This window comes from Orcinus orca, chromosome 14 (assembly GCF_937001465.1).
Source record: "Orcinus orca chromosome 14, mOrcOrc1.1, whole genome shotgun sequence".
Classification (NCBI taxonomy): domain Eukaryota; kingdom Metazoa; phylum Chordata; class Mammalia; order Artiodactyla; family Delphinidae; genus Orcinus; species Orcinus orca.
In genome coordinates this window covers 81,558,172-81,700,925 of record NC_064572.1, presented here as the reverse complement: position 1 = coordinate 81,700,925, position 142,754 = coordinate 81,558,172, and the positions used below count along the sequence as shown (strand labels likewise).

General features: G+C 41.6%; 6 protein-coding genes and 2 long non-coding RNA genes across 17 annotated transcripts in view; 5 read left to right on the top strand and 3 right to left on the bottom strand.

Annotated features, from left to right (window-relative positions):
- IKZF5 (IKAROS family zinc finger 5) overlaps positions 1 to 9,230 on the top strand; it is a 14,061-nt gene extending 4,831 nt beyond the window's left edge. Inside the window, exons 3-5 of one of the 2 annotated variants that reach the window (XM_004265743.4) lie at positions 3,845 to 4,033; positions 6,027 to 6,209; positions 6,811 to 9,230. In XM_004265743.4, the coding sequence (XP_004265791.1) occupies positions 3,901 to 4,033; positions 6,027 to 6,209; positions 6,811 to 7,754 (1,260 nt within the window). In that variant the 5' untranslated portion in view covers positions 3,845 to 3,900 and the 3' untranslated portion in view covers positions 7,755 to 9,230. Of the gene's footprint in view, positions 1 to 3,463; positions 4,034 to 6,026; positions 6,210 to 6,810 lie in introns of those variants that run through there. The other variant, XM_049696783.1, reaches the window with a different exon arrangement.
- Positions 1 to 22,834, bottom strand: part of PSTK (phosphoseryl-tRNA kinase) — a 329,297-nt gene extending 306,463 nt beyond the window's left edge. The window contains exons 1-6 of one of the 3 annotated variants that reach the window (XM_033420828.2): positions 21,941 to 22,823; positions 19,277 to 19,568; positions 18,838 to 19,036; positions 15,429 to 15,504; positions 14,800 to 14,893; positions 10,283 to 11,582 (exon numbers count right to left, since the gene is read on the bottom strand). In XM_033420828.2, coding sequence (XP_033276719.1) covers positions 11,383 to 11,582; positions 14,800 to 14,893; positions 15,429 to 15,504; positions 18,838 to 19,036; positions 19,277 to 19,568; positions 21,941 to 22,156 — 1,077 coding nt within the window. In that variant the 5' untranslated portion in view covers positions 22,157 to 22,823 and the 3' untranslated portion in view covers positions 10,283 to 11,382. Of the gene's footprint in view, positions 1 to 10,282; positions 11,583 to 14,799; positions 14,894 to 15,428; positions 15,505 to 18,837; positions 19,037 to 19,276; positions 19,569 to 21,940 lie in introns of those variants that run through there. The other 2 variants (XM_049696784.1, XM_049696785.1) reach the window with 2 other exon arrangements.
- A 6,277-nt stretch (positions 22,835 to 29,111) lies between these two features.
- LOC117199902 (uncharacterized) lies at positions 29,112 to 34,814 on the bottom strand. Of its 2 annotated transcripts, XR_004481270.2 has the most exons (4): positions 34,608 to 34,814; positions 34,104 to 34,462; positions 33,264 to 33,334; positions 29,112 to 30,025 (listed from the first exon to the last, which is right to left on the bottom strand). It is a non-coding gene; the product is annotated as an uncharacterized LOC117199902 (long non-coding RNA). The 2 variants fall into 2 exon arrangements; XR_004481269.2 differs by lacking the exon at positions 34,608 to 34,814 and having other exon boundaries at positions 33,264 to 33,368; positions 34,104 to 34,239.
- Positions 34,507 to 50,017, top strand: LOC101290018 (ATPase PAAT). Of its 2 annotated transcripts, XM_049696775.1 has the most exons (6): positions 34,507 to 34,670; positions 35,446 to 35,649; positions 36,470 to 36,542; positions 38,649 to 38,855; positions 45,044 to 45,498; positions 48,789 to 50,017. In XM_049696775.1, exons 1-6 carry the CDS (start codon positions 34,507 to 34,509, stop codon positions 49,021 to 49,023), a joined length of 1,338 nt encoding a protein of 445 aa, XP_049552732.1. In that variant the 3' UTR covers positions 49,024 to 50,017. The 2 variants fall into 2 exon arrangements, with proteins under 2 accessions (XP_049552732.1, XP_033276720.2); XM_033420829.2 differs by lacking the exons at positions 45,044 to 45,498; positions 48,789 to 50,017 and adding an exon at positions 40,699 to 41,266.
- Positions 50,018 to 51,875: 1,858 nt separating this feature from the next.
- Positions 51,876 to 60,834, top strand: LOC125960968 (uncharacterized). The gene is made up of 3 exons (XR_007471225.1): positions 51,876 to 51,892; positions 52,282 to 58,532; positions 60,146 to 60,834. It is a non-coding gene; the product is annotated as an uncharacterized LOC125960968 (long non-coding RNA).
- A 16,708-nt stretch (positions 60,835 to 77,542) lies between these two features.
- Positions 77,543 to 94,426, bottom strand: LOC101269199 (ATPase PAAT-like). 2 transcript variants are annotated; one of them, XM_004265745.4, is made up of 6 exons: positions 94,122 to 94,426; positions 93,145 to 93,348; positions 92,250 to 92,322; positions 89,203 to 89,409; positions 83,681 to 84,135; positions 77,543 to 78,898 (listed from the first exon to the last, which is right to left on the bottom strand). In XM_004265745.4, the coding sequence occupies exons 1-6, from the start codon at positions 94,283 to 94,285 to the stop codon at positions 78,664 to 78,666; spliced, it is 1,338 nt and encodes a 445-aa protein (XP_004265793.2). In that variant the 5' UTR covers positions 94,286 to 94,426; the 3' UTR covers positions 77,543 to 78,663. The 2 variants fall into 2 exon arrangements, with proteins under 2 accessions (XP_004265793.2, XP_033276728.1); XM_033420837.2 differs by lacking the exons at positions 77,543 to 78,898; positions 83,681 to 84,135 and having other exon boundaries at positions 89,275 to 89,995.
- A 35-nt stretch (positions 94,427 to 94,461) lies between these two features.
- C14H10orf120 (chromosome 14 C10orf120 homolog) lies at positions 94,462 to 142,159 on the top strand. 4 transcript variants are annotated; one of them, XM_049696986.1, is made up of 6 exons: positions 94,462 to 94,688; positions 127,109 to 127,318; positions 138,251 to 138,865; positions 140,507 to 140,559; positions 140,766 to 140,841; positions 141,380 to 142,159. In XM_049696986.1, the coding sequence occupies exons 3-6, from the start codon at positions 138,725 to 138,727 to the stop codon at positions 142,133 to 142,135; spliced, it is 1,026 nt and encodes a 341-aa protein (XP_049552943.1). In that variant the 5' UTR covers positions 94,462 to 94,688; positions 127,109 to 127,318; positions 138,251 to 138,724; the 3' UTR covers positions 142,136 to 142,159. The 4 variants fall into 4 exon arrangements, with proteins under 4 accessions (XP_049552943.1, XP_033276732.1, XP_033276730.1 ...); XM_033420841.2 differs by lacking the exon at positions 138,251 to 138,865; XM_033420839.2 differs by lacking the exons at positions 94,462 to 94,688; positions 127,109 to 127,318; positions 138,251 to 138,865 and having other exon boundaries at positions 139,164 to 140,559.
- Positions 106,263 to 116,180, top strand: FAM24B (family with sequence similarity 24 member B). Its single transcript, XM_049696894.1, has 2 exons — positions 106,263 to 110,418; positions 111,513 to 116,180. Exons 1-2 carry the CDS (start codon positions 110,327 to 110,329, stop codon positions 111,694 to 111,696), a joined length of 276 nt encoding a protein of 91 aa, XP_049552851.1. The 5' UTR covers positions 106,263 to 110,326; the 3' UTR covers positions 111,697 to 116,180.
- Positions 142,160 to 142,754: the final 595 nt, after the last annotated feature.

The window sequence follows — 142,754 nt, the reverse complement described above, 5'->3', positions numbered from 1 at the left end:
CACAGGCTCCAGACGCGCAGGCTCAGCGGCCATGGCTCACGGACCCAGCCGCTCCGCGGCATGTGGGATCTTCCCCGACCGGGGCACAAATCTTATTCTTGGTAATCTTTTTCATTGGAGCCGACTGGCCCACTTTTTTCCTCCCTAACCAGAGGGCAAATTTTAAAGGACAGATAATCGGCAGAATCAAGTATAGTCATAAAATGAATACTAATCAGTGTTTAGGAAACAGGAGCAGTTCAAGTCAGCTAGGTAAGATGGGAAAAGAAGCAACTGAAACAAACTTGTTCAGAAACCAGCAGTAATCCTTAAGATTGAGAAAGCAGAGCCAGACTAAAGCAAGTGATTTAAAGAGGTGGCCTAAAAGAGTAAAATAAGAAGAGTTGGGGAAATTGTACATTGATTTGGGAAATTGCAAATTGCGATATGTGAATAATTGAGACTAAGGTGGACCATACCATGTTTGTTTCATTGTAACTAAAAAAGAGATATATACAATGGTAACATAAGACACTTGGAATCTGGGACAGTGAGGAATTTCTTAATCCAAGGTATAACCATTTTTGGCTGCAGAAATAGCTGCTGTCGTCTGAAAACATGCCATAAACTACACATCTTGCGAGATACTTTACACGTATCTGTAAAACTTAAAACAGCACTGCAAATTGGTATTATTATCTCATTTTACAAAGTAGGAAACTAAGGCTAGAGAAGACCCTGTTCAGAGTCTTTAAGCTAGTAAGTTTGACCTAATAACATAATATTCTGTTGATGCAGAGGACAGATTTTCAGTAGCTTCAACTTTCTAGAAAACAGTGAAAAGAGATAGTAATAATAATAAACCCCTAGGCATCTTCTAAGAAGGGAGGAAAGGAACTATTCATACGTGTTGCATCAAGAAAAATGAGAATTTGGTCACCTGCAGGTTCTTATTTGGCTAAATGTGTTCAGAGTAAAGAACAAATTAAATATAAGAAGAGAGGAAGACAAGAAATACAGAAGTAAAATATATCAGTCTGGGGCCAGTAAACAAGGGAAACCAAAACTAGCCCTGTGTTCCTTATTAGTTCCTATTAGTTCCTAATAAGGAACTGATCGTTACACAGTTCAATGATCTATAGTAGCAACACAGCCAAGGTAGTCTGACAATAAGGAAAAAAAAAAAATTAAACAAAAATATCACTGATGCTGATGTACAGAGAATAAGCCTCATGTCAGATTTTGTAGTCATAAACTAAACTGGTCCTCACATAGGTTTATAGCCCAAATTCGCAAATCAAATAACCAAAAAGTTTTCTAGTAAGAACAAGCTGAGGAAGTCTAGCACCTAGGAGACAACAATTATAAAATTATAAAATCTCAAGAACAGAGAATCCAGAAGTAGAATCACATATATAATCACCTGATTAGAAAGGTGATAAAAGAGTCTAGTGGAGAAAGACTGGTCTATTAAATGCATGTTGTTAGGACAGTCTATTAAATGCATGTTGTTAGGACAATGTCTCATTGGGGAAAAAATATATTTTGATTCTTACTTCACCATACACAAAGCTCAATTCCAGATAAAAATATGAAAGGTAAAAAAAAAATAAAATTTTTAGAAGAAAATACAGGAGAACATCTGCGTGTAAAATATAGGCAAGGACACCAACAACTAACTGTAAAGGGTGGTGGTGGGGAAATGGGTAAATTGGACTATATTAAGAACGTCTGTTCATCAAAAGTTACCATTAAAATGAAAAGGAGGCAACCACAGAGTGGGAGAAGTCCTTAACATATACATATCTAATAAAGAACCCATATCCAGAATATTTGATGAACTCTTACATATTACTTAGAAAAAGATGGACAACCTAATAGAAAAATGAACGTGAACAGATACTTAACTGGGTATGAAATAGAGGTTATCTAAGTGGGTAATTGAAGTACACAGCTTAATTAATTGTCAAGCCATACAAATTAAAACCAGTGCGATACCACTGTACACCCACTAGGGTGGCTAAAATGAAAAAGGCAAAAAAATACCTGAGTGTTGGTGAGGACGTGTAGCAACAAAACTCTTGTCCCCCACTGGTAGGAGTGTAAATTGGTACAGTCACTTTGAAAAACTATTTGGCATTATCTAAAGCTGAATATATGCAAACCTGGTGGCCCAGCAATTTCAGAAGTCAGGGTTATGGAGCCCTTGCTGGTGCACGGGGGGGATTAGTACTGGAAGGGTGCACAGGGGGGCTCCTGGGATGCTGGTAGCCTTCTGTTTCTTGACATTGGTGCTGATTTTAGGGATGTGTTCATTTTGTGATGATTCATCGAGCTCTACCTTTAGGATTGATGTGCTTTTCTGTGTGTATGTTATGCTTTGAGAAAAGATTAAGCATATATACAGAGAAGTGACTAATCTTTAGCTTTAAATGCCTGCTACTGGCTATTAAAGATGAGAACTTGGGCTTCCCTGGTGGCGCAGTGGTTGAGAGTCCGCCTGCCGATGCAGGGGACACGGGTTCTTGCCCCAGTCCGGGAAGATCCCACATGCTGCGAAGCGGCTGGGCCCGTGAGCCATGGCCGCTGAGCCTGCGCGTCCGGAGCCTGTGCTCCGCAACAGGAAAGGCCACAACAGTGAGAGGCCCGCATACCACAAAAAAAAAAAAAAAAAAAAAGATGAGAACTTTTTTAGACAGTAAATTACTCATTAAATAGTTGGGTTTAGGGAAGGTAATTTTTAGCATATGGCATATTTAAGAAGACCATATACATTTACATAAATATATTTTTATTGGAAGAAAAAGACCTGTTGTCTCCTAGGTGCTAGACTTCCTCAGCTTGTTCTTACTAGAAAACTTTTTGGTTATTTGATTTGCGAATTTGGGCTATAAACCTATGTGAGGACCAGTTTAGTTTATGACTACAAAATCTGACATGAGGCTTATTCTCTGTACATCAGCATCAGTGATATTTTTGTTAAATTTTTTTTTTTCCTTATTGTCAGAATGAGTAGGATGATGGGTGGTGGCAGAGGTGGTGATTTGGATTTCTAGGGCAGGGGTCAGGAAACTGTAGCCCATAGGCCAAACCTGGCTCTGTTCCTGTTTTTGTAAAGCTTTATTGGAACACGGTCACACTTATTCCTTTACATATTGTCTGTGGCTGCTTTTAACTATAATGACAGTTGAGTGGTTGCAGCTGAGACCGCATGACCTGCAAAGGCTAAAATATTTACTGTGTGGTCTTTTACAGAAAGTTTGCCACCCCCTGTTGTAGATCACCTACTTCTAGAGTACTCATTCATGTGAACCCTATGTTTTAAGAGCATTTGCTGTCCGATATGATAGTCACTAGCCACGTGTAGCTATTTCACTTTTAAATTAATAAAATAAGAAACTCAAGTCATTTGTATTAGCGACATTTAAGCCCTCAGTAGCTGCATGTGGCTGGTAGCGACCGGATTGGACACGCAGGTATGCTCCATGTCCATCATCCACAAATGCTCTGCCACGGCCCCGATTGAGCCACTTGGTTTCTCTGCTGTCTCATTCATTGATAATCCCTGCTGATATGCCTGTTTCTTTCTTCTGAATTTTCTCTTTTGTCCTCTCTTTGTAATTTCTTTCTATCCTCTAAAAACTAAGTTTGAATCCCAGTTTATTTAAATATTAAATATATTAATTGTTCACCATTTTGTGTTTCTTTAGTTCATCAGGAAGATTATAAGATACTTAAAGGTGGGGACTGTGTTCTCTGTGGCTTTGTAGTGCCTGGCACATAATAATCTTTGTCACTGTTGTTGTTTTAATACGTACTGTATCTTCCTAAATAACGTAAAATTATTTCATTTTTTCCCCCGTAGGTATAACGAACTGTAAACTAAAAAAAAAAAAAAATTAAAAAAAATAAAAAGCAAAGATGGGTGAAAAGAAACCAGAGCCTTTGGACTTTGTGAAAGATTTCCAGGAATACCTGACTCAGCAGACCCATCATGTCAACATGATTTCTGGATCAGTTAGTGGGGACAAAGAAGCAGAGGCTCTTCAGGGAGGTAGACTTATCTTAATACTATTAAATAATTCACTTTTTACAAATATATTAGTGTTTGTGTGTCATTACCCGTAGTATGAAGCCCACTGCTGTTCACTAATGTGGATCATTCCGTTTTTCCTAGAAAGATAGGGGCAATTTTTTTCCCCTTCTTTAAACATGCCAAGTTTTTGCTGAGGGAAAGTAAAGCTCCAGCAGGGCTTACTGTGGCCCAGAGATGCATTATGGTCTTGTGGGAAGGTTAGGGGTTCTAAATTCCCTTCCCATTCTCCCGGTTCTGCTAACTAACAGCAGACACAGGAACCAAAAGGGGGTCCAGCTTCATTACACAAGGGGTTTGGCCATTAGGAAATCTGGGTTAGACCTGAGACAAAATAGGGGTTTCTGTTTCTTCTCTTAAAATGAAGAGAAGGCCAACCATGTATACCCACCTAGGAGGAGAAATCAGAGTAGAGAAAGCAGTGACCTACTTGAGCCTATTCTACCTGACCTACAGACAGACTGTCTGGTTTGCTTACTACACGAAGACTGGAATCTATTTGTGAACTTAGCTCAGGAGGTAGCAAACTACAGGCAGTGGGCCCCATCTGGACTGCTGTTTTTACACGACCTGCAAGCTAAGAGTGGTTTCTACATTTTTAAATTGTTGGGGTGTGGGGGAAACAAAAGAAAAATAATGTCATGATGTGAAAATTAGATGAAATTCCAACTTTAGCATCCATAAATAAAGTCTTATTGAAACATTGCCACGCTTGCCTGTTTACCTGTTTTCTATAGCTGTTTTTGAGTTACAACAGCAGAGTTGAGTAGCTGGGATAGAGATCATGTGGCCCACAAAGCCTAAAGTATTTGCTATCTGATGTTTATAGGAAAAATTTGCTAACCCTTGACCTAGGTGGTCTAGGGCCTTGTAATCCAGGGACCAGCAACAGCAGAGACCGGGCATCACCTGGGAGCTTGTGAGAGGTGCAAAACGTCAGGTGCCACCCCAAATCTCCTGAATCAGAAGCTGTATTTTAATACAATCCCCAAGTGATTTCGTATACATATTCTGTTTCAGGAGTTACTGGCTTGGGAAAGCAATGGGAGAAGGGGGGACACTGAGCCTTGCTGTCCCTCCAATGCAACGGACCTGTTGGATGTTGGACTTGCACCAACTAGCAAAGTCACTTCTCCTAGTGAAGGAAAGAGGAAACAGAGCAAAGGGCTTGAATTGTCTGCACCTGCACCGCTACCTCCTGCAGATGGAGTAGAAGTGCTTTTCCCGTGAAGCTGTAGGAACAAACATTTCCCTCTTAATACTTTAGTGTACAATTCTTGGACTGAGATCCAAGAGAGCAGGGTTGTGGTCCCCCGTGTGTTGGTTTTCCAGATTATGAGCACTTGCCCCTTCAGTTTCTTTATCTATACAAAGAAGTAGTTTGATTAAAAGCAAACAGCCAAACATCTCTTAACTCCGAAATTCTTACAGATCATAACATTCAGAGGTATCAGATACAATATTGCCCTATATGTGCTTAATTAGAATTTTAAGATCCTAAATGCAACCCAGAATCTAGAACATATGTGTAAGCTGAGTGGAACTGCAAAACTCAACATTAATTGTTTTAGATTAAATAGATTAGGATTTGGGGAGATGATCATGACTGCCCATTGTATTTGTAGAAGTGGCTAGAATCTTAAACGTGTAACTGCCATCACTGTTTACCCCCCTCTGTCTCCTTATCTGTCAAATAAATACCATACCTTGTTACCTTACTCAAAAGTATGTTGAGGACTGATATAATTTATGTGTTAGTAATTTGAAATCCCCCAATAGAATACTGCTTTTGTATAAAGTTAACCTCAGTTCAGAAAGGCTGTGATTTTTGTGAATTTAACTTTTGTGCTAAGCAAACTGTCAATTTATGAAAGATTTTCTACCACTCCACACTAAATTGCTAAATTGAGTTGATTCTGAGATGCATAATTTCTTTTGCTATATTTGTTTATAGCTGGAACAGATGGTGATCAAAATGGACTTGATCACCCATCTGTTGAAGTTTCCCTGGATGAAAACTCAGGAATGTTAGTAGACGGGTTTGAAAGGACCTTTGATGGGAAGCTCAAGTGTCGGTACTGCAACTATGCCAGCAAAGGCACCGCACGGCTCATTGAACACATTAGAATCCACACAGGTAACGGAGAAGTGGCTGGAGAGGGCATTTCTTTACGGGCAGGTTGATCTATCATATAAATAGTTGTGATAGTTTGAAAATGAAGGTGGATGTAAGGTTTGAATAAATGGAGAAGTGACTCCATTTTTGCACAGCAATAGCAGCATCCAAGGAAGTGAGGCCCCTTGTACAGCTTCCCCTTCCTTAGCCATCTTCCTTCTGAATCTAAATAATCTCAGCATCTGTCTGCTTCTCAGGTTGGGCAGGTTAATGCTGAAGACAGCATGAAGTGATAAAATGTTTTTATCTTTATCCTTACTAAGTACGTTTCCTTTGCAGACCAGGGAAAAGGTTTCTGTACGGTTGCAGGCTATACTGCTAACCCTCAGATGTCACCTTAGCCATCCCTTCTGTGAAAGGGATTCATTCCACTAGTCCGTATAGTATAAAGGTGGTTATATGCAGGTTTATTAATAAATTTTAATAATTTTTTTGCAAATGTGTTATTCTGAAAAGCATTTTATTTTTTGATCAATTTCTAAATCTAATGAATGGACAAAATATGAAACTTTTCATAAATGAGCTACTCTTGCAGTTTCTCCCCATTTTTCTTTTTAAACAGGTGAGAAACCTCATAGATGTCACTTATGTCCATTTGCATCTGCTTATGAGCGTCATCTGGAAGCCCATATGCGTTCCCATACAGGAGAAAAACCATATAAATGTGAATTGTGTTCCTTCCGCTGCAGTGATCGAAGTAACCTGTCGCATCATCGAAGGCGCAAGCATAAAATGGTACCAATTAAAGGTACTAGGTCTTCCTTAAGCAGCAAGAAGATGTGGGGGGTTTTACAGAAGAAAACAAGCAATCTGGGCTATAGCAGACGAGCACTAATCAACTTAAGCCCACCTTCCATGGTGGTTCAGAAGCCAGACTACCTTAATGACTTTACCCATGAAATCCCGAATATCCAGACTGACTCCTATGAAAGTATGGCAAAACCCACACCAGCTGGTGGCCTGCCAAGGGACCCCCAAGAACTCATGGTTGACAACCCTTTAAACCAGCTGTCAACTCTAGCAGGACAGTTGTCCAGTTTGCCACCTGAAAACCAAAACCCCGCATCCCCTGATGTAGTTCCCTGCCCTGATGAGAAGCCTTTCATGATGCAGCAGCCCTCTGCTCAAGCAGTAGTTTCTGCCGTGTCAGCCAGTATTCCTCAGAGCTCCTCTCCCACTAGCCCTGAAGCTCGGCCATCACATAGTCAGAGGAACTATAGTCCGGTGGCAGGTCCGAGCAGTGAACCAAGTGCTCACACGAGTACTCCCAGCATGGGAAACAGTCAGCCAAGCACTCCAGCTCCGACCCTGCCGGTCCAGGACCCTCAGCTTCTACACCACTGCCAGCACTGTGACATGTACTTTGCCGACAATATCCTTTACACTATTCATATGGGATGTCATGGGTATGAAAATCCTTTTCAGTGTAACATATGTGGATGCAAATGTAAAAACAAGTATGATTTTGCCTGTCATTTTGCAAGAGGGCAACATAACCAACACTGATGGGAAACAATCACGTTATGCTTTACTTGGTTTGCCTTTTTGTGTTTTGTAGTTTACTGTTGTTTTCTGCAGGGGAGGGGTAGGGGGTGTCGTCCCTATTAAGGTGTTGCTAATTTAAAGTCTTATACATACAGAGTATAAATTTGACAGTGGAAACAAAAATTTTTTTTTCTTCCATAAAAACCTCATCAGGGTCATTTATGTATTAGAACAGTTGGACACGTTGGTGTCTGTTTTTTCCTTTCATTTAGACATTTGAGAATTGGAGTGCAATGATAATCTTACAAGTGGTCATTTAAATTTCTCACATTTATGGTCCATAAAAACTTCAAGGCTGATAGATACCCTTGATTTCAACATCTACACTGCAGCTAGATGTTATTTCTGCCATAATTTCAAAATGGTAAATTACTTTCTCTTACAAAATCTGTTACAATTTATTTCAATGTTTAGTGGAGGAATTGCCTTGAAAATTGCCATTAATTAAAAACTATTTAGTAAACATAGCTTAGTTGAATCAGTAGTTTAATTTCAACTGATAATAGTAAAGCAATTTCAGTGTAGTAAATCTTTCTTTTTTCCATAAGGGAAAATAAAAAACATTTAATTCTTTTAAAATTAAAGTTATAAAAATAGGTAAAAGTTCTGAAAAGAAATGAAACTTAAGACTTTAAATTGAAAATGGAGTTTAATATTTAAAATACCTGCCTATTCAACTTGTAGTTTAAACACACAGCAATTTTCCATTGGATTCTTTTTATTATACTTGTAATTTATTTTAAAAACTACAGGTAAATATATGAGAACGCTAGAAATATCAGAGGATTATCTATGAAGATGCCTTTTTTCCTTTTAATCTGAACTGTTCATTTAAATCTTCATTCTGATGTTACACGGGAGGTTGATAACGATACTGAGGATCTGTTATTCCTTCTATTCCTTTGATGACCAAAGAGGTACAGTGGAAGTCATCCATCTTTTTCCTAGGAAATGCGGTCCTTCCTGCCAAAATCTGAAGTTTCCTTTTCCTGCCTTCTATCCATTTATTGCCCATAATTTTCAAGAAAAGGTAGGTATAGAAACACATGGGAAAGTGTGATGGTGAAGTGATATTTACAAAAATGAGAACATATGTCCAAAATGAATTCTGGACTCCTCTTCAGAATTGGCCATTTAAGATATTTTCTGTGAATTCAAGTTGTAATGCTTATTTGCAGTTTTACCAGTCTTTAATGTACAGCAAGAAAACTATATAAAACTGTGAATTGAATCATCATTAGTAGAAGAGGATAAAAAAAAGTGTGGAAATAGATATAAAAATGAATTTAAACATGATACTTAATTTGTTTACAGAAATAAAACTTGCTGTATAAATCCGCAGTAATTAGTTTTGACTAGGAGGCTGTTTTTGTGTAATAACTAGCGTACTCTGAGGACAGCTTGGTCAAACAATAAAATATATTGTTACTAACTGTTGGTTTCTGTGTACTTTGCAAAATTTTTATTTTTAATTTGGTTCAAATCTTGAAAGTTACTAATTGGCTTCTTAAGCAAGTATTCTAACTATTAAGCATTATAACTAAGAAGGACTTCTACACTTAATAGTAAGTGAAAGGGTAATGTTGATGGTATAAGTCCACAAAAACCCCCCAGTGCCAAGTTAATGCATCTTCTGCCCTCCCTTCCAAATGCTAGAAAGCCATTAAAATGAGTTCTGTGGTTTAATATCCAATCTAAACGAATCTCCATCGCATTGTTGAAAAAGCAGCATCAAGGAGTTTCTGGAAACAAATCTTGTCAATCTGAGGCTTGTGAATGTAAAGTCTGCAGCCTGTTCTGCTCTGTTGCTTGGAGCGCTCGCTGCTCAGATCACTTTTAGTGCAGCCATTTCCCAATGTGTAGCTTGGCCCTCATATGTATATATTGTCAGAAACAAGTTGCTGTCATTTGGAAGCTTTTGTGGTTATTTTTTTCTTCTATTTTATTCTTCATATAAAAGCAATACCACAAAATAGAAAATGAAAGTTTTCATTAAACAAAAAAGAACTCTCATGTTAAAACCAGTCTATTAACTGTATATTCTGGGCCAAATAGTGACAAATACATTTTTTTTCTGACAACTAAAGAGAGATGTTTTGAAAGTACATTTTAGTTCAAACAGATTTTTTTTCACAATTGCAAACTAGAATGTATAATTTTAAAATTCCTAGGACTTAAAGAGCACAGTTGTATTCCAAAGGTATCGATGCTTGAAAGCTGTAGTTAATTCTAAATGCACTAAAGTTTTTGAAGCAGATCTACCTTAGAAACTTTTTTAGTATTGTATTTTTAAAAATATTTAGGATTTTATTTAAATTTTTTGTGAGTTAAATTCTGTATTGGAAAGATGTTAGTATCTTCTATTAAGTATTGAATATGTTTCTCCCATTTTATTTTTAATCAAATATTTTATAGAAATGAGTTCAGAAAAGTTTAACATGCACTATTTATAATACTTTGCTGTTAACAGGCAATGTTCTGAAACTAAATTTATTTTTGTTCAGTGAACATAAGTTTAGATTTTTAAAGTTGGTAGATACTTTATCTCCACTAATATTTTTTTAAGAAACTGTGAAGAGATTAACAGGGAGTAGTTTTATTTCAGATTTTATGAATATAGTATGTAGCTACAACTTCTTGAAATTCAAGTAAAGGTTAGACTTTTACTTTGAAAAAATTTCACTGGATATTTTCCAGTGCTATTTCATTTTAGAAATAAGTGTTTGCCATTCATCTGCAGAACTGTTTGACAAAGGGAATATTACTAAAAAATGTTCAGAGATAAACCTCATTTAAGTTCTACAAAAATATTTATCAAATGGATGTATTATTTTTTAAAAAATTCCCTGCTAAGGACTTTTCATTAATTAGTCTTAGAGGGTATATGGTTTCTAGAACTTGGTTTTGTTAATATGTACTTTGATGTCAAGAACGTATTTTGTATGTAAAACATAAAACTTGAGTATGGTTGCAAAACACACTATTGTTTAGGGATTCCAGAAAGCAGTTTAATGCTGAAATAACTCTATCTAGTATGTAGTTCATATTGTGAATGAAGCTTTGCTTTTGTAATATATGAATAAAAAATAACACTTTTTAATGACCTCGATTTTTCTTTTTTGAAAACTAGGATCCAATTAGTTTTTTAAGTAATTTTCCAGTGTGTAAAATGTTAATTTTTTTTGATTTTATGGCTACCTTGGTTTGGATTTGTAGAGTGCCTTACCCATGAGAAGATGTTGCATGAGTTAAAAGCAAAAACAGTTCAATAATGAGCATCTTGTCTCCCTCCTAATTTCTCTTTAGTTAAGGTGTGACCCCTGCCCCCCCAACTGTTCTGGCACATAAATGAGGAAGGCTTCATGCTTCCTGATGCTTAATTATCTGATGCTTAATTATCCATGTCACATCTGACAAGTGACTGACTGAAGTAGTTTCTGTTATGACAAATGGATCTTTTAGAATGGACTGATTCCCCCCCCCCCTTTGGCAATTCACATCATTGGCCTAGAAAACACCCAGTAATACAGAATTGTTTAAATTAGTTTGCAAAATCGTAACCAAAATGGCTTTGATTGGAAATCAAGTTTTAATGCTGCTTTGAAAAATACTTCCGTACAATGTTATCTTTCTCATAATGAAAAAAAGAAATAACATCTGATAAGTCCATGGTTTGTTGAAAGCACAGGTATTTTTTGTTTCCTTGTCTTAGGTCTTCCAAAAACTCTGCTTTGAGCTTGTTAAGTTCTTCGGCTAGAAGTTTCAAGTTGTACGGAAACAACTGGTCACCTAAAATAAAGATATTCTCAAATTATTTGTGTAAATTAAATCAAGCTGGACTGATGACAGCAGGAAATTAATTTGATTACTTCAGACAAACCATTCAGATTCTTCTATAAATCATAATTGAGTTGGTGTAATATATAGACAAAGGTCACATTAATGTGATACAGGCAGATCATTTAAATAACTTGCTATGACATGCACGAGCAGAAAAGACAAACCTGAAAGGGACTTTTGACAAAATAAGTTGACTTAGTCTTATTGAATTAACAGGTAGTAAGGCAAAAAAGCAGAGCTAGAAAATGACAATTTGGCTTTGAAGCTCTGATAGACAATACCTAGAACAGTTGTCCAATATAATTTTCTACAATGATGGAAGTACTCTATATCTGCCCTGTTCTATCCAGCAGCCACTAGCCATGTGGGTAGTGTGACTGAGAACTGATTTTTTTGTTGAACAGCTTTACAGAGATATAAGTCACATAACATACAGTTTACCCATTTAAACTACAGTTTAGTGGTTTTAGTATATTCACAGATATAAGCAACTATCACCACAGTCAATCTTTGAACATGTTTATCATCTGTACTCTTAGGTATCACCCTCTTAACTCCATTCCCCCCCTCTCTGCCCTCAATCCCTAAGCAACTGTTAATCTACCTGGGGTCTCTAGATTTCCCCATTGTGGACATTTCACATGACTGGACTCATAATGTGTGGCCTTTTGTGACTGGCTTCTTGCACTTTGCATAATGTTTTTAAGGTTCATCCATGTTGTAGTACTTCATTCCTTTTTGTGGCTGAATAATCCATTGTATGGATAGACCACATTTTGTTTGTCAGCCGATGGACATTTGGGTTGCTTCTACCTTTTGGCTATTAGGAATAATGCTGCTATAAGCACTTGTGTGCAAATTTTTATAGGAACATATGTCTTCATTTCTAGGTCCCGTGGTAATTGCATTTAATTGTCTGAGGAACCGCTAGGCTGTTTTCCAAAGCGGCTGCAGCACTTTACATTCCCAGCAATGGCATATGTGGGTTCTGAGTTCTCCGCATCCTACCTCTTGGACTTTTGGATGCTAGCTGTCCTAGTGGGTGTGCAGTGGTGTCTCATTGTGGTTTTGGTTAGCATTTCCCTGATGACTGATGATGTTTTCATGTGGTTACTGGTCATTTGTATATCTTCCCTGAAGAAATTTCAGATTCTTTGCCCATTTAAAAAATTGGGTTATTTTTATTATTGAGTTGTGAGAGTCCTTTATGTATTTCGGATATAAGTCCCTTATGAGATGTGATTTGCAAATATTTTCTCCAATTCTGTGGGTTGTCCCTTCACTTCCTTGATGGAAGGAGAACTGAATTTTTTTTCCGTTTTTTTTTTTTTTTTTTTTTTTGTGATACGCGGGCCTCTCACTGTTGTGGCCTCTCCCATGGGCCCAGCTGCTCTGCGGCATGTGGGATCTTCCCAGACCGGGGCATGAACCTATGTCCCCTGCATCGGCAGGCGGACTCTCAACCACTGCGCCACCAGGGAAGCCCAGGAGAACTGAATTTTTAAATTTTATTTAAGCACAGTTCTAGAAGCTAGTACCACCTCCTTCACACACACACACACACAAAATTAATGGGTAGGAAAAGAGTCAAGAGTAATTTGGGCATAACCCTATTCCCCCTTCCCTTCATTTTATGGACAGGCAAATAGTTGAAAGAACTCCTACAACTATTTTTGTTTTCATTCTGATCCGATGCCATTTTTGTTCCAGCTCTCTTTTTCAAACTTTGGATTACAACGCATACTAAGATGGAATCAAATAGAACACAGTTCATTAAACATGTGAAGGTTTTGTGAAACTTGTTTCTATGCAGGAGTGTGTCTGTGTACTGGGCTACACACTAGGTTACAGTATTAAAACCTGCTTACGGATCATGGTTCAAAAAAAGTCTGAAAAACAATATGGTTAGTATATTGTTTATTTTTCCAATGTTCTAAGTTTTTGTAAAGGTACTAATAATAAATGTTGGTGATGTGGGGGAACATGACAGAAAGCACCAACGAGAATCAGACTTAGCTCAGCAACAGGTTGCCCAGGTACAGTATTTAGCAGGTGTTAAGTTCAGCCTTGGGCAAGTTACTTATCCTCTCAGACCTTCCATTTCCCCATTTGTAAAATTACACTTACTTGATAGGATTCTAAAGACTAGAAACAATATTTATAAGGCACTTAGCATATAAAAGGAGTTCAAGAAATGTTAAGCTGCTGTTATTTTTTAAATCAAATTTTAAATATAGCAAAGAGTTCAATATTTAAAACCTGAAGGAGGGCTTCCCTGGTGGCGCAGTGGTTGAGAGTCCGCCTGCCGATGCAGGGGACACGGGTTCGTGCCCCGGTCCGGGAAGATCCCACATGCCGCGGAGCGGCTGGGCCCGTGAACCATGGCCGCTGAGCCTGCGCGTCCGGAGCCTGTGCTCCGCAACGGGAGAGACCGCAGCAGTGAGGGGCCCGCGTACCGCAAAAAAAAAAAAAAAAAAGAAAAAACAGAAAGGAATTATTTTATAAAACTATAATTATCACATATTTCATCTAAGTTCAGACTGACAATGCACTAAGCCTGTTCAAACTCCATGCTGATTTTACACCTGGCCCCTGACTACCTCTCCCCATCCCTTCACCCCAGACTCAATGGCTTTTTTTCTGTTCTAGAACATACCAACTTTACCTGTGGACTTTTGCACTTGATGTGTCCACTGCCTAAAATGATCCTGCAGGCATCAGCATGGCTTGCTGTTCCCTTTCATTCACATCTTTGCTTCAATGCCATGTCCTCTGAGAAGCCTTCCTGATTACCCTTTTAAAAATAAATCCTCCCATCACTACCTTGCCTTACCCTACTTTACTTTTCTTCAGAGCACTGGCATATATTCATGTATTTATTTATTTTTTGTCTGTCTCCTCACTATGATGTTCTGCTCCCTCTCAACTCCCCAGTATCCAAAATAAAGCCTAGTACAGAGTAGCCACTCAATAAAAACCTATTGGATGGATGAATGCCTGGTTCCAGAGGTAGAAGTTTTAGCTTAATATAACCAAGTTGCATATTTAAACTGAAAACATGATGTAAACTTTATGAATGAAAGCAAATAAACTACCCACGTCCACGGAACAAGAGTAGCAGGAAAGAATAGTCTCAACTAAATAGAATCTTAACCACTCAACACACCTTTCGCTTCCTTCATCGTCTGAGAGACAATTCTTCGGAGGGTCTGATCAGCTTGATGAAGAATGTTAGTTGAACAAATAATTCTGTCTGTTTCCTAGGTAATAGACATTGTTATTGGAACAGTTGTCTAGTTTTACAAAAGAAATAACTAAAGTGTAGGGGATGCATAGGTGAAGAGATACAGAAAAGGAAACGTGACTTTTCTGTTCCAGTTATTCTTCCCTAGGAGAGGGTCTAAACGAAATACATCCAGTTGTAAACTGGGTTCCACGTAGGCAGTATGCTGGTAAATGTCTAAGAATGGGCTCTCAAAGAGAAAAACACAAACCTATCCATAGCATTTTGTCTATTTCTACGACGTAAATATTCCCATCCACGCCCACTTCGAGCTACCAACATGTCAACAGGCTCCAACGTTTCTGAAAATTGAACAGTCGTCTTTGACCAGGCAGTGCGAGCTCCCTCCAGAGTACCACTGCATCCAGGTGTCAGGAGCTGAATGCTGGTAAGATGCCAAGGCAGGGACAAAGTGTCTCCCACGTGTTATTCATATTTTACACTCAGGTCAAAAAGATCTTCCTACAAAAAGGTCCTTCTCATTTATACTAAATCTAAACTGGAAGACTTACCTTTTGTTCCACATTCTCCTCCACGTATTTTATTGGATTTTCCAAAGCAGTAAGCAGTAAATCAGTCAATTTCAGTCTATAAGAGAAGGTAGGACAAAATAAATCCTTATATCAAACACCTGTTTTTAAAGAACTTGTGTTTATGGGTACTAAGCTGAATTCTAGAGGAATGAAAGTGGTATATCCAAACTCCTGAAGAAAAGGGGAAAAGCAAAGCGATTTGGGAGCTACCTTCTACTTGCAAAAGTAAAATGTAGAAGCTCAAAACAAGTCATAAGCCCCCCAAATCCCCTCATGTAAAAAATGTTAACTTCCTAAGACTCCTATCAATATGGTTTTAAAAGACATTCTCTCTTTTCCCTCATTAACTGCTGAACTTTAGGCTCCTAGAACTTTATATTCCCTAAAGAAGGAAGCTTAGTCTTTATTTTCTGGCTTCTGCTTATTTACTGGATGTGAATTTGCAAAGTTCCCCACAGGACAAGAGGTCATCGAGGGTTGCAGTAGAATTCATTTAACAAATATTTATTGAGCATCTTCATATATGAAAAATGTTGTACAACTATGTATGTGAAACTATGTGCTAAGCTGGGGGTGTAGCAAGATCCCTACCCTCTCTAAGCCTGATAACGTAATGGAGAGAGAGAATAAATAAATAAGCAAAAAATAATAGTTTCAGACAGTGACAAGTGGATAAGTGAGTGAAGATAATGAACAAAATGATCATAAGAGAGTAACTGGCTAGCCTACTTAACACCCTTCCCGCTGGGTAGGATGGTCAGGGAAGCCAGTGAAGCTTACGTACGTGGGAAGGGTAGAGGGGACGGCAAGCACTATGGCCCCGAGACAAGAACAAGCTTCTCGTGTTCTGGGGACAGAAAAGGCCAGTGTGGTTGAAAAGGAGCAAGGGGAGAGTCGTGGGACATGAGGCTGGGGAGTTAATCAGGATTAGAGCTGGGGGGCGGGGAGGATAACTTGGGAGGTTGGAATCGACACATACACACTACCATATATAAAATAGGTAACTAACAAGGACCTACTGTAGAGCACAGGGAACTCTACTCAATACTCTCTAATGGCCCATATCGGAAAAGAATCTAAAAAAGAGTGGATAATATATATTATTAAGTGAGCCAGGTATAACTGACTCACTTTGCTGTCACCTAAAACTAACACAACATTGTAAAGCAACTCTACTCCAATAAAAATTAAAAGCAAACAAAGAAATTTAGGGATCAGATTTAAAATTCAAAAAAAAGGAAAAGAAAAGAAAGTACTGAATGTCATGTCTCTGAGGATATAAATTATGAAGTCTGTCACTCAAATATCATGTACATGACAGGCAGATTTTCGTCTGATGAGATTTTTAATTATACGAAGTGAAAACTTTTAATGCAATCATGAGAGAGTTACATGTCAAAGTAAATCTCTAATTTAAGTTTTCCAGAATAGTCTCATCCAAGATTCTTTCCCCCCCAGCGTTCCACTCTCTGTTTTTGCTGACCTAAACTTTTCCCCCCATGAGTCACCCAACTAGAAAAACAAAACATCTTCCTTGAATGGACATATTTTTAGTAAAAGAACAGAATGTTAAAAAAAAAAAAGAAATCAGGGTTAGAGTGTGCAAGTTATGGTAAGGAGTTTAAATTTTACTCAGATACAAGGAGTAGCACTGAAGAAACGTAAGCCAGTGAAGTCACTGAATTAAACCTTCGCCTCAACGTGATCTTTCTCACAAAGAAAAGAGCCCAGGTTCTGGAATGAGTGAGACTGCAATGGGTCCAAATCTTGGCTCTGCCATTTACTATCTGCATATGTTACTTTACTTACCTGGGCCTCAGTTGTCCCATCATGAAAGGGGGATAATTGTATCTGCCCTCAAAGGGTTGTTGTGAGGACTGAGTCAGATTATACGTATAAAGTGTCCAGAACTTGCCCAGGACATAGTATCTGCTCGACAGCTGTTCCTGCTAATAGTAGTACTAGTAGTAGCACTAGTAGTGGTAATAGTAGTGGTAGTGGTAACAGTAATAGGAGTGGTAATAGCAGTAGTGGTGATAGTAGTATAGTAGTAGTAGCAGCAGCAGCAGTAGTATTTCACAGAAGCCTGGGAAAGGTATATTTGTCACATCATCTTTCAACTTCCAATTCAGGGCCACCAGACTTCAGTCATAGCCATGCTAGACTATTTTGGACCATATTCTTAAGACCCAAGACAAAACTGCAGATTATGTTCAGGGTTGGTACCGACACTGGCAAAGCTCACACTCTTCCTTGCTTCTAGCAAGAACTGGCCCCCAGAGCAGTGATGCTAACCTTAGACTGCTCTCATGGGGTAACATGGGGTATCTCAATGCCTCAACCAGTCATTCACTTGCAAAGGAAAACATTTTCAGTACTCCAGAAAGAGTAGCCATCAACTGGCTACATGCTCGCCTTCTCAAAGTTTCAAGATATTATGAGAAGTTAAAATTAGAAATCTCAGCCATAGCTTATTTCATTAACCCTATAAACAACAGTTACTTAAATCGAATCTTTTCTTTTTTCCTTAGAATGTTAGAGTATTACAAAATCCATGGAAACTGTATCCTGGGAACAAAACATTTTGAGGAATGAGTTTAAAAAATTAGCCTTTTAAAAACTGCTGATCCCCTCTGGACAACAGTCAGGCAGGAACTAAGGAACTGTGGGCAATATACCTCTCGAACTGCACTGTCCCATGCAGCAGCCGCGGGCCACATGCAGCCAGTTAAGTTTAAAGTGATTAAAATAACATTTAAAATTCAGGTAGTAAGTTGCACTGGCTGTACTTCAAGTGCTCAATGGTCAGTCGCATGTGGCTAGCAGCTACCATGCTGGGCAGGGCAGACAGAGAACATTTCTATCATCAGTGAAACTTCTATCAGAAATGTGCTGAACTAGAACTCTCCAGAACTCTAGAACTCTCAAGACCTATTTTAGGAATGAAATGCATTAGGCACCATAGCCACAAGCCTCACATCTACACAAGCAGTGTAGGTTTTAGGCAAATTAGGATTTAGTACCAGTTCCACTCCTTTTCTCTCTATAAGAAGACTACCGGGCAATCTATTTAGACTATGCTACTTCAACAAGAGTATCAGAGATGTGCCCTACTCTGAACTCCCTGCCCTGACCTCTGGGAAACAGTATAATTTTAACAAGAGTACACATCTGCAAACTAACCTGGGTTCACATCTCAGCTGTAACTTACAATCTCAGTGACTCTGGGCAAACTAAACTTCCTCACTCAGTTCCCTCTTCTAAAGAAAGGGGAAATAATGTCCTCCAAGGCTTGTATGAAGAGTAACCGGGTGGATACAGGGAAAGCATCCAGCACAGTGCCTGGCTCAGCAAAGCAGCTAGTGAAGGACACCTTTGAGTAGGCTACCTGGCCTCTGAAGTACACGCTGGGCTCTGAATTGTGAGGCTGTTGTGTTCCCAAGCATTTTTCTCAGGGTTGGGCTTTTCTATCTTGCTTCCCATCAGGTGGATGGTCTCGGCAGGCACTGGAAGTGGTCTCTGGCCATTCCTCTGTAGACAGGTCTCGAGAGAACATTCTAAAAAGAGCTGGCAAAAGCCTAATGAATCTGAAAACCATTCAAAAACCACAAAATTACTAGGGTACTATTTTTCCAAAATGTGAAATAAACGTACTTAGACAAGTTATCCCACCTGCAGCAGGAAAGACCATTTGCAATACTGAACGTGTAGCTTTGAAAATTAAGTAAATCCATATAAACCTCCTAATCCAATCAAGTTCTCACTAAAGACAGTAGTGATTTTGATATGCGAATGTCTGAGTGTAAGAAAAAAAATGTGTTAATTACATTTCCGAGCCAGCTGATAGACTTCATATCTCATACTTTGATAATAAAAGTTGTCATCTAAAATCAAAAGCAGAGGTCTAGAAACAGCAGTCTTCGTTAAGAGATAGTGAGACTGGGCCTCAAGTGCTGAAGAAGATATCAGATCTTGATCCTTCAAGCAGGTTAGAAAATCCTCCCACATGGCTTCAGTCCTGCTGGGTGGGGCAGACATCTGACACCCGTTAATGACAGCCAGAAAGAAGTATTCAAGGTACTTCAACAGTTCCTGGCGAAGCGATTTCCACTGGGATGGCTGCAAAATACCGTAGAATTGCAATTTATATTAGGCTTTGGCCAGTAGGGTGGTCATGCCTCAACAACCCCCTGCTCCATATGATAATTTCTGAACCATTTGGAGTTCTCTAGACACAACTTGCTTTCTCATCCTCATGTCTTCATATATGCTGTTCCCTCTGCCTGAAAAACTACTCAGTGATGTTAGTTCTCTGTGAACTCTTCTCAGACTCAACCATGCAGAAGGCAGCTCAGATCGTCCCTTGCCTATCATGACACCCTGTTCTGTGTATATTGGGTCTCCACTTTAACAGGGTTTACATTGTTGAGGTATCTCTATGTCCCTGCTAGATCAATAGTCTACTGTATACCCAGGCTTCAGCAGAGGGTCAGATACCTAATAGATGCTCCAGAAATGTATATGAAATGACTGAATGAATAAATGAATAAATGAAAGAATGAAAAGCTGTTACCATCCAGGAGAAAGGAGGAACCAAAATCAATATGCTGGGACTTCCCTGGTGGCACAGTGGTTAAGAATCCACCCGCCAATGCAAGGGACACGCATTCGATCCCTAGTCCAGATAGATCCCACATGCTGCAGAGCAACTAAGTCCGTGCGCCATAACTACTGAGCCTGCGCTCTAGGGCCCGTGAGCCACAACTACTGAAGCCCACGCGCCTAGAGCCCGTGCTCCGCAGCAAGAGAAGCCACCGCAATAAGAAGCTCTCGCACCGCAATGAAGAGTAGCCCCCGCTCGTGGCAACTAGAGAAAGCCTGCGTTCAGCAACGAAGACCCAATGCAGCCAAAAAAAAAAAAAAAAAAATATCCTGCCAAGATAAAATAGTCTAGCTAAGATATAGCAATGCTCATTTGCCCTTGAAATAAGAAAAGTTGTAGATAGAAAGAGGATCAGCTGAAAGGTCCCTGGGTCCAGATGAAAAGACCTCAGGCTAACAACAGGATTGGAATGGGATCGGGAAAGATAGAGGAAGCAGACTGAGGAGAAGAGAATAAATAGCTTGAAAATATAAGTAGTCTTGCACTACTCAAAGGCTCTGGTGAACACTGACATAGTTATGAGGTCAAGGCTGGAGGGAAAACACAAGGACAGGAGATCAGGATCCCTCTCCTGTCTGTCCATGCTCTACCACATCACTGAGATTATGGCACATAAAACAAATACATCAGCAAAACCCACTCAAAAGGAAACAGAAACACGATCACTTCCTAAAAGGTGAGATATCCTACTCGTGGTGACTGGATGAGCTCCATGGCCTTGGTCTGTAGGGGGAGAGTGGAAAAAATATAATAAGAAAAGTGAGGGAAAACCCCAGCAGATACAACAATCCCTATCAACAACTTCCAGCTTTCTCCATAGTGGTAAAAATACTATTACTTAAGTAAATCCGGTGCTACCAGGGGCCTGATACTGTATTTACCTCACAATTAACCAAGAATGAGGAAGTATATAACTTTGGTGGAGAAGTTCAAAACTCTTCCATGTGCCAAATGTACTGTATTTTTGCATATATACTTAGAGTGGAATCACACCATATGTGAATCTTATTTATGTAAATTCATCTACATTCGGCACTAAATGACAAAAATAACTTTAAAATTTTCAGAATATGTTAATCAAAGAGTATTTTCTCTAGAGTGAGCATGAGATGGGTGACGTGAATCTACTCTTCCCCGCGGAAGTCTCAGTTTTCTCAAGGGGATGCATCTCACAGCGCTGAGGGTGATCGGAGGGCTTAAAGAGAAGTATGTACTGGGAACCCAAGCTGACCCCTAAATACAAAGCCTATTACTTCATCTGGTGGTCAACTAAGAAAGAGCCATCTTTTCCTATTCTGGCAGAAGCAGGTTTACCCTCGGTTGAATGAAGATCCAGCTTCAGAGACCAAGTCCTTCATTTGTACAGAATCTATTGTCACAGGAGGGGCCCTAGTAAGTACGCTGTCACTTATAATTTTGTACGCTTGTTCTTTAAAAGGGTTTCCCCAAACCGCATAACTTAAAGCCCCACAATACCTGGGTTCGCCTGGCTGAATGTTAAATTGGCTGTGCTGGAATTTTTGAGAGATTCTGTCCTTCTTTTCAGAACAACTTTCCCAAAGGATTTTCAGGAGGATATTTGATTATGGGGGACTTCCACCTTGCACGCTGACTTCAGACCCTAACCTTATGCTGGTGGCTTGTTTGCATCGTTTCCTATTTCTAGTCAACTCATTCTGTGTTAAACCAGCTCCCCTTTCCTCGAACTCCTGTCTCTCCTCTATCAGAGATCCACCTCCCACACCAGGTATTACCCAGTACAAGTATCGTGGAGTTTGTAGATTTCCCTCCGCTACAGCAGTCTAGGCCCCGCCCCCTCCGTACTGACCAATGGGCGAGCGCTCGCCTCCTCTAGGAACGCGTCTGGCATGACGTCATCATAGGCGACGACGCCCACGGCCCAGCTACTCTCCTGCCGTAGACGGTGGCTGAGGGCACGCGCGAAGGTCGACTTTCCTGCTGCGGGCAGTCCGCAGAGGACGCAGAGACCTAACTTCTTCGGCTTCTCGCTGCGCGCTCCTCTGGCGTCCTCGCCTGCCTTCATGCTGTCGCGAGAGACCCGAGGTGGCTGTGAGCGTTGTCTGCGGAAATGTCCGCCAACTGCGCATGCACACTCCCACCGCCCTCTTGCGCCGCCTGTTGGCGCAATGGAGGAATGGGCGAGCCTTCGGCTCCAAACACCATGCGTGATCGCGGTTGTATCCGAGGTCGTCCCCTTGGTCGCCGGAACCCCTGGTACTAAGCTTTCTGTGAGGCGAGTCCTCTAGTCTGGTAAGTCCACGGGGATGCGTTTCGTAAAACCTGGACGTTTCCTAAAGGGTCGTAAAGTTAGACAAACTTCAGTTAGAATCATCCTTCCGGAAACTTGCAAACCATTAGGATCTGCGCCTCGGGCTTTTGTTTGTTGGTTTTTACGATGAAGTCCCTTGCCTAGGAAAATCGCTGAAGGGACTTCGAGTCTTTTCCTCCAGCAGTCTTTGGAAGGTCAGTTACTGGAAATCAAAAAATAGGAGTCGAATCTGGGTCCGACGACTGTGCTCCGCTGCCCCTCACAGATGTGATAGGTGGAAGGGCAAAGTAAATAGTAGTCATTGCATCCTAACGCCGCCAGTCGGCAGCAAGTGCGAAGAAATAAAGGCAGGAAAGGAACATCCCCAGACTTCAAGCCCAGTGCATTCATGCAGAAAACACTAGGTATTTTAGTGTTAAAAAAGAAATGCTAAGCTGTGAGGAAGTATAAAACAAATTCTCTCTGTAGGGATGTGGTGTAGAAAAATTGAATTCATATTCTAGCTTTCACCTCATTTTAGGAGATTACTTCTTAGTCATATGAAATTATGTTTAAAATGTGAACGAGTGAAAATCAGTGTATACTGGGACAAAATATAATCAATAACCTAATGCTAAATCTGATATATTTTTGATTACAGAGCATGTACACATAATCTCATTTTATTTCTCTTGGATTGAAGGTGAGCATTGAATTAAACATACTTTTCATTTCATGACATTTTATTGTCATAGGCCCAGTGCAAGATCCCTCTCCTTTATTATTTTTCATCACTTATCCACACTCACACTCATTTCCTCCCCTTTTCCTAGGCAACCTTTTTTTTTTCCTCGTTTAAACATGGTTATTGTTTGTTTACTTATTTTAAGATAGACTTTTTAAAGAGCAGTTTTAGGTTCATAGCAAAATTGAGCAGAAAGTACAGAGAGTTCACATATACCTCCCCCCGCCCCCAGTCTCTCTGGCTATCAACATCCAGTGTGGTACAGTTGTTACAATCGATGAACCTACACATACTATCGCCCAAAGTCCACAGTTTACACAGGGTTTACTCTTGGTGTTATACATTCTATGAGTTTTGGCAAATGTATGATGATGTGTATTCATTATTATAGTGTCATACAGAATAGGTTCACTGCCCTAAAGGTCCTCTGTGCTCTGCCTGTTCATCTCTCCCTACCTCAGCAGCTGGTTATCTTTTTGCTGCCTGCATAGTTTTGCCTCTTCCAGAAGGTTACACAGCTGGAATCACACAGCCTTTTCGTATTTGCTTCTTTCACATCTTTCATGGCTTGATTGCTTGTATCTTTTTAAGCAATTAAGCAAATGTATTCCACTGTCCGGATGAATCACAGTTTATCCATTCACCTACAAAGGTTACCTTGGTTGCTTCCAAGTTTTGGCAATTGTGAATAAAGCTACTATAAACATCTGTGTGCAGATTTTTGCACGGACATAAATTTTCAACTTATGGTATCTGGGTAAATACCAGGGAGCGTGATTACTGGATCTTGTGCGAAGAGTATGTTAGTTTTGTAAGAAAGTGACAGACTGTCTTCCAAAGTGGCTGTATCATTTTGCATTCCCACCGCAACGAATGAGAGTTCTTGTTGCTTCATATCTTTGTCAGCACTTGGTGTTGTCAGGGTTTAAAATATTCTAATAGGTGGGTAGTGTAACCAAACAGGACCCTATGGGGCCTTCCCAGAACAGACCCCACCCCCCCACCCACCATGTCCTCCGCCTGCCTCTTGTCTGTAGAAACACTTTAGCCTCCTAGGCCTTCCCCAGGTTCCAAACAGTAAATTTAATCAGAGAAGTGAGAAAATGCAGAAAGAAAGGAAAACAGTCAAGCAAGACAAAATAATAATAGTTTAGTCATTAAACAAAGTCAAGGACCTTTACTTCCTCCTCAAGGGTTATAGATAATATTCTGAGCCAAGTCCTTTGAGCTGTTTTGCAGATACTGAAATCCCCACTAGGCGGAAGAAGTTAACTCTATGCTGCTAACAAGCACGTATGCATGGGGGCCCTGGAATCAATCTCCAGCAGATACTGAGGGATGACTATCTTCTCCGGTGAGGTTTTTGTTCATATCTTTTACCCATATTTATACTGGGTTGTTCATTTTCTTACTGTTGAGTTGTAAGTGCTGTTTGTATCTTTCGGATAACAGTCCTTTATATGTCTTTGCAAATATTTTCTCCCGGTCTGTGGCTTGTCTTCTTGTTCTCTTGACACTATCTTTGGCAGAGTGGAAGTTTTTCATTTTAATGAATTCCAGCTTACCAATTACTTCTTTCATGGATCGTGTCTTTAAAGTTGTATCTAAAATGTCATCACCAAACCCAAAGTCATCTAGATCTTTTTTCTATGTTATCTTCTATAAGTTTTATAGTTTTGCATTTAGCATTTAGGTCTATGATTACATTTGAATTAATTTTTGTGAAAGATAAAAATCCTGTATCACATTTTTTTTTTTACATGTGGTTATCTGTTTTTTCTACCTCCATTTTGTTGAAGACTTTTTTTCCTCCATTGCATTGTCTTTGCTTCTTTGTCAAAGATCAGTTGACTATACTTGTGTGAGTCTATTTCTGGGCTCTGTATTCTGCCCACTGATCTGCCTATTCTTTTTGCCAATACCACACTGTCTTGATTACTGTAGCAGTAAAGTTGGGTAGTGTCAGTCCTCTGACTTTGTTCTTCTCCTTCAATACTGTGTTGGCTATTCTGGGTCTTTTGCCTCTCCATATAAACTTTAGAAAAATTTTGTTAATATCCACAAAAGAACTTACTGGACTTTTGACTGAGATTGTGTTGAATCTATAGATCACACTGGGAAGAACTGACCTCTTGACAATATTAAGGCTTTCTATCCATGAACGTGGAATATCTCCTTTCATTTAATCCTTCTTTGGTTTCTGTCATCAGAGTTTTGCAGTTTTCCTCACATAGACCTTGCACAAATGTTGTTAGGTTATACCAAGTATTTCATTTTTAGGGTGTAATGTAAATCATATTGTTTTAAATTTGAAATTCCACTTGTTCGTTGCTAGTGTTATGAAAGCAGTTGACTTTTGTATGTTAATCTTGTGTCCTGCAACCTTTCCATAATCACTTATTAGTTCCAGAAGTTTTTGGTTGATTCTTTGGGATTTTCTGCGTAGACAGTCAGGTCATCAAAGACAGTTTTCTTTCTTCCTTCTCAATCTGTATACTTTTCATTTCCTTTTTCTTATTACATTAGCTAGAGCTTCCAGTATGATGTTGAATAGGAGTGGTGAGACATTCTTGCTTCGCTCCTGATCTTTGTGGGAAAGCATCTTGTTTCTCACCATTAAGTATGATGTTAGCTGTAGGTTTTTTTGTAGATGTTCCTTTTGATATTTTATTTATTTATGTATTTTTGGCTGCGTTGGGTCTTCGTTGCTGCACATGGGCTTTCTTTAGTTGCAGCGAGCGGGGGCTACTCGTTGTGGTGCACGGGCTTCTCACTGTGGTGGCTTCTCTTGTTGCAGAGCACAGGCTCTAGGCACGCAGGCTTCAGTAGTTGTGGCACGTGGGCTCAGTAGTTGTGGCCCACAGGCTTAGTTGCTCTGTGGAATGTGGGATCTTCCTGGACCAGGGCTCGAACCCACGTCCCCTGCATTGGCAGGTGGATTCTTAACCACTGCTCCACCAGGGAAGTCCCTGTAGATGTTCTTTAGCAAGCTGTAGTTCCCCTCTGTTCCTAGTTTGCTAAGAGGTTTTTTTTTTTTATCATGATGAAAATGTTAGATTTTGTCAAATGCTTTTTCTGCATCTATTGATATGATTGTGACTTTTCTTCTTTAACCTGTTGATATATTACATTAATCAATTTTCAAATGTTCAGCCAGCTTTGCATGCCTAGAATAAACCCCACTTGGTCATGGTGTCTAATCCTTTCTATACATCGCTGGATTTAATTTGCTAATATTTGGTTGAGGATTTTTGCCTATGTATTTATGAGAGATATTGGTCGTTGGTGTTTTTTTCTTGTAATATCTTCTAATGTCTGGTTTTGGTATTAGGGTAATGCCGGTCTCATAGAATGAGTTAGGAAGTATTCCCTGTTTCTATCTTCTCAGAGATTGAAAAGAACCGATATAATTTCCTCTTTGAATGTTTGGTAGAATTCACCAGTTATTTTGGACCAGTTATCTTTTTTAACAACCTGTTTTGGAACAGAATGATTTTTTAAAATTTTTATAAAAATTGTTTTATATTCCAGAACATCAAAACGAACTATTATGACTTCAAGTTTAGGTGTCCACTATCTAAAAAGACATGCTTTTCAAGGACAGGTTCAAAAATAAGTATGTGATGTTGGCATAGAGCCATAATTAGAGTACAACCCTGAATTTGTAAAGCTTTCTTCACAGACCTCACTCCCACCTGAGACCCAGAAAAGGACAATCATGTGATGAGATACTTACTGAATATGTGGTCTCTTAAATTAGCAGGGTGCCAACATGGTAACATTGCATTTAGTACCAGAGACAGAATATTTGAGAGTCCAGGTGGGTGAGTTTTTGGGTCAAATAATGGGGCCCAGACCACTTGGGTATGTGAACTATGTCCTGCTTCACACACTCCCTTCTTCCCTCAGCCCCAGGACTGACCACTTTGCCCTAGGGAAGGGAGCTACTCTTGGCTGTACTTCAGTGGAGGAAATGCTTCGCACCTCTGAGAGTGTAAAGGTGTGCCACAAAACCATTCTCTTCTTGAGAATGATCTTAAGAATGTAGTATCTCCTTATCAAAGAAAGCAAGTGATAACTCACATATATCTAACTCAGAGTTGCTGCCTTTCCTCCAGAATTTATATAGTCAAGTGACCCATCCTCAAGAGACATCTGTGACCCATTTTCCCTCACATATAAACACATAACATGAAGGCACACAGGTCACTCCTGTTTAGGATTTATTGTTAAACTTGATTTAAATCACTATTAGATTGGTTATGTCACATGGGCAGTGTTAGCTGTCATCATCCTGTTTCTTCTGATCCTCAGAAGAGAATGGAGGCTGGTCAGTAATCCTTCATGCTGGAGCAGTCATTCTGCTTTAAACTTGGGGTGAGACTGCTTGACTGACCTTACTTTGCTGGTTCTCTTCTATCAGTTCTGCCTCTCACAGCCACAGGCATTGCATGGGACTCTTGCCTCACCTAGACTACCACACGGGCTGTAGGAGGTACCCAGCACCCAGTTCCAATTTTAGCTTTAGCTAAATCTTCCCATGTTGGGGGTGTTCATTCTGTTCTTCTCATGAGAGCTTTCAATTCACTGTGATCCAGCTGCCTGTTCCAAACATGTTAGTTGATCTTAAGGGGAAATGTATTCATCTGAGAGCAAGTGAGCAGAAAAAGCAATGTGTGACAACTCTGGGTTTAAGTTTCCGATCTGTGTAATGAATGAAGTCCTCTTAAGGGGACGTAGAAAATCTGAGATTCCACCTTCTGACATCCCCAGTATCGTCAGAAGCAGATTTTCTCCTCTGGTTACTTTTAACACTGTTTTCTACCAACTCAGCACTCAAGTTCTTTAATCACTAACAGAAATTGCTAACAGTCTAACTGCCAAAGCCCAGGTTTATTTAAACATAGCAAGAACCATAAGACCTCATCCCTCACCACTTTTGTCCATCTTCTCTTTTCTTTACTGATCCTTAGAGCTAAGCCTTCTGGAACCCCTTTCTAGTCACAAACAGATTTTTACTATTAAAAAGACCTTGAACTGCTTTACCTTAACCTCAAAATGACTCTGATAGGATGGCATTGTTCACAACCTCTCCAAAATCTCACTTGTAGTTGCTGAGAAGATTAACTAATACGTGTTTACTTTGTGGCCTAGCAGACACTTAGTAAATGCTGGTCTCCTTGGCTGCCACCCACTTATAGGTCCGTGAAAATGAACTTCCTTACTTTACTCTCCAATGAGGTATTGCTCATACCCATTTCAACAACTCCTCCTCTAAAGTTTATGCCAAAGTAAAAATTATAAGCTTATTCGCTCCTTTTCTATAATCACCATCAATGTCATTTCCAGTTGAATCATCATGTCACCAGTCTTATTGTCCTTCTTAGCTTCTTTAAAAAAACCTAACAAAGACAGCCTAAAGTGTGAGCCAGATACTCAAACGTTACCAAATCTTGAACTAATTTTACAGTATCTAGCGTTTTTCTGATTTCTCAAAGACCACTTTGCTCCTGGTGTTGTTAGGATGAAAGCAAAGTAAATGACCTAATATGCTGAAAGTGGGTACTTAGACCCAGAAAAATCATCAATCTCACTAACGCTAAGAACCACCAAAGTGTCTGAGGAAAGATCAAAGGTACAAGAAGCAGTTCTGCTAAGAAGAATCTGAATGCTACCAACCTCTGGCTCACAGATGAAACAGATGTCAATTCCTTGGTTTCTTAAGCTTCCAAAACAATTTTCTCAGAAGAAAGCAATTCCTAGAGATTTCCAACAGAGATTCTCACTGTTTCCTTGCTTCCATCATGGTGTCATATGTTTAAAATTATTATAAAGATGTTTAAAACAATCAACCCCCTCGAAAGCCTAATAAATGAGCCTCGTATTTTAACACTGCAAAAGTTAACCATTCATTGTTCACTTGATATTTGTGTACCAAATACTGCCTTAAATGCTGGGGATTCACACATAAATAAAGACATCGTCTGGTGTTAAAAACATCTCACAATTTATTTGAGGAGAGAAAGTGAGAAAAATAAAATGTGCACAGCACAGAGATAAATATAACTACAAATTTTAAAAATTTACATTGGCTGTTCACATTACGTTGTATATAAAAGCACAACTCTCAAAGGTAAAACTGGTAAAAAGGATTCTATAGCTTCCCCTTAACCTGCAATCTAATAGTACAACATATCCCTGGAAGGACTTTAATAAACATACCTCAAAATTCTACAATTATACATAAAGACAGGTAATTTTTATAAAAAACACACAATATTCAAAATGAGTTGTGAACATACTATGTAGAATTTTTGCTCAGTTACTTCTTCACAATGTACAAGTGTCACAAAAACATAACAAAAAATAATAAAACACATCCAGGGCTTCCCTGGTGGTGCAGTGGTTGAGAGTCCACCTGCCGATGCAGGGGACACGGGTTCGTGCCCCGGTCTGGGAAGATCCCACATGCCGCGGAGCAGCTGGGCTCGTGAGCCATGGCTGCTGAGCCTGCGCGTCCGGAGCCTGTGCTCCGCAACGGGAGAGGCCGCAGCAGTGAGAGGCCCGCGTACCACACACAAAAAATAAATAATAATAATAAAACACATCCAAATTTAGCTTGGATACTAAATTGGATTTAGCTTGGATACTATTTTGTTTCATTATTAACTTACCAAAAGAAGAGTTAGTTCACATAGATCTTAAAACTCTAGGTAAGCAGTCTAAGACCCCAAGAATGCAGGATAAAACAATCCCATGAAATGGGTCCATTATGAAAGTTCTTTTTAAGCCAGGTATTCTGAAGCTGGAGTGGATTTTTCCATAGATGATACCATGTTATTCATGCTGGTTACTTTTCAAGCCACTCTTTCTGGATTCGTTCACATTAGTGTACATTGCTGTAGATCCAAGCAGAATAAGGTTGTTAATTTTTTTTAATGTAGAAGATAAAACCCACTTAAACAAAAGCTCTTTGCAGTTTTCAACAGTTTAAGGGTATAAAGAGGTTCTGAAACCCAGAGTATTTAAGAATCTGTTATAAGGCATGTACAGTTAGCAGTAAAACATGGTTATGGGATTTACTACCTACCTTACCCCCAATACCTATATTTGTATCTTTAAAGAAATCTTTTCCCCAATTTTAATTCTTCTCTTTACTAAGACTCTAGGGTAGTGACAGTGGGCAGAGACAGCGAAGCAAGAAAAGCATGTAACAGTAGTGCAGGGTTCTTTTTTAAAGCTGCACACACTATCTCCTAATAAAACTCTACTACTTTCCCCATATAACTACTATTACTAATGGAAGAATGCGCAATTCTTCACGTCTTGTTGCTGTTTGTGCCTTTATAACAGATTCTTAAACAGGAAAGGATACAGACTAAAATTAGCAAAGCAAAGGCACATGGAGCAGAGTCCAAGAGAAACCAGGTGCAAGCATTCAGCAGTGATGTGTGACAGCATGTGCAGAGTACTGCCAACCAAGAAAGCTCCCCTGAGTCTTGGTGTTCAAGGTTTTTATTGGGGGTCAATCAGGTAGGCATGGAGCACCAATGTGCTGACATTAGTTTCTTAGTCTTTACCTTCTTCAGAGGCCAAACTAAAAGAGTATAGCCCTGGGGGCTTCCCTGATGGCACAGTGGCTAAGAATCCACCTGACCATGCAGGGGACACAAGTTCAAGCCTAGGTCCGGGAAGTTGCCACATGCTGCGGAGCAACTAAGCCCATGTGCCACAACTACTGAGCCCACGTGCCACAACTACTGAAGCCCATGTGCCCTAGAGCCCATGCTTCGCAACAAGAGAAGCCACCGCAATGAGAAGCCCACATGCCACAACAAAGAGTAGCCCCCACTTGCCGCAACTAGAGAAAGCCCGTTCCCAGCAACAAAGACCCAAAGCAGCCAAAAATAAGTAAATAAATTTATATTAAAAAAAAAAAGTATAGCCCTCACCACACATCATGCTGTTAGCACAACCTAGCTGGTGGGGCTGAGGCCCATAGTTAAAAAGACAATTTTATTAAGCAGATATTCCAGCAGCTTAGAGGATAAGACAGGAGTTGGTCAGGAACCAGGTCTTTCTTTGGAATGTGGGCAAGTTTTGAACATCCCACGCTTAACAAGTTAACCCTTTACTACAAAAACAGCTTTAGGATAAGAAGGTGTCACACAGGTGATAATCATGGATGTAGGCAGATTTAGCTACACATCAAGAGCTTCCCCATAATTTCTACATGTCTTCAGAAAGGCTGAAGCCAGGCTGTATTGAAAACTGTATACAGTCCAGCAATGTTGGACTAACCAGAACAGAGGTTATAAATGACGTGGCGGTGGCGAGCAGCTATAAATGAAGTTGGGGAAAAAGGGGTAGGAAGGTTACTCTTTCTTTCCTGCTTCTAACTTAATTGCAGGTCCAGCATTGAGGCAGGGTGAGAAGAAGGAACTCCAGGCAACCATAGGGCCTGCAGGGACCAGAAAGAACAGGAAGGGAGGAGAAGAGGTACAACTCAAGTGGTACCAGCTGGGAGGAAAGTTAAGTTCCTAAAACCACCTTGCTGGGAAGTATACTCCTGGGTAAAAGGCAGGGCAAATACAGTAAGAACTCATTCTACTTAAAATTAAGATGGTCAACACCTCAACTGTCATATTACTAAATGAATGGGCCCAAGAAAATACCACAAGTCACTTCTTTCTAAAATGTACCTTTCAAATATGCATTGGTTCATATTCTGAAAACAGATTGGAAATATGCCTCTAAAGAGCATATTGAGTTCTTACACATTAAGCTGTAATAAACTTTAAAATGAGTGAAAGAATTGCATAGTACATCCTAGTGATATTGGTGGTAAGTTTCCAACATATATTTTATGATTTATTTCAAGGGGAAAAATAGGGCCAAAAAATCAGTTGTAATTCATGATGAGAGCAGTTTAGTGTATTAAGAGTGAGGTCAGTTCTGAACAACCACCACCCTGGCTGTGAAGAAAAAAGCATAAGCTTGAATTTACTATTTTTGCCTTTTTCTGCATCTCTTATTTTGTGATAAAGCTGCCAGCCAACTCTCACCAATCTATCAATTCCATACAACAAACCTGTACTCAACCCCTTTACCAGGCATAAAATAATTACTAACCTCAGCAAGCCTACATAGTAGGGAACACAAATATGTAAACCGATAAAGTCGGAAACCATAAGAGAATCATAGTACCTGACAAAGATTCTTGCCTGGCCAAACTTTATTCAGGCTCCTGAACCTTCTCCTAGGCTCATCTGGGCATTTCCTTGTAAAATCTAGTTTTAGCAAGAACACTGCTAAGTCAATTTAGTCAACTTATTTTAATTCCAAATCCCCCATCCTCCATATCTGACCACCCTTGATAGCTAATCAGGTTCCTCATCTTCCATCATCCCCTGGGTGATGTCTAATAACCCTGGCCTCTCACCAGCAAGAATTCTGTTAGGTAGGTTCAGGCACAATCATCTTGGCCCTTGAGGTTTCTCATTAGTAATTTTCTATCCACTGACCCCCCTACCCTGCTCCTTGGCTTTAAATTCTCACTTGTCCATGCTGTATTTAGAATTGAGCCTGGTCCTACACTGAGGTCTTTTCCCTTATTACATAGTTCTGAATAAAATCTGCTTTTACTGTCCAGTTTGGGTTTTTCTTTGACATAACTTAAAAGTATAAGAGTAGTACAGAGGAATGAGTTTAATTCTATAGCAGAGTGGAGATCTGCTTCATTCTGAACGATGCACAGGATTTTCCCTGTTCCAAAAGAACAGGCATTCCAGAGGGAAAAGTCTGCGCACAGGTGGGGGAGATGGGAGGGCAGGGAGGCAGGTGGGAGCAGCAAGCACCGGAAAGAGAAGAGGGCAGTGCAGAGGATGGAGTGGAAGTGGCTGAGAACGAAGGCTAATGACAGTAAAGAAGCTCCCGGAACTGTTCAAATGAAAGCTAGTGCTTGAAAACAGAAGAAGCAGAGATGAAGAAAGATAGAACAGGTTTCCTCTAAGAAAACCAAGATTTGGTGATTTACTGGCTGTGCGAAAAAAAAGGGGGAGACAATAGGAGTCTAGTTTCCTGACTTGGTCCTTCAGCCTTATTCAAGAAAGTCAAAGTCCAGGTGATAGTACTGACCTGGCTCCTTAAAGTGGACACAGGTGTTTCTGAAGAAAAGCCTATTTTCTTTGGGCTGTCCAAAGCTGGTCCTGTGAATTAAAGTTAATATATAGGAAGCAGGAACTATAAGACAAAAATACTGATGTAGACAACCGAGAATGCGTCGGCAGTATTAAAACACCTTTGCAAATTAGGCCCTTTACACTCAAGGCCTTTGGAACTCTGACATTCCACTTTTCTATATTCTAACTCCCTTTTTTCTTTAAAAAGGTGGAAAACTCATCTGCACAGGCCTCTTCAGGAAGGGGACAGATAGTGGTGGTGGGTAGGGACCATCTACCTTCCTATCCCGGCAGTATCTGGAAAGAGCCACCCGCTCCCACTTCCCCGGACCCAAAGCTTCAGGGTCTTTCAGGTCCAGCTCGCATTCTGCTCCACCGCAGACCCGAGGCCGCCGTCCTGCTCGCTTTTCCCGGGGCCGGAAGAGCAGACCCCACCCCCCTTCGGGCCCAGGCCTTTCTCTACCTTCCACCCGGCCCGGGGGACACGAGGGCGGCCAGGGCCACAGACCTTCCTCAGACGCCACCCGCCCCGGCCCCACACCAAGTGGGACACCATCCCAACCTCCTCCTCAGCTAAAGCCGAACGACCGGCACCCACCTGACACCCTCGGAGGAGAGAGCGCGTGTGCGGAGCGGGCTGAGGACTTTCTGAAAAGCCGACTCCACCGCCCGGCCGCCGCGTCCCCAGCCCCTCGCTCCCCACCGCAGTCCGCGGAAAGGCTCCGCGTCCGCGACACAGACAGCGAGGGTCGGGACGAGGTCCTTCAGGTCTCGAGAGCCACGACATCACACCTACCTCACGACGTACTCTCCTCACCGGACCAACCCTGTGGGTCAGTCCAGACACCAGCGTCCATACGACATCTCCGGGGCCAACGTCAAACCACCACTGGGTTCCCACGCGCACCGCATCGCGCCTGCGCACAGCCCAGCAGCTGGACCAGGCTGTCAGTGCGCATGCGCCGGACTCCAGCTCTCCCGCACCCCCCCGCATTTTGCACCATCTGCTCAAACCGGCCGTCGTGCGCATGCGCGTGTACGATAGTTGGTCTCTCCCCACCCCGGCGAGAAGCTGCGGCTCTGGGGTTTGCAGCCGGACGAGGCGGAAGTCGCTCTGTTCCTTTACAGTCCCTCAGTCTGGCGGAAATTAAAGAGCTGTAAGACAGGTTCCGGAGCTGGCCTGGCGTGTAGGTGGCCAGATGGAGACCGAGACCGTACACCCGCCACTGACCCGCCGCCCGCCGCTGGCCTCTTCCTGGGATGCCGCGTGTGGAGCCCTGGCCCAGAGTCTCCATCTCACCCGGTCTGATCTCGGCGCCCGGGACGCCGACTGGGAGGAGCTGCTGGAGCCGCCTGCCACCGGGTGCGCCGGGCCGGCGGGGACTGGGGTTGTGCTCGGTGCCAGCCACGCTCCTGGGGGAGCCTGGAGGGGAGGCGGGGGCCGTGAGGGGAGAGGGTCTGGACCCGGAGCCGAGCCGGTGACGGGTCTGTGCGGGCGGCGAGGGCGAGGGGGCAGGTCCCGGGTGGCGGGAGGGTCGGGGCGGGCCCGCGGGAAAGAGGAGGCGACTCCGGCGTGAGCGTCGGGCGCAGGGGACGGGGGGCAGGTGACCTGAAGACTCGGCGTTTCACCCCCTTCCCCCTTGTGTCCGTCACGTCGGCTCCTGAGGCCCCCTGTGGGGATCAGAACCGCCTTTCTGTCCCGAAACAAAAACCTCCTGTCGACCAAAATAGGCATTAAAAAAAAATCCATATGTCGAAAATCTTTCTCAGCTTAGTTTTGAAAATGGCACACTTTGGTCCTTTATTCCATTCTGCACCCCGTCCCACCCCCACTTCTGAGCTGTTTTTTAATTTACACTAGCTGCCCAGTACATATATTTCATTAACTAGACAGGCAATTATAGGAAGTCGCTTAGAATGTATTACAGAAGTCAGGGGAAAAGAGTGGAGAGCACTCATGTCTAAAGCATCATTTCCTTAGGAATTCTGTATTGAGCATTTCATCAGTGCTTTGCAAGGCGCTTGGACTCCAAATGCAAATGTAAATGAATAGGATAACATGTCAACCCCTGTGACCCATTAAGTGGGTTAATGACAGTGTTCAGAGAACTGTATAATATTCTTCCTTTTCTTTTCAGCCAGGATCTGGTGATTTTGAAAAGGAACGTGAACAGCCAAGATGAAAACCCCTGCTTCCTTTACCTGCGATGTGACCCTCCTGGAGGTGAAGAAATCGTTTCTATTGGCATTTTAAGTTCAGCAAGAAATATGGAAGTATACTCAGGAGAGGAGTACTGTGGAACCAGTAGGGGCAAGAATGTTTGTAATGTTCTGGATAACAGGTTTGTGACGTATGCGTGTGGAAGTGTTCTTCTGAAGTAGTGTTTTATTTTCTTGAGCTTTTGTGAAATTTATTGATTCTCTGACATTGGTGCCAGATACTAGGGGAGAGAAGATAAAAACATACCAGTAGACATAAAAGTTTAGACCTTTAGGGATCTTAAAGACAGTCTAGATCAGCCTAGTTGCTTTTATAAACGTGGAAATTGAGAGCTAGTGGAAGAGAGAGTAGTTGGTAAAAGATCATAGCTAGTTAGTGGAAGACTGATCAGATGAAGTTCTGGTAAGTGTTTCTTGTCTGTTTTCTTTAACTCACAGCGATCTGTTTTCCAAAAATTAAGTTGTCTATCAGTCTGGAACTTTGAACATTTTCCTGTAGGAAACTCTTTACACATAGTGCGTGAGCCCACACTGTGCCATACCAGTCTACTTATTTAACCCATTTTTATACTTCTTGATTTTTTGTCTGATTTCTTACAAAGATTCTGACCTAATCTCTCCTTAATATGAATCAAAATATGAAGTGTTTTATATACCGTGCATGTTGGACATAATGGGTACGTTATTGAGCTTTACAGTGTGCTCTGTGCTACGTAAGTATACATTTGATATCTAATTTCATTTTCTTATACAGCTAGTAAGTGGCAGATGTTGTCTTTGTAGCCAGTGCACTTCAGTAGGAAGTCCCAGCTGTTTATGCCTCACCAGGAAAACTGAATCCAAGGATTTAAATATTGTCCTGGAAACTTTTAATTTTAAATGTAACTGTTAAAAGTGATAATATGTAATTTTTTTTATACATTAAATCTTTTTTATTTTTAGTGAACATGAAAAGATTATTTTGTACAAAAAATATCTAAAATTGGAGTCTTCCGCACATGCTTGTAAAATAAAGGTAAGTCATTCCTAAATTTTAACTAATTTGAAAACTACAGTTGTTTTTCTACTATATATACTTATTATCTGTAGGTTTGGTAATGTAGTTAGTCCAACTTGGTCCCTGGTTTTAGTTCAGAAATACTTAGTAAACATGTAAAAAGAATTTCTTTTCTAAATAATTGTCTACCTCTTTCAAAATTTGAACATTTATTATTTACAGCAATGTCATTACATGTACGATTGATAATACAGTGGTATTGTACTTTTAAGCCTTGAAAAACTGATGAAAAAATTTTTTTAAATCGAGGTATAGTTTATTTACAATAATACATAAGTTTAGAAAATTTTTTATCTTTATATAAAACTTAGGTGCCAAAAAAAAAGCACAAGCAGTTTTGGTCCCAGAATATGGAGAAAGATAGAATATAGTTAGAGAAGTTTCAGACAAGGGCACCACAAAGTTAAAGGGATTTGGACTGCTGTCTTCAGCATGAAAAATATTGTTAAGGTGAACTTTCCTGATGTCATCAGATCTAGGGAAAGGGTACGGAGCTGGAAATCATAAGCCCTGACTATTAAGTGAGCTCTTTTGCTGACTAGCAGAATAACCTTGGGCAAGTTTCTTCACCTGTTTGGACCTACTTCATGGGTAATATTAGGGGACTAAGGAAAATAAATCTTGGATTATTTTTATCTCTAAAATTCTATGCTGATTATTACTTACAGAAGAGCACAGAACTGATTATCCCAAGATGTTGTTTTAGGTGTATATACTAATAGCTTCTGAAGTCATTTAAATAAGGTGATTCATTCATCCAACAAATACTGGAGTGCCTATTGATGCCAGATACTGTACTTGGCATTTAGGAATTGGCAGTTATGAAATAAATTGGAATGGAGCCCTCACATTGCTAATATTATAGTGGGCAAGACAGATAATAGGTTGACTCAGTGTGTAAAATAGGTGCTACATTCGCTAGTGAGAAGGGCTTGGGGGTTAAAAAGCAGAACAGGGATAATATGGAGGTTGGAATGTGGGTGTTTACATTTCATGAGGTATTTACTTACTTGTTGATGACAGTCACATCTTTGGTGCCACACTGAGTTTTTAGATCATGGGTCTGTGTTCGCCTGTCTTTGTGTGATATATGGGTTTGTTATGTCTGTGAAGGTGAATGGTATTTGAAACTGTGCTGTGGAAGTGCCAGGGAGTGAAAGAGTGTTTCATTTAGGGAAATCCTTGGGTTTGTATGAAGGCTTCTTCTGGGCCAATAGTATATGTAAGTTAAAAGTAATAGTTACTGATGCATATGTTTGAGCACTTACTCAATGATATATACTGGAAATTTTAACACGTAATCCTCATAACAACCATGTGAACTCATTTTACTCCTGACTCAAGTTTGGCATTTGCCCGTGGTCACGCAGGCAGAGCCATCACTGAACACAGGTCTCTCTGATTCTAAATGCTGTGTTTGTTCCACTTTGCTACTTTGTTGTCCTACACCAAACATGAAATGTCTTTTGGTTTAGAAGCATGGACAACGTGAAGAAGCATAAAGCATTGGAAAAGCTACTGGGATAGAAGCCAGATGAGCTAGGGTCAAAGCTTGACCTTTATTTACTCTTTTCACAAGTTAGAAAATCATCGTGAACTCATCTATTCTATATGTAAACCATTGCGCTCTCTTAAGTCATCTGGACATTCTCTTAGAATTCCTTTAGAATTCATTTTAAGTTCTAAAATACTGACTTATGTTTAGTATTTCAGCAAATACTTTGCATGGGTTTCTAGAGAGTCTTATTTTGTATTAAATAATATTATAGCAAGTTTCAGTATGTTAAGGCTTCAGAGTGGTATAGTTTATCCTTAATTCCTTAAATTATTAAGTAAAACATTATTTACACTTAATTTTTTAGTTGCAGTAAGACTTTTTAAATTCATGTAGTACTTTTTAGCCTTTTTCTGACTATGACTAGAGAAAACTTAAAAATGTACTTGAAGTTAATTTTCAGATTCTTGAATGCTTCAGTCTTACTGCAGTATTAACAAGAAGTGACCTTAAATAATGATTGTTTTTATTATCATTATTAATTTTCCTGAACTTTTGTTTTATATTAGTTGCTCTCCTTTGGTGAAAAGCAGTGTGTGTTCATCAGTAAAGTTGTGGTACACATGAGGCCAGTTTTGGCAAATTCTTCAGCAGGCTGTCCTGCTCTAGGATCAAGGATAGACCTGGAGAGGGTCCAAACCATCATAGAGTCCTTGGGGTCAAAGTTATCACCTGGAGCTCAGCAACTGATGAATATGGTTAGATTCCAACAGCAGGTGAGTAGAAATGGATTTCTTTCCAAATACCATTAAAATTCTTTAAATAATGGATTCTTAAAAAGACTTGTGGTGACATAAATTTTTTCCTTTCAACTTTTATTATTTTTTTTAACAATTTATTTTGGTTCAGAATTCTTTTTTTTTTTTTTTTAGTTTTTAAATTTTGTATTTTTTTAAATAAGTTATTTAATTAATTAATTTTGGCTGCGTTGGGTCTTCGTTGGTGGGTGTGGGCTTTCTCTGGTTGCAGCAAGCACGGGCCACTCTTTATTGCAGTGCTCAGCCTCTCATTGTGGTGGCCTCTCTTGTTGTAGAGTGCGGGCTCTAGGCGTGGGGGCTTCAGTAGTTGTGGCATGCGGGCTCAATAGTTGTGGTTTGTGGGCTGTAGAGTATAGGCTCAGTAGTTCTGGCACACGGGCTTAGTTGCTCCGTGGCATGTGGGATCTTCCTGGACCAGGGCTTGAACCTGTGTCCCTGGCATCGGCAGGCGGATTCTTAACCACTGCACCACTAGGGAAGTCCCTCAACTTTTATTATTGATTTGACTGTTACCTTCACTGACTTAGGTAAAAATAGCATCTTGCAAAAAAAATGTTTTTGGTACAGACTTCACAGTTTTCTATGAATTCTCTTGCTCATTCATTCAGCAAGCATTTATTAAGCTCCTTCTTGAAGTATAAGACACTGTTTTGGTTAACTTTTGAAGATTCAAAGACCAGCCTGTCTTTAAGGATCTTTATTTGTAGTCTTATTAGGAGAGTCAGGGTATCTAAGTGGGGAATGATGAGGAATGCTAAGAGAGGCTTATTAAAGGAAGTAGCGTTTTGTCTAGGCCTTTAAAGAGGTAGGGTGGGATTAGGCAAGTAAACTTGGAGGGATGCAACTTAAGAGGTAGAGAACAGTATGGATTAAATCTTCAGTGCTAGAGGAATAGGAAATGAATAGAAGTTCATTTCTCTGGAGTGAATAAGTGAGAGGGGAAGTTTCAGGTAGACTGGGGCTGGATCTTAGAGGATGTTGAATGATGTTATAGAGTTTGTGGGTGTTTTTTAGCTCTGTTTTAATAAATTTAATCCGCTATTATGTGTAAGATGAGTCAGTAGGAAAGATGCGTCAACAGAAAGTGAGGCTACAAGAAGGAAAGCAGCTCTATGTTATTTCCATCATCCAGAGGACAGTTAATGAGAGTCTAAACTTGGAAGGAGTAACCTGATGCTGGATTGTGAGATGCTACAACAGTGGGGCCATTGGGACTTGACAACTAACTTAAGATGGGTTCTGTGGGAGAAAAACAGAATCAAACGTGAAACTAAAGTTTTGAAAATGGTGTTACCATAATATACATGGAACCCAAGGAGGGAAGCGACTTGAGGGAAAGGAGTGTAATTTGGGAGTGTTGAGTTTTAGATGTGAATAACACATGCCCTGGGGTGATGATGTGAGGCTATGGAAACACAGGTGGGGCTGGTGGAGTGGAGGAGGTTTGGGAGGAGCATGCCTAGTGGATGATGGGGAAGCGGGTGAGGGGAGAGACCCGGAGCCAGGAAGGAAGACCCTGGGAGAGTAGGTGCGTTTGCTAAGAATACGGGGAGAGGAAAAGGGAACCAGAAGAGCAGGTCACGGCAGTGCTTAAGAGTCGCAAGAGATCTGATGTCAGGAGACCTGAATTCAAAGCTCTTAGTTCTGTTATTTGGCATCGCTTCCTCTTTTTGAGGATAAATTTCTTCGTGTTTACAATCTAAACGATAATACTGGTAAGATCATAGGATGAAAGTTAAAACCAATAATACGAGTTTAAAACCTTGCATAACTTTTGTGAGGTTTGCTGATATTAATTTAGGACGAGGATCGTTGGACCGACAGGCAGACACAGGAGAGCAGGAGCGTTGCTGATGATCCTGGAAAGCATGGAAAGGAGAGCTGTGAAATGAACAGCGTCCGTACTCTCCTTGCTCTGGCACTAGCATCTCACCTCCATACCTCAGGAGGCTCCTAGCTGGTCCTCCTGCACCACGCTCCCTCTCCACAGTACAGCCAGCATGGCCTCATCGGACTCCACGTCTCCTGTGTCAAGCCCCCTGACTGCTTCCCCTGACACTCAGAACTAATCCAGGTTCCTTACGCTCTCATCTGAGGTCTGGGCCCTCGTTACCTCCTCAGCCTCATCTCCTGCTGCATCTCCTTAGATGCCTTGCTCTAGACATTCTGATGTGGGTATTCCACAAACATCCAGACGTGCTCCCACCTCAGGACCTTTGCCCTCTTAACCGTTCTCTTTGGCCAGAATCCTCTCTTCCTGGCCTTAGCAAGTCTGCCTTTTTCTTGTTATTTCAACCTCATCTTAAACGTTCCATCTTGAATGACACCTTCCCTCACCACCCTGATTAAAATATTAGCCTTTTCCTCCACATCTGTATCATGTGTTTTCATCAGCGCTTTCTTGCCTGTTTTTGTTTATGTGTTGTTCTGTGTATCTCATTAAGATATAAGCTTTGTGCAAAGACGACCTGTCTGTCTAGTTTATGGCTCCGAGTAAATTTTACATAATATATATGCCCTTTGGATTATCAACTAAATACTCCTTGGAGATCTTCAGGGGGTCAGTTTGAATAGTGATGAGATGGAAAGCAGATTTTGAGGGATTAGATGGTAAATGGGTAGTTAGAATGTGGAGGTAGCCAGGGTAAAGTGGGTTGTTTCAAGAATGATAGAGATAAGGAACCTGCCGGTATCAGAATCCCTTGGAATGTTTATAAAGTGCAGAATCCTGGCCCTCACCAGTGAAACACTGGTTGTGATCCAGGACTCACCTATCTTATACAGGCAATGCCAGATGAGTCTTATGCATAGCATTTTTTTTTTTTTTTTTTTTTTGCATAGCATATTTTAAGAACAGATGTTTGAGGGGAAGGATCCAGTGGACATAGAGATTAAACATTTAAAAACAAAGTTTTTGTGTGTGGAAAATTTTGGAAACATTAGAGAGGGTTAATGAATTAAGTAAAATCAGTTCATGGACTGATTTTTATGTTTTAAAACCTTGACTTTGGAAAAGAAATGACGTGAATAGTAGTTTGTGGGGTTTTTTGCCCATGTTTTTAGGGTTTTTTGTTTCATTCCCAAAATAATACATTTTCTTTGCTATGAATTTCCATCCATTCACAAGTACATAAGGTATATTGTAAGAGGGCTCTCCCAACTCTCATCCTATTCCCAAGCTTGGTGTGTGTCCTTGTCGCATTTTCTATCATATAGAAACACAAGTCCTCCAACCAACAGCACGTGTGTTGTAACCCCCCAACACACATGCTAAATCATTATCTATGGGGACATTTTGGGAAACCCCCTGGGGAAGAAAGAAGGTGATCCTGTTAAATCATCTTTTAAACATGCTAATAAAAGTCTTCTTTCTCGTGGGGAGGCTATATTTATGAATGATTCTCACAGGATATACCTGGTTTTCTAGGATTGCTATTGTCCACAAACAAGGAATCCATGGAATGTCTTCCTGGAAAGTCATATAAGCTCTGTAACTATCTGTTGAGTATAAAGTAGGGATGTTTCATGACCAGAACCTCTCCTTCTATGGAAGGGGTGTAAACCCACACTGTTTGGAACCTTCATATGTTAGTTGGGGCAGGGCCTGTCCTGATGAGGAAAGAAAGGACCTGGGGAGCAGCTTTCTAGACTCCCTGCTTCACTTTGCCTTGTGGTTCCTTGTTTCCTGGAAAGTTTCTTAAAGTGATTTCTTCTTTCCTTGTATTTGAAGTTCACATGTGCTGACTTTCATTTGTTTTTGCTTTAGCAATTTAGAATAATTGAGTAGGAATTCTGAGTCAAAGTACCTGGCATATAGTTGTCATTTAATGTTATCTGAGGGAAAGCTGTGCCCGACTTTCTCAAAGAAAGTATATTCAGTTATTCAAGGTTTTCACTGTTTACCTTTTTCATCTTAAAAAAGTAAAAAGATCTTTTTTTTGCATTTTCAAGGTGATACTTGTTCAAATTCTTTATAATTAAAAAAGTTAAAGACAGTGTCTTGAGAAATCCTACAAGATGTTCAGAGATAAACAGTTTTTCAAAAATTCGGGGGTATATGTGTACATATGTGAAATTAAGTATACACATGTACAAGTATGTGGACACAATTCTACATAAATGCTTTCATGTTTTTTTAGGCTGCTCTGTAATTTTTTTTTTCACATAAAATATGACACGGACCCTAAACAGTAAGTACGTATGAATTATTTTATACATATTCTTCTGCCTACTTTTAAAAGGGTTTGAGGTGCCTTGCAAGACAACATACGACAGCTCAAGAAAATTAAGAATTGAATAAAGTCAAACAAAAGGAGCAGAAGAATAGTCATCAGCAACTAAGGTTGGGTCATTTACTGCACTGCCATATAGATTAACCTGTGAATTTCTTAACATTTAATTCAAAGTGAAAAATAATCACCGTACGAGCTTTTATCTGAGAAAAATATGACTAATTTTTATAATCAGTGAATTTATTATAATAAAATATTACTGTATATCAAAATAGAAAAACTCATATGTCTTAATTGCATTTGGATTTTTTAATTATAATTTCTGTCAAATTAATTTTCGCGTACGATTTTGACATTGATTCCACTATTTATGTGATTGCTGTTTTGTAGAATTTTCAATTTTCTATCATAAAGTTTTTTTTGCAGTACCAGAATTTTGCCACTACCAAAAATAATTGAGTTTTTCCTTTATGACTGAGTAAAGCTCCTTTTCACCTAAGGAGAGTTGTCTAATTTTTAAATTTTGTAAATATAATTGTATGTAATCCTCATTTTTAGGAATAATTTAAGATTTTTTCAAAACTTGCATTCAATAGAAGAAGGTAAGATTTCTTTATAAAGAGAGTTTCTCCAAGAGGCAGTTCAGTAGAAGTTCCGTGGGGCCTTTGTTGTTCCCACCCTACCAACATCCCTGCTCCCGTCATTCCCCTATCCTGCTATATTTTCCCTAAAGTATTTATCACCATCTCTATTCACAGGATGTATTGTCTTTCTTTCTTTTTTTCTTTGTTGTTTGTCTCTCCCTGCTCCCTAGATTGTAGTGTCCACAGATCAGCAATTTTCATTTGTTTTGTTCACTGGCTTATTACCAGTGACTGAGACAGTACCTAACACAGAGTAGATTTGTGGTGAATATTTGTTGAATGAATGAGTTTGGGGCTGGCTTAATCCAAGAATCATTTTTTAGAATATCCAGAAAATATGTGGACTGAGGGTCTTCACCTAATCTTGTATAATTTTCTCAGTCTCTCTCACTAGATACTGAGCAACATTAAGTATGAGATGATATCCCCTATAAGAATCCCTAGTAGAGTTCTGTGTTTAGAATTTAGGATGGAGGTGTATAACTTAACATTTAGATAGACTAGAGGTAGTTTTGCTTTTCTCTTGCGGAAAAATTGAAGAGCATAGCAAGAGCATGGCCCTGTGTAGGAGACAGTGTAACCTGCTCTCAAAGGTGAGCCTGAGTCTTCTCAGGAAATAATATAGCATAGCCGGTTGAGTTGAGGCCACAAAACATAATCATTACCCTCCAATTATTAAGGCAGACTTAGCCAAAAGGTAGGTCGTTTTAGTCATCGAAAATGTCACAGAAGTACTCATATAACATCATACTTTAAATATGTAACTATCTGGTCTGTCTTCCAGTGAAAATAAGTTGCATATCCTTAGGTTGGCTCACCATATGTGATGATGGGCAGATGATTTTTAGTTCTATGAAAGTTATCAGTTACTGTGACTCAGCTGAGAATACTACATTTTTACCATATATTAAGGAGGCCTTTGTAGTGGAAACATTAAAATAAGCCCGTGCAATTTTACTAAGTATGCTTGTATTTATTTGAATATTTTCCTTAGCAAAACTACTGAAATGATTAGAAGTCCTGACTCTGGAGTTCGGTGGCCTGGGTTCCAGTCCTGCTTCTGCCACTGACTAGTTGTGTTACCTTGGCCAAGCTAACTTTAGTCTTGGTTTCCTAACTTGATATTGGGATAGTAGTTATAGCTTACTCCATGTGAAAGTTCTGGGGATCAAATAAAAGTAGGCAGGTTGCCTGACTCTGAGTTACTCCAGAGGTTATCTGTCATTATCACTCATGTTAATAATAACATTTTCTTATTTACCTTGCTCAGAATTCTATTCCCATCGGACAGCAGCTTCAGTCCGTTTTGGGAAGCACTGGATACAAGCACATGATCGGACTGCAAGCATCATCTGCTTCAGGGGCCTTCGACAAGTCATCCCCCACACCTTTCCCTTCCAGGACTGGATTGACATCTGGAAACGTGGCTGAAGACTTAAAAGCTTACATTGATAAAAGTGCGCAGCCAGCTGGTGGAGGAAATATGACAAGCCTCCAAGAGTGTAAAATTGTGCCACAAAACCGTTCTCTTCCTGAGAATGATCTTAAGAATGCAGTATCTTCTTTGTTACCAAAGAAAGCAAGCGACAGCTCACATATACCTACCTCTGAGTTGCTGCCTGTTCTGCAGAATCTGTGTAGTCAAGTGAACCATCTCCGTGTGGGACCCAACACCAAGTGGCAGGAAAGCATCACCAAGCCCGGCGAAGGCGTTGTTGGTGTTACGTGAGTGTCTAAGACAAGTGTGGTTTCGATTGGGGGCGGGAGGGGGGAGGCAGGTGGAGGAAAGCAGGTTTGTTTCTATAACTACTGCCTGAAGATGTTTCCAGAGAGGATTGTAGGAGCTTTCACATTTCACCATTAACACACTATAGGAAAGAAGTACTCAGCGGAGTAGGATGGATTGCTTTAAAAGAAGCGGGTCAAACTGGAGGTGCCGAGCACTTCTCAGGCATCTGATGGAAGGGGTACAAGCAGCAGATAGGGTCAGAGTAGAGAGTTGTCTGCATGAATGGAGAGGAGCTGTGGTGACCATGATATGTACATTTTTTGCCTGATTGTATGAAGTGAGACATTGTAACATTTCCTCTGTAGATCGTGTGTGACCTAGGCTAATTTCGGAGTCATCCAAACATTTTTCAGCTCTGAATTATTTTTAGTGTACAGGCCCTTATCCCCTGATCTCATAATTCCAATTTTTTCCAGTCCTGCTTTGATTGAGGGGTCGCTAAGTGTTTAGTATGTTCCCCAACCTTTATATAGATGTAATGTGTCCAAATTTTGCATTAGATTGGAATTCAGGACTCTAATCATAGTTCTAGCTTAACTATTTTGCCTTAGTGTTTAAATCTTTTGGTTTAGACATTTTTCCCATGTGAAATGAGGTAGTTGTATTGATTGAAATTTTAATGTCTCTAATAGCATTGAAATTTGAGGAGTTTAATAAGTTATTGAAAAAAAAGTCGTTCTTACTTGGGCAGGACAAAGAAGGATAACAGTAGTCTTTAATAGTTGATAGTCTACATCAGTGTTAACTTGTGATATGACAAAACAAAACAAACAAATAATAAAACCCAAAGAAAAAAACCCTAAATATTTAAAAACTGCTCCTGGGTCCAGCTGAGATGGAATGTCCCCATTTCTCTCAGATCCCCCACTTTACCAATAAAATCCCTGGACATAATCCAGCAAACATACAAAGACTGTAAAAGGTGGAAAGAAGTCAGATTGCTCAGGGACTGTGAGGCTTAGTGTTCCTTGGTTCCTAGTTACCTGCGAGTTCCTTTCATCATAGATGGGTATAGGATTTTGTCAGATACTTTTCCTATGGCCATTCATATGATCATGAATTTTCTTCTGTAGTCTGTTCATATGGTGAATTACATTAATTTCAAAAACAACCTGCCTTGTATACCTAGAATAAATCCCACTTGGTTGTGGGCTGTAATTCTTTTTTACACAATGCTGGATCTGATCTGCTAATATTTTGTTGAGTATTCTTGCATCTAATTCATTAGAGATACTGGTCTGTATTTTTCTTGTCCTGTCTTTGTCCGGTTTTCACGAGGGTGATACTGGCCTCATAAGATGAGTTCTACATCTTAGAAGAGATTGTGTAAAATTGGTGTTATCTCTTCTTAAGATGTTTGGTGGAAGTCTCTAAGGAAAGCAGCTGGGCCTGGTTATTTCTTTCCTGGAAACTGTTAAATTACCAATTCAATTTCTAACATAGTAAAGTTGTCAATTCTCCCTATTGATATGCAGGCTTAATATTATGCATATTGAAATCCCACCACAATATTTGGCAGACATAAGCAGGATCATTTTCAAAATTATATGAGAACAAAAGAGGTAGAATAGCTAAAACAACTTTGAAAAAGAAGAATGAAGTGGGAGGAATCACTCTTCCCAGTGTCGAGTCTTATGTAGTTAGAGTATTCAAGATGATGTAGTGATGGCAGAGGGACAGACACGTAGGTCAATGGAACATAATGGAGGGCTCAGAAATAGACCCACAAAAATATGCTCAACTGATTTTTGACAAAAGTGCAACAGCAATTCAATAAAGGCAGAATAGTCTTTTTAACACATGGTGATGGAGCAATTGGATATCCGAAGGGCAAAAAGTGAACCATGACCCAAACCTCATACCTTATATAAAAATTAACTCAAAATGGATCGTAGGGCTTCCCTGGTGGCGCAGTGGTTGAGAGTCTGCCTGCCGATGCAGGGGACATGGGTTCGTGCCCCGGTCCGGGAAGATCCCACATGCCACGGAGTGGCTGGGCCCGTGAGCTGAGCCATGGCCGTTGAGCCTGCGCGTCCGGAGCCTGTGCTCCACAACGGGAGAAGCCACAACAGTGAGAGGCCCGCATACCCCAAAAAAAAAAAAAAAATGGATTGTAGACTTAAATGTAAAACATAAAGCTATAAAACTTTTCTAATAATACATAGGGGACAAACTTTGGGGACCTAAGACAAGACTTCTTAGATATGACACCAAAAGCAAGGTAATAGAAAATTTGATATATTGGATGCCATGAAAATGTAATACTTTTGCCCTGTGAACGACTCTGTTAAGAGGAATAAAATACAAATTACAAAGTGGGGAAAAATATTGGCAAATTACGTATCCAACAAATGACATATCTAAAATATAGAAAGAACCGTCAAAACTCAACATTAAAAAAATCCAATTAGAACATGGGCAGAAGACATAGACATTTTATCAGAGAGGATGTACAAAAAGCAAATAAGCAAATGAAAAGATGTGTGACTGACCTCAGGGCTATTAAGGAAACGCATATTAAAACGACAATATACCACTATACAGTTATTTAAATGGCTAAAATAAAAAGTTTAAAAGTGGTAACAACAGCAAGTACTGATGAGGATGTGGAGAAACTGGATCTCATTTTAAATCCTGTGAGGTTTTAAAATGGTACAGCCACTCTAAAAAATATTTTAGCAGTTTCTAATAACTAAACGTACAGTTGTGCTCCTGGGCATTCATCCCAGAGAAATGAAAACATCTGTCCACACAAAAGCCTGTACACAGTTGTTCATAGAAGCTTCCAGTAATTTAATAAAGTTGTGTGGATTAAGAAAGAAAAAAACTATTTAAATTGTACAGTTGCTTGGGGAAGTACTTGGAAAACCTTAAAAAAATCTTGGAAGATTACTTTAGGTTTGGAGCTCAAAATCAAAAGGACCCTTTCTAAAGAGCCATTCTTTGAGGGTAGAAATTCCATCATCTTCATTTTTATATTCTCATTTCAATTGTATGCTTAAATGTTTAAAGAATTGAAGAAATAGAATGCTTTGGGCATTCAGGATTGCGGTCACCTGTTGAGTGTGTATTTTAGAACCTGGAAATGTGCTGTATGGAGACAGTATAGTTGTGGAGACAAATTTCAGCAATGTGTGTTGGCTGCTTTATCGTACTACAGTTTGGTTGTTTTTGTTATAATATTAGGGAAAATTGTTACATTATTATTTTTTAAATTTACTTTTAGAATGGAAGAGCAATCCATTTGTTCCTACTTGGAAAAGATTCTTTCTAAAAATATGGAACTGATGGAAAAGAAACTTATGGACTACATTGATCAGCGAATATATAAACTCCAGGAGCACATAGATAATAAGATTGCTTTGTTAGTGGACTTGCTGCAAAGTCCCAACTCCCCACCCTCTGGCATGCCTCTAAGACATTATGACTCTGGAGAAAGACTTTCAAATGGAGAAAGATAGCACTGAACATGTTCAAGGTACTACAGATATTTATTACATATTTATTACAAATCCAAACCCCAAAAAGTCAAAGCAACTATTTAATGTCATTTGAGGATCACCGTTTACTTACGTAAAGCAATCTCAGTGTTCATTTTAACTGACTGTTACTGTAAATCTCATCCTGTACACTAAGAGTTAACATGATAGGGTCAAAAATTATTTTTGTTTTCCATATTTTTCACTTTTATAAGAAATTCACATATACTTGCTTAAAGTGTTCAAGTTTTTTAAGGATTTCTAATGCTTTTCATTAGTTGGTAGTTTATATGTGTTTGATTGGAATACTCTTAATTTTTAGAAAGACCTAATGTTTTACGCGTATACAAAATGCTTAGAATACTTGATTGTTATTTTTTCTTTTTCTAATTGATCTTAGAAAACTGGGTACTTAAGACTTGCAACCTTTAATTTCAGATCACCATATTACCCTTTTTATTGTTTATTTCAGATAAAAAATTAGATGTGATATTTGGCATGTGTAAAATTGGTTTACATTGGGGCCATTAATTTTGTGTTCTGTCACACTGTAGTTATGGATAGAAAAGTAAAAATTAGAACTGACCTATTCTTTGTTAGGATTATTACTTTAGATTTTATGTTTGATGTAAAATGAGAGAAGTCATCTTGTTTGATCTCCATCAACTCAGAAAGTAGAAGGAATTCTCTCCTTTTCTGAGCTGATACAGGTTCTTCTTTCCAGAGCCCTTTTCTGATTAAAGTGTGAAATGCTGAGGTTCTGCATTGAAGGATTAAGGCATATGAATCAAGGAGATTGCAGATCTCTCTGGCAGACATGATTTTCAGAAATTATACCTATTGTATATGTGTTGTAAGGTGATATACTTGCATCTGAAAAATAAATGCATCCACTCTGGAAAGTACTTGTCTTAAACAAATAAAAATATTTTTTTTTCATCTAATATTTAAGATGAAAAAGGATGGTTTACACTCATTTAGTATGTTGTATTTTGATGAATTTAGTTCTTTGAAGTGAAAACTAATATAAAGTGTGGTCATTTATTAATCACTCTGACCTTAGGGACATGAGGACTTGTATATTACTTTTTCAGTCTTTTCCTAATTTATTAACAACATATGTAGCCATTAGGTAGCATTTCTTTCAGCACTCAGGAGAAATGTGTCTCATTTAAAGCTGAACCCTTTCATTAATAGTTTATACAATTTCTAAAAAAAAAAAATAGTTTATACAATTTCTGATTATTGTGGTCTGTTCTTTGATTCACAAATTGCTTTAATATAATTATAACGAGAACACATGTGCTATGTTTTCTAAAGTAATTAAAATAAATACAATATTCATGATTATAGTAGTAGAAATAATTCAGATGAGCTTTAATTCCTGATCATCCATTTCTTAATTTCTCCATGTTAATGAAAACCTAAATTACATTTTGTATATATTAGAGATTCATAGTTATTGATTCTCTTATACTTACAAATTGCTCTATGTATGTATATGTAATTGCTTTATTAAAATTATTATCACCTAAGAAAATACTGCCTGCTCAGATAGGAGGAACAGACCACAGTATGTACAAAATATCTATTAAGTCTTTTTTTTCTTGTAACTTTTCTGCCCTTGTATGTGGCACACCCAGTAAGTCAAGTCTGGGAAATCAGGGCTGGCAAATGCACCTTCAGAGGTGTCACGGTAACCACTGCAATTTGAGGTGGCTGCAAGGGGTGTGTGGGTGATCAAAAATTAAATCAAGATACAGGTTACGGGGAACTTCCCTGGTGGCGCAGTAGTAAAGAATCCGCCTGCCAGTGCAGGGGACACGGGTTCCAGCCCTGGTCCGGGAAGATCCCACGTGCCATGGACAACTAAGCCCGTGCGCTATAACTACTAATCCTGCGCTCTAGAGCCCGTGAGCCACAACTACTGAGCCCGCACGCCTACAGCCCGTGCTCCACAAGAAGCCACCGCAATGAGAAGCCCACGCACTGCAATGAAGAGGAGCCCCCCACTCTCTGCAACTAGAGAAAGCCCGCACACAGCAGCGAAGACACAGTGCAGCCAAAAATAAATAAATTTATAAAAATAAAAAAAGATACAGGTTACGTATTTTAATTTCCACATTGCCTCGCCTTTGAGTATTAATTCATCTCTTTCTTTCCTGTGGTAGCATATTAAGTTTTTCATCCCTCTATCATCACTGAACTTTGATCCTTTTAGGTTCAGGGCAAGGAGTGAGTTTGTGTGCTGCTGCCACGTGGCTCATAAACAGACGACCACTGGAGGCTCTTCCTCACTTAGCCCCAGCCTGGCTTTCCAGGCTCACTGGCCACCACCACATGACCTGCGTTGCAGCCCACCCTTTCTTCCCAAGTCTCCTCAAGCTGCTGCTTCCGGCAGATGAGAGTCCTCGTGCACTGATCCCCACCTCTTCCTGCCCTAAATCACACTACTGTTCAAAGCTTAGCTGAGGTGCAGCCTTCATGAGCTGCCCTTGGTCTCTCCATTCCTCAGCAAGCGACTGGACACGTGAAACATGAGAAAACAACACAGAAGGCTCTTTTTAGGGGTAAGTAAAACAGTTTAGATTGGCTCAAGCATATGACGCATGTCAGGTAGAGGAAAGGCTTGAAAAGGTAGCCTGGGTCTGGCCTGAGAAAACCATCACTGCTCCACTCGGGATTTGTTAGCACCAAATAATCAGTGGCTCAAGCAGGAGGGTGACATGATTCGCTCTGGGGCTCAGAAAGGAGTGGAGCTTTGCTTGGGACCTCACGTGCAGAATTTCTTGGCATTCTGCTTTGGGTGCTATGAATGTACAACCATGTAACATCTGGTTGCCTGACAAAGGTAAGTCAGTGTTGCTCTTCATTTGCTCTCCAATCTCTGTCAGAATCACCTGGGGAAGTTGTTAAACATGAAGGTTTAACAAATCGCACCAGAGGGAGAAGCGGTCCCTGAATAGGCATTTCAAAAGATCTCAGGGTTATTATTATTTAGATAACAGGCTCAACTTGGGGTGTCTGCTTTGGTCTCTATCATAGCACACCTCGACACAGAGCCATCTGATCAGCCCCTCCCACCTGCCTTACCTGGGAGCTGGTTAGAAAGGCAAACTCATGAGCTTTACCCCAAAACCAATGAATCAGAATCTCTGGTGGGGCCCAGCAGAGACCCTTCGGTGAAGGTTCCATCAAAAACTTAATGTTTTCACTTTCACACTTTGCATCTGGACCAAGCCTGTGAACGGAACACATCTGTGGTTGGAGAAGAGCCACGATCAAAGGGATCAACTGCTCACATTGGCGTCACAGTTTACAAAGTGGTGACACCTGTGTTCTCACTGAACCCTCTCAGACGTTAATAGCCTCCACCGCCATTGTCAAACCACACATTATTCATTATCTTTTCTCTTTCGAGAAGAAGCAACAGGCTCCGGGAGCTGAACCACTTTGCCAACCATTCTATCAGGTAAGTGGGGAAGATGGGCCTGGAATCCAGGACTCCTTTCCTTCCCCTTACTTCCATTCTCTGTTCCCCGTGCCCATGTGGGTTTTGGTATAGAACCTTCTTACTTGGAACTGATCCCCTTTGACATTTGAAATCCAAGGCTGTTGAAAGGAGAGGTGACGCCTCTTCCATGGCCACCTCTCTCAAGGTAAAGCAAGTACACCATCTTCCTAGTTGTCCCTTCCTTTCCTCACATCACTACTTCCTCCTCCTTTTTTTTTTGGCTGCGCCATGCACAGCATGTGCAGCTTGTGGGATCTTAGTTCCCTGACCAGGGATTGAACCCACGGCCCCCTGCAGTGGAAGTGCGAAACCTTAACCACTGGACCACCAGGGAAGTCCCACTACTTTCTCCTTCAGGGCAGTCCCATGCCCTGCATTGGACAGCAGCCCAGGATTTCAGTTTTCTGCCATTTTGACATTTTCTCTCCAAATGCCCTCAGAGACCATATTTCCAAGATGACTTAGAGAAAAAATCACAAGGATAGAAAAACCTGAATTCTCTTTCCATCTTAGTTATTCCTGCTGTGTAACTTTGGATGAGTGGCTTTACCTTTCTTGGCCTCAGTTTTCTCTTCTGTAAGATTGGAGATATCACAGCCTACTCATTCTCTTGTATGAAGTTTATATGACTTGCCTAGCACAGGCCTAGTATATAGGAGATACCCAGTAAATGTTAAATTTTTCCCTCCCTCTTTCTACTCTTCTGTTCTCTGTCTTCTTAAGTAGCAAGAGTGGGACTTCCCTGGTGGCCCAGTGGTTAAGAATCCATCTTGCAATGCAGGGGACGCCCGTTTGATCCCTGGTTGGGGAACTAAGATCCCACATACCACGGGACAACTAAGCCCAGGTGCTGCAACTACTGAGCCCGTGCACTCTGGAGCCCATTGGCCACAACTAGAGAGAAGCTTGCCCACTGCAACAAAAGATCCCGTGTGCTGCAACCTGACACAGCCAATAAATAAATAAATATTTAATAAATAGCAAGAGTGACATACGTGGTTGTTAATATCATTACTATTCCAGTACATTTGAAAGTCCCTCCTCTCTTCCATCTTAGGTGCTATAGGGAAGTCACATTCAAAGTCAATTATATTGAGCAGTCGTTCTTGAGTCTGGTTCCGGAAGCAGCAGCAGCAGCATACCCTGGGAACCTACTTGAAATGCAGATTTTCAGGCCCTACCTCACCATACTGACTCAGAAGCTCTGGGGCTGGGCCCAGCCGTCCATGGTTCATCAAGCCCTCCAGCTGATGTGGATGCATGCGCAGTTTGAGAACCGCTGGTCTACGTTTAAAAGCACAGGCTCTGCAGCCAGATTGCATGGGTTCCTTGCTAAAACCCCACTGACACCCTCCAAAGGTGTTCTATAACAGGCAGAAAAAAAATCTAGACTTTTTACTAAGAGCTCTAAACCCCCATAAGATTTTGTCCTTGGCTAATTTTTCCAACTCCATCTCCTACCACCGCTCTCCCCTGGATGCATCTCACTAGCCACAATGGCCCTTTTCTTGTCCCTTGAACACACCAAACCCACTGCAGCCTTGGGATTCAGTTACTATTTTCTTTGCCTGGATACACCTCCTCACTTTGCTCCCCCGTTTTTCTAGGCCTCTGCTGGAATGTCACCTGTTCAGAAAGGTATGTCAGCTATTTTTACTTTCTTTTCCTTTAACTGTCCTTTAAGGGGTAGATCTTTTCAGGACAAATTCTATTAGTTTTTCTTCATCTGAGAATGTCCTTTTTCCTCCATTCCTGAACGATAGTTTTGCCAGATACAGAATTTAACAGTTGTTTTCATTCAGCCCTTGGAAAAATGTCATGTACTACTTTCTTCTGGCCTCCATGGTTACAAACAAGAAAGAAGTGCGTTGTCATGTGAATTGGTGTTCCTCTGTAGGTAATGTGTTGTTTCTAGCTGCTTTCAAGTTTGTTTCTTTGTCTTTAGTTTTCAGAAGTTGAATTTAGAACGTGTCTTGCCGTGGATTTTCTTGGCTTTATCCTGTTCAGGATTTTCTCAGCTTCTTGAATCTGTCTTTTGCCAAATTTGGGAAGTTTTTAGCTATTATTTCTTCAAAACCTCATCCCCATTCTCTCTCTTCTTTCCTAAGACTCTGATAACATAAATGTTGGAACTTTTGTTATGGTCCCAAAGGTCCCTGAGGCTTTGTTAATTTTTGTTCAGATTATTAAATTCTCTTGTTCTGTCCTCAAGTTCGCTGATTTGGTCCCGTCATTTCCATCTGCTACTGAACCCTTCCAGTGAGGTGTTTTTGTTTTGTTTTGTTTTTTAATTTCTGTTAATGTACTTTTTAGTTGTATAATATCTATTTGGTTTTTTTATTGTAACTTCCCTTTCTTTGCTGAAATTTCAATATTGTCATTATTTCAAGAAGATTTGGTATTGATTACCAAAGGCTTTGTAGGATTCTGTCTTCAATTCTTTCTGGATAACATTTGATTCATCTTGCTGTTAGCATCAATTCATGGTCTCTTCTCATTCAGGTGTTACTTCTCTGGTTCCTGGTCTGCCAGGTGATTTTCCATTGAATCCTGAATATTTTGGCTATTATGTTAGGAGACTCTAGGTCCTATTTAAATCTTTAATTTTATCAGGTAGCCACTGGGTTAGGTTTAGAGTGCAGATCCTGGCCTATTTTCGTGGGATGAGGTTCCAATGACAATATAACGTTCAGAGGCTTTTCAGTGCTACTTTGATCTGCTTAGTTTTTTTGGTGCCACTGGGGCTCCCAAGCCTCCAGCAGTGCTGCCTGAAGGAGCAGGAGATTCCCCAGGCTACAGCCATTTGGTGCATCTAGGTGTGAGAGGGAATCTCTGGCCCACTTCCACTAGCCACTGACTGTCAGGGGGCTCCCACACTGTCCACCTTGCCACTGGGCTAGCCTGGGCTTGTCAGCAGGACTCGCATTAAATCCAGGGAGAATGAACTCTCCAGAGCCACCCTCTGTTGCTGGATTCAGAGTTGGGGAACATCGGGCCTGGGCTACCTTCTTCTGTCCTGATGCTATACTGCTCATCCAGGCCTAGGGTCCCTAACCAATTTGCTTTCTCTTTCCAACTTTCACAGTTCTCCCTCGTTTGACCTTTGTTGTGTTTTCTTTTGGTTTTTACCTCAGGTATTACAGTTATTCTTTGCAGAGAGGAGCCAGGAGAAACAAATCTAAGCTTTCTTGTCTGTATCTGGAGTCTCCTCATTTAATGTTACTAGATTGGCTGGGTATGAGTACCTTAAATCATATATACTTGACTTAGAACAGGTATCCTATTCAACTTCCATTTTTGTAACCCTTTTAACTATAAAGTATGAAAATCTTGCAATGTCAATGAGCATATATGCTTGAATCCTAGTAAATGGCTCTGTATTATTTCATTGTGTAGCTAACATAAAGTCATCTATAATTGAACTCCTAAGTGTAAGACTATTTTTAATCTCCCCATTTCTATCTTTTTCCTTTATTTTTTAAATTGAAATTTTAAATCCTTAAAATTATCGTGAGGGAAATAAGACCTGCAAAGTTAAAGACTTAGAATTAAGTGATTCAAAATAGTATACCTGTTTCATGGGGGCTAAAATATACCTACACATGGAACAGAATTCGGAACTCCATGAAAGAGCTGGTGTCCAGAGAGTTGATGTCACACAGCCTATGGCCTGATAGGCATACACGTTGGAGCTGGACAGAGGCTGTGCTTCTAAAGTGAGCTCTTCAGCCTTGGATCTTAATTCCTCCTAACGGGGATGATTCGATCCCTGTTTCTCAAATTACAGGTTTGATAAAATATCCTGTTCCCTAAAGTTTTTTTGTTCAATTTTTTTCCAGTTGGCCTTCATCCAGATCTGGATGGCTTAACTGTAGTAAGTATGTTTAGCAGTAGAATTGTTTATGCTTCTTTCCTGGCTCACGTTCCCCAATTGCATTGTGTTAGATTAAGCAAATTGCTTATTCCAGACAAACCGGATTTCCTGGGAGGATTTAGGGGGGAAAACGGCAGAAAGGCCTCTGGTCTCCTGTTGAGACAGAATGAGGGACAAAGTCTCCTAGAATCTCCTTAAACCATGAGATGGCATGACAGCTGTCAGTGGGAGAATTAAAAACTTTCTTTCCTTAAAACATAATCACTTATGAAATGGGTTTGTGTATTCTATTACACAGCATGATATTTTTAAAAAAGTCTTTCCCTTAGTCATTCCCATAAAACAGAATTTTTAAGTTTGCTGAACAGCAAAGGGTCAATCCTGACTCTATCAGTAAATATATTTCATGAGACCCAGGTGTTTGGGATCAAAACCATTTGCTCAAGTGCAGGCCTGTTTTTTACTGACAGTTGCACATTACTGCCTGTGAGAGGGAAAAGATTCTTCTCAATTTTTCTATTAATTTCCTTCTCTCTGGACTTTGTATTTCAGTCTTTTTTCATCCATGAATAAACCTTTACCCAATCTGGACCAGCTCAGGATTCTGGGCTTCTCTGGGAAGATCCATTCATGTTTTAGACGCATCAAGAAGGCTCTGTGGCTTGGGTTCATTCTTCTTCCACTGAAGGAAGCTACTGAGGTTGCTAAGTGACTGTGGGCAGGGGGAACTCACACTCACTGCTTGCCTGCACTTCTCTGCCCAGGTGTGTGTAAGATGTTTGACTTCAAGATTATGATTTGCCATTGGTGGCGGCTTACTGATGACCGCATTTGTGCTGATAGGCGTTGTCATCTGTCTTTACTCCAAAGCAGCTGACACATTAAAGTGAGTGATGTGGGTAAGAGTGGCTAACACCCCCCCAGATGGGATCCTGGGGCTCTGTGCTGAGCGGGGTCATCCCTTGCCCTATGGCCGCACCCTGGGTGAGGTCAGGAACAGCAGGAGGGTTTGAGACGACCAAGGCAGTGCGTGTAGAATCTTGGCTTCTTCCCCTTCTGGTTTGGGGCTGTGAGCTCGTAAGTAGAATGTTCTCAGCCAGGTGGCTCTGTGCTGCCTTGTCACTTGACCTCATTGAGTTTACCCTCAGCTGGCTGATTGCACACTGGCTGGCCCCGCTCTGTTCAGGCTCTGCAGACTGGGGACTGTCGGGGAGACTGTGTGAATGCGTCTCTGCCTCTGTTCACCCAGAGGACGGGCTGAGCTGACCTCCTCTTGCCTGAGTTGGGGAGCTCTCAGGGTGTCCTCTCATTTGTGGCCTTGGGTACGGTGAGGGGGGCCTACAGGACTCTGGGGAAGCGCCTGAGGAAGCTGACAAGGGAGTGTAGATCAGACAAGAGAGCATTAAATTGCGGGGAAAGAAACCTTCAAACATGGGAGAGATTGGTTGTCAGAAGCAGTGGTGTTCCCATTCTAGGGAAGTTAGGCCTGTGTGCTGGAAGGTGAATCCCAGCACCCAGGGGACGGCTGACTTTGGCACCTGTCATGCTCTGCACTTGGAGGACTTGCAGTGATCATCTCGTGACCCACACTTGCAATTCACTCTCCCTTATTTGCTGTAACCTGATTATACATTTCTGGCAATCATAGGAGAGAAAGGGATTAGACAGGAACTTGGGACGGGGGCAGAGCACTTTGGGCTGGTGTCATGTGTTTGATTGGCTCCAGCCCCAAACTTTCCAGATACCCCTGACAATTGTAACAGATGGCCTGAAATGAAAAATTCTAATTCCATGCTTTGTGTATATTTTTCTGAAGTGTTGCAAAGGCCCCTGTTGCTATGACCATAACCAAGAGCAATCGAGACAAGGTCACCGGGGCTACAAACTCCATCTCTGAGTCTTATCCCAGCCTCCAGTGCTGTGAAGAATGTAGCTTTCCTGCCGAATTTGACCCCCTGCCATCGTGCTTCTGTGACATAAACAAGGGACTCTGAATACAGAATGAGTAGTAGAAGGTGTCTGTAAATACCAACTGCTACCATCTGAGCAGTTACAGAAACAAGGATTGTCATATTTCCTCCTTATTTGTTATGAATATATTATGTGTGTATTTACATATATTAAGAAAATATCTTTGTTTTCTTTCCTCTCTTATTTCCATATCATGTAACATAAGATATATTGACTTTATATCAGCATTCAGTATTTAATGTTACATCATAGTATTTAGCTTACAGGATATCAGGAAAATAGTGAACATCACTCAAGGACTTCCCTACTCTTCTGGAGAAGGAACTAGTGTGTTTTGGGTTGCACGCAGAATAGTTGTATCATGTTAGGTGGAATTATGACCTTATTGTTGTCTTTATCTGGAGATTAAGTATGCTTTAAGAAGATGCATACGAGTGCCACGTTGACTCAGGGTGGACTTGTGGTGGTTAATTTTATGGGTCAACGTTACTGAGCTGAGGGATGCCCAGACTGCTACTAAACCATTATTTATGGGTGTGTTTGTGCGGGTGTTTTCAGAAGATATTAGCATTTGAATCAGTAGACTGAGTAAAGATCTGTCCTCACCCGTGTGGGTGGGCGTCATCCAATCCCTTGAGAAACTGAATAGAACAAAAGGCAGAGGAAGAGCAAATTCATTCTCTCTCTTCTTGAGCTGCGACATCAATCTTCTGCCCTCAGACATCGGAGCTCCTCTTGGACTTGGGGACTCACACTAGCAACCCCGCCACCTCATCCCCCCTCCCCTGGTTCTTAGTGGCCTCGGACTGGGAGTTTCACCACTGGCTCCCCTGGTTCTCAGGTCTTCAGACTCAGACTGAATTACACCATGGGCTTTCCTGGTTCCCCAGCTTGCAGCAGGCATATTGTGTCATATCTCATCCTCCATAATTGGGTGAGGCAATTCCATTATACGTGTCCTCTTATGTATCTGTATATATCCTATTCTGTTTCTCTGGAGAATCCTGACTATTAATAGAGTTGGATAGGACATGAAAAGCACTTGGAAACTAAAGCATTTTTAAGTAGTATGAAAAGCAAACAAACAAAGCCCCCTTAATTCTTCTCAGTGTACATTTTCTTGAGCACCTCCTGTGTCTAAAATAGTGGGTTCAGCAAGACAAAGTACAGACACAGAAGCTTTGGTTCCTGAACTCAAGTATCTGTCCACAGTGTAAAATCCTACCCTGGAAACCTGTAGGTCAAACAAAATTCAGGTTTCATTAGAGGCACAAGCAAAGGGCATGGAGATCCAGTGGAAGGAATAATTAATGGTGGGGGAGGGGGACAGGTGAGAGCCTCAGGGGAGGCTTCCTGCAGAGAAGACATTAGGATTCCAGCAACTGTAGGAGGAGATGGAGGGCAGGCCCAGGCAGCCAAACGACGCGGCCCAGGCTCAGAGGTTTGAACACGTGTGGGCTGTGGGATGTACAGTGGGAGGTGAGGCCGGATAATAAGCTAGGCTGAGACAGAGATGGTGTTGGAGGCCATGCTAAGGGGTGTGCCTTCCATCCTGCCCTGTGGAGCTCCAGCTTCAAGCTCCTGGGGGCTCTCCACTGAGTTGAGGGTGGATCTGTTAGGGGAACCACAGACCGAAACCGCCCGCCCTGGCCAGACATAATAGTAACCACTCGCATGAGTTATCTTACAACAGGAGGTCCTGGTAAGAAATGCGGAACTAACATTCCTTACCCACCCACCCACAGGAAGAATTCGGGAAAGGTCAAAAGGAGACAGGAGACGCCAGTCCATGTCCTACCAGCCTCCCAGAATCCTTCTCGCTGGAATCCATCTCGGCTGAGCAATGCGCGTGCCACCAGGAAGGACCCTGAGTCAGACCAGATACGGGCCAAGCAAAATGATTGGCCAGAGACCACCCCGAAACTAACCCCATCACCATAAACCCTGAGACTGCGAGCCACGTGGCAGAGCAGTCCTCCTGGGTTCCCTTACCCTGCCGTTCTCCGCCCGGGCACCCCTTCCCAATAAAGTCTCCTGCGTTGTCAGCACGTGTGTCTCCTTGGACTATCGATTTCCGAGTGTTAGACAAGAGTCCGCTCTCGGGCCCTGGAAGGGGTCCCCCTTCCTGCAACGGATCCAACACTCCCGCACGAACATCCCTCCATCTCAGCCTCCTGCAGCTCTGAGTTAGCAGGTCTGGCTTTGCCTCCACCTCGCTTACCCTTGTGTGTGGCATATAATTCCTCCAAACCCCGTTTTCCTTGTCTGTAAAATGGAGGTAATAGGACCCACTTGATAGGCTTGTTCTGAAGATTCAATGGGATGTTGAAGAGGAAACATCTTAATTTAGAGACAAATACGGTAAAAATATAAGTTTCTCCTGAGAGGATAAGCCTCCAAGCAATACAGTGCTCACCACTGAGACCGAATTTGCAATAACTTTCGGAGCAGTCTTTTTCTCAGGCTTCTAAAATATATTTTCTTGAAAATGAGAATTCTTCTAGTAGTCTGCATGACATTAAACTCTTCTGTCATTTTAGTGTTTGCTTTTGAATCACATCACATAATTGTATACATAAAATTAGAGTGAATATGAAAATTCGCTAAAGTTGCACTTTTGATATAAAAGATTCAGGAGTGTCTAAAGCTTTTCTTAAGAAGACATTTTCTTCAAACCTTGTAAAAGCTCAGTTTTTCTTTTCCATGTTAAGTTGAACAAACCACTTGACTATTTTATCACTTACGATTAGGTGTGATTATAACAAAATCTCAGAATAACAGTGGCTTGAACAAGTAGGCATTTGATTTTTCTCCTCTTCAAGATGCCCAGCAGCAGCCAGGCTGCAAGGTGACTGCTGGTTCTCTAACCTTCATGTCCAAATTCTAGACAAAGACGAAGGAGGTTGAAAAAAGCTGTGCGTTCCATTTCTCTGTAAATCCCCTGTGCTAGACAGAACTGAATCACATAGTCTCACCTAGCTGCAAGGGAAGCTCATAAATGTAGTTTTTATTCCAGTTGTGAATGTGCCTGGTAAACATCAACGTAGTAACAGACATTGCATGTAATGAGCCATCTTCACCTCAATCATGAAGTGATTTCTGACAGTTTATCTTCTAAATATTCATATAAAACACGTTTTGATTATGTTAATTCACATCTTTGCGGTAATGCATTAACATTTAATATAATCCTTATCATCAGAGTCATTATTCTTCCCCATTAGTGAGCTATTACATCTCATAAATGAGTGAAAGCATGTAACACTTAGAACAGTGCCTGAGAATGTGTCCCATAAACGGTAGCCTGACAACACACGTTCTGTGTGTTAGCACAGAAATGGGCAGCAAGATGCACCCTTGACTGTTCTGGCACCTTCCACTGAGCCTCTAGCACCCCTTTTTAAGCACAGACTCCCCATCTGTAACCACAATTTGTACTTCGTGCGACAACAGAATGCTTGCTTTATAAGCATCACATGTTTACTTAGAGTTAACTAGTGACAGGTGATTACCTACTAAAAGGGGTAAAAAAGATAACTTGGAAATGAAGGAAACAGCTGCTCCCTCTGGGATGAACACAGAGCTCAGCATCTTCCAAAGGCCCCCTCTCTGCTGAGTTTCAGTCCTCTCCACACAGGGCTTGGCTCATGGAATAGTCAGCATTTCAGCGATGCTGAAACTTGCCAGAAGGGCTGATGGGGACAAACTTCCTAGAGGGTGAGTGCTCCCAGCCCCAGTACAAGTTTTAAGCAGCAAATTTAGAATTGCATCTTCCCTGGAGGCTGCTCTGAAACGCTCCACTTTGAAATGACCTGTCCATCTTGAGTTCCAGGACACTTTCTCTGCTCCTCTCCTGGCATCTATTCCCAGGTTCATCTTAGGTGTTCATATGCCTTCCAATTTTCTCTTGCCGCCAGGAAGTTCCATATCAGACTTGAAGGCAGGACTGTGTCTCTCATATTCAATTCTGTATCCCAGGCCCTAAAACAGTAACTAACGGATATTTTTTGAATGGATGAAAGAAAGAAAAGGAAGAAGGCCACACACACACTTGCTCTTTTTAGTCCCACCTTTGACACCAGGATTCCTTTCTATCATCTGCAAAATGTAGTGCCTGAGGGACTTTAATGTGCCTTCTTCAGGCTCTCTGGACATAGTAGTTTGAAATTCCTCCAAACTGAACCTAGATCTGCACTTTCTTTTTCCTCCTGATCCTGTGCCACCTCCCCACCCCCTCCCACTCAGGGTCAGCACCCTGGCAGGCTCAGAGGAACCCAGCTGGACCCAGAGTTTGTCCAGGTGCTACACTACCTGCCTCACATGGCTAATCCCTTAGACTCCAAAGGCTTTAATTTTGCAGAAGAGCAGTGAAGGCTTAAGAGGTCAATGGTGCTACCCCCTTCATGATCTGAACAAACAGTAATGCAAAGGCACAGTCCCAAGTCAGTGCCACGAGGGATTAGTTGTGCCTACTGTGTGCCAGGTGTTGGAGATCCCCTGTGAAGAGCTTTAGCTGGGCACCTCCTGCAAACCTTCCAGGAAAAAAATTGGGGAGAGCAGACACTCACTGTTTGGGATCGTTGATAATAAACCAGTCACACAGAAGCTATATTCTCACATAAATCTACCCTTTGCATAGTCAAACTGACACATTTCCCTAGAGGTGGCCAGGAGGCTTATGAAACTAGATAAGTTATGAAATGCAAAAAAGTATAAAAGTCTGCTCACCCTCAAGGCTGCCTCCTCACAAAGATGGAGGCTGTGAGAAGGGTCATCCCTTTGGCCCTTTTAACTGAATCATGTTTGGCGGAGTTGGATTTGACCAAGTCTGAAGGTAAGAAAATTGAACCAGGTTTTTCAAACAAAACAGGGCCATTCAAGAGGCACCTGCCAGAGACTTAAAAATTTTTTTAATGTTCTGCTGCCCTCAGTGTGGAAAAATTTACTCTTATATATACTTAGTGGAAGATTAATTTAGTACCAGCTTTATTCAAGGTGATATAACAATATTTATAAAAATATAAAAAGCATAAGGAATTTTACCAGGTATATTACTTCTAAAAGTTTAATCTTTAAAGAATTAATACCAATCCTTCTCAAACTCTTCCAGAAAACAGAAAAGGAAAGGACGCTTCCAAACTCATTTTACAAGGCTAGCATTACCCTGATCCCAGAGGTAGACAACATAAGAAGAAAAAGTAACAGGCCAATATCCCAGATGAACATAGATGCAAAAATCCTCAATAAAAATACCTCAATAAAAAATACCAGCAAACTGAATTCAACAGTACGTAAAAAGGATCATGCACCATATCCAAGTGGAATTTGTCCTTCTGATGCAAAGATGGTTCAGCATATGTAAATCAATCTATGTGAGACAACACATTAATGAATGAAGGATAAAAATCATATGGTTATCTCAATAAACGCAAAAAAGCGTTTGACAAAATACAACATCCTTTCATGACAAAAGCTCTCAACAAATTGGGTATAGAAGGAACATATCTCAACATAATAAAGGCTATATATGACAAGCCCCCAGCTAACATCATACTCAGTATGAAAAGCTGAAGGTTTTTCCTCTAAGATCAGGAACAACACAAGTATGCCCACTCTTGCCACTTTTATTCAACATAGTACTGGAAGTCTTAGCTAGAGCAATTAGGCAAGAAAAGGAAATAAAAGGCATCCAAATCAGAAAGGAAGAAATAAACTTGTCTCTGTTTAAAGATTATATGATGTAATATATAGAAATCTCTCAAGACTCCACAAAAAACTGTTAGAACTAATAAATTCAGTAAAGCTGCAGGATACAAAATCAACATACAAAATCATTTGCATTCCTTATACACAAACTACCACAGAAATTAAGAAAACCCATTTACAATAGCATCGAAAAGAATAAATTATTTAGGAATAAATTTAACCAAGGAGATGAAAAATCTGTACACTGAAACCTATAAAACACTAATGAAAGAAACACAAATAAATGGAAGAAGACACAAAAGAAGAAGAAACACAGACTAATGAAGAAGACACAAATAAATGGAAAGATATTCCCATGTTCATGGACTCGAAGAATTAATTATGTTAAAATGTCTATACTGGGCTTCCCTGGTGGCGCAGTGGTTGAGAGTCCGGCTGCTGATGCAGGGGACACAGGTTCGTGCCCTGGTCTGGGAGGATCCAACACGCCGTGGAGCGGCTGGGCCTGTGAGCCATGGCTGTTGAGCCTGCATGTCCGGAGCCTGTGCTCCGCAACGGGAGAGGCCACAACAGTGAGAGGCCCACATACCGCAAAAAAAAAATGTCTATACTATCTCCAAGCACTCCAAGCAATATACAGATTCAATTCAATCCCTATTAAAATTCTAATGGCATTTTTCACAAAAATAGAAAAAAAGAATTCTAAAATCCATGTGGAACCCCGAAAGACTCCATACAGTCAAGGCAATCTAGAGAGGAACAAAGCTGGAGGCATCATGCTTCCTTTGTTCAAACTATATTACAAAGCTGTTGTAATCAAAACAGTAAAGTATTAGCATAAAAACCAATGAAACTAATAGATAACCCAGAAATAAACATATATATATTTAATTAATTTTTGACAAAAGAGCCAAGAATAAACAGTGTGGAATGTATAATCTCTTCAATAAATGGTTTTGGGAAAACTGGATATCCACTTACAAAAAAATGAAACTGGACCCCTATCTTACACCATATACAGAAATCAACTCAAAATGTAGTAAAGAGTTGAACATAAGACCTGAAACTATAAAGGCCTAGAAGAAAACACAGGGGGTAAGCTCCTTGGCATTTGTCTTGACATTTTTTTTTGGATATGACACCTAAAGCAACAGCAAAAAAACAAACAAGTAGGACTACTTAAAACTAAAAAAAATTATTCACATAAAACAAGTCAAAATGAAAAGGCAACCTATTAAATGGGAGAAAAATATTTGCAAACTACACACCCAATAAGGGATTAATATTCAAAATATACAAGGAACTCATACAACTCAATAGCACAAAAACAAACAACCCAATCAAAAAATGGGCAAGGGCCTGAATAGACATTTTCCTAAATACTATATACAAATGGCCAACAGTTATATGCAAAGGTGCTCAACATTACTAATCATTAGAGAAATGCAAATCAAAACCACAGTGAGATGTCACCTAACACCTGTTAGGATGGCTATTATCAAAAAGTCAAGAGAAAAAAAAAGAATCTTATTTAAAAAAAAGTCAAAAGATAACAAGTGTTGGCCAAGATGTGGAGAACAGGGGACCCTTGTACAATGTTGGTGGGAATGTAAATTGGTACGATCATTAGGGAAAACTGTATAGATGTTCCTCAGAAAATTAAAAATAGAACTACCATATGATACAATAATCCCACTTTTGGGTATACATCCAAAGGAAATAAAACCTTAAAGAGACATCTGTACTCTCATGTTCATTGCAGCATTATTCAGAGTAGTCAAGATATGGAAACAACGTACGTGTCTGTCAACAAATGAATGAATAAAACAATGTGAGATATATTTATATATATAAAATGGAATACTATCCAGCCTTTAATAGGCTATTTGTGACATGAATAAACTAGGATAACATTATGCTAAATGAAATAAGCCAGACACAGAATGACAAATACAGAATGATCTCACTTATGTGGAATACAAAAAAGTCAAATTCATTGCAACAGAGAGTAGAATGGTGGCCACTAGGGGTAGGTGTGGGGGAAATGGGGAGATATTAGTCAAAGGGTACAAACTTTCAGTTACAAGATGAATAAATTCTGGAAACCTAATATACAGCACGGTGATTACAGTTAATAGTGCATAGTATGTAACTGAATTTTGCTAAGTGAGTAGATATCAAGTGTTCTTGCTAGACACACATACACACACACACACACAAATGGTAGCTGTGTGAGTGGTAGATATGTTAATCAGCTTGATTTTGGTAATCATTTCATAATGTATATGTATATTAAAACATCATGTTGTATACCTTACATATATACAATTCTTATTTGTCAATCATACCTCAATGAATAAAATAATACTAGTAAAATTGTTATCTTTATTAAAAACCTATAAAATACTATTTTTATAAGGATATCACTCATCAGCCACAGAGAAGAAAAATAAGTTTTGTTCCTCTACAAGTGGAGTTACTAACCATTAGATTCCATTGTAAAGTATGTGTTTGTTCACATTCAATTAAAGTTTCTTTTTAAAACCATCGTTCTTCAGGTCCTAAGAGATTTTTACTCTTTATGAACGCTATGTAGAGAAGTCATACATGTTTTTCTCCCCAGAGCTTCACACTGGGACGTAAAGTCCTGGTAGCTAACCATGACGAGAGAAATACAGTTCACTTTTAACAACATGGCTGAGTGGGGGCAGGCCCACAAAGCCCTGATCCTGAGACTCGGCCCCAGTGAGGATTGCACCTGAACATTAAAAGACCAGAAAGCAAAGCATCAGAATCATCTTTGCCCACTTTCAGCAAGCAGAGACTTTGGTCTCCTAACAAGGGTGGTTGAAGTCTCTGGCCATATTGAAAACTGTTAGAAAGTCAGCTGCTTCTAGGTGATGATGATAGTCACGGCTGATAGTCACTGACTGATGGCTGTGCCCCCAGCTCGGGCTCATGGGGACACTGAGAATTTGTCTCAGGTCATACAGTTTGTAAATGGAATGACTGGGGTTAGTACCCAACTAGTCTAGTTCCAGATTCTAGGCCCTAAGACACTAAACTTCTAGTTCGGGACTTTGCTATGAATTATAATCAGCCAGGGAGCTTCCCCAAACCCAGATCTGCAGGCTAAACACAATAGAATTAGATCACAACCTCTGGGGGTGGGACCCAAGCAACAGTGGATTATTTTCAACTTTTTATTTTGAAATAAATATACACTCACAGGTGTTTTTGTTGTTGTTGTTTTGTAAGTGCCCAGGTGATCTCAGTGTGAGGCCAAGCTGAGAACAGGGCAGTGAACTGCAAGACTATCTCCGGGCCTCAGGAGAACTGCCCCAGTTAATCCTCTCAACAGCCCTTGGGGGTAGATGCAATCTAATCCCCAGTCAAAGAATAAGAAAGTCCAGAGAAGTCACTTAACAAGACCAAAGTCACATACTAATGGAAGTGGGAGAGGATATCAGAAGCACCTGGAGGGTTTAAAGTACAATTGCTGTGCCCTACCCCTCAATTAGCTGATTCAAATAAGGTGGGTGGGGCCTGAGAATTTGCATAGGTTAACTTCCCAGGTGATACTGATGCTGCTGGTCAAAGAACCACACATTGAGAATCATGGCTCTACAGCATTGATATTGAATTCACTTCTCTTTATCTCTCAAAGAAATAAAAGGAGGGGGACTTTCAAATTTCCTAGAATTCTAGGGTTATTAAGAATCATATACATTATTCCTGATGTGGAAAGAGAAAGAATAAAGCATGGAAAGAGTGAGGGGAGAGGAAGATTAACAAGTAACATTTATTGGACACCTCCTGTGTGCCTGGCCTGTGCTAGTTGCTTCATGTTCAGAATATTATAAACCTCACACAAGATGGAAACTGTGATAGACCCATTGTACAGAAGGGAAAACTGAGGTTATAAAATATTAAATCAATCACCCAAGATGGAAACTGTGATAGACCCATTGTACAGAAGGGAAAACTGAGGTTATAAAATATTAAATCACTCACCCAAAGTTATACAGCAGTTAAGTGACCAAGATGGAAGAACTCAGACTTATCTATTCTTGTGTTTTTTCCTCTAAGTCATGTTGGAAATATGTTCTCCAAGAACATTTGGAGAGAAAATGTCAAAATGGTAAAAAACTTAAATCGTGGGCTGCTGTCCAATGTAGGGCATAGGACTGTCCTTAAGAAGGAGGAAGTAGTGATGTGAGGAAAGGAAGGGACAACTAGGAAGATGGTGTACTTGCTTTACCTTGAGAGAGGTGGCCATGGAAGAGGCGTCACTTCTCCTTTCAACAGCCTTGGATTTCAAATGTCAAAGGGGATCAGTTCCAAGTAAGAAGGTTCTATACCAAAACCCACATGGGCACGGGGAACAGAGAATGGAAGTAAGGGGAAGGAAAGGAGTCCTGGATTCCAGGCCCTCTTCCCCACTTACTTGATAGAATGGTTGGCAAAGTGGTTCAGCTCCCCGAGCCTGTTGCTTCTTCTCGAAAGAGAAAAGATAATGAATAATGTGTGGTTTGACAATGGCGGTGGAGGCTATTAACGTCTGAGAGGGTTCAGTGAGAACACAGGTGTCACCACTTTGTAAACTGTGATGCCAATGTGAGCAGTTGATCCCTTTGATGGTGGCTCTTCTCCAACCACAGATGTGTTCCGTTCACAGGCTTCATCCAGATGCAAAGTGTGAAAGTGAAAACATTAAGTTTCGATGGAAACTCTACAAAGGGGTCTCTAGTTAGTGAAAATCTGCAGTAAAAATGACTGCATTCTGTTGGAATCATTTTGTTTCATCGTATTTCAAGAATTCTGACTCTGAAGAAGTCAAAGAATTGTCTTTGTCTTCTACTACTTCTCTTCTGGAACACATAGTTCTTGTTTAAAATTAAAACTTCAGGAGATACAGAAGGACACAGGGTTTTTTCCCCCTCCCCCTCAATTTTTTTTTTATTGTGTTAAAATAAACATAATAACCATCTTAACCATTTTAAGTGTACAATTCAGTCGTATTAAATACACTCATAATATTGTGCAAACATTACCCTCATCTATCTCCATAACTTTGACCTTGTGAAACTGAAACTGTATACCCATTAAACGGTGACTCCTGTCACGCTCCCCCCAATGGTAGCACGGCAACTACCATTCTACTTTCTGTCTCTGTGATTTTAACTCTAAGTACTTATAAGGTGTGGCTGGCTTCTTTTTCTTAGCATAAAGTTCTCAAGGTTCATCCATGTTGTAGCATGTGATAGAATTTCCTTTCTTTTCAAGGCTGACTAATCTTTCATTCTCTGTATATACCATATTTTGCTAATCCATTCATCCATGGATGGACACTTGGGTTGCTTTCACCTTTTGGCAATTGTGAAGAATGCTGATACGAACATGGGTGCACAATATCTCTCTGAGACACTGCCTTCAATTCTTTTGGGTATATACCCAGAAGTGGAACTGCTAGATCATACGGTAAATCTCTTTTTAATTTTGGGGGAAACCTCCATACTGTTTTCCATAGTGACTACACCATTTTACAGTGCACCAAAAGCGCACGAGGGTTCCAATTTCTCCACATCCTCACCACTTTGTGTTTTTTCAATAGTAGCCATCCTAATCAGTGTGAGGTCATATCTCATTGTAGTCTTGATTTGCATTTCTCTAATGATTAATGACACAGAGCATCTTTTCATGTGCTTATTGGTCATTTGTATGTCTTCTTTGGACAAACATCTACTCAAGTCCTTTGCTCATTTTTGAATTGGGTTGTTTGTTTTGTACCGCTAGGTGTTCTCCATATATTCTGAATATGAATCCTTTATCATATATATCATTTGAAAATATCTTCTCCCATTGTGTGAGTTCCCTTTTTATTATGGATAGTGCCTTTTGATGCTCAAAATTTTAAAATTTTCATGAAGTCAAATTTGTCTATTTTTTCTTCTGTTACCCATGGGTTTCATGTCATATCGAAGAAACCACTGCCAAATCCAATGTCATGAAGTTTTTGTCATATGTTTTTTTCTGAGCGTTTTACTGTTTTAGGTTTACATTTAGGTCTTTGATCTATTTTTTTTTTAATGTCATGTTAGATAACAGTCCAACTTCATTCTTTTGCATGTGGATATCTAGTTTTCCCAGAACAATTTTTTGAAAAGATTGTCCCTTTCCCATTGAACAGTCTTGGCATCCTTGTCGAAATTCATTTGACCACATACTTGAATGTTTTTCTGGGCTCTCTATTCAATTCCATTGATTTCTGCATCTGTCTCTATAACAGTACCCCATAGCTTTGATTACTATAGCTTTATTTCTTTTCTTTAAATAAATTTATTTATTTATTTTTTGGCTGCGTTGTGTCTTTGTTGCTGTGCGTGGGCTTTTTCTAGTTGCGGTGAGCAGGGGCTACTGTTCATTGCGGTGCACGGGCTGCTCATTGCGGTGGCTTCTCTTCCTGCGGAGCATGGGCTCTAGGTGCGTGGGCTCACTAGTTGTGGCTCACAGGCTCCAGAGTACGGGCGCAGTTGCTCCACGGCATATGGGATCTTCCCAGACCAGGGCTGGAACCCGTGTCCCTGCATTGGCAGGCAGATTCTTAACCCCTGAGCTACCAGAGAAGTCCTGCCATCAGGTCTTTTTCAACACACACACACACACAAAGACAGATACATAGGTTATAGATAGGCAGAAATAATGTAATTTAGATCTTCAGAACTTGGAAAGATTAACAAGATGAAAGAGAAATTAATGCTCATCTGAATTATTTTTAGTATTATAATCACAGAATGTTATAAAATTTACTTTTATTATTTTACAAAACGTGTACAAATTACGATAAAACATTTCTATAACTACAGCCATAATTACTAGAATTTTAAAGTGTACTTTAATTTTCATAAAGAAGGCCCTATTTGTGTTTTCTGGTGTTTTAACTTTTTTTAAAAAACATTTTCATTGTTTGCAACAGAAACCAGGAAAATTAATTCATTTGTGCTATATTTTGGTAATAAACAGAATGTCATCAATCTACAAAATATATGTGGCATTCTAAAAAAAAAAGAGGCGGAATATTTGTTTTAAAGTGGTTTCATGGTTTTCTAAAGCTAATGGATTTTTTTTTCTTTTTTTTAAATATATCTCGCTCGAGTGCAAGGGGAGCATTCAAATCTGGCCATTCACTCTATGTAATTAGGAATGGATCCTAGAAAAAAAAGTCAAATAATATGAGTTTAAAGAATTTTTCTTTTTGAATTTTATTTATTTTTTTATACAGGTCCTTATTAGTCATCAACTTTAGACATATTAGTGTATACATGTCAATCCCAATCTCCCAATTCATCCCCCCCCACCCCCCCGCTGCTTTCCCCCCTTGGTGTCCATACGTTTGTTCTCTACATCTGTGTCTCTATTTCTGCCCTGCAAACTGGTTCATCTGTACCATTTTTTTAGGTTCCACATATATGCGTTAATATACAATATTTGTTTTTCTCTTTCTGACTTACTTCACTCTGTATAACAGTCTCTAGATCCATCCACGTCTCAACAAATGACCCAATTTCGTTCCTTTTTATGGCTGAGTAATGTTCCATTGTATATATGTACCACATCTTCTTTATCCATTCGTCTGTCAATGGGCATTTAGGTTGCTTCCATGACCTGGCTATTGTAAATAGTGCTGCAATGAACATGGGGTGCATGTGTCTTTTTTAATTATGGTTTTCTCTGGGTATATGCCTAGAAGTGGGATTGCTGGGTCATATGGTAATTCTATTTTTAGTTCTTTAAGGAACCTCCATACTGTTCTCCACAGTGGCTGTATCAATTTACATTCCCACCAACAGTGCAAGAAGGCTCCCTTTCCTCCACACCCTCTCCAGCATTTGTTGTTTGCAGATTTTCTGATGATGCCCATTCTAACTGGTGTGAAGTGATACCTCATTGTAGTTTTGATTTGCATTTCTCTAATAATTAGTGATGTTGAGCAGCTTTTCATGTGTTTCTTGGCCATCTGTATGTCTTCTTTGGAGAAATGTCTATTTAGGTCTTCTGCCCATTTCTGGATTGGGTTGTTTGGTTTTTAAATATTGAGCTGCGTGAGCTGTTTATATATTTTGGAGATTAATCCTTTGTCCATTGATTTGTTTGCAAATATTTTCTCCCATTCAGAGGATTGTCTTTTCGTCTTGTTTATGGTTTCCTTTGTTCTGCAAAAGCTTCTAAGTTTCATTAGGTCCCATTTGTTTATTTTTATTTCCATTACTCTAGGAGGTGGATCAAAAAAGATCTTGCTGTGATTTATGTCAAAGAGTGTTCTTCCTGTGTTTCCCTCTAAGAGTTTTATACATTTATACATTTTACATTTATACATACATTTATACATACATTTTATACATTTATACATTTAAGTCTCTAATCCATTGTGAGTTTATTTTTGTGTATGGTGTTAGGGAGTGTTCTAATTTCACTCTTTTACATGTAGCTGTCCAGTTTTCCCAGCACCCCTTTTTTTTTTGCGGTACGCGGGCCTCTCCCTGTTGTGGCCTCTCCCGTTGTGGAGCACAGGCTCTGGATGCGCAGGCTCAGCGGCCATGGCTCACGGGCCTAGCCACTCTGCGGCACGTGGGATCTTCCCGGACCGGGGCACGAACCCGTGCCCCCTGCATCGGCAGGTGGACTCTCAACCACTGCGCTACCAGGGAAGCCCCCAGCACCACTTACTGAAGAGACTGACTTTTCTCTTTGCCACCTTTGTCATAGATTAGTTGACCATAGGTGCGTGGGTTTATCTCTGGACTTTCTATCTTGTTCCATTGATCTATGTTTCCGTTTTTGTACCAGTACCATATTGTCTTGATTACTGTAGCTTTGTAGTATACTCTGAAGTCAGGGAGTCTGATTCCTCTACCTCCACTTTTTGCCCTCAAGACTAGTTTAGCTATTCGGGTTCTTCTTTGTCTCCATACAAATTTTAAGATTTTTTGTTCTAGTTCTGTAAAAAATGCCATTGGTAATTTGATAGGTATTGCATTGAATCTGTAGATTGCTTTGGGTAGTATAGTCATTTTCACAATATTGATTCTTCCAATCCAGGAACATGGTATATCTCTCCATCTGTTGGTATCATCTTTAATTTCTTTCATCAGTGTCTGTCTTATAGTTTTCTGCATACAGGTCTTTTGTCTCCCTATGTAGGTTTATTCCTAGGTATTTTGTTCTTTTTGTTGCAATGGTAAATGGGAGTGTTTCCTTAATTTCTCTTTCAGATTTTTCAATGTTGGTGTATAGGAATGCTAGAGATTTCTATGCATTAATTTTGTATCCTGCAACTTTACCAAATTCATTGTTTCGCTCTAGTAGTTTTCTGGTGGCATCTTTAGGATTCTCTATGTATAGTATCATGTCATCTGCAAACAGTGACAGTTTTACTTCTACTTTTCCAATTTGTATTCCTTTTATTTCTTTTTCTTCTCTGATTGCCACGACTAGGACTTCCAAAACTATGTTGAATAATAGGGGTGAGAGTGGACATCCTTGTCTTTTTCCTGATCTTAGAGGAAATGGTTTCAGTTTTTCACCATTGAGAATGATGTTTGCTGTGGGTTTGTTGTATATGGCCTTTATTATGTTGAGGTAGGTTCCCTCTATGCCCACTTTCTGGAGAGTTTTTATCATAAATTAATGTTGAATTTTGTCAAAAGCTTTTTCTGCATCTATTGAGATGGTCATATGATTTTTCTTCTTCAATTTGTTAATATAGTATATCACATTGATTGATTTGTGTATATTGAAGAATCCTTGCATCCCTGGGATAAATCCTACTTGATCATGGTGAATGATCCTTTTAATGTGTTGTTGGATTCTGTTTGCTAGTATTTTGTTCAGGATTTTTGCATCTATACTCATCAGTGATATTGGTCTGTAATTTTCTTCTTTTGTAGTATCTTTGTCTGGTTTTTGTATCAGGGTGTTGGTGGCCTCGTAGAATGAGTTTGGGAGTGTTCCTTCCTCTGCAATTTTTTGGAAGAGTTTGAGAAGGATGGGTGTTAGCTCTTCTAAATGTTTGATAGAATTCACCTGTGAAGCCATCTGGTCCTGGACTTTTGTTTGTTGGAAGAATTTTTTTTTTTTTTTTTTTTGCGGTACGTGGGCCTCTCACTGCTGTGGCCTCTCCCGTTGCAGAGCACAGGCTCCGGACGCGCAGCCTCAGCGGCCATGGCTCACGGGCCCAGCCGCTCCACGGCATGCGGGATCCTCCTGGACCGGGGCACGAACCCGTATCCCCTGCATTGGCAGGCGGACTCTCAACCACCGTGCCACCAGGGAAGCCCCTGTTAGAAGATTTTTAATGACAGTTTCAATTTCATTACTTGTGATTGGTCTGCTCATATTTTCTATTTCTTCCTGGTTCAGTCTTGGAAGGTTATACCTTTTTAAGAATTTGTCCATTTCTTCCAGGTTGTCCATTTTATTGGCATAGAGTTGCTTGTAGTAGTCTCTTAGGATGCTTTGTATTTCTGCAATGCCTGTTGTAACTTCTCCTTTTCCATTTCTAATTTTATTGATTTGAGTCTTCTCCCTCTTTTTCTTGATGAGTCTGGCTAATGGTTTATCAATTTTGTTTATCTTCTCAAAGAACCAGCTTTTAGTTTTATTGATCTTTTCTACTGTTTTGTTTGTTTCTATTTCATTTATTTCTGCTCTGAGCTTTATGATTTCTTTCCTTCTGCTAACTTTGGGTTTTGTTTTTTCTTCTTTCTCTAGTTCTTTTAGGTGTAAGGTTAGATTGTTTATTTGAGAGTTTTCTTGATTTTTGAGGTAGGCTTGTATAGGTATAAACTTCCCTCTTAGAACTGCTTTTGCTGCATCCCATAGGTTTTGGATCATCGTGTTTTCATTGTCGTTTGTCTCTAGGTATTTCTGATATCCCCTTTGATTTCTTCAGTGATCTCTTGGTTATTTAGTAATGTATTCTTTAGCCTCCATGTGTTTCTGTTTTTTACGGTTTTTTCCCTGTAATTCATTTCTAGTCTTATAGTGTTGTGGTCAGAAAAGATGCTTGATACGATTTCAATTTTCTTAAATTTACAGTGGCTTGATTTGTGACCCAAGATGTGATCTATCCTGGAGAATGTTCCGTGCGCAGTTGAGAAGAAAGTGTAATCTGCTGTTTTTGGATGGAATGTCCTATAAATATCAATTAAATCTATCTGGTCTATTGTGTCATTTAAAGCTTCTGTTTCCTTATTTATTTTCATTTTGAATTATCTGTCCATTGGTGTAAGTGAGGTGTTAAAGTCCCCCACTATTATTGTGTTACTGTCGATTTCCTCTTTTATAGCTGTTAGCAGTTGCCTTATGTATTGAGGTGCTCCTATGTTGGGTGCATATATATTTATAATTGTTATATCTTCTTCTTGGATTGATCCCTTGATCATTATGTAGTGTCCTTCCTTGTCTCTTTTTATTTTAAAGTCTATTTTATCTGATATGAGTATTGCTACTCCAGCTTTCTTTTGATTTCCATTTCCATGGAATATCTTTTTCCATCCCCTCACTTTCAGTCTGTATGTGTCCCTAGGTCTGAAGTGGGTCTCTTGTAGACAGCATATAGATGGGTCTTGTTTTTGTATCCATTCAGCAAGCCTGTGTCTTTTGGTTGGAGCATTTAATCCATTCACGTTTAAGGTAATTATCGATATGTGTGTTCCTAAGACCATTTTCTTAATTGTTTTGGGTTTGTTTTTGTAGGTCCTTTTTTTCTCTTGTGTTTCCCACTTATAGAAGTTCCTTTAGCATTTGTTGTAGAGCTGGTTTGGTGGTGCTGAATTCTCTTAGCTTTTGCTTGTATGTAAAGCTTTTGATTTCTCCATCGAATCTGAATGAGATCCTTGCCAGTTAGAGTAATCTTGGCTGCAATTTCTTCCCTTTCATCACTTTAAACATGTCATGCCACTCCCTTTCGGCTTGTAGAGCTTCTGCTGAGAAATCAGCTGTTAACCTTATGGGAGTTCCCTTGTATGTTTTGTTGTTTTTCCCTTGCTGCTTTCAATAATTTTTCTTTGGCTTTAATTTTTGCCAATTTGATTACTATGTGTCTCAGTGCATTTTCCTTGGGTTTATCCTGTATGGGACTCTCTGCTCTTCCTGGACTTGGGTGGCTATTTCCTTTCCCATGTTAGGGAAGTTTTTGACTATAATCTCTTCAAATATTTTCTCGGGTCCTTTCTCTCTCTCCTCCTTCTGGGACCTCTATAATGTGCATGTTGTTGCATTTAATGTTGTCCCAGAGGTCTCTTAGGCTGCCTTCATTTCTTTTCATTCTTTTTCCTTTCTTCTGTTCCACAGCAGTGAATTCCACCATTCTGTCTTCCAGGTCACTTATCCGTTCTTCTGCCTCAGTTATTCTGCTATTTATTCCTTCTAGTGTAGTTTTCATTTCAGTTATTGTATTGTTCATCTGTTTGTTTGTTCTTTAATTCTTCTAGGTCTTTGTTAAACACTTCTTGCATCTTTTCGATCTTTGCCTCCATTCTTTTTCTGAGGTCCTGGATCATCTTCACTATCATTATTCTGAATTCTTTTTCTGGATGGTTGCCTATCTCCACTTCATTTAGTTGTTTTTCTGCGGTTTTATCTTGTTCCTTCATCTGGTACATAGCCCTCTGCCTTTTCATCTTGTCTTTCTGTGAAAGTGGTTTTCGTTCCACAGGCTGCAGGATTGTAGTTCTTCTTGCTTCTGCTGTCTGCCCTCTGGTGGATGAGGCTATCTAAGAGGCTTGTGCAAGTTTCCTGATGGGAGGGACTGGTGGTGGGTAGAGCTGACTGTTTAAGCTAATGGATTTTAACTGGACCACCATACTGCACATTAATAATGGCAAGCAGGTGAGGAAAAGTATTCAAATTCTAATATAGGTATCATTTTTTAAATTAATTCATGTGGACTCAGAAATTTAGGCTTAGGGGAATTTTGCTATCTTGCAAATCCAAAGTCTTAGCTTACATTAGTCTGAACTGAAGACTTTGTCTCTTTAGAGAGATTTTGGCTTCTGGAAAATTTAAATTTAAATTTAAATTTAAAATTTAAATTTAAATTTAAAATTTAAATTTAAATTTAAATTTAAACTGGAAAATTTAATTGAAGAATATTTTGTATCATCTCTTTTCAATATTGTACCTTTATACATCTTTTTGACATGACCATATTTCTGTTTCAGATGTAATCAGGATGAGACTTGTAAGATGACTCATGTATCTGGAAGGAGGCATTTTGTAAATCAACAGACTACAACCACCAGAAGCTGTAAAACTTAACTAAAGGGTTCAGCTTGCAGTGAGACAGATTTCTCCTGAACAACAAAGGAAATACTATCTTACAGCTATGTATGTTGTGAATGTCCCATAAATTAGAAAAGACTAGAAAAATATGTAAATTTTCAAGTGGCTATAGTGACAGTATGTTCTATATACTGTGTCACCTTTGTAGTATGATACAAATTAACAAAGAGTATACAAATTAGCCCTCATTTTAAAGAACTGACCAAAATATCAACTGTAAAACACCCTTTTTCATAAAAATACAGCATTTTAAGCAAAGATTAGTTGAAAATTAAAAATTTGTATTTACTTAGACAAGTAGTTTCCAGAGTGGATACATTTATTTTTTAAATGCAAATACATCACCCTTCAACACATATACAATAGTTATAATTTCCAAAAATTAAGTCTGCCTGAGAGAATTGCAATCTCCTTGATTCATATGCCTAACCCTTCAAAGCAGAACCTCAGAATTTCGCACTTTAAACATATAGAACAAGGTTCTGGAAAGAGGAACCTGTATCATCTCAGAAAGGGAAATAGTTCCTTATATTTTCTGGGTTGACTGAGATAAAACAAGATGACTTCTCTCATTTTACATCAAACATTAAATCTAAAATAATATTCCTAACAGGGAATAGGCTAGTTGTGATTTTTACTTCCCTATGTACTGCTACACTGTACTGAAACAAATAATATTAACCTCAGTGTAAACTCATTTTACACATGCCAAACACTGCACCTTGTTCATTAACTGAGATAAACAATACAAAATGTAAACTAGTGATTTGAATTAAAGGTCTTAAGTATCCAATTTTCCAAAAACAATTGATTAGAAAAAGAAAAATTATCAAATACTCTAAGCATTATTTTTCAGATGCCTAAGACTATAAAGTCTTTGTATAAATAAAAAATGTACTTCTATGAAACACATACAATACGAACTAATGAACTGCTCTAGAAATCCTTAAAAAACAGTTAATCCAGAAGTATACATAAATTTCACTGAGAGTGAAAAATATTGCAAACAAAAATAACTTATGATCCTATCATGTTAACTCAGTGTACAGTACTGGATTCACGAGTGCAGTAAAAATGAACAGTGAGGTCACGTTAATTAAGTGGTAATATTTCAAAGGACATTAAATACCTGCTTTTCATAAACTTTTTTTGGGGGTTCGGCTTTGTAATAAATATGTAATAAATATCTGTAGTATTTTGAACATGTTCAGTGCTATCTTTCTCCATTTGAAAGTCTTTCTCCAGAGTCATAATGTCTTAGAGGCATGCCAGAGGGTGGGGAGTTGGGACTTTGCAGCAAGTCCACTAACAAAGCAATCTTATTATCTATGTGCTCCTGGAGTTTATATATTCGCTGATCAATGTAGTCCATAAGTTTCTTTTCCATCAGTTCCATATTTTTAGAAAGAATCTTTTCCAAGTAGGAACAAATGGATTGCTCTTCCATTCTAAAAATAAATTAAAAAAATAATAATAGAACAATTTTCCCTAATATTATAACAAAAACAACCAAACTATAGTACAATAAGCAGCCAACACACATTGCTAAAATTTGTCTCCACAACTATACTCTGTCCCCTTACAACATATTTCCAGGTTCTAAAATACATATGCAACAGGCAACCACAAACCTGAATGCCCAAAGGATTCTTACTTCTTAAATTCTTTAAACATTTAAGCATAAATTGAAATGAGAATATAAATATGAAGATGATAGAATTTCTACCCTCAAAGAACAGGTCTTTAGATAGAAAGGGTCTTTCTGGTTTTGAGCCTCAAATCAAAAGCGATCTTACTGACTTTTTTTAAGGTCTCCATGTTTGTCTTCCAAGTGCTTCCCCAAGCAACCCTACAATTTAAACAGTTTTCTCTTTTTTCATCCAAACAATCTTACTAAAGCAGTGGAAGGACAAGGACAGTGAACTTCAGAGTGTGGTCCACAAAACCCTGGGGTCTCCACGACTTTTTCCAGGGGTTCCATGAGGTCAAAAGTATTTTTATAATAATAATATTATTTGAACATGAATCGTACAATGAATTATCCAGAGGCTATACCATGTATAATGTCATTACTGTGATAACTAATAGCATGTATGGTTGTATATTCTGTTTCCTAGAATTCCTTAAGGTAGTAGGTTTACAGTACAGATAAATGTTTTTTTCAGAGGTAACTCAATTTGTTCTCAGTATTTCTACTGTGGTCTTACTAGCTATGTATGTTTATACATGCTATAATGCAACATATGAGAATACAATCCAAAGCTAATAAAGTTTTACATAAATTTAAAACAATACCGAACTTCCCTGGTGGCGCAGTGTTTAAGAATCTGCCTGCCAATGTAGGGGACAGAGGTTCGATCCCTGGTCTGGGAAGAGCACACATGACATGGAGCAACTAAGCCTGTGAGCCACAACTACTGAAGCCTGCGTGATCTAGGGCCCACGTGCCACAACTATCGAGCCCACGTGCTGCAACTACTGCAGCCCGCGCACCTAGAGCCCATGCTCTGCAACAAAAGGTCACCACAGTGAGAAGCTCGTGCACCGCAATGAAGAGGAGCCCCCACTCACCGCAACTAGAGAAAGCTGGCGCACAGCAACAGAGACCCAATGCAGCCAAATAAATAAATAAAACTATACAATTCTCACTAAACTTTTTAAAAAGAAAATATGGTATTTTTTCATAAAAATGTTTATGTTACTAGGTAATGAGCTTATTGTTATTTCTAAACTAATAAATATTTTTATATAGCCTACATAAATAAAAGTTCTTTGGAGTGCTCAATTATTTTTAAGAGGGTAAAGACCAAAAAGTTTGAGAACCACTACTCTAGAATATACGAGGAGCTTTTTATTTTTCTCTTCATTTTCAAATAATTATAGATTCACAGGGGTTGTAAAGATACTATAATTCCCCAATGGTCCCAATCGTTACATCTTACCTAACTATGGTATAATATTAAAACCAGGAATTTGATGTTAGTACAGTGTGTGTGTATGACATTTTATCACATGTACACTCATTCATGTAAACATCACGTTCTTGACAGAATCAAGTTCTGTCTCGATTGTTAAAAACCACAATCAAGAGACAGAACTATTCCTTAACTACAAAGATCTCCCTCCTGCTACCCTTTTATTGTCACATCCACTCTCCTAATCTCCTCTATCCTTAACACTTGGTAATCACTAATACAGTCTTCATCTCTATTATTTTGAGAATGTTACACAAACAGAATCATATAGTATGTGACCTCTTGAGATTCTCTTTTGTCTATCAGCATAATGCCTTTGATAGACAACCAAGGTGTTGCATGTATCAACAGGTCCTTCCTTTTTATTGCTGATAGCACCCCATGATATGGATATACCAGGGTTAATTTAACCACTCATCTATTTTAAGACATACTGGTAGTTTTTGGCTTTTACAAATAAAGCTTCTATGAACAACTGTGTACTGGTTTTTATGTGAAAAGTTTTCATTTCTCTGGGATAAATGCTCAGGAGTATGACTGCTGAGTCACATGGTAACTATATGTTTAGCCATTAGAAACTGCCAAACTTATTTAGAGTGGCTGTACCACTGTAAATCGCCACGAGCAACGTACAAGAGCTCCAGTTTCTCCACAGCCTCATTGGTATTTGGTTTTGTTACCATTTCTAAACTTTTTATTTTAGCCATTCTGTGTAGTGGTTTCTTGTGGTTTTCATGTGTGTTTCCTTAATAGCCATGAGGTCAACAGCACTTCTATTCATGGGCTTATTTGCTTTTTGTACCTTCTCTCTGGTATAATATCTCTTTATGTCTTTTGCCCATGTTCTAATTGGATTTTTTTAATGTTGAGTTTTGAGAGTTCTTTCTATATTTTCGATATAAGTCATTTGTTGGATATGTATTTGCAAATATTTCCCCTCACTCTGTAATTTGTATTTTATTCCTCTTAACAGAGAAGAGCAAAAGTTTTACATTTTCATGGCATCTAATATATCAAATTTTTGATTACCCTGCTTTTGGTGTCATATCTAAGAAGTCTTATCTTGTCTTAGGTCTCCAAAGATTGTTTCCTATGTATTATTAGAAAAATTTTATAGCTTTATGTTTTACATTTAAGTCTATGATCCATTTTGAGCTAATTTTTATATAAGGTATGAGGTTTGGGTCATGGTTCACTTTTTGCCCTTCGGATATCCAATTGCTCCATCACCATGTGTTAAAAAGACTATTCTTCCTTTATTGAATTGCTGTTGCACTTTTGTCAAAAATCAGTTGAGCATATTTTTGTGGGTCTATTTCTGAGCCCTCCATTATGTTCCATTGACCTACGTGTCTGTCCCTCTGCCATCACTACATCATCTTGAATACTCTAACTACTTAAGACTCGACACTGGGAAGAGTGAGTCCTCCCACTTCATTCTTCTTTTTCAAAGTTGTTTTAGCTATTCTACCTCTTTTGTTTTTCATATAATTTTGAAAATGATCCTGCTTATGTCTGCCAAATATTGTGGTGGGATTTCAATATGCATAATATTAAGCCTGCATATCAATAGGGAGAATTGACAACTTTACTATGTTAGAAATTGAATTGGTAATTTAACAGTTTCCAGGAAAGAAATAACCAGGCCCAGCTGCTTTCCTTAGAGGCTTCTACCAAACACCTTAAGAAGAGATAACACCAATTTTACACAATCTCTTCTAAGATGTAGAACTCATCTTATGAGGCCAGTATCACCCTCGTGAAAACCGGACAAAGACAGTACAAGAAAAATACAGACCAATATCTCTAATGAATTAGATGCAAGAATACTCAACAAAATATTAGCAGATCAGATCCAGCATCGTGTAAAAAAGAATTACAGCCCACAACCAAGTGGGATTTATTCTAGGTATACAAGGCAGGTTCAGTTTTTGAAATTAATGTAATTCACCATATGAACAGACTACAGAAGAAAATTCATGATCATATGAATGGCCATAGGAAGAGTATTTGACAAAATCCTATACCCATCTATGATGAAAGAAACTCGCAGGTAACTAGGAACCAAGGAACACTAAGCCTCACAGTCCCTGAGCAATCTGACTTCTTTCCACCTTTTACAGTCTTTGTATGTTTGCTGGATTATGTCCAGGGATTTTTATTGGTAAAAAGGGGGATCTGAGAGAAATGGGGACATTCCATCTCAGCTGGACACAGGAGCAGTTTTTAAATCTGTTTAGGTTTTTTGTTCTTTCCTTTGGGTTTTATTGTTCGTTTGCTTTGTTTTGCTATATCACAAGTTAACATTGATTAGACTATCAACAACTAAAGACTGGAACGTCCCTGGTGGTCCAGTGGTTAAGACTCCGCGCTTCCAGTGCAGGGGCACGGGTTCAATCCCTGGTCGGGAGACTAAGAACTAAGATCCCACATGCCATGCAGCATGGCCAAAACAAAAAAACAAAAAAAAAACAATTAAAGACTATTGTTATCTTTCCTTATCCTTCCCAAATAAGAACCACTTGTTCAATAACGTCAACTCCTCAAATTGAATGCTACTGGAGACATTAAGAAAGTTTCAACCAATGTAACTCCCTCATTTTACATGGGAAAAATGTCTAAACCAAAAGATTTAAACACTAAGGTAAAATAGTTAAGCTAGAACTATGATTAGCGTCCTGAATTCCAATCTAGCGCAAAATTTGGACACATTACATCTATATAAAGGATGGGGAACATACTAAACACTTAGCCACCCCTCAATCAAAGCAGGACTGGAAAAAATTGGAATTATGAGATCAGGGGATAAGGGCCTGTACACTAGAAATAATTCAGAGCTGAAAAACGTTTGGATGACTCCGAAATTAGCCTAGGTCACACACAATCTACAGAGGACATCTGTTACAATGGCTCACTTCATATAATCAGGCAAAAAATGTACATATCATGGTCACCACAGCTCCTCTCCATTCATGCAGACAACTCTCTACTCTGACCCTATCTGCTGCTTGTACCCCTTCCATCAGATGCCTGAGAAGTGCTCGGCACCTCCAGTTTGACCCGCTTCTTTTAAAGCAATCCATCCTACTCCGCTGAGTGTTTCCTTCCTATAGTGTGTTAATGGTGAAATGTGAAAGCTCCTACAATCCTCTCTGGAAACATTTTCAGGCAGTAGTTATTGAAACAACCTGCTTTCCTCCACCTGCCTCCCCCCTCCCGCCCCCAATCGAAACCACACTTGTCTTAGACACTCACGTAACACCAACAATGCCTTCACCGGGCTTGGTGATGCTTTCCTGCCACTTGGTGTTGGGTCCCACACGGAGATGGTTCACTTGACTACACAGATTCTGCAGAACAGGCAGCAACTCAGAGTTAGGCATATGTGAGCTGTCGCTTGCTTTCTTTGGTAACAAAGAAGATACTGCATTCTTAAGATCATTCTCAGGAAGAGAATGGTTTTGTGGCACAATTTTACACTCTTGGAGGCTTGTCATATTTCCTCCACCAGCTGGCTGCGTACTTTTATCAATGTAAGCTTTTAAGTCTTCAGCCACGTTTCCAGATGTCAATCCAGTCCTGGAAGGGAAAGGTGTGGGGGATGACTTGTCGAAGGCCCCTGAAGCAGATGATGCTTGCAGTCCGATCATGTGCTTGTATCCAGTGCTTCCCAAAACTGACTGAAGCTGCTGTCCGATGGGAATACAATTCTGAGCAAGGTAAATAAGAAAATGTTATTATTAACATGAATGATAATGACAGGTAACCTCTGGAGTAACTCAGAGTCAGGCAACCTGCCTACTTTCATTTGATCCCCAGAACTTTCACATGGAGTAGGCTATAGCTACTATCCCAATATCAAGTTAGGAAACCAAGACTAAAGTTAGCTTGGCCAAGGTAACACAACTAGTCAGTGGCAGAAGCAGGACTGGAACCCAGGCCACCGAACTCCAGAGTCAGGACTTCTAATCATTTCACTATTTTTGCTAAGGAAAATATTCAAATAAATACAAACATACTTAGTAAAATTGCACGGGCTTATTTTAATGTTTCCTTAATTTACGGTAATGAAATCTAGTACTCTCAATTCAGTAACAGTAATTGATAACTTTCACAGAATTAAAAATCATCTGCCTTGGACAGGAATAAAGATGCAGACGTAGAGAATAAGCTTGAGGACACAGGGAGGGGGAAGGGTAAGCTGGGACGAAGTGAGAGTGGCACGACATATATACACTACCAAATGTAAAACAGATAGCTAGTGGGAAGCAGCCGCATAGCACAGGGAGATCAGCTCGGTGCTTTGTGACCACCTAGACGGGTGGGATAGGGAGGGTGGGAGGGAGACGAAACAGGGAGGAGATATGGGATATATGTATATGTATAGCTGATTCACACTGTTATAAAGCAGAAACTAACACACCATTGTAAAGCAATTATACTCCAATAAAGATGTTAAAAGAAAAAAAAAATCATCTGCCCACCGTCACATATGGTGATTCAACCTAAGAATATGCAATTTATTTTCATTGGAGTATAGACCAGATAGTTACATATTTAAAGTATGATGTTATATGAGTACTTCTGTGACATTTTCGATGACTAAAACGACCTACCTTTTGGCTAAGTCTGCCTTAATAATTTGTAGGGTAATGATTATGTTTTGTGGCCTCAACTCAACCGGCTATGCTATATTATTTCCTGAGAAAATTCTGGCTAACCTTTGAGAGCAGGTTACACTGTCTCCTACACAGGGCCATGCTCTTGCTATGCTCTTCAATTTTTCCACAAGAGAAAAGCAAAACTACCTCTAGCCTATCTAACTGTTAAGTTATACACCTCCATCCTAAATTCTAAACATAGAACTCTACTAGGGATTCTTATAGGGGATATCATCTCATACTTAATGTTGCTCAGTATCTAGTTAGAGAGACTGAGAAAAATATTATACAAGATTAGCTGAAAACACTCAGTCCATATATTTTCTGAATATTCTAAAAAATGATTCTTGGATAAAGGCAGCTCCAAACTCATTCATTCAACAAATATTTACCAGAAATCTACTCTGTGTTAGGTACTGTTTCAGGGACTGGAAATAAGACAGTGAACAAGACAAATACAAATTTGCACACATACCCTCAGATTTCTGAAAAAAATAAGTATCTCTGAACATCTTGTAGGATTTCTGAAAGGTCTGTCTTTAACTTTTTAAATTATCACAAAATCCAAAAAGTATCACCTTGAAAAAGCTAGGAAAAACGATGTTTTTATCTTTTCAGATGAAAAAGGTAAACAGTGAAAATCTTGAATAACTGAATATATTTTTGTTGAGAAAATGGGACACAGCTTTCCCTCAGATAACATTAAATGACAACTATGCCAGGCACTTTGACTCAGAATTCCTACTCAATTATTCTAAATTGCTAAAGCAAAAACAAATGAAAGTCAGCACATGTGAACTTCAAATACAAGGAAAGAAGAAATCACTTTAAGAAACTTTCCAGGAAACAAGGAACCACAAGGCAAAGGTGAAGCAGGGAGTCTAGAAAGCTGCTCCCCAGGTCCTTTCTTTCCTCATCAGGACAGGCCCTGCCCCAATTAACATATGAAGGTTCCAAACAGTGTGGGTTTACACCCCTTCCATAGAAGGAGAGGTTCTGGTCATGAAACATCCCTACTTTATACTCAACAGATAGTTACAGAGCTTATATGACTTTCCAGGAAGACATTCCATGGATTCCTTGTTTGTGGATAAAAGCAATCCTAGAGAACCAGGTATATCCTGTGAGAATCATTCATAAATATAGCCTCCCCACAAGAAAGAAGACTTTTATTAGCATGTTTAAAAGACGATTTAACAGGATCACCTTCTTTCTTCCCCAGGGGGTTTCCCAAATGTCCCCATAGATAATGATTTAGCACGTGTGTTGGGGGGTTACAACACACGTGCTGTTGGTTGGAGGACTTGTGTTTCTATATGATAGAAAATGCGACAAGGACACACACCAAGCTTGGGAATAGGATGAGAGTTGGGAGAGCACTCTTACAATATACCTTATGTACTTGTGAATGGATGGAAATTCATAGCAAAGAAAATGTATTATTTTGGGAATTAAACAAAAAACCCTAAAAACATGGGCAAAAAACCCCACAAACTACTACTCACGTCATTTCTTTTCCAAAGTCAAGGTTTTAAAACATAAAAATCAGTCCATGAACTGATTTTACTTAATTCATTAACCCTCTCTAATGTTTCCAAAATTTTCCACACACAAAAACTTTCTTTGTTTTTAAATGTTTAATCTCTATGTCCACTGGATCCTTCCCCTCAAACATCTGTTCTTAAAATATGCTCTGCATAAGACTCATCTGGCATTGCCTGTATAAGTAGGTGAGTCCTGGATCACAACCAGTGTTTCACTGGTGAGGGCCAGGATTCTGCACTTTATAAACATTCCAAGGGATTCTGATACCGGCAGGTTCCTTATCTCTATCATTCTTGAAACAACCCACATTCTAAGTACCCATTTACCATCTAATCCCTCAAAATCTGGTTTCCATCTCATCACTATTCAAACTGACCCCCTGAAGATCTCCAAGGAGTATTTAGTTGATAATCCAAAGGGCATATATATTATGTAAAATTTACTCGGAGCCATAAACTAGACAGACAGGTCGTCTTTGCACAAAGCTTATATCTTAATGAGATACACAGAACAACACATAAACAAAAACGGGCAAGAAAGCGCTGATGAAAATACATGATACAGATGTGGAGGAAAAGGCTAATATTTTAATCAGGGTGGTGAGGGAAGGTGTCATTCAAGATGGAACGTTTAAGATGAGGTTGAAATAACAAGAAAAATGCGGACTTGCTAAGGCCAGGAAGAGAGGATTCTGGCCAAAGAGAATGGTTAAGAGGGCAAAGGTCCTGAGGTGGGAGCACGTCTGGATGTTTGTGGAATACCCACATCAGAATGTCTAGAGCAAGGCATCTAAGGAGATGCAGCAGGAGATGAGGCTGAGGAGGTAACGAGGGCCCAGATCTCAGGTGAGAGCGTAAGGAACCTGGATTAGTTCTGAGTGTCAAGGGAAGCAGTCAGGGGGCTTGACACAGGGGACGTGGAGTCCGATGAGGCCATGCTGGCTGCACTGTGGAGAGGGAGCGTGGTGCAGGAGGACCAGCTAGGAGCCTCCTGAGGTATGGAGGTGAGATGTTAGTGCCAGAGCAAGGAGAGTACGGACGCTGTTCATTTCACAGCTCTCCTTTCCATGCTTTCCAAGATCATCAGCAACTCTCCTGCTCTCCTGTTCTGCCTGTCGATCCAACGATCCTCGTCCTAAATTAATATCAGCAAACCTCACAAAAGTTATGCAAGCTTTTAAACTCATATTATTGGTTTTAACTTTCATCCTATGATCTTACCAGTATTATCGTTTAGATTGTAAACACAAAGAAATTTATCCTCAAAAAGAGGAAGCGATGCCAAATAACAGAACTAAGAGCTTTGAATTCAGGTCTCCTGACATCAGATCTCTTGCGACTCTTAAGCACTGCCGTGACCTGCTCTTCTGGTTCCCTTTTCCTCTCCCCGTATTCTTAGCAAACGCACCTACTCTCCCAGGGTCTTCCTTCCTGGCTCCGGTCTCTCCCCTCACCCGCTTCCCCATCATCTACTAGGCATGCTCCTCCCAAATCTCCCTCCACTCCACCAGCCCCACCTGTGTTTCCAAAGTCTCACATCATCACCCCAGGGCATGTGTTATTCACATCTAAAACTCAACACTCCCAAATTACACTCCTTTTTCCCCCAAGTCGCTTCCCCCCTTGGGTTCCATGTATATTATGGTAACACCATTTTCAAAACTTTAGTTTCACGTTTGATTCTGTTTTTCTCCCACAGAACCCATCTTAAGTTAGTTGTCAAGTCCCAATGGCCCCACTGCTGTAGCCTCTCACAATCCAGCATCAGGTTACTCCTTCCAAGTTTAGACTCTCATTAACTCTCCTCTGGATGATGGAAATAACAGAGCTGCTTTCCCTCTTGTAGCCTCACTTTCTGTTGACGCATCTTTCCTACTGACTCATCTTACACATAATAGCGGATTAAATTTATTAAAACAGAGCTAAAAAACACCCACAAACTCTATAACATCATTCAAAATCCTCTAAGATCCAGCCCCAGTCTACCTGAAACTTCCTGTCACTTCTTCACTCCAGAGAAATGAACTTGTATTCATTTCCTAGCTACATCCTATTCCTCTAGCACTGAAGATTTAATCCATACTGTTCTCTATCTCTCAAGTTGCATCCCTCCAAATTTACTTGCTTAACCCCACCCTTCCTCTTTAAAGGCCTAGATAAAACGCTACTTCCTTTCATAAGCCTTTCCTAGCATTCCTCATCATTCCCCACTTAGATGCCCTGACTCCCCTAACAAGACTACAGAGATCCTTAACGACAGGTTATCGACTAATTCATCTTTGAATCTTCTAAAGTAACCAAAACTGTGGTATTCACTAAGAAGGGGCTAAATAAATACTTGCTGAATGAATAAATGAGTGAATTCATGGAAAATTGTGAAGTCTGTAGTAGAAATATTTTTTTGCAAGAGAGTAGGTCTACATAATGTTATTTTTAGAAAAGTTAGTAAAGCTAACAGTTAAATCAATAACAAAAGCTGAAATAAAAAGATTTATGTTTCTACATGTCCTTATAAGAAGACATCATTTAAAGAATTTTAACAGTATCTGGAAAGAAATCCATTTCTACTTACCTGTTTCTGGAAAATAACCATATTCATCAGTTGCTGAGCTCCAGATGACAACTTTGACCCCATGGACTCCATGATAGTTTGGACCCTCTCCAGGTCTATCCTTGATCCTAGAGCAGGACAGCCTGCTGAAGAATTTGCTGGAAGTGGCCTCACGTGTACCACAACTTTACTGATGAACACACACTGCTTTTCACCAAAGGAGAGCAGCTATTATAATACAAAAGTTCAGGAAAATTAAGAATGATAATAAAAACAATCATTATCTAAGGTCACTTCTTGTTAATACTGCAGTAAGACTGAAGCATTCAAGAATCTAAAAATTAACTCCAAGTACATTTTAAAGGTTTCTCTAGAACAGTCATAGACCAAAAAAAGACTCAAGTAAACAATATAAATGCAAAAAGTCCTTTTTAAATAAAAGATTATGTATAAATAATGTTTTACTTACTTAGTTTAGGGAATTAAAGATAAACTATACCAATCTGAGATCGTAACATACTGAAACTTGCTATAGTATTATTTAATACAAAATAAGACTGTCCAGTGTCACATGCAAAGTGTTTGTGAAATACTAAATATAAATAAGTCAGGATTTTAGAATTTAGAACTGTAGGGAATATCAATACAACCTAAGAGAGCTCAATAGTTTACACATAAAAAGAGGAGTTTAGGGTGGTTTTTTTAACTTGCAAAAGACACCCAATTAGCGAAGTTGAGCTCTGAGCTTGTTTCTTCTGGCTTCTATCCCAGTAGCTTTTCCAATGTTTTATGCTTCTTCATGTTGTCCATGCTTCTAGACCAAAAGACATTTCATGTGTGGTGTAGGACAACAAAGCAGCAAAGTGGAAAGTAAACAGCATTTAGAATCAGAGAGACCTGTGTTCAGTGATGGCTCTGCCTGCGTGACCACGGGCAAATACCAAACTTGAGTCAGGAGTAAAATGAGTTCACATGGTTGTTATGAGGATTATGTGTTAAAATTTCCAGTACATATCATTGAGTAAGTGCTCAAACATATGCATCAGTAACTATTACTTTTAACTTACGTATACTATTGGCCCAGAAGAAGCTTTCATACAAACCCAAGGATTTCCCTAAATGAAACACTCTTTCACTCCCTGGTACTTCCACAGCACAGTTTCAAATACCATTCACCTTCAGAGACACAACAAACCCATATATCACACAAAGACACAGGCGAACACAGACCCATGATGTAAAAACTCAGTGTGGCACCAAAGATGTGACTGTCATCAACAAGTAAGTAAATACCTCATGAAATGTAAACACCCACATTCCAACCTCCATATTATCCCTGTTCTGCTTTTTAACCCCCAAGCCTGTCTCACTAGCAAATGTAGTACCTATTTTGCACACTGAGTCAACCTATTATGTGTTGCCCACTATAATATCTGTGATGTGAGGCCTTCATTCCAATTTATTTCGTAACTACCAATTCCTGAATGCCAAGTACAGCATCTGGCATCAACAGGCACTCCAGTATTTGTTGGATGAATGCATTGCCTTATTTAAATGACTTTAGAAGCTATTAGTATATACTCCTAAAACAACATCTTGGGATAATCAGTTGTGCGCTCTTCTGTAAGTAATAATCAGCACAGAATTTGAGAAATTAAAAATAATCAATCCAAGAATTTTCTTCAGTTCCCTAATATTACCCATAAGGTAGGTCAAAAAAGGTGAAGGAACTTGCCCAAGGTTATTGTGTTAGTCAGCAAGAGCGCTCATTTAACAGTTAGGGCTTATGCAGAAAAGAGTGGATATATGTATATGTATAACTGATTCACTTTGCTGTACACCTGAAACTAACACAACATTGTAAATGAACTCTACCCCAATAAAAATTAAAAAAAAATAGGGCTTTCGATTTCCAGCTCAGTACCATTTCCTTAGATCTGATGACCTTAGTAAAGTTCACCTTAATAATATTTTTCAGGCTGAAGACACCAATCCAAACTCCTTTAACTTTATGGTACCCATGTCTGAATCCTCCCTGATCGTGTTCTATCCTTCTAGATTTGGGGACCAAAACCGCTTGTGGTTTTCTTGGCACCTAAGTTTTATATAAAGATAAAAAATGTTTTTAACTCAGTTTTTTAAGGCTCAAAAGTACTATACTGCTGTACTAACAACAGTACATGACATGACTAGGAAATGGAGCAGGACCCTATGGTCCTTGCCCTCCTTGTCCTCAGCCTGCCTTTGGTCTGTGGAAAAACTTTAGCCAAAGAATAAGTTTAATCAGACAAGTGAGAAACTGCAGAAACAAAGGAAAACAGTCAAAGGAGACCAAATAATAATAGTTTAGTCATTAAGCATAGTCAAGGACCTTTAGCTCCTCCTCAAGGGCTATAGATCATATTCTGAGCCACATCCTGTGAGCTGTCTTATAGATACTGGAACCCTCACTAGGTGGAGGAAGTTAACTACATGATGACCAGGCTGTAGCCACGACAGAAGTTGCCACAATTCCGAGAACTGGCCTCAAGGAAAAGGGAATAAACCAACCCTGGAACTGAAGAACAATCAAGATGATGCTGGTCAGGCCACCACATGACCAATTTCAAGATGACTGTCAGAGGTGGCTGCGCTGTTTCTGCATGCAGCCCCCTCCCTCTGTCTATAAAAGCTCTTGCCCCATGATGGTCAGTGGGAGGAGTCGGCCTTCAGACAGGAGTCCAGCACCCCCAACGCCCCACCCCTGCTGTTGCCGGCATCCAAAACAAAGCAAACTTTCCTGTCCACCAACCGTGCCTCTTTATTGGTTTTTGAGTGGCGAGCAGCTGGACACCACTTTTGGTTACAACCGTAGCTAATAAATGGTCAAATTTTAACAGAAGAATGTTGACAATTTTTTAGAAAAATTCTTTTTACATGTTTACTGAGTATTTCTGAACTAAAACCAGGGACCAAGTTGGACTAACTACATTACCAAACCTACAGAAAATAAGTATATATAATAGGAAGACAACTGTAGTTTTTAAATTAGCTTAGGAATGACTAAATGACATTTAGGAATGACTTACCTTTATTTTACAAGCATGTGTGGAAGACTCCAATTTTAGATATTTTTTGTACAAAATAATCTTTTCATGTTCACTAAAAATAAAAAGGAATTAACTTATTAAAAATTTCACACACTATCACTTTTCATAGTTACATTTTAAAATAAAGGTTTCCAGGACAATATTTAAATCCTGAGATTCAGTTTTCCTGGTGAGGCATAAACAGCTGGGACTTCCTACTGAAGTGCACTAACTACAAAGAAAACATCTGCCACTTACTAGCTGTATAAGAAAATGAAATTAGATATCAAATGTATACTTACGTAGCACAGAGCACACTGTAAAGCTCAATAACGTACCCATTATGTCCAACATGCACGGTATATAAAACACTTCATATTTTGATTCATATTAAGGAGAGATTAGGTCAGAATCTTTGTAAGAAATCAGAAAAAAAAATCAAGAAGTATAAAAATGGGTTAAATAAGTAGACTGGTATGGCACAGTGTTGGGCTCACGCACTATGTGTAAAGAGTTTCCTACAGGAAAATGTTCAAAGTTCCAGACTGATAGACAACTTAATTTTTGGAAAACAGATCGCTGTGAGTTAAAGAAAACAGACAAGAAACACTTACCAGAACTTCATCTGATCAGTCTTCCACTAACTAGCTATGATCTTTTACCAACTACTCTCTCTTCCACTAGCTCTCAATTTCCACGTTTATAGAAACAACTAGGCTGATCTAGACTGTCTTTAAGATCCCTAAAGGTCTAAACTTTTATGTCTGCTGGTATGTTTTTACCTTCTCTCCCCTAGTATTTGGCACCAATGTCAGAGAATCAATAAATTTCACAAAAGCTCAAGAAAATAAAACACTACTTCAGAAGAACACTTCCACACGCATACGTCACAAACCTGTTATCCAGAACATTACCAACATTCTTGCCCCTACTGGTTCCACAGTACTCCTCTCCTGAGTATACTTCCATATTTCTTGCTGAACTTAAAATGCCAATAGAAACGATTTCTTCACCTCCAGGAGGGTCACATCGCAGGTAAAGGAAGCAGGGGTTTTCATCTTGGCTGTTCACGTTCCTTTTCAAAATCACCAGATCCTGGCTGAAAAGAAAAGGAGGAATATTATACAGTTCTCTGAACACTGTCATTAACCCACTTAATGGGCCACAGGGGTTGACATGTTATCCTACTCATTTACATTTGCATTTGGAGTCCAAGCGCCTTGCAAAGCACTGATGAAATGCTCAATACAGAATTCCCAAGGAAATGATGCTTTAGACATGAGGGCTCTCCACTCTCTTTTCGCTTGACTTCTGTAATACATTCTAAGCGACTTCCTATAATTGCCTGTCCACTTAATGAAATATATGTACTGGGCAGCTAGTGTAAAAAAACAGTTCAGAAGTGGGGGTGGGGCGGGGTGCAGAATGGAATAAAGGACCAAAGTGTTCCATTTTCAAAACTAAGCTGAGGAAGATTTTCGACATCTGGATTTTTTTTTAATGCCTATTTTGGACGACAGGAGGTTTTTGTTTCGGGATAGAAAGGCGGTTCTGATCCCCACAGGGGGCCTCAGGAGCCGACGTGACGGACACAAGGGGGAAGGGGGTGAAACGCCGAGTCTTCAGGTCACCTGCCCCCCGTCCCCTGCGCCCGACGTTCATGCCGGAGTCGCCACCTCTTTCCCGCGGGCCCGCCCCCACCCTCCCGCCACCCGGGACCTGCCTCCTCGCCCTCGCCGCCCGGACAGACCCGTCACCGGCTCGGCTCCGGGTCCAGACCCTCTCCCCTCACGGCCCCCGCCTCCCATCTCGGCTCCCCCAAGGGCGTGGCTGGCACCGAGCACAACCCCAGTCCCCGCCGGCCCGGCGCACCCGGTGGCAGGCGACGCCAGCAGCTCCTCCCAGTCGGCGTCCCGGGCGCCGAGATCAGACCGGGTGAGATGGAGACTCTGGGCCAGGGCTCCACACGCGGCATCCCAGGAAGAGGCCAGCGGTGGGCGGCGGGTCAGTGGCGGGTGTACAGTCTCGGTCTCCATCTGGCCACCTACACGCCAGGCCAGCTCCGGAACCTCCCTTACAGCTCTTTAATTTCCGCCAGACTGAGGGACTGTAAAGGAACAGAACGACTTCCGCCTCGTCCGGCTGCAAACCCCAGAGCCGCAGCTTCTCGCGGGGGTGGCGAGACACCAGCTACTGTAAACCCGCATGCGCGCGCCGGCCGGTTTGGGCGGAGGGTTCAAAATCGTCGGTGTGGGGGGAGAGCTGGAGTCCGGCGCATGCGCACTGACAGCCTGGTCCAGCTGCTGGGCTGTGCGCAGGCGCGATGCGGTGCGCGTGGGAACCCAGTGGTGGTTTGACGTTGGCCCCGGAGGTGTCGTGTGAATGCCGGTGTCTGGACCTACCCGCAGGGTTGGTCCGGTGAGGAGAGTACGTCGTGAGGTAGGTGTGATGTCGTGGCTCTCGAGACGTGAAGGACCTCGTCCCGACCCTCGCTGTCTGTGTCGCGGACGCCGAGCCTTTCCGCGGACTGCGGTGGGGTGAGGGGGGCTGGGGACGCGGCGGCCGGGCGGTGGAGTCGGCTTTTCAGAAAGTCCTCAGCCCGCTCCGCACACGCGCTCTCTCCTCCGAGGGTGTCAGGTGGGTGCCGGTCGTTCGGCTTTAGCTGAGGAGGAGGTTGGGACGGTGTCCCTTTTGGTGTGGGGCCGGGGTGAGTGGCGTCTGAGGAAGGTCTGTGGCCCTGGCCGCCCTCGTGTCCCCCGGGCCGGGTGGAAGGTAGAGAAAGGCCTGGGCCCGAAGGGGGGTGGGGTCTGCTCTCCCGGCCCCGGGAAGAGCGAGCAGGACGGCGGCCTCGGGTCTGCGGTGGAGCAGAATGCGAGCTGGGCCTGAAAGACCCTGAAGCTTTGGGTCCGGGGAAGTGGGAGCGGGTGGCTCTTTCCAGATGCCACCGGGATAGGAAGGCCTATGATGCCTTTCTCCCCCTTTCAACCGCACCTTGTGAAGAAGTGCATAGTAGAGTAAAATACACTTGTAATGTCAGCATTCTGCAAATTTGACCTGTCACTTCTGTAGTTCTGGTGGTGTTCTGTGTAGGAAATAGACATCGAACTCTGCTATGGCAATTCCCTGGCCGTCCAGTGGTTAGAACTCGGTGCTTTCACTGCGGTGGCCTGGGTTCCATCCCGGGCCGGGGCACTAAGATCCCAGAAGCCGTGTGGCGTGGCCAAAAAAAGAAAGAAAGAAAGAAAAAGAAATCTTTCCTCACGTTAATTTTGTCTTAGTACTTCCTACTATGGGTTTTCTGGGCAAAGTAATATTTATTTTCTTTTTCTTAAGTTTTCATCTGAGTTGTTATGTTGGGATATTTACCTAATGAGAATGCAGTGCTCTTTTGCCTTCTTTGTACGTACTTGTGGAGTGGTGCTAGAAAAATTATTAATGTATTTTTCTATAAGTGATTATCCAGAGTGTTTGTTAGATGGACTTAGGAAGATTGAAAGAGAAACCTACCACAGATTTGATAGGTACAGAATTTATAAAGTTAAAAGTCCTTAACTGTAAATGAATTTGTAAATTTGTAACTGTAAAAAGAATTTGCATTTTGGGGGAAGAGCAGAGAAGGTTTAATCAGCTCATTTATGATCTTAACAAACAGAACTGCAAAGCAAGAATGTCTGGTTTCAATGATTGCAAAGATGAGTCCCCCAGACTTAACGGTAAGCAGTGTATTTGTCATGTATGTCCTGCCTCTTGTGGTCGTAAGGTAACTTTGATCCATGTTAGACTGTTTGCACAGTCCGAAGGAAAACTGGCTCTTCTTCAGAAATACCAATCTGCAATTTATGCGCAGGATCAGTATTAACAACTGGATGTTGGCTTCCTTAAATAAAGCTGAAAGACCATAGGTCAGAAAACTAAAGACTTCTGTGGTCCCCCCTCTTTTATTCCCATATATCCAATAAATCACTGTCTTGATTTCCCCCCTCCTTTTTTTTTTTTTTAAGGAAAACTTTCCTCTTTTTCTCCATCTCTGCCTTTTCTGTTTTCCAGCACTGACTTTCAGCTGAAAACTTCCAGGATTTTCTTTATTGGTCTTTTAGCCTTTTTTTTTTGGCCGCACCACACGGCTTGCAGGACCTTAGTTCCCCGACCATGGCTCGAACCCGGGCGCCGGCGGTGAAAGCGGGGAGTCCTAATCATGGGACTGCCAGGAAATTCCCGAACCTTCATTTTAATTACCTCCATTTCATCCTCTGCATTACCCTCTGATCCTTCTGGTGTTTGCTGCGCCAGACTGAGTCACATCACTCATTAGCATGGCATACAAAGCCTTTGGTACTCTTACTCCTGCCTGCCTCCCATTCTCCTCCACCTTTGCACATGCTTTTCCCTCTATCTGCAATGCTTTTCCTTTTGGATAGCAGGGAAAATTCTGTTCATGTTCAAAAGCAAGTACAGACCTCCACCGTGCTACAGAATTAATTACTAATTCCTCTGAACTACACTTTTTAGGTACTATAATTCTCTTGTGGTTTGGGACTTTATAAAATAATTCTCACATTTGTGTTTACTACCATGTGTATACTTATGGAAATTAGGAAGTATTTTACACCTGGTAGAGGGTTTTTGTATGGAATTGATAGGGATAACAATAGAAGCCCTTCCTTGTTGGCCCAACACCCCCGTGTCACTTTATGCCCATTGTTTCCACTGACTCCTTACTGGACTATGGGACGTTGGGGTTTGGGGGAAGGATATGGTCCTAGACTGAACCAGGAGGATCCATTCCTAGTTGTAGCCAGGTGTTTGGCAGCATGCTTGGTGTTGCCATGGCAAAGCTAGCACCTGTGATACAGGGGAATGTCATGCCCATGAAGAACCTGGGAGCTTGGAAGTAGACCTCTGTAACTTCCCTTGGTTCTTTGCTGTTGGAGAATTCTTGGGCTGGCTGTATACAAGTTGAGGACTGGATGTCCTCGTGAGAGTAAGCAAGCAGGAGGCGTGACTATGGCATGCAGACCCTTCTGATTCCTAAGGGCTGCTTATCCTCAGCTATGTCCACAGATACTCTGTTTATCTCTGCTCTGCAAGTAGTCTCACTACTCTCTAGTTTCACTACCTTCTGTGTACTGTGTGTATACATTCCGTGTATATATTTCATGGGGGCCATCAACCCAAATTGGGAAAGATATTCCCATCTTCATTTTTGTTAACCTCCTACTGAAATGTAACAGTTTAATGATTAGTAAAACTAGCCACAGTAGAATTAGTAGACTTAGAAACACCTATTGCCTTGTCACTAAAATAAATGACATTTTCACATCACAGTATTCTTAGAGCTGTCTCAAAATTTTATCAAAACCTCAAACTTATAGTTATTAGACTACCACTGTAAATTTTTATTTTTATAAGTCAGCTTCATTAAGGTATAGTCAACATAAAGAGTCACAAATTTTAGTGTATAATTCTTTGCCTTTTGACAAATACATATAGTTATATAATGAACTCTACAATGCCATGATTTGTGTGTGGTAGTTATTAGACCCGTCAGTATTCTGGGCATTGAATCTAATTGTAAAGAAGCACATATACTACTATATTATACATTTGGTTTTTAAAATATTTTGTGATGATTTCAATTTGCTTGATTTCATTTGTAATCCTATGTATTTTATGTTAAATACTTAAATGTATTATTCTGAGAGGGTCCATAGGATTCACCAGACTAAGTTTCTCCATGACACAGAAAGATTAAGAGCTTCTATCACTGTCCATCTTCCCACCACTATCTTAGGGTATGGTAGAATATAGGCACCTTTTAAGCCTTTAAGGTCTAGTTGGCTAGTCACTGACGAGGTCAGAAAGTGGCAATATGGTGACAAGTTTGCAGTTTGTTCTCCTTGATTTATTTTAGCCTCATTGCATTTTATAAAACAGTTAGGGGAGGAAGGGATTGGATAGGAATTGAGAGAGGTCACATGGTATGATTTGCCTCAGTAGAAAACTCCCAGACAGAACCCGCTGATGAATGTAACAAATGGACTTAGAAAAAACTCCACAAATCTAATTTTAAAAAATATATCTTTAGAGCATTGAAGAAAAATATTGAAAGCAATGACTTTGCCACAAAAGGCATATAGCAGAGTTTGGAAGAAGATAATCCTGAAAAATCTGACATCTCCTAACCCTTTAGTTGTTAGATACTTGTTATGTAGCCTTAGAGAATAATATTGTGGCAGTTCACCAAATACAGGTGAACTCCCTTGTGCCACCCCCTGCCACAATTCATTTGTGTGAAGGATGTACTGTCTATGCCAGGCTCCATTACCTCCTGACATGCTTCTGTGACCAAAGTGAAGGAGTCTAACCTGGAAATGCTGGGAACAGATAACTTCATAATATCTTTATGGTTTACATTTAATTTCTTCTTAGTAAAATTTTTTAGAATTTCAGTTAAAGTATATTCTTATTTCTTCATTTGCTTTAGAAGGTCATATTTACGTTACCTCTGATGTATTTTTCAGTAAATATGCAATTATGGAAAAAATTTCTTTGACTCTTGTATCCTTTTCTGGTGACGTTTCTTTTACTTTTTTATTTTAAAAGTTTTTATATTATCCACTTTGGGACTTGAGACAGCTGGTTTATTTATTTTTTCATATGTATATGAAGCTGGTTTTTTATTTTTTTAGTTTTTATTGGAGTATATTTGCTTTACAATGTTGTGTTAGTTTCTGCTGTACAGCAAAGTGAATCAGTTATACGTATACATATTGACATATCCCCTCTTTTTTAGATTTCCTTCCCATTTAGGTCATCACAGAGCATTGAGTAGAGTTCCCTGTGCTATACTGTAGGTTCTCATTATTTATCTATTTTATACATAGTAGTGTATATATGAGACAGCTGGTTTAAAATCACAACAAAAGAACAGGTTGAATAGAAATTAAAGGAGGAGGTGTAGCAATTTGAGAAGATATATCTGGTGCTAGATAGGGATTAGCAAACTTTGTAAAGGGCCAGATAATCTTTTAAGCTTTGCGGGCCACTTTCTGTTGACACTACGCAATTCTGCTGTTGTAGCATGAAAGCAAAAATAGACAACTTCTAAACAAATGAGTATCACTGTGTTCCAAAATCTTTATGGACACTGACATTTGAATTTCATGTAATTTCCATGTCATGAAATATTACTTTGAATTTTAGCTCAACCATTCTTAGCTCATGGACCATACTAAACAGTGGGCTTGTACTTACAAACGGAATTTGTACTAAAAAGAATTTTTACTATTCTGTACTGTTAACTTTGTACTATTACAATTTGTACCATTAAAGAGAAATTAAGAAAACAATCCCACTGTCCTTGTGTCTTGGCATCCTTGCACCTTTCCACATAGGCCATGCAAGCAAAGGCTATTCTGAGTTTTGGCGGAATGCTTTGTATTCCTCCTAGATCAAGAGACGATGAGAGGCTTGTAAGGAATCGTTATGGGACCTTCTGTCACTTCCTTCTCTCCTCTGGGAGGTTGTCGTGAGACAGTTTCTCATTGTCTCTGGATTCTGATGAGTTCTGAGGCTTTCTGCCTTGCCCCCTCCCCGCCCCTTTCCCCCCTCCAAAATAAAACTTCAGAATATAAAACCACTTAGCTACAGGCTAGAACTGACTCCTCAGCATCGAAATACTCCACAACTTGCACTGCAGGCATTCAGCCTCTCTTGCTTTGGTCTCATCCTTTTTGGAGTGTGGAACAGGGATTTGGCACATCTTTCACTGTCTCTGTAAATAATAAACTGTGTGAATCTAGAAGTGGATTGTTTTATCTTTACCAGCAGAATCAGATGGGTCTCACCCTGTCTTATGGGTGTGTGACAGTGCCCTGCTACTCACCTTCATCCAGGTCAGTCCTTTGACTCTTAAGAATTTGCATTTTGGGGGAAGAGCAGAGAAGGTTTAATCAACTCATTTATGATCTTGACAAACAGAACTGCAAAGCAAGAATGTCTTATCAATTCCATGAGTAATTAATTACTCAGTGCCTACTCTGTGCTGGGTATTGAGATACCCCAGTGAAGGGCTTTAGTTATAGTACTCTCTATAAACCTTCTGTGAACGAGTGGGGTAAAGGGAACACTCCCTTTTTGGGAATCGCTGATAATAAACCAGTCATACAGCTGCGGTATTCTCAGATACATCTGTATATGGCTGGAATTGATATGTATCCCTGGAGGCCAGCAGGAAACTTATTCATCAGATGGTGTGAGAGACCAGAATTATAAGACTGCTGGCCCTCAGAGCTGCCAAGCCATTTGCCATGACGGAGGCGTTAAGAAGCCTTGTCCCTTTGCCCCTTTTCATTTTACCATGTTTGACAAATGAATTTGACTGAGGCTGAGGGAAAAAAAAATTTAACCAGCGTTTCAAATGAAATCAGTTAAGTTCTCCTTTCAAAAGGCCACAGCCAGAAATTTTAAAATTAAATTATCCACTGCTGGACATAATATGGAGAAACATTTGCTGTTATATACACTCTTAAGTGGAAGATTATGTTAGTACCACATTTCTTCAGAGCAGTTCGACACTATATAAATATGTGGAACTTGACCTGGTAATTCTAGTTCTAAGAATTTATGAAATAATCAGATATATGCATAAACTTGTGTATCAAAGTGTTAATTATGGCATGCTTATTATTGTAAAATATTAAAGAGAACACACATTTGTAAACCCATACAACCCATACAAAGGATTACTCCAAAGTTAATTCTTTTTTTTTTTTTTTTTGCGGTACGCGGGCCTCTCACTGCTGTGGCCTGTCCCGCTGCGGAGCACAGGCTCCGGACGCGCAGGTTCAGCGGCCATGGCCCACGGGCCCAGCCGCTCCACGGCATGTGGGATCCTCCCGGACTGGGGCATGAACCCGTGTCCCCTGCATCAGTAGGCGGACTCCCAACCACTGTGCCACCAGGGAAGCCCCAAAGTTAATTCTTTAATTGAGGCATATTTATAGGAAAGATACCCATGATTTTATATATATATATGTGAAGTTGTTAACAGCTATTTTCCATAAGTAGATTGGATTATGGAATTTTTTTCTTTTAATTGTCTTTGCTTTCTTATTTTTCTGTAACAGACATGTATTGCTCTTATGATAAGAGTTGATTTTAAGTAAGTAAATAATTTAAAAGCCCTTATCTTCAAGGCATTACCCTTCAGCCAAAAATAAGAAAGAAAAATAAAATGGGGGGACTTCCCTGGTGGTCCAGTAGATAAGATTCCATGTCTCCAAGGCAGGGGGCACGGGTTTGATCCCTGGTCGGGGAACTAGGATCCCACATGCCGCGTGGTGTGGCCCCAAAATAAAAATAAAAATAAAAGAAAATGATTGTTTTTTTATATGTGGTGATTACAAATCACAAGTTAGGTTTCATTACAGATTTTTTTTAAATGCAGTTAAAGAATCTTCTAGTAAATTCATCTTTTCTTCTTTTTTTTTTTTTTCCCTTTGGTTGTGCGGCATGTGGGATCTTAACCACTGGACCGCCGGGGAAGTCCCAAACTCATCTTTCTTTACATAGAGAAATCATAAATGCTTTTCTCCCCAAGGGCTCTGGGAAGGAGAAATCAGTTTTGGTGGCTTACTTTGTGAGGACATAAGTACACTTCAACATTAGCTGCGTGGTTGTTAGGCTGCGCCCTCCAGACCTGCAGACCATGTAATTGCCCAGCCGAGAGACTGAAGAAAGAGCCCGGAGACAGCGACACAGAGACGTTAATGGTTTATTGGATAGGGAGTCTTACAAGTCTTACAATTCAGTAGATGTGAAAATTGATGACCAGAGAAGTCACTTAAGACACAGTTACATAGTAATGAAAAGTGGAAGAGGAATCAAATCTTAGCACTCTTGGCTCCAGAGTCCATGTTCTTAAACATAGATCAGTGGTTCTTTAAATAAGCTTGCATTCCAGTGAGCTAGAGGGCTTGATGAAACACAGATGGCTTACTCTGTGTAACTACGGATGGCTGGGTCCCACTTCAGAGTTTCTGACTCAGAAGTTCTGAGCTGAGGCCTGAGAATTTGCATGTCTAACAAGTTCCAGATACGGCTCCTGATGCTGCTGGCCTCAGGCACACTTTGAGAACCACTATATTATTATCTTAATTAAATGTTATTGAAGTGACTTCCATTTGACTCTCAAACTAGGAAATAAAAGAGAAGAGGGGCTTCCAAATATTCTGGAATGGTGATGTTATTAGGGTCAATACAAAATATTTTTGCTGTTTTAAGTAGAGGAGAGAGATCAGAGCATGGGAAGAACAAGGGAAGAGGAAATTGACATTTAGCATTTACTGGGCACCTCTTGTGTGCCAGGCCTGTGCCAGGTGCTTCATGTTCAGAATATCATCATGCCATAGTATGAAGTAGGCTGTGATATCCGCATTTTACAGACTAGAAAACTGAAGTCGAGTGATGTTAAGTCACTTAGCTAAAGTTATAGAGTGACTAAGGTAGGATAAGAATTCAGGTTTGTCTACGCTTGTGGTTTTTCCTCAAAACCACCTTGGAAATGTGTCTTCGGAGGGCATTTGGAGAGACCCTGTCAGAATGAGCAGAAAACTAAAATTCTGGGTTAATTGTCTAATACGTGGCATGGAACTATCTTTAAGAATGTGAAAGTGGTGATGTGGGAACTGGGGAGACGCTAAGTCTTGCTTTACCCATATTTGGATGAAAATGGCCTATTTAAATGATTTACCTCTCAGGTATTAACCTGGGCAAGGGAATTGCAAGAGTCTCAGGGTAGCCATGCAAGAAGAGTTACTTCACCTGACAACAGCTTTGGATTTCAAATGATAAAGGAGGTCAATTACCCATGAAAATATCTGTTTGGGGCTGAATTGTGCCCCCTCTCTCCCAATTCACTTGCTGAAGTCCTCACCCCCAGTATCTCAGAATATTATGTATTTGAAGATAGGGCCTTTAAAGAGGTAATCGAGTTAAAATGAGGGCATTAGGGTGGGCCATAATCCAATAAGACTGGTGTTCTTATAAGAAGAGATTGGCACAAACACAGAGAAAGGAACACATGAAGATACAGGGAGAAGGCTGCTGATTTTTTTTTTTTTTTTTTTGGCACTACTGTTATCCCCATCTTAAAACAGTGTTGACACATACTAGGAGTTCAATAAACATTTATCCTTAAGCTAAATTAAAATGAATTAAACAAAAAATTGAATGGAAAAATCTACACGAGTTAATTTTTACCTCATGGAAAACTATGTTGCACCAAAAACTCCCTGGTCTTGGACTCCTCCATTGCTCATTAATATAACCGTCATCTTGTTTGTGGACAGGATGATGCAGCATGAGCAAGGTCCTCAGCCACACAGGTGTCTGAAGGTAAAGCTGAGAATCCCAGGAGCAGAGCAGAAGGAGCTGTGGAAGGGGCACAGAGCTGGAACTTGGGCCAAGTAAGGGGGCCTCACAGCGTTACTCCCAGTAGACTGGCATCTGGTCTGCTTTCTGCCACCATAGATACAATTTGCAGGTATGAGGGTGTGCAACCAACTGACCCAGGTGTTAGTCACAGGATGGGCACTTGGCAAAATAACTGACCTGGGTAAAAGGCCTTGAGTGTGAATTACAAAGAATTTCCCACAGAGAGAAAACAAGCCCCTGTAATCACATCACAGCGTTCAGCTCACCGATTCTGAATACAGCTACTGCTTACCCTTAGTCATCTGGAACACACGGCCCCTGGTCCCCATCGGTCCGAGTACTCTTGACTAGTCATGCCATGTGTGCCAATGAGATAGCTCTTAGGTTGAAAACATAATGATAGTAACCAGCCCCTTTCCCTAAATGAAATGCAGCTGGATTTCTTTGCCCATCTTTCAGCTCAGAGTCAAAATCAAAGTCTCTGGATGATAGACTTGGGGGGACTGGAAATAGGAAACAACATATCATTTCAAACCGTTTCAGAAGGCAGGGGGCTGGAAAGGTGTTGGACCTGGGAGGACAGGGGCTGGAGGGAAAGATCACAGAACCAGGCCCTAGTTCCAGTCCTGCCAGTGACGTGCTAAGTGATCCAAGGGAGTCATTTGTTCTCTGAGCTTCAGTTTCCTCATCTGCCAAACAGAGGTTTTAGCTATTTCCTCCTAGTCATCTCTAGAAAGCTGTTACTAAAACACGTTAGAAATGGTCAGGCCAATAGTTTAATGTTGGTAACACAATGTGAAATATCCTTATCAATAAATGAAATAATACTGCTCAGGGCTTACTGCTATGTCTGAATTTATTGCTGTGTCTGAATTTAGAGGCTCAGGTGGGGAAAGGTGTTACCAGATTGATAAAATTCATATTTGAGTCATCGTCCATGACATGTGCTAGCACCTAATGGATTCTAGGCTCTCTTTTTGATACCTGGGGATCTAGAGTTCGTTCCTCATGAAACTTACACCTTGCAAAAACGCACTTTAAACGTACAGAGTCATCAAGTAACTCAACAGTCAAGTAACTACAGGAATAGAAGGAAACCAAGAGATGAAGTGGTCAGCTCTGTAAAGAAAGTCAACATAGCCTGCCTCCTTAATCATGACTTACCATATTCAAGACTGTGTCCCTCAGAATCGTTACTGCTTCAATAGGAAGGAATAGAAAAGAAACTTGGAAAAATAAAACATTTTTGAGTGAGATAAAAAGCAGAAGGAAACCCACAGTTAATTTAACTTAAAGTACTGGGTTCAGTGAGTGTGAGCATAGTAGGTTCCTTTACTCAAGACAAATGTCTGTTCAGAGTTAAAGCAGGAGCTGGAAAACCTTAAGGCAACAGAAGTCAAATTTTCAGAGAGGTACAAACAAAGGTCATGATACAGAGGGAAAGGAGCAATTAACGTGGGGTGGGGGGGCAGACGGGAATCAGTGAAAAGTTTACCGATGAGATGGTATTTTAGTGAAGCTTTGCAGGATTAGTATTTCAGCTGATAGAAGAGGAGAGAGACTGGAGAGCCATCTAGCCAAAACTCAGGCATGAAAGTCCATTGGGTGTGGGGAAATGCAGTGGGGAATGAGGCTGGAAAGATAAGCTATGATGAGATGACACGGCCCAGTCTAGGATGACACACGTGAGGTGCCTGGGGTGCACAATTTAAGGAGGCATTCACTCTCAGGGTCGGACAAGCGGGGTTGGCACAGTGGCTTTGGTCATTAAGTAGAGGCACAGTGGCTTTTGGTCAAAATTTCCCACATGAGAGACTTCTGCTTCTGGTAAGATGGAGTAGATGTACCTTTCCTTATGCTTCCCACTAACTGCAACTAAAAACCCTGAACATATAAAACAAACATAAGACTCTGACAGATGGAGAGACGAAAACAGACAAGCTTAGTAACCTTGAGATCCAAGGAAACATGGTGGTGAGTCCCCTGGATTTTGTTTTTGCTTCATATTTCCAGACTTGGAGCCAAAGAAGCTGGCAACCTGGAAACACCAGTGGGTGCAGACAAAAAATCCCAACAAAAGCCTGCTGTTTCTAGCCAAAGGACCAGGAAACAGGCAGCCTAGAAAGAAGGAAATAACTGCTGTGTTCCAGCCAAATGCCACAGAAAAAACTGGTCTCACTTCTCCTCCCCTTTCTGTCCCCCACAGCAGAGACTACATGCAGAAACTAGACTTCCATTATCACCAGGCTCTAAAGAGGTGTCCCAACCCCCTCTCTCCAGGTTAGTGCCCGAGAAGCCTGAGTAGAGCTGAGACCTGCATCCCTTCCCAGCCCCTGTGGTGTCAGTGGAGACCTTGGGAAGTCTGGACTTCCGCCCTCATCTGGTGGAGATGAGGCACTGTTCCACCTAACTGATGCAGTGATACCAGAAGAAGCCTAGTGGAAATTCAAGACTTTATCTCTCAGCAGTAATAAAGCCACCTCCAATGTGGTGTCATTGGAGACCAAAGCACGAGGGGTTTTTTCTTCAGTCTTTACCATAGGAACCTAATTGAGTTCCTAGAGGTAACAATCATGAAAGTGTGCCCCCCACCACCAAAAACAAAACAAAACAAAACTGAGCCTCCAGGAGGTTTTTGGTTTTGTTTTGTTGTTTTTGTTTTGTTTTCTGTTTTGTTTGTTTTCTCTCTTAAGCTAGTCCTCATTCAGTAATTCATCAATTACTATTTAATTGTTCCTACCCATTGCTGGCTCCAGCAGTGACTTCTTCTCCTGGTGTACTGTATGCCATGATTCTCTGTATTCCCCTGTCTCTTAACTTTCGGGGGTGGCTATTTTCCATGTGACTTCAATTCTCTTGTTAACTTAAGAAGACTTGTTGATTTTCAATTTGTTCCAATTTTTTTTTCTTGTTTTGAGGATGACAGTTCCCGAGCTGTTTACATTTTGGAATGGAAATTGGAAGGTCCATGATTATTTTTATTTATTTTTTCTTTCGGTTCCTTAGACTGGATAATCTCAATTGACCTGTCTTCACTTTCTTCTCCCTGTTTAAATCTGTTGTTAAGCCCCTCCAGTGATTTGTTTTTTCAGTTATTGTACTTTCCAACTCCAGAATTTCCATTTGGTTCTTTTAAAAAATAATTTCTCTCTCTATTGATATTCTCTATTGGAGACATTATTCTCATACTTTCCTTTAGTTCTTTAGAAGTGGTTTACTTTGGGGTTTTCCCTGGTTGTCCAGTGGTTAAGATTCCGCGCCCCCAATGCAGGGCTCCCGGGTTCGATCGCTGGTCAGGGAATTAGATCCCGCATGCCTCAACTAAGAGCCCACATGCTACAACTAAAAGATCCTACACGCGGCAATGAAGATCCCGTGTGCTGCAACTAAGACCCAGTGCAGCCAAATAAATAAATTAATTAATATTAAAATAAAAAGAAGTTTTACTTTGGTTTACTTTGGACATGTTTAAAATAGCTGATTTAAAGTCTTTGTCTAGTAGAGCCAACGTCTGGGCTTCTTCAGGGAAAGTTTTTTTTAAAATTTTTATTGGAGTATAGTTGGTATACAGTGTTGTGTTTCAGGTGTACAGCAAAGTGAATCAGTTAGACATATACATATATCCACTCTTTTTTCTTTTCTTTTCTTTTTTTTTTTTAGATTTCTTTTCCCATATAGGCCATTACAGAGTATTGAGTACAGTTCCCTGTGCTATACCACAGGTTCTTATTAGTTGTCTATTTTATATAAGGTAGTGTGTATATATCAGTCCCAATCTCCCAATTTATCCCCCTCCCCCAGGGAAAGTTTTTATTGATTGCTTCCCTCCTCCCCCTTTTTATGGGCCATACTTTCTTGTTCCTTTGCATATCTTACATTCTTTTGTTGAGAACTGCACCTTTAAAATAATATAGATAATAAAGAGTTCCCTGGTGGCCTAGTGGTTAGGATTCCAGGCTTTCACTATCATAGCCTGGGTTCAGTCCCTGGTTGGGGAAGTGAGATCCTGCAAGCCACACACCACGGCCAAAAAAAAGCAAGAAAAAATAATATAACATGGCAACTCTAGAAATCAGGTTCTCCCCATTCTCCAAGGTTTGTTGTTGTTGTTTGTTTAGTGACTTTTCTTAACTAATTCATTGTAAAGTCTGTATTCTTTATTGTGTGTGGACACTGAAGTCTCTACTGATTAGCTTAGTAGTCAGCTAATGATTGGCTACTAAGCATTTAAGACTACCTTAAATGCCTGGAACCAGTATACCTCCCAGTCTTTCATGAGGGGCTCTGTGTGCCTACTGGGGCATGTCTTCAACAGTATCAGCCAAGCAGTTGAAAACTCTGCCTTCGCCTTCACTTCCTGCTTGGGAAAAGCTTCAAGGTCAGCCGGGGTTGAATGCATAGGGCCATCTCATGTCTTTCTTGAGCATGCTCACAACCCTGCATGCACATGGCTCTATACATGTGCGTGGACTTCTAGATGCCTACGGATATGTCAGAGCTGTTCAGAACCCCTATGGACATCTAATTTACCAGCTTTTCCTTTAAGCTTTTTGGCTAGTCTGTCAGTTGCCCCAAATAATCCAATGCCTCAGAGAGCCAGGAAGTTAAAACATTTTGTCAAAAGTTTTGCCAAAAGTTCTGTGAGGAGAAGACTTTTTTTGCACTGAGTGGACTCCAAGTTAGGTCAAATGCAGATAGCTTTGAAAGCAAGTGACGTCTTCCAGAAAACCAGCAGATGAGTCAGCTAATGACAGTTCTTTGGGAATGAGACTCTGAAAGGGCTCTACCTCTATTCTGCTCCCTCTCGTGGCTGTGTTGGAATCTAGGCTGTTGAAAATAAGGCTACCATGGAGCTGGAGAGTGAATGATGGAACAGTGCCACAAAGCATGCTGTTCAATACTGAGATTCAGTTGTTCTTAAATAAATGTTTCCTGAGCTGCTGAAAGCTTATAGTTAGTATCCAGAGTCAGAAAAACCTGATTCTGACAATTTCTTTTTTTGCCAGATTTTTCATTGCTTTTACAGAGGAGAGAATTTTCAGAGATCTTATGCCACCATTTTGGGTTATATCTCCCCTGCAGTTTGTAACCTCACCCAGGGTTTGGCCAGAGCAGCAAGGAATAACCCTTTGTAGTTAAAGTAATTCCCTCATTTAATGGAACCAGCTTTGCTGGTGTGAGTACCTTGAAATCACAGAAACCCGATTTAAAACAGATATCCTCTTCAAATTGCTATTTGAAATCTTTTTGTCTTAACTATAAATTATGATAATATTCTGAAGTCAATGAACCTATATCCAAATCCTGTTCAAAGCTACAAGTATATACTATTTCATTGTGTTACTAAAACATAAAGTCTAACCAGCCTTCTATGACTGTACTTTTAGATATGAGTATTTTTAGATATTAGCCTCCCCACATCACTGTCTTTTTATTTTGTTGAAATCCCAAATTTGCTTTTTTTCCCCCCCCAAATTTGCTTTTGATTAAGTCAAACCTTAAATGGTCCTCTGAGAGAAACAAAATCTGAAAAGGTGAGATTGAAATTAAATGATTTAAAATAGTATTTGGGCATTCACATTTCCATTGGTGCTAAAATATATCTGAACATGGAATGGAATTCAGAACTCCATGAAAGAGAGCTGGTGTCCAAAGAGTTGATGTCACACAGCCTAAGGCCTGATAGGCCTACAAGTTGGAGCTGGACAGTGGTTGTCCATTCTGGTCGCACTGGTGGAGACTGTGCTTCTAAAAGCGAGCTCTTCAAACTTACATCTCAATTACTCCTAACAAGGATAATTAGAATTTTCTTTCTCAGATTAAGGGTTTGAGAAATTCCTGATAAGATGTACTGTTCCCTAAAGTTGATTTTAATTGTAATTTTTTTAAACTGTCAGCATTTATCCAGCTCTGGCGACTTAGATACTCGTAAGTATGCTTTGGCAGTTGGATTGTTTATTCCTCTCTTCTGGCTCACTTTTCCCCAGTTTCAGGGAGTCAGATTAAACAAATTGCTTATTCCACACAAATGGGGCTTCCTGGAAAGATTTAGCGTTTAGGAGGAAAAATGGCAGTAGTCAGAGGGAGAATTGAAAGCTTCCTTTTCCTGAAACACATATCACAAAATAGATTAGTGTATTCTTAGTATTTTTGAACATAACATTTAAAAAAAGTCATTCCCTTAATAATTGCCGTAGAAGATTTTTAAGCCTGAGGTACAGGGAAGGGTTTAATTCTGACTCTGAAAGGGAACTTATTTCAGGAGGCCCAGGTGTTTGGGAATAAAACCATTTGCTCGAGTGCAGGCTGGTTATTTACAGCTGCACTTTACTGCACGTGAAAGAGAGAAAAAGATTCTTCCCACTTTCTTTCCTTCCTTCTCTCTGGACTTTGCATTTCAGTCCCATCTCATTTAGAAATGAACCCTTTCCCCCGTCTCTGGGCCAGCTTAGGGTCCTGGGCCCCCGCTAGGAAGACTCATTTGTGTTTTACACGCATAAGGATCTGTGGTTTGGGTTCATTCTTCCTCCACTGAAGGAAGCATATTGAGGTTGCTCGGTGGCTGTGGGGAGGGAAGCCACATTCACTGCTTGCCTGCACTTCTCTGCCTAGGTGAAGCTTCCCAAGTTAACACGGTAATTATGTTCTGCATTGGTGGCGGTATCCTTTTGGCTGTGCTTGTGCTGATGGCTGCTGTCATCTGTCTTTACTACAAAGTAGCCAACGCATTGAAGTGAGTGATGTGGGTAAGAGTGGCTAACGCTCCCTCAGATGGGATCCTGGGGCTCTGTGCTTGAGTAGGGTCATTCCTTGCCCCATGGCCGCACCCCGGGTGAGGTCAGGAACAGCGGGAGGGTTTGAGACGACAGAGGCAGTGCGTGTAGAATCTTGGTTTCTTCGCCTTCCTGTTTGGGGCTCTGAGCTCATAAGTAGAATGTTCTCAGCCAGGTGGCCCTGTGCTGCTTTGCTGTTACTTGGCCTCGTTGAGTTTACCCTCAGCTGGCTAATTCCACACACTGCAGACTGAAGACTGTGTGAATGAGTCTCTCTGCCTGTGTTCACTCAGAGGACGGGCTGAGTTGATCTTCTCTTGCCTGAGTTGGGGAGCTCTCAGTGTGTCCTTGGCCTTGGGGACAGTGAGGTGGGCCTATAGGACTTTGGGGAAGCTGAGTTGTGTGAAGATCCTGGGAGTGTAGATCAGAAAAGTGAGCATTCGATTTTGGGGAAAGGAACCTTCAAATATGGGAGAGATTGGTTGCCAGAAGCAGTGGTGTTCCCATTCATTAACGTTCCAAGGAGGCAGCATAAGTTGTTGAACAGAGTCCTGCATCAAGCTTTCAATGACCTGCCTTTTATTTACAGCTCCTCCCCTGCTTGTATGTGTTTGATCAAGGCACTGTGTTTCTCCATGTCTCAGATTCCTTATCTAATAATGGAGAGAAAAAACAAGCAAAAAAGCAGTGGTTTTCCCATTCTAGGGAAGTTAGGCCTGTGTGCTGGAAGGTGAATCCCAGTACCCAGGGGACGGCTGACTTTGGCACCTGTCATGCTCTGCACTTGGAGGACTTGCAGTGATCATCTCGTGACCCACACTTGCAATTCACTCTCCCTTATTTGCTGTAACCTGATTTTACATTTCTGGCAATCTTAGGAGAGAAAGGGATTAGACGGGAACTTGGGACGGGGGCAGAGCACTTTAGTCTTGGGCTGGTATCATGTGTTTCATTGGCTCCAGTCCTAAGCTTCTGAGATACCTCTGACAAGTTGTAACAAATGGACTGAGAAGAAAAATTCTAATCCTATGCTCTGTGTATGTCTTTTCTTAAGAGTTCCAAAGGTACCTATTTCTTCAGCCTTAAAAGATGATCCAGACATGGTCACCCAGGACAAGGTCACTGCGGCCATCACCACTGGGTCTTATCCCAGCCTCCAGTGCTGTGATGAATGTAACTTGTATGCTGGCTTTGATGCCCTGCCACCGTGCTTCTGTGATGCAAACGAGGGACTCTGACTTGGGTGGGCACAAATATCTTTGTGAGCGATATTTCTTTATTAGTAGAATGTTTTATTATTCAAGTCAAGTTTTATACTGTTTACATTATATCATGTACTATGTAACATATTTATGTACTTTTGAATAACTGAAATATTGAAAATAATCCTCTCTGCCTCCAGTATTGTTGTTGTTAGTTATAAAAGTACTTAAATTTGTGTAGTACCCACTTTGGGACTTGGGGCAACTAGCTTATAAAGTTATACTGCAATGTAAGGAGAGTTAGAGTAGAAAATACACCTATATATCCAACCCCAGAAAAAAAATATTGACCTTAGAGTGTTTCTAGTTTCAGACCCTGCTAAACTTCCCACGGTCGGCCCTCCTCCTTCTAAGGGCTTCATTCACTCTCATCCAGCTACTCTACCATGGGCAGTTGTTACACTGCCCTGGAGGGAAACTCCATTCATCCCAGAGGGAGAACAGCCAGATGGGCTACCTCTGGGTTGAGGTTGCCTGATATGTGCAATCATGGGGTTGAGCTCTGTGGTGTCAAAAGGACATTTTAAAAACCTGAGATTCCTCCTCCTGCTATCCTCCAAATCTTTAGAAGCAGATTTTTTTCTTCTTTTTGGATCACTTTAACACTGATTATTGCTGACTTAGCTGTCAGTGTGTTTAACTGCAAACAGGAACCTCCCGCTGAATGGTGAAGCCCAGATCCTCCTGGTCTCAGCAGTAGGCAGGAGGGTGCACCCCTTGTCACTCCTGCTCGTCTGCTCCCTTCTGTTCCTGCTTTTTCCTCTGAACCTCTGGAACCCCCTTCTAACCATAGACTCTCCATTTGTAACCACAATTTGTTCTTTTTTTTTAAAAAAAAAAAACATTTGAAATGTTGATAGCACATATTTAATTTATTTTTATTTATTTATTTATTGGCTGCATTGGGTCTTCATTGCTGCGCGTGGGCTTTCTCTAGTTGCGGCGAGCAGGGGCTACTTTTTGTTGCAGTGCACAGGCTTCTCATTGTGGTGGCTTCTCTTGTTGCAGAGCACGGGCTCTAGGCGCACGGGCTTCAGTAGTTGTGGCACAAGGGCTCAGTAGTTGTGGCTCGCGGGCTCTAGAGTGCAGGCTCAGTAGTTGTAGTGCATGGACTTAGTTGCTCCGCGGCATGTGGGATCTTCCCAGACTAGGGCTCGAACCCGTGTCCCCTGCCTTGGCAGGCAGATTCTTAACCACTGCGCCACCAGGGAAGTCCCCGCAATTCATTCTTTCATTAACAAAACCCTTGCTTAGTGAGCATCATGTGTTTTACTCAAGGTAAAGAATTGACTCGTAACAGGTGGTTGGTTACCTGCTAAAAGGGATGGAAAAGGTAACAGGAAATAATGAAGGAAACGGCTACTATCTCTAGGCTAACAGGGAGGTAACAATGGTAGGACTAAGCATTTGGAAGAGGCCACCTCCTGGCTGAGTTTCAGTGCTCAGCAGAGGGCTTGGCTGATGAGGGAGTGTTCAGCGCTTTAGTGCTCGTGAAATTTGCCAGAGGGATGTGGGAGCTGGAGCTGCTGTCACACAGTAGCCCTTGGAATGTCTGGGAAACTCGATGGAGGGTGAGTGTCCCCAATCTCAGTAAGAGTTTCAAGAGGCAAATTCAAGGCTGCACCTTCCCTGGAACCTGCCTTCCAGCCGGACGTGACGCGTCCTTCTTGAGTTCCTGGAGCACTTCCTCCCTCTCCTGGCACCTACTGCTTTCTGCCCCTTCTTAGGAGTTCAAATGCAGTTCTATTTTCTCTTGTCGCCAGCAAGCCCCTGAGCACGTCCAATTTCCCTCTGAACCCCACTCAGTGGGCAGCTCAGTGCCCAGCATCTGGGAGGCCCTGCACAAATGTGTTCCAAATGTGGGGAATATGCCATAAGTCCAGGCATCGCAGGGTCCTTGAGGGAGGCAAGATGGAGTAAGGGGTCTTTGAGACAAACCCCTCTGGTTGGCAGTACGGACAGAGTGTAACACATGGGCTTTAGAACTGGACACAGTTGGTTCCAATCCAACTCTGCCTTTCACAAGCTAGTGCCACTGGAGAAGTTTCTTAACTTCTCTGAGCCTGGTGGCTGGGGGCTGCCAAACAGGCAGCCACATTCCTGATGCCCAGAGGCCCTCTCTTTACTCCTGTGTATGCGTATACAGTATGCTGGGGATACACCATGGATACAACAGCATCTCTGGCCTCAGCGAACAAGTTCTTAGGGGCCTGATTGAATTCCAGCTCCAAATCAAAACAGATTTCCCCCATTTTCTTCTTAATATTTCCATGTAGATCTTCCAAATACTTGCCCCAGTGGCCATGCGGGTGAATCTCCTCTGCATTCGTTCATATAACGAATAAGATCTTTTCTAACCCAATGTGAAAACACTTAAGCACTTACTTAGAATGGGCAAATCAAATTAAGTATTTAAAAACAGCGCTGAAAAATTATCTGGTCACTGGCCCATCAGTCATCCCTCTGTCAGGAACTGACTAAACATCCACTGGTGGCCATGCGAGGGGCGTATTCAGAGGTGCGTCAGGTGCCATAGTGTAATATGAAGAAAACTGTCAAATACTGTGACTCACTAGAGAGTGTAAAATCATATAACCAGGAATAAAAAAAACTTTGTAGTGCAGCTATTGAGCTATACGATGCACTATCAGCATATAATAATATATAATATCAATGTTGTTTTTTCTTTAGTCTTAGCAGACTCAAAGGGGTGCCTTAGACCTGATGGGTGGAGCTGGAAGTCCAAGCTCCCCACCTGGCCTCCACCTGACTTGGGGGTGCAGGGTGGCCCTCCTTGCTGCCTGGAGGTGATGAAAGTCCCAGCTCTTCACTCTGCCTTTTCTGACATCACCCTGGGGAAGGGAAGGGAGGGGAGGACAGGGGATGAGATGGGTGTGGGGCACGGAGAGCAGGTGGAAGTCTAGGCTCCCTACTTCACCTTTGCTGCCTGGGCTGGGGGTGGGGCATAGTTTTACCTATGGTGTTTAGAGCAGGTAGGTTATTGCCTAAAAGTTTTCTGAATTGGCTGGCTGCCCCTTTGCTGCTGGTCCTTTGGCTAGAGGGAGCAGGCTTCTCTTGGGCTGTTTTTTTTCTGCACCCATTGGAGTTTCCGGGTTGCACGCTTTTCCCTGTTAAGTGCATTTTGATCCATGGGGCATAAGATGCTGAACAGCGGCCTTGGTTTGCAAACTTCATGATTCCTAAGAATCACCTGGGTGCTTTTGGAAAGGGCAGCTTCCTGGCTCCCATCCACTGAACTACACCCAGAGTACCTGAAAGGGAAGTTCATTGGACCCTTATTTATTTATTCTTAAAAATTCAGTCCATTCATTGTCAACACTTTTCACATTAGGGATTTGCTAAAAGCCATAAGATGCTAATTTTGGAAACTGTTACCCTCCCACTTTCTCAACAAGATTTGGATAGGTACCAGTTAATGGGCAGATGAACTTTTCAAAGTGGAAACTCTAGCAGCTCTTGGTTACTTGGAAAAATTCCTTTTTTCATCTGAAGCACTTGCATGAAATAGATGCCAGATGCTAAAATCATTGTTTCGTGTGATTGAGAAGCTACTCATGAGAGATAATTAACTTTTGATACAAAGATTGCCATCTTCATCAAATTGACCGTTAATTACATATCATCAACTTCGACTATGTATCAGCAGGAAACTTACTTTTACCAAGACAGTTGTTGGTGAAGGGCATGTTTGTAATCAAACTGACATGTCTCCCTTTAGAGGCAGTGTCCCTCCTTGGGTCACTTGTCAGATTTTCACCTCTCAGGAATTTGGGGTTCACTCCCAGGCCCCACCAAACCCTGCCTCCTCCCTGGGGGACTTGACAATACTGTATTCTCATCTCACACATGCTATTTATTGACAAAGATGGGAACGATACCCTGGACTTGAGGGCTCATATTTTAAATATTGTTACTGAATATTTCTAAAAAATTTTTATTGGAGTATAGTTGCTTTACAATGTTGTGTTAGTTTCTACTGTACAGCAAAGTGAATCAGCTTTATGTATACATATGTCCCTTCTTTTTTGGATTGCCTTCCCATTTAGATCACCACAGAGCACTGAGTAGAGTTCCCTGTGCCATACAGTAGGTTCTCATTAGTTATCTATTTTATACATAGTATCAATAGTGTATATATGTCAATCCCAATCTCCCAGTTCATCCCCCCCCAGCCCCCTTCCTCTTTGATATCCATACGTTTGTTCTCTACGTCTGTGTCTCTATTTCTCCTTTGTAAATAAGATCGTCTATACCAGTTTTTTCGGATTCCACATATATGCATTAATGTAGTTACTGAATATTTATTGAAAAACAACAACAAAAAAATCTGGCTGTGTCCAAGTCTGTTTCTTTAAAGACAACTTTGAGGGTACTGAGCCTAGTGCAGGCCTCTTTCTGTTAAGGTATAAAAAGATTAGATTAAGTGGGTGCTGCCCTTCTTTTCTGGGAGCGTGTGGGAATATGCTAATCTTTCTTTGCGTGCTTTTCAGGTTTCCTGTAATGTTTTGAAGATCTGGGAAACAGACTAAGTGCGTGGTAGCTCACAGAGCAGTCCTGAGGGGTTGTCGTGATTGTCGTTAAGTGTCTCATTTGCAAGCTTAACCCAAACTCAACAAAGCCAAGGCCCAATTTGTTCCCTTTCAAACAGACAAATAAAGCTTGTTTTGAGTAAATGACATCTGATTCAACTGACCAATTATTGTAGTTTAAAGAAAAAACAAAAAAAACCCAGCGACTTTCTGACAGACACTTAGTTTATTCTTCACAAGACCCTTGACAAGATCTGAAAATAAATTCTCACAGCATCAGAGGGACAGAAACAAAAAGGTACACCTACTAGCATCTAAACATTAAGGAGTCAAAGATATCTTTAAGTTGGCAATGTGGTATCAAGAGATAACTTTTCTTTATAATATGTTGCACTGTTTAAGACAATGATCAAGTTCTTGATAGTGAAGAATTATAAAATGCAAGACTTCTAGCTGCAAAGAGAGCAACTGCCTTAGAAGTTGAATAATCAGAGAAGAAGACTTACTTAGCAACAAACCTCAGAGAGAACCTCTTTAGCTATTTCTTTTACCTGTCTCTACATGGACAACCTCAGATTTGTCAAACTTTATTTTGCTGAGCAGGAATAGAATTTACTTCTAATTTCTAACAGATTGACGTGAAACTTGGAGAAATCACACAAGGGTCTTTCTTCGATCAGTTCCTTTGTGGATCTCCAGTGGCCCCACCATTTGGAAATATTCAGTGTGCTCTACTGTGGCCTCCATGGGACCTGTGCCCCCTCTTACTCTGCCCTGCACAGCCCTGGGAGCAGTGGGAGGCGTGGTCCCGCACTTTGCACATGGCAACTTTACACTGCAGATAGATCACATCATAGCTGGTGAGAAAGCTGAAGACGTTGAACTTAAACTGAGCTATGTTCTTCTGTCGGGAGTGGAGGTTGGCATAAGTATTGTCTTTGATGCACCTGATGGCAAGAAAAACCCCAGGCCAAGAGGATTAACTTAAAGCATGGTGTGAATTAATTCTGGCTCAAATAATCAGGCTTGGACACAGACCTTTGAATTTCAACTGGAGTTCTCCCCACAACCCACTCTTCCTTTCGTTTATTAAAAAACCTTATAATACTACCATGAGGGGAAAAACCACCATTCCTGGCCAAACCACCATTCTTGGCCAGAAACAGAAGGGAACTGTAAAATAAAATAAAAACAAGACAAAGTAATTAAATTATAGCTAGAGCTGTTTCCTGCTCTACTTTTTTCAAAAGGGGAGATTAAAGGTGGTGGCTGCATTATTTGAAGGTGAACTTCAATTATTTTAAAATGTATTTTGTAAACCCTAGTGCAACTACTGAAAAACTTAAAGAAAGACGTAAATGATATATCAAGAGAGGAGATGAAATGGAATAATATAAAATGCTCAGTTAAAACCAGCATATAAAATGTTGTATTAAAACCAGAGAAGGGACTTCCCTGGTGGTGCGGTGGTTGGGAATCCGCCTGCCAATGCAGGGGACACAGGTTCGATCCCTGGTCCAGGAAGATCCCACATGCCGCAAAGCAACTAAGCCCATGTGCCACAACTACTGAGCCTGTGCTCTAGAGCCCGTGAGCCACAACTACTGAGCCTGTGTGCCTAGAGCCTGTGCTCTGCAACGAGAGAAGCCACCACAAAGAGAAGCCCGCGCAGCGCAATGAAGAGTGGCCCCCACTTGCTCCAACTAGAGAAAACCTACACACAGCAACGAAGACCTAATGCAGCCAAAAAAACCCAGAAACCAGAGAAGGCAGCAAAAGTAGAGTGGGGAGAGAAACAAAGAACAAATGCAACAGGTAGAAAACAGTTACTAAGATGGTAGATTTTAATCCAGCTATATCAATAATCACTTTAAACATGAATGGACTAGATATACCAATTTAAAGACAGAGACTGCCAGAGTAGATAAAATGAAACCAAGATCCAACTATATGCTGGCTATAAGAAACCCACTTTAAATATAAAGATAAAGATTAATTAACAGTAAAGGGATAGAGAAAGATTTACCATGCTAATATCAATCAAAAGAAAGCTGGATTAGCTACATTAATTTCAGACATAACAGTCTTCAGAGCTAGGATAATTATTAGAGATGAAGAGGGGCATTACATAATGATGAAGGGGGATCAGTCCTCCAAGAAGATGTGGCAATCCTTAATGTATATGTGGCAAACAATAAAGCATCAAAATATATGAGGCAAAAACTGATAGAACTGCAAAGAGAAATTGACAAATCCGTTATTATAGTTGGAGACTTTAACACCATTCTGTCACTAATTGACAGATCCAGCAGGCAGAAAATCAGGAAAGATACAGATGACCCAAACAGCACCACCAATCAGCCAGACCTAATTGGCATTTATAGAACACTTCAACAACAGCATAATACACATTCTTCTCCAGCCCACATAGAACATTCACCAAGATAGACTACATTCTGGACGATAAAAAAACACCATAACAAATTGAAGAGAATAGGAATCACAGAAAATACATCTTCAGATCACTTTGGGATTAATCTAGAAATCAATAACAGAAAGGTTGCTGGAAAATTCCTAAATATTTGGAAATTAAACAACACCAAGTAACCCAAAGATCAAAGAAAAAATCTCAAGAGAAATTAAATCTTTCAAACAAAGTGAAAATGAATATACAATTTACCAGAATTTGTGGGATGCAGCTAAAGCAATGTGTAGAGGGAGATTTATAGCATTAAGTTAGTGTATTTGAAAGAAGAAAGATCTAAAATCAATAATCTAAGCTTCCACCTTAGGAAACTAGAGAAAGGAGAGCAAATTAAACCTAAAATAAGCAGAAGAAAAGTATGTCAGTTGTTAAATTCCAGCCTCGCTCCTATATGTGTATAATAGTTTTTTGGCTGTGCCACGTGGCTTGCAGGATCTTAGTTTCCTGACGAGGGGTTGAACCTGGGCCATGGCAGCGAAAGTGCTGATTCTTAAACCACTGGACCTCCAGGGAACTCCCTCTCCTTGATATATTTTGAAAAGGGAGAATTGAAAAGGGAAGAGCTTTCTCACTCTGACTCAGTGCAGTTTAGTGCCACATCTGTGCACCTCCTGCACCATGGCTCACACTGCCTCTGGAAGGTGCTGCCTCTTGCCCCTCACTGGCTTTTTGGAAACAGGCACTACGATGCTTCTCACGGGCTTTAGGCTGCTGTGGCTCTCACTACTCTGCAGCTGCCATCAGTAAGTGATGGGTTTTGTTATCTTCACACTGGTTGCCAGTTACCCATCCATAAGCATTTTGCCTTGGTTGGGGGACATGGGAGCTATAAAGGCAAACAACTTGTCAGAGTTCTAACTTGGCAAATCCTTTGTTTGACCAAAGGCACCAGAATAAATCTCATCACTGTAAGAGCCTAGCCTGGGGTAACCCACCAGCCATCAGTGTAGGCCAAATATCCTGAGGAATGGGGAGTGGAATACAGTTATAAAACTTAAAGAGAAGCGGGGCATGGGTATGAAAGGCTGGGATGAGACAGCAGAGCCTGAGACAGCGAGGGTTCTGCCCAGGACTCTTTGGGGATTCAAGGGAAGTTGTCTAGACTTCCTATGATTATTTGTCCCCAACTAGAATGAGAGGGATGGTGAGGGCCCGGGCTCTGCTTCTGGGGCATGATGAGGACTCTCTGCACAATGTTATGATTTAGGACTACCAGTTAAGAAGCCACAGGTCCCCAAAAGAATGCCACGTGAATATAATAGTCAACCAGCGAGGGCCTTCTAGTTTCCTTACCCTTGTTGGATCAAATCATGCTTGACAGTTGCAAAATCACGAGGATCTGGAGAAACCACACAGGTTTCCACAGAGAGCCGCAGGCAGGGATTGGGGCTACGGAGTGTGACCTGGAGGAAGACCTCTTTGCTCTGGCTGGCGTAGTGCGGCCCCATGCTCCCCACGTGCTGGGACGTGGGCAACTCGAGAAATGATATGGACACATCGTAGCTGGCATTCTCCCTTGGGACGTCAGCCCCAGGGACAATTTCAACTGCTAACGGCCATCCACCTTGCAGGTGAACATGAGCTGAGGCACCTTGTGCCGTACAATGACTTGGCCAGGGTGGCCCTGTGTCTGGCCTCTGATGGAGTTGGAGTAGCTGAGAGAGCCGAGGCTTTCCTGGGAGGAGAGGGGCAGGTTGGTGACCAGTGCTCCTGGCTCCCTGACGAGTACTTTCTTCATGAGCAGAGACCTCTGCTTCATGTCCCCCACTTGGAGCCAGTTTTCTGAGAAGGTGGAGGGCATGAGGCCTCGGGCATGACCTTGCAGGTACGTGAGGCCATGATGGGTGACCTTATGTCCTTGTTTTTGGGAGTTGGGGGTGCATGCAGCGAGCCCCTAGTGTGTGAGCCTGGACTCCCGTCTTCCCTCCTGCGAGGGCCAGGCCGTGGGATGTGAAGTGGGGTGGGAGGTCCACGCTGGCTGCTGGATTCTTCCACTGCTCCTCCCTGCTCTTGACCCCAGGTCAGCCCTGGCTCCCTGTGAGCTGTGGGCCTGGCCCTGCTGACCTTCATGCTCAGCCATGTTCCTTTAAATCCAACATGACTTGAAGGGGCCAAGGGGGTGCTGAAGGCTGATGAGCAGGGGCCACTTCCTCTGGCAGCCTCCTTCCTGTAGCCTGGTGGGTCGCCAGAGACTCACTCTGCCCAGGGACGTTTGTTCAAGGAAGCGTTGGCTTGTGCAACTCAGATCCAGTGACAGTCTGCCTTGAAACCCTCCAAGGACTGCCCTGTCAGCTTACAGCAGTGTTTCTCACTGATCTGCCTTGTTTTCCTTTTTTTGCTTCTAAGAATCAATGTCTCTCTTCCCCCTTGAAGGGGATGTCACCCTCGTTGAGAGGACACAGCTAAGAAGGAAAGCTAAACTCCAGGACCACATGGCCCTGCCCACTTCCAGCCGAACTCTGGGCTTCCCGTGGCTGCTGGGCCTGAGTCTCTCCCTCGAGCTCTCCAAGCTGGCTGTCAGCTTGGGGGCTCTGCACTGGCTGACCCCCTGCCTGGAGCCCTTGTTCCTCTGTACTTGGCTCCAGCTCCTTGTTCAGGCCTCGGCTCTTTGACCACCCTATTCAAAGTGGCCCCAAAGCATTTTCTAGCCTCTTCCTCGTTTGATTATCTTCTTAACCCTTTTCACTATAAAGGACTCTCATTTGTGTGTTTATCCAGTGTCTCTCTCCCTTCTCTCGAATGTAAGAGCCGTGGAGCTGTGGCCCTGTCGGTCTTGTTGGCTGCTGTCCTCAGCACCTAAAAGGTTGCTCATTCACTGACTCTGAAATCAGATACAGGAGGACCTTTTTATAGTGGTGTTTTTCCCATAGGTGGCCTGGGGCTGGTCACCACTGCAGGTGGTTCCTGACTTCTGTGTCCTCTGGCCCCAGCGCTGTGGTCAGCACATGAGGTTTGCAGGGGGAGCTGGGCCAGCCAAGGCTAGAGAGGACAGCTGCAGGGCTCTCCCTGCTGGCCTGGAAATGTCTGGGGCCTGCTCTCCTCCCAGACACCCAGGGGGTTCCAGCATGGTTTCTGGGGCAGAAACCTCTGAGATGAAAACTAGAATTTTTAGAGCGAAAGGGATAAGAAAGACCATGGTCTACACAACCAAAGAGACAAACTGCGAAGCATGGAGTTGAAGTGGTCACTTAGCATCATGCAGGTGGTTTGAATGAATTCAACCTCCAAAAATACCAAGCATGTTGGTTTTGGGTTTTCTTGGCATGTGTCTAAACAGGGATGTGAAAGAATAGATGAATAGCATAGGGATCTTGCTTTGGGACATGTTACATTGTTAAATGTACCTACAAAAATGATTTTGTGGTTATACACTCTTCCTGGAGAAGGAGCCTGACAGACTTGAAATGACTCCCCCACAAAAGTGACTTCCTCCTGTGAAAACAAACGAGAGAGCCGGGGCTGGGTTCTTCAGGCACGCAACGTGCATTTTCCCGAGTACAGAATCCAGAACTCCAGCAAGCTCGGAAGTGAATCACAAACTGGGAGGGGATCGTGCTGGTGTAGACGCGGTTGTGGCTTGGCTGGTGTAGACGTGGTTGTGGCTTGGCTGGTGTGTGGCTGTGCCCTGAGAGGGGGTGAGGGAGGAGGAGAGATGTATGACAGGTAGGCAGGACCCTACGACTGTAGGTGAGACTGGAAACGGATTGGATACGTACATGGCAGGTGTGGGGTGTCCAGTGACACATCCTTAATGCTCTCCCCAGCTTCCTGCCGTGCAAACCAGCCCAACTAAGATGCAGACAATCCACCTACTTGTGAAGGCTCCGTCCCACCACCTCCTTCCCCTCATGCCGGCAGGACAGCAGACATCTGTTCTACTTTCATGAATTATCACCATGATTCCACCCTTTATAGGTTATACTTTCAGCAGAAGAGAGTTACCTTGTGGGATAGGTGCTTGGGGAATGGCAGCTGCAAAAATCAGAACCAAAACAATCAGGAAAAAGCTTGGCACGATAACATCACCTTATATCAATACCTAGGTACAAATGAATGAAGCTGCTACTACTCTTGAACCTTAATATATGGTGTGGACACACTCATTCCTCTTTTCTCCCTGATCTGAGATGCAACCTCTCCCCTTCTTGCAGTGATTCACCAGGAAATCACAGACAACACACAGTCACATGATTTGTTTTCTCTTCTGTGCTGGGGTCCACCAACCCAAGGGCTGTCCTGAGACTGACCAGTCATGAGGCATCACCTACAGTAACATCTGGGCTTATGAACATGCCACAGTGCCTGTAGAAATTTATCAGGTGCCAAAATGCAGAGGGACAATGCAGCTTTCAGACCCGGAAAGCTGAGAGCCATGGTGGGGAAAGGTAGGTTGGACAAGTATTCCAATGAAGTAAGACGGGCCCCTTCCCATAGTTCTGCCTCTGCAACCCGCACCAAAAGGGCAACCTACAAGGGATGGCAACTTCCACCTGGGACGCCCTCGGAACCTGGACTGGAGTGGGTAAGAGGCTCCCAACGCGTGTCCCTCCAAATGCACCATAGTGGTGCCAGCCCAAGGTAGGGACAGCTGCCAGCCACCTCACCTGGCCCCCAAACACTGCAAGGAGCACCCCTGACCCCGACTTTCCCGACCCAGGCCACCACTGAGGGCAGAGAGTGGCACCAGTCACTGGGTAAGGCTGGGAGGAGGGTGTGTGGGGCCCAGGGTGCCAGTGAGCAGGGAAGCAAGCGGCTGAGAACTTGTCCTGGAGAGGCAGGCAGATGCAGGAGGCAGGACCGTAGGTGCTCTGATGCAGCAGGAGTCTGAGTTAGGAGGTCACTGCTGCACATCGACTTTGAGTAGGTTACCTGAAGAAGGTGTACCTTTCTCTATTCCTGCTGTGTTGGCTAAGCCAGGAGGCCCACAGAGGAGCCGCAAATGTTTTCACTTCCCCAGTCTGCTTTCTACCCACGGGGAGAGTTCGACATTCAGTGCTTCTTTGTTTACTTGCATGCTTTCACTGTCTAATTCGTATCCCTGAGAGGTAAACCTTTCCTCCTTCCTCTCTGTATCAACCCTCTTCTCAGCCACTGTGATGGAACCATCCTCTTTCCGTCCCCTCCTGCCACTCTGTGATCTGTTGTCCAGAGAGGAGAGTTTCAGATGCCATTTCATTTGGGAAATGTGACTTTTAGCTCGTTGACCATGCCCCTGGTTCTCAGCCTTGGCTGCATGTTAGAATCACACAGGAAGCTTTAAATACCACTGATGACTGGCTGTGACCCCAGAAGAACTGATGTGACTGGTCTGGGGTGCAGCTTGAGCATCGGAAGTTTTTAAAGCTCTCTGGGTGATTCCAGTGTCTGGGTCCAGACAGAGGTTAGATTTCTTTTTTTTTCTTTTTTAATATAAATTTATTTATTTATTTTTGGCTGCATTGGGTCTTCATTGCTATGCACAGGCTTTCTCTAGTTGCGGCGAGTGGGGGCTACTCTTCGTTGCGGTACATGGGCTTCTCATTGCGGTGGTTTCTCTTGTTGGGGAGCACGGGCTCTAGGCGCGCAGGCTTTAGTAGTTGTGGCACATGGGCTCAGTAGTTGTGGCTCGCGGGCTCTAGAGCACAGGCTCAGTAGTTGTGGCGCACGGGCTTAGCTACTCCACGGCATGTGGGATCTTCCCAGACCAGGGATCGAACCCATGTCCCCTGCACCACCAGGGAAGTCCCAAGGTTAAATTTCTTATTCACTTTGCAGAGATAATGGGTTCAGTGTCAGACCTACCTGGGGGTGCAGGAATCACATCTGGAACCCAGTCCCCTGCATCTGCATGCATTAAAAAGAGGTAAATTTAGGAAATTTAAGTTAAATTTTATAAAGACAAGTGGTGGCTTTCTAGTGTGGGCAAGTCCCAAACAGGCAGGCTTCGTCTTACACAAGCAAGAACGGGGCATGTTTAGACTCTGGAGAAGCAGTTCCAGACCTGAGAGAGGCTGCAAGGAACAGGACCAGAAAATTGTGTGGCCCTGGAGTGTGTGTTCAGAAGAGAGTGTGGCTCTCAGCGTTCTCTGCCAGCCCGGCTGAAGGGACATTCATCTGTCTGGTCACCTGGCCCTGCTCTGTGCACACCTTCCACCCGAGATGCTGAAAGACCAGAAAGAACCTGCCGCAGGAGGAGAGGTACCTGAGCAGATGACGCCAGCATCCTCGTGGTGACCACAATTGTGGTCTACCAGCCAGAGCTGGGGCACTGGCCAAGGTGGTTCTCGCTTCCCGAACACTGACTGTTGTCCAGGAGGATGTCTCCAGAGCCCAGGCTGAAGTGGGCCGTTCCAGGGGCAGTGACGGCCCTTCCATACCCCAGCTGTCGGCAGACGACCTCAGCTTCATTCAGGTCCCATAGGTGGTCACACACGGTGCCCCAGGCCCCTCATGGAGGATCTCCAGGCGTCCTGAGCACTGTCCAGAACCACCCACCAGCCGCAGCTCTGGTCCATCTTCTAAACAAAGCAGGATTTTATTTATTTATTTATTTTTTGCGGTACGCGGGCCTCTCACTGCTGTGGCCTCTCCTGTTGCGGAGCACAGGCTCCGGACGCGCAGGCTCAGCGGCCACGGCTCACAGGCTCAGCCGCTCCGCGGCATGTGGGATCTTCCCGGACCGGGGCACGAACCCGTGTCCCCTGCATCGGCAGGCGGCCTCTCAACCACTGTGCCACCAGGGAAGCCCAGGATTTTATTTTTGAGTGTAGGGAGTTTTAAGTAAGAAGGATTTCTAGCTCCTGTATTTGTGGCTAAGGGAAATAAATGCAAGAATGAAGCCTTAAGGCTGTCTTGATTCCGTAATACGTTGGACTGAAGGGCTTAAGAGTGAGACAGGGGCGGGTTTGGATCCCAGCTCTACTGCTCCCTAGTTGTGTAACCTTTGACAAGTTATTTCATCTCCCTGGGCCCCAGTTTCCTCATTTGTAAAGTGGGGCTTCTAGCAGCATGTATCTCAGAGGTGACAAGCCAACAAGAGTGTGACTATAAGGCACAGTGCTTAGCCCCAGCACACCTTGGGTTCTGCAGATCTTGCAAAGCTGGGTTCCTGGGGAAATGGGTTCCCAGCTGCTTCTTTGGACATGTCTTGGATAAGTGCTTGGATAAGTGTAGATTTAGTCCCCTGAAGGCACTTGGTCACAAGGGTGTCTAGGACTTCATAAAGCCCAAAGGGAATGGCGTTTTCTGGACTGACGGGCTGTGTCCAGCTGGAGTCACCTGTGGTCTCCTGGAGACACCCTAGGGACAGTCTTCCCTTACTGTGTCCACAGGCTCTGCCACCCTGGCCTTCTTTCAGTTTCTCTAATATGTCCAACTCTTTCCTCCCTGGGAGCAGCCCTTGCATTGCTATTCTCTCTGCCTAGAATGCCCCTTCATGGTCACTCATCACATATAACCTCCTCAGCAAGGCCGCCATCCCCATTCAATCCACAATAGCACCTCCTCCACCCCAGGCACTGTCTTCTATCCCATCTGGCTCTGTATTCCCAGCCTTATCACTACCCCCCAAATCATCTTGTTTATTTACTTGTTTCTTATGTCTTGATCCTTCCCCACTTACCCAAATCCACGCTACTGTAAACTCCATGAGGGAAGGACACTGTACTGTTTACTGTGTCCCCAGCACTTATAACTGGGCCTGACACAGAGTAGGACCTTAGTGAAGATTATTGGATGAGAAAATGATCTTGAGTCAATGAATGGTCTGGATTTCAAATGCTGGACCTTATTTAGCCTCCCCAGGGCAAGATCTCAAGCATGCTTTTGAAGGTAAAATATATAAGGAATTCCCTTACTCAGAAACAAACACCCCCCAGCTTCAAAATACACCCAGGGAGTTTCCACCCAAATTCCTAATGACCTGAGTTACTGGGGCCCCACAATCGGCAGTGTGCTTTCTGGGTGCAAACTGGACCTGGTCCTGGAATGACAGGCTATAGCGTCCATCCATTAAGGAGTCCCCAAGCCTCTTATTTGGGTGAGTCTAGGGTCCAATGCAGGCAAGATGTAGAGTGAACCAGCTGGTGGAGGGAAAAGAATTCTTGCAAGTTTGACTTTTACATTTCAGCACCCTGGACAGTTCCCAGGCAGCCAGCAGTGCCGGATGCAGCTGTGGAGAGGAGCCGCCTGCCCATTCAACATACAGGCTGCACGTCACTGCCTTATTTCATCGTTCATGAGCCCTCTTAATGGAAAAATCTAGCAGCGATGCAGCAGGGCTTATGTGTGTGTGTGTGTGTGCTTTTAAAGCTGAATCCCAGGCCTCTGCTAAGAGGGGAATCCCTTAAATTAGAAAACTGTTCTGTCTTTTCAGGGCCAAAAACCTGCTTGAAGCTTCCTACCTGACTCTCTTTCGCCCTGCGGAATTGCATTGAAAAGAGCATAAAAGCCACTGTTGGTGATCACAGAATCACTTCAGAACACCACAGTCCTGATGTCAGAGGAGGAGAAAAACATCACAGCTACTGAGGCACAGAAATTGTCCATGGACAGCAGGCAATCCTGGGGCTGTCAAAGATTTCAAGTGAGTCATATGGGCATCCAAGGATGTCTTCCAGCCTGGGGGAATCACAGCGGAGGGTTAGCGGCAGGTTAGGGCATCCTAGATCTTAAAGTTTGAAAAGTATGACAATCACAGGATTAAATAGTTGGATTATACTTTAAATTGCATATTAATATATAAAATATCAATTAACTTTCAGATGCCTTATTAACAGAACTCTTATTATCTTTGTCTGAGTAATGTGTGAGGCTTATGGTTACAACTTAGTAATAGAAATTTAAAAATCATAACGGTTTTGGCCAATCACAACTTACACAGAACATTAGGAAATGCGAATATACACTGCAGATAAAATCTGAACAGTAAAATCATCCCAGTGATCAGCATGTAACCAACATCACAGCCTGATTTTCCTACCTCTGTATTTCACAACATTTTCCATACCCAAATTCTTGGGGAGAAAAAACTTGATTTTAAAATAAAAATAGGGACTTCCCTGGTGGTCCAGTGGTTAAGACTGCATGCTCCCAATGCAGGGGGCCCAGGTTCCATCCCTGGTCAGGGCACTAGATCCCGCATGCCGCAACTAAGAGCCTGCATGCTGCAAGGAAGATCCTGTGTGCCACAACTAAGACCCGGCGCAGCCATAATAAATAAATAAATAGATATTAAAAAAATAAAATTAAAATAATGTCAGCATGTAGAAGAGTATTTGCACTTTGGTAATTATCCAAAAGGATGTGTATGAGAGCTGATTTTGAAGAAATGGATAATGACAGGCTTTAGAGGTTTGGGTTCAAGGCTCTCACTTCATTGTGGGCTGTGTCCTTAGGGTTTTAGTCAACAAAGATAACGTGTTTCTAGGATATCATTTGTCACAGGGCATGTTGGACTCCGTGGACCGAGCAACAATTCAGTGCATGATAAAGGGGGATTTTCATAGCATTTCACAGTATTGTTGTGTTTGTAGCATGATGTGTGTCACAGACAACAACAAGAAGGGCTTTGTACAGACTCTGCTTACAGAACCATATACTGGTGAAGAGCTAGGCCATCTACATCCAACAGAACTAGAAGGTTGGCCTTGGGCCAGTTAGTTAACCTCTCTGAGCCTCAGCTTCTTTGTCTCTAATTGGGATGAGAAGGACATCTATCGTAGGGCTAAAGTGATGCTGGAACATGACAAAGCATACACAATACATAGTACAGAATCCGAGCACACTAAAAAAAGTCAGCTATTACTTTATGTCCTGAAGGTTAAAAAATGGCAATGACTTAGGAAATTCTATCCTTTTTATATCAGAGATGAGGCAATGACTCTACCATCCCCTTTCACTCTGTGGCAACATTTAGAGGATGTGGGGCTCAAGGCTGGAGTAGCCAGCTAATGTATGTGTATGGAAAGCCTCTTAATTTTTAAGCTTGTTTAAAATGTAAAGAAAAAGAAAGTCTAAGAGAATAAATATTGGTACCCAGTGTATAGTGAGGGCAAAGCTGATAAGAATATTTTTAGAAAAAAATCAAAAGAAAAACCATCATAGGAATGTTAAGTCAAATATGTTAATAAACCACTTATTGAATTTTTCAAGATAAAGTAGCTCATTGGATAGCACTACAAAAGCAACTCCAGCTTCAAACTGGAAAGAATTTGGCATTCTTCTCGTTTTGCCCCTAAATGTTTCCCACTAAAAGAAACATCTTTATTATGATTTCACAAGGCCATACTCTTATTTAGGTGGACTCTTCCCTTTAAAAGTTGTTTTCTTACTTCAAAGTTGGAATCATGAGTTCTATGCGGAATTTTTTAGCCACGTGGATCTCCCAAACACACTGGACGTCTGTTGGGTAGTCTCCTGGATGCAGCGGACTGGAAAATGAGCCAGAGACACTAGAAATGACCCCTCCACAAGAGTTACTTCCTCCTGAAATGACAGGATAAAGGACGCCAGGAGGTGCCTCCATGGCATCACTAACGACTGCCTCACAGCCAGCGGCCTGGTGGAGTCAGGCTGCCGTCGGATGGATCTTTAGTCTAAATGTCTCCTGGGAAGGAGAGTCCGTTCAATCTAATTCTTATGGGTCAGAAACTATTAATGCGTGAGAGCTCCTTGCCTTTCTCCCTCCCTCTATCATCTGATGAAGAAAATATTATCTTTGTCCTGTCTGTTTACTCTCTCCTCGCTCTTTCTAAAGTGGAAGGGTTCTCGCTTGCTGGGAGAGAGGCAGAGCAGATCGACATGAGGGTTTGGGAAAGAGAGACAGAGACTGAGGCTGGACATGCCTGGGGAAGGGGTGAGTCTGACGAGGTTTGGGTCTCAGGAATCTGAGATGGAGGGAATGGGGGTGGGATGGACTGTTTTGGGAGGTTATGACTGGGACCTCCCTTTCACTACTTTTTCATCACTTTTTCTGGGTAGATTGTGTTTTCTTCAACTCAGTATCTACTGCAACTGGAACTTACAGGTTTTAGATTTATAAGAATTAAACAAGGGGCTTTCCTGGTGGCGCAGTGGTTAAGAATCTGCCTGCCAATGCAGGGGACACGGGTTCGAGCCCTGGTCCAGGAAGATCCTACATGCCGTGGAGCAACTAAGCCCGTGCGCCACAACTACTGAGCCTGCGCTCTAGAGCCTGCAAGCCACAACTACTGAGCCCACGTGCCACAACTACTGAAGCCTGTGCGCCTAGAGCCCATGCTCCGCAACAAGAGAAGCCACCGCAATGAGAAGCCCGTGCACTGCAACAAAGAGTAGCTCCCGCTTGCCGCAACTAGAGAAAGCCCGCGCACAGCAACGAAGACCCAACGCAGCCAAAAATAAATAAATTTTATATAAAAAAAAAAGAATTATACAAGTAAAATCTAATTCTTCCATACTAGTTGTCATGTTAATATCAATTGATACACACACACAAACATACATATGTAAAGCAGCATGCCACACAAAAAAGTAGAAAACTTAGAATTGTCAAATTATTTTAGAGGAAATTTGAAAACATAATGTTTTATTGACCTTGTGGCCAAATTATGAAGATGCTTAACTTTCTTCTTTCTGTTCTCCCCTGCCCACCTCCTCCTGGAATCGCACAGATTCCTGGCCTTTCCCACGATGGATGGTGGGAAGTGGTGATGGGCACAGAGCGCTAGTGTTGACTGCGCTTGTAGGTTACAATAACTGGGCCTCATCACGCTGATGCTGAAACCCCGGGGAGCTGGCAGGGGGTGATGAGCTGGTGCCCGTCATGGGTGTCCGCTGCTGGATGGTGCCCAGAGGCAGCAGGCTGAGAACGGCCAGACGGACCGAGCCACATTCTCTTCAAGTCCCTTGTCACCCTCCTGCCTACTCTGACCTGGGCAAATCCACACGCCCCTTTCCCAGCCTGAAAGTCAGCATTTACAATTTTATACAAAACTTATTGTTCCCCTTCATTATATATGGATGTCGGCATTTATTCTGCTACTTCTATCCAGTTATTTTCATTAAAAACATGCTTCTTAGCAGACTCACAGATATAGGGAACAAAGTAGTGGTTACCAGTGGGGAGAGAGAAGTGGGGAGGGGCAATATACAGGTAGGGGAGTAAGAAGTACAAACTGTTATGTATGAAATAAGCTACACAATATGGGGAATATAGCAAATATTTCATAATAACTATAAATGGAGTATAACCTTAAAAAATTGTAAATCACTCTGTCATATACCTGTAACATATAATACTGTGCATCAACTAAACTTCAACAAAAGTTTTTTAAAAAATCATAAAACAACAAGTCAGCATTTACAGGCATTAGAAGTACTAATGCCACGCCCCTCGGCAAGGCTGCAGTGAGGACAGAGACGCTCCTCCGATTGAGTCCCGCTGCCCTGCCTTCTTGTGGAAGGGGCTGCAACAGGATGGGCTTGAGCAGCAAGGAAGCAGCCCCTCAGCCACGCTACGGCAGCCTCTCTGTGCCTTTTCCTGAGCACACCGCCTGGCATCTCCTATGATGGTTCTCTTGGCATGGAGTTATCACCATGTCAATTTAAAACAAGCGGCTACCTGTTACGCGATCCTGAGAAGCTGTGGAAAGACCCAGAAGGAAAAAAAAAAGATACTGATGACCTCCAGGGGAAAATAGTCTCATCTCCTAGGTTAGCAAAATGTAAAGGGTCTCCTTAGAAATGTCCGTGTACTTAGTGCAAACTGAGAAAAGTCTGAAGGTGCTGAGAGAATTCCTGTGGTAGGTTAAAGAAGGCCACAGATTCTCGGACATGCCTCTCGTCGCGAGGTGGGTCCCCTCCTTTGAACCTGGGTGGGCTCTCTGACAGTCTGACCAGCAGAGTATGGCAGAAGCGATGCTGTGCCTTAAGACACTGGCAACTTCCACTTCTGTCTCTGGGAACTGTGGCTTGCTCGTGGCACCCTGAGCCACCCCGTAAGAGGTCTGATTACCTGGAGAGACCTTGGGAATGTGAAGAGGCCCTGAGACTGCCTGGAAAGGAAGAGGGCCCCTGGCTGAGCCCTCCAGGGCTCCACCAGGACCCCAGGCGTTGGAGTGCAGCTGTCCTGGACTCTCCAAACCAGCCACTAGGTGACCCTGCTCAGTGCTATGTGGAGTGGAAGACTCTCCCAGCCAAGCCCTGCCCCACAAAACCGTGACAGACAACTAAGTGGTTGGTTTTTTTGTTTGTTTGTTTGTTTTTTGCAGTACGCGGGCTTCTCACTGTTTTGGCCTCTCCCGTTGCGGAGCACAGGCTCCAGATGCACAGGCTCAGCGGCCATGGCTCACGGGCCCAGCTGCTCTGGGGCATGTGGGATCTTCCCGGACCGGGGCACGAACCCGTGTCCCCTGCATCGGCAGGCGGACTCTCAACCACTGCGCCACCAGGGAAGCCCTGAATGCATACTTTTTAAAAAGCCTGTTTCTGTTTTCCACTTCTCTTCAAATGTCACATTGTTTATATGCCACCTTGAAAGATGCAATGAGTGACGTGCATATGAAAAGACCCATTTAAAATATTACCATCATCTTGAGTCACAGAGACAAAGAACAAGAGTCCTGCCAGAAAGAGATGTGAGCGATGTTTGCATTGAGAGGAGCTGAAGGCGCATTCTACCTTCCTTGTCTGATGTCTGAGACCTGCTGGACCCTCACCCTCACCTTAAGCCAAGAACAGTTCTCATATGTTTCCTTTTGTAACAAAGAATCTGCACTTTCCAAGTCTGAGCGCCAGTGCTGCAGACGAGCACCACTTTTCATGTTCAAAATGATCCTTTTATTAAAGGTGATCCTGACACATCCCCACCCAGATAAATCCCGGAGTAACGCAGGATTAGCAAATTCTGACAGAGAGACAGCGCAGAGCTCTTCCTTCACAGTTCTTCCTTCATCTGGTTCCAACTTGTTCCACAGGACCCTGGGTCTACCCAAATTCTGTCTCTTTAGGTTCCTGGCATAAAGTTACATACTGGATACAAAGGTGAGATTGTTCCTTCCCCAAGTCAGGCTGGGAACTGGGAAGTTCAACTGTGAAGTCCCCCTGGGGGTAGAGCACTGGCCCTAGGGACTCTTCTGGAGGGACAGGGCAGAGAGGAGCTGAGTGGCCAGACCTGGCGTCTCCAGCTGAGACTGTCTGGTGCTGGGGTCCGACAGCGGTGAGTGCTCCAGAGAGACCCCCGAGCAGATGCAAGACTCTGGGATTCCAGGATGACGGAAACCCCCGTGGGACAACGGCAAATTTTACTTCCTTCCTCCTGTTGGCAAATCTCATTCCTACTTTTGTTGCACTGCAGAAGGGAGAGGCCCGTGTGAGAGATCAACTCTCCCCTGCAGCCGGGCAGAGACCGCTCGCCAACACTGACTCACCCCACTCAGCAAATGCCCTCAACCTGCTTCTCTTCACCCATCTCCTCTACTGCTCCAGGCCCGCTGCAGTTTGTAGAGTCTATTCCAGGCCAAAAATTAATAGAAAGCCCGGGAGGTGGATAAACTTGCATAGCCTTTCCCCAAATTCTCATGCACCTTATCTCTGAACACCCATAGTTTGCCCCATGGGAAGTTTCTCTGAGCCCCTGGCTGTTAAGAATCTTCCCAGTGTTGCCAGAATACCACCTTTCTTGCACCAGTTATAATGTGCATTATTACATTCTACACTGACCTTCTGTATACCTGTGTCACCCCATTTTGTGAGATCTTCTGCAAAAGAGAGACCCTGTCCTGTCTTTTTCCTCTGTTTCCTCAACATCTAGCAGAGTTGAGCTCATGGCGTGCTTGAGTGGAGGCATGCGTGCACACATGAACATATGTATGCATGTGTGAGTACCAAAGAAAGCATACCCAGAGAAAAATGTTCTCCCTACAGAGTGTTACATTCAAGCAGACATTTAAGTAGACTAAGTACCCTGCTTTGATACCCCTGTAACATGCATCTATAACGGGCAGCTTTTGCCAGTAATGTCAATACTTGCAAAATGTGCAGAGCAGACATTTAATGGTTAGTCCACTGTCTAGGGGGCTTCTGTGCATAAGAGAAGAAAAAGTGAAAAGTTTGTCCACCTACCAGTCAAATGCCAGTCTCTTTCCATCACTATATCCTGACCCTAAATGTGCCAGGTCTTTGCCTCTGTATTTGGTGGCTCGTCCTTGCCCTGGGGACTCAGCTCTGCCACTAGATCACAAGGAGTGACAGGCAGGAAGGAGCGTTCCAGATACAGGAAGCTGTCCATCCCCTGGTCTCCTGCTTTGTCTGGTTGCAGTGGGACCAGCAGAATCATGGTCTGGTTTGCCTGGCACCATCTGCACGCCAGGCTAATACAGGAAGTTGTTATTTAAAGATAAGGGAAACCACAATTAACACCCTCCCTCCATAATCTGATAGAGTCTTGGAACTGCTGAGTTGTTCTGCATTAGCCTACGGAAAGGTAAGATGATCTTCAGCCTGATTCTCCAAGTGAGTTCAGGCATTATCCCAGCTACAAGCCTAGGCAGGTACTTCCGGCTTCATGGGAAGAGGGCAGGTTTCCTGAGCACGGATTTAGCAGTGCCTCTAGCGGTGACAGAGGGACAACAAAAAAACCCAACTCATCCTACAGCAGAAAGCCAAGGAGGCGAGGGTAATTTGAAGCTAGGAAGGGGTCATTTTAAAAAGAAAACACTTGGGCTTCCCTGGTGGCGCAGTGGTTGAGAGTCCGCCTGCCGATGCAGTGGACACGGATTCGTGCCCCGGTCCGGGAAGATCCCACATGCCGCGGAGCGGCTGGGCCCGAGAGCCATGGCCGCTGAGCCTGTGCGTCGCAACGGGAGAGGCCACAGCAGTGAGAGGCCCGTGTACCGCAAAAAAAAAAAAGAAAAAAGAAAATACTTGAACGCAAATCTGTCGAGATAGAAAGTTGACTAGTGGTTGCCAGGGGATTAACTATAAGTGACCATGAGAGATCTTTTCGGGGAAATATTCCAAAACTGAATTGTGAATTATACAATTCAGCAAATTTATTAAAACTCATTGAATTGCATGTCTAAAACGGCAAATTTTATGGTAGGTAAAGTATATCCTATGGCCCAGGGCTTCTTGGTTCACTTACAGTGCTATCTTAGCTATTTTTTTTTTCATTCCACAAATATTTATTGAGTGCCTTCTATGTGTCACAGACCATGCTGGGACTGTGAAAATAGCAATAAATAAGATTTTAAAAGTTCCTGGTCTCTTGGAGCTTACGTTCTAATGGGAGGAGTGAGATAGTAATAAAGATAACTACAGATCGCTATAAGACAGTAATTCTTAACCCACATGGTAGGACCACCTGGAGGGCATCCAAACATCCCAATGTCCAGGCCACACCCTATCAGACTCTCTTGGGTAGGATCTTAATAGCAAGACAGGCAGCCAAAGGAGAATTCTCAAAGCCTCCTTTCAGACTGAGAAGGTGGTGTTGCACAGTGGTCTGCGTTAATCGGTGAGGGAAGGGCTAGGGAAGACCCTCCTTCTTGTGCCCTGGTGTCTGTTACCTCAACTCACCTCCGTGGGACAGATTCCACTGGGGAGGGGGAGTCCTCCTTGGTGGGCCTGAAATTCTGGTGGGAAAAAATAAAAAACACATGCAGGCAGGAATATCGTCATCCTGGCCTAGATTCTGAGGTCTGATTAGATCACCCTTTTGGGACTTGACCTTCCCCAGATAATAATCTGTTCCCCCTCAGTCAGAAAAAAAGAATTAGAGACCCTGCTTCTGACACCTCCATGTGACCAAGCATTCCCCAGAGGTCTAAATGGAAACAGGCCTCGCCTTATCCATAGGTTCCACTGTTCTGGGTGGACCTCCCAAAGAGGCTCCAAAAGTGGACCTGTTTATTCCTAAGTAACTATTTGTAACAACTCTGCTTGAGCCAGCATCTCCTCAATCCTTATGCCAAGAGGAAGCAGACAGGAAGCTGGAAACTGGATTGATTTTTTAATTGTAATTTTATTGGAGTATAATTGATTTACAATGTTGTGTTAGTTTCAGGTGTACAGCAAAGTGGTCCAGTTATACATATACATACAATTGTTCTTTTTTAGATTCTTTTCTCATATAGATTATCCCAGAATATTGAGTAGAGCTCCCTGTGCTATACAGTAGGTCCTTGGTGGTTATCTATCTATAGATAGATATATAGATATAGATATCGATATCTATATCTATATATACCTATATATAGATATATATCTATAGATATATAGATAGATCTATCTATATAGTAGTGTGTGTATGTTCATCCCAAGCTCCTGATTTATCCCTCTCCCTCTTGCTCCTGCTTTGGTAAACAAGTTTGTTTTCAATATCTGTAAGTCTGGGAAACTGGATGTTAGAAACAGGTTGGTGCACAGCAGGTGAATCCTGACCACAAGTCCTCTGGGCTGACTCCATAGGGGTCCGTGTGGAGGCTGTGTGTCATCTGATTCCTCACGGGGCCAACCAGCTGCCTTTCGCACTTTTCTGTGTGTGGGGTTCACCTGGGGAGCTTGTTGAATTGCAGATTGTGACTCAGTTGATCTGGGACAAGGCCTGAAATGCTTCATTTCTAACCTGCTCCCAGGTTATACCACTGCTGCTGGCCCCCTGGCCACACTTGGAGTAGCACCTCGTGCTGAGGAGTCCCACACACTGAGTTGCAACTTTGTTCCTCTTGGACCAGCAGCATTGGCCTCCCCTGGGAAGTTGTTAGAGGTGCAGATCTTTAGGTTCCACCCCAAATCTACCGAATCTCTGCATTTTAATAAGATCTCCCCGGAGGGTTATATGCACATTCATGTTGGAGAAGCACTGACCTAGAAGACCTGTCCAGGAGGCTGGTCTGCCCAGAGCCAACGGCTTTGTAATGGGAACTATGATTTTAAGGCACACAGCTGCTCATATAAAGTCTGGATATAATGCAGTGTTAGAAAGGAGCACCATTCTCATAACCAAGGGGGCTATCTCCATAGGGAATCTTAGCCCAGGACTAGGGGGGTGGCTGGTGGGGCTTTGCAGAGCCACCTTGCAGTGAGTGGCAAGGTCCACCAGAGGGAGCCAGAGCCTAGGAGGTGACTGAAGGGACAGACAGGGCAAGGGAGGAGGAGAAGCCCGGACTTCTTGTGTATGACTTGCACACACAAACACACACACACGCAAACACACACATGTACACATACTCCTTGATAGCCATTATAATAATAAATTGGAAAATGTACTTAAAGAAAAAGAGGTAGAAAGTGAACATTAAAGTTAATAAGATGAGGGTAGGAAGTTAAGAAAGTTCAAAAGAAAAACGTTTTTAGAGAATAATATAAGAGAACTCATAAATATATATGCAATATAATATAGTAGAGTATCATTCCTACCTAGGATAGGAAATGATTTCTTAAACAAGTCATGAAAAGCACTAACCATCAAGGAAAAGACTCATAAATTGGAGTGTAGCTGGCATAAAAGTAAGAAAGGAGAGAGGCCAGTCTAGAATAGGAGCAGATATTTGCAACATAGGTTACTGGCAAAGGGCTTATATCAAGAATATGTAAAGAAGTTGTACATATCAATAAGAAAAAAAATATTAGAAAAAATAGACGAAAGACTTGTTGAATAGACGTTTCACTAAGGGTAATCTCAACGGGCAATAGAAAAAGTGTTCAACCTCATTTGTAATCAGAAAGCGCAAATTAAAGCCACAGTGAGATATCACAAGACACCCATTAGTGTTGGCAAGAGGGAATTCTCATACTTTACTGGTGGAATGGTGAATTGTAGGGACACTTTGGAATAGAGCTGAGAATTCTCTAGGAAATCAAAGCTACATGTATCCTAGGGCTCAGCAATTCCACTCTTAGGTATGCACCTGACAGAATAAGTGCAAGGAAACGTGACAAGAATGTGCCCCAAATTTTAAAAAAATCAGCCTAAATGTAAACAACAGAAGACTGATTAATAAATGAGTCTTCTCTTTGAAGAGAAGGTGGCTTCTCTTTGTTGCAGAGCACAGGATGTAGTTGCTCGGGCTTCAGTAGTTATGGCACGTGGGCTCAGTAGTTTTGGCTCACGGGCTCTAGAGTGCAGGCTCAGTCGTTGTGGTACACGGGCTTAGTTGCTCCACAGCGTGTGGGATTTTCCCAGACTAGGGCTCGAACCCGTGTCCCCTGTATTGGCAGGCGGATTCTTAACCACTGTACCACCAGGGAAATCCTATTCTGTGAAGGTGTTTTTGGACGAGATTAACATTTAAATCTGCATACTTTGAGTAAAGCAGATTGGCCATTGCTCCATAATGATGGTGGGCCTCATCCAATCAGGCCTGAAGAGAACAAAGACTTATGTCCCCTGAACAAGAGGAAATTCCGCCAGTGGACTTGAATTTCCACATGGGCTCTCCCTGGGTCTCCAGCCTGCTGGACCACCCTGCAGATTTTGGATATTCCAGCCCACACTCATGTAAATTCCTTAAAATAAATATCTCTCTGAGTCCAGATCCCACCCCAAACCTATCATTGCCATGGTGACATCACTTCTGGGCAGAGTGGCAGGGTGCCCTTTCTCACTCTCCTTTTCCCTGATGCCTGGAGGAGCTGAGTCCTGACACTGCCACCCTTTTCTATCTGGACCTGCTGGGACAAGGCCATAGCTTCTCCATCTCAATACCTGGAGGTAACCAGGCTGCTGGTACATGGCCAGCCCTAGAATATCCCCCATGAGCCCACAGTCCACTGCTGATGTCTCTGTGAATTTCCTTCTAGTCTTTTTTCCTCCTGCATATTTGTATATTGACAGCATCCAGATCATACTCTATATATAAAGTTTTGTATTCTGTCTTTTTAAAATATCACATTACATCATGAGCATATTATTGGAAATTTGACAAAGACTTGATTTTTTGATAGGCCCATAATATTCTATCATGTATCATTCATTGGTTGTTCCACAAATATTTGTTGAGTGCTTGCAATGTGCCAGGTGTTGTGTGGCTTGTGCAAGCAGTTGACTGTAGGACAGATGTGTGAGTCAATGAATACAGGGCAGGAGGCTCAGAGGCACTTGTTGCTATTTCCAGGTTCACAGCTGTTCCAGGTAACTGAACTTGCCCAGGTAAGAGGAGCACCAATGTATTTTAGGTGGCTGGCATCAGTACGAGCACTGGACCGAGCTCTAAATATCCCCATTTGGGGATGTTTCCTGGTAGAAGCAAAGGAAAGCTTTAGGACCAGTACTTGTCAGAGACAACTTCTTCCATAAGCTGCTGCTTTACTTTTTAAACTTATGTTTTCAATAGGTAATATGCTTACATTGTTCTAAAATTCAAGGCGAAATAATAATGTACACAATGAAAAGGCTCATTCCCACCTCCACCTCTTCCTCATCTGCCAGGTACCCACCTCTGGTAACCATTTTTGTCATTTTTTTGGTATGTATTATTCTAGAGTTTCTTTATGCAAATACAAGTTTCCTTTCCAACACAAAAAAGTCATCTACAATTTATATACTTTTGCACCTTGCTTTTTACACGAACAATATTTCTCAGCGATATTTCCAAATAAATAAAGATCTTTTTATTACTTCTATAGTCCTATTACTTCTATATAGTATTCCATTGTATGGTCAACCATAACTCTCTAGCCAGTCACCTGTTAATGGATATTTGAGTTTCCCATTAGGTTTGTCATCTCACACAAGGCTGCACTGACAAACTTGTGTATATTTTATTTTATACATGTAATTGCTGGGTCAAAGGGTAAACACACTTGTAACTTTTGGTATATATTGCCTAATTACTTTCTACAGGATTGTGCCAATATACATTCCCAGCAGCAACACCCTTGACCCCACTTTTGGGCAGGAACCCAAGATGATTGCTTATTAGGTCAACAGGCTGAACATCTGCTCTATACTAGATCCCATGATAAACAGCCCCAGTGCAAAGAACAAGATGCTATTGGCACCTGCTTTTGAGCAGAGGGAGAGACAGACCTATTTATTGGACAAGCAAGTCAATACGTGACAAAGCACTATAGCATGATACAGGAAGTGCTGTGAGAATGTGGACCAAGGGATAATTTATTCTACAAGGAAATCTTCAGAGGAAGCAAGAGTTAAGCTGGGCCCTGAAAGATAAGCAAGTTGTCTAGGGGGAGAGAGGTATTTGAGACAGCGGGGAGCATGTCTAGAAGCTGATTCCAAGAACCATAGATAGAGTTCATGGACGGAGCATGAGGAACTAAGACTGGAGCTAAGATTGGAGAGGCAAGCCAACACCAGGGAGAGACTTTAGCTGATGAGCCTTCATCCTGAAAGAACTGAGCAGTCTTTATGGGCACATAAGTGGCAGTGACGTGGTCAGATCATCTCCCAGCCACACTCTCTGCCCACTCTATTCCTCTAGACTCCAACACGCCAGGAGCGTGGTAGTGTGCATCCATTTCACCCCGAGGGGTCATTTGTTGCCTAAACTCAGACCTCACAATAGCTCCACGTAGGCCAGTTATGATGCAAGAAGTTTGTGACTGTCCCTTGGGTTCCCATTAAAACTGTCTTACAAAGAAACTCCAGGCACTGACACCTCCCATCTTAGCCTATTGCCAGAGTATGATCAGAGAATGGGAGAATGGCTGTCAGAAGACTGGAAAACAGAGGGCTAGAGATTCAAGGGCCCAAGAAAGGATGACTACAGAGGGGAAGTCAAATAAGCATGGAACACCAGTCCAGGTATTCAATATAAGCGATTCCTTTCAGGATAAAGACTCCCTGTGCTGCCAGGGGGATCCATGTTCTGCTTCACCATTGGGGTGAGTATGACCTGTGCTTCTGGTCTATTCCTTCCCACCCATGTCAGAACCAGGCCAAGTGGAGGAGCCCACTCTAAGGCTGTAGAAACCCTGGTCACAGTGACCCTACCCTGACTAATGTAGAATCACCCTTTGGAGATTTCCCATTCCAAAGGGGAAACTAGGAGGACCCTTTCCGAGTTCTAATACACCTCTCTGCCTTCCAGGATATGGACCAAATTCTGCAAATCAGACCCATGCGTTGCCCTCGGAAAATACTCCCCCTTGGAAAAAGAGATCCTAGTAAGTGCTGTGAAATTTATACACAGGGAAGCCCCATGGAAGCCAGGCAGTTAGGCTAGGGGAGCCAGAGGTTCAGAAACCACCAGCAATAGAGAGGTAAGTCTCCCAAACAGCAGACTGGAGTTGGCCACTACTTGGCCGTTGTGAGCTAGTGGCCTCCACACCTGCATAGCCAAAGCAAAATACTCTCTAATTTCGAAGTCCCAAGTAGGAATATAACTACAAGTGATAACAAGTCACGGAAGCTGCCTTTTCTCAAGCCCTTATCTTGCACTAGTTGCTTTCACGTATATCTTATGGAGACCTCACAGGGGCCTGTAAGATCAGTAAAATTCTTTCAAATTCATAGTAGGTAAGAAGGAGAGTCAGGAGTTGAACCCAGGCTCGTCTAACCCCAAAGATCTGTGCTCTTTCTCACTACCCAGGGGCTCGGGCACCCTCAGCAATGGAGGGTGAAGGTGCCACTAGGTAGTTGTTCCTGTGGGTCCCCCCTACTCCTGTCCCGTTGAGATTTTAACCATCCCTTTCCCGTTGTCAGCGTCTAGGTGGTGTTCACACCATAGCATCCAGGAGGTTTCTGACTTATAAGCAAGAAGAAGAACGGAAAATGCTCAAGGAACTACAGGTGCTGTCTTCAGACTATAAAAGGGCGGTGGAATATAGGAAGCAACTCACCCCTCCTTGTGCCACCTGTGGACCCCTAGAAAAAATATGGACGGCGAAGGTGATGGTGCCCCCAGAGGAGTTCAAAATGCCGCAGCGGGAGAGGCTGAACGTCAGCAAGCACATAGAACGAATGCAGCTCGCTCGAGCCCTGAGGAATAAGCAGCCTTTACCCTACATTGAAAGATTTAGGAGCTCTTTGCTTCTGTCTGGAGGGGGCCTGGGCCTCCCGGGAAGGGACAAAACTGGGGAAGGCAAGGATGACCGAGACGCCGATCCCTGCGACTATGCCCATCAAGAGAAGAGAGATGAGGCAGAGAGCAAAACCACGAAAAGACAGGAAATAAAAATGAACGTAATTTTCAAGTCAGAAGAACCAAAAAAATGTGTGACGTACCATCCAAATGATCTAAAACCATTCCTCCCTCCAAAAAAAGCAGAAAGATCCATTGCTGGCTTAACGAACAGAAATCTTTTGCACCTGGCCGAATTCCCTGGAGACCTAATGCTGCTGAGTCAGGATTTTATATCACGGGGAATCCACCCCAGTGACGTGTCAAAGGCCAGCTGCCTGGAAGAAGGCAGCGCCTGGAAAGAGTACATGCACACAGCTGCTTCCCACCATTATTAAAGGTTTATTTATTCCCCATGGAAACCGAGTGCCCTGGTCCTTATTACTCCTGCAGCTCTGCCCCAGGTGGCTTCCCTCTTTCTCTTTTTTTCTTTCTTTTCTTTTCTTAGCTTTAAAAAAATTTTATTTAAAAAGTTTTAAATTTTATTTATTTATTTTTAATGTTTTTAAAATTTATTTATTTTATTTACTTATTTTTGGCTGGGTTGGGTCTTCGTTGCTGTGCACAGGCTTTCTGCATTTGCAGCGAGTGGGGGCTACTCTTCTTTGAGGTGCGCAGGCTTCTCATTGCAGTGGCTTCTCTTGTTGCTGAGCACGGGCTCTAGGCGCTTGGGCTTCTGTAGTTGTGGCACGTGGGCTCAGTAATTGTGCCTTGTGGGCTCTAGAGTGCAGGCTCAGTAGTTGTGGTGCACGGGCTTAGTTGTTCCACGGCATGTGGAATCTTCCCGGACCAGGGCTCGAACCCATGTCCCCTGCACTGGCAGGCGGATTCTTAACCACTGCGCCACCAGGGAAGCCCCCAGATTTTTATTTTATGTTGGAGTAGAGTTGATTAACAATGTGTTAGTTTCAGGTGTACAGCAGAGTGATTCAGTTATACGTATACATGTATCTATTC

What these genes read in the sequence shown, in the direction of transcription:
- LOC101269199 (XM_004265745.4), bottom strand. Translation starts at nt 94,285, where the DNA reads ATGGAGACCGAGACTGTACACCCGCCACTGACCCGCCGCCCACCGCTG. An exon ending in CTGGCGTCGCCTGCCACCGG is followed by an intron (nt 93,349 to 94,121) that starts GTGCGCCGGGCC and finishes TTTTCTTTTCAG; the next exon opens with CCAGGATCTGGTGATTTTGA. An exon ending in CACATGCTTGTAAAATAAAG is followed by an intron (nt 89,410 to 92,249) that starts GTAAGTCATTCC and finishes GTATTATAATAG; the next exon opens with CTGCTCTCCTTTGGTGAAAA.
- C14H10orf120 (XM_033420839.2), top strand. Translation starts at nt 140,360, where the DNA reads ATGATCAGAGAATGGGAGAATGGCTGTCAGAAGACTGGAAAACAGAGG. An exon ending in TGTTCTGCTTCACCATTGGG is followed by an intron (nt 140,560 to 140,765) that starts GTGAGTATGACC and finishes TCTGCCTTCCAG; the next exon opens with GATATGGACCAAATTCTGCA. An exon ending in CCTTGGAAAAAGAGATCCTA is followed by an intron (nt 140,842 to 141,379) that starts GTAAGTGCTGTG and finishes TCCCGTTGTCAG; the next exon opens with CGTCTAGGTGGTGTTCACAC.
- FAM24B (XM_049696894.1), top strand. Translation starts at nt 110,327, where the DNA reads ATGTTCTGCATTGGTGGCGGTATCCTTTTGGCTGTGCTTGTGCTGATG. An exon ending in AAAGTAGCCAACGCATTGAA is followed by an intron (nt 110,419 to 111,512) that starts GTGAGTGATGTG and finishes TCTTTTCTTAAG; the next exon opens with AGTTCCAAAGGTACCTATTT.
- LOC101290018 (XM_049696775.1), top strand. Translation starts at nt 34,507, where the DNA reads ATGGAGACCGAGACCGTACACCCGCCACTGACCCGCCGCCCGCCGCTG. An exon ending in TGTAATGTTCTGGATAACAG is followed by an intron (nt 35,650 to 36,469) that starts GTTTGTGACGTA and finishes TTTTATTTTTAG; the next exon opens with TGAACATGAAAAGATTATTT. An exon ending in GAAGGCGTTGTTGGTGTTAC is followed by an intron (nt 45,499 to 48,788) that starts GTGAGTGTCTAA and finishes ATTTACTTTTAG; the next exon opens with AATGGAAGAGCAATCCATTT.